Raw genomic sequence first — 123,856 nt, forward strand, 5'->3', positions numbered from 1 at the left:
GGGAGAGGCCGCAGGGGCCGGCCCCATCCTTGCAAGGAGGGCCGGGTGTTTCTCCCCAGTTAGTTCTGCCTCCGGGGAGCTGAAGATCGAGGGAGCTCGGAGCAGACAACCCCACCGCCTGATGCGCGTTTCCCTCATACCAGCGCCAGCAGCCAAATAGCATCGTTGAAGCCCTCGGCCTCCGCGCCGCTCCCGGAACCACGCCTGCCTTCACGCCTGCGACTTTGCCCTCACTCTTCCCGCAGCCCCTCTACCAGGAGGGTAATTCAGGCGCCCACCCGCGTCCACCTCCCCACAGGCCACCCGCGGGCCGCAGATTTCGTTAACCTCGGAGACGGCTGCCAGGCCGCAGGGCCTTCTGGGACTTCCGCCAATACAGGCCGTGGAGACACCGGGTCCGGGTCCGCTTCTGGGAAGCGCGCCGGGAGCCGACCTCTTCCTTCTCCCCTAGGTCCGCTGCCTCCTGGGCAAGAGCTCTCTGCGGTTCTCTCCCAGCCCAGTGGGAGTGATCACGGGGTGGCGGGAAAATTCTCTGGCTGGTGGGCCGCGTTTAAAGTTCACAGTTGAGGGACGCCTGGGTTTCTCAGCGGTTGAGCGTCTGCCTTCCGCTCAGGGCGTGATCCCGGGTGCGGGATTGAGTCCCACAATCGGGTTCCCTGAGAAAAGCCTGCTTCTCCCTCTACGTCTCTGCCTCTTTCTCTTTGTTTTCATGAATAAATAAATAAGATCTATAAAAACAAAAACAGCTCCCAGATGGGCCCCTCGGCGTCCCTGCGAGGAGTAGCCTGGGGACAGTTTGCAGATATTGGAACAATAGTTCTGCTTGTATACCAGCCGTACATAGGGCACATAAAGGGGGGAATACTGTTTTGTAAACATACAAACATTTTAATGGTGAGGGGAAATGAAAAGAACGGAAACCTGTGGCAATAAATTTACATATATTTTCAAGAGCTATAAATGAAAATGTGAATGATTACGAGATACAATCCAAGTGCTTCCTGCATGAGTAGACCCAGTAATGTAGAAATGTGAGTTTTCACTAATCTGCGGACTGAAGAACATCCAAACTAATTATCCAAAATAATAGCTTTTATTTTTATTTAAAGATTTTATTTATTTATTCATGAGAGAGAGAGAGAGAGAGAGAGAGAGGCAGAGACACAGGCAGAGGGAGAAGCAGGCACCATGCCAGGAGCCTGACGTGGGACTCGATCCGGATACTCCAGGATCACGCCCTGGGCCAAAGGCAGGCGCCAAACCGCCAGGCCACCCAGGGATCCTCCAAAATAATAGCTTTTAAAAAGAAATGAGGGATCCCTGGGTGGCGCAGCGGTTTGGCGCCTGCCTTTGGCCCAGGGCGTGATCCTGGAGACCCGGGATCGAATCCCACGTCAGGCTCCCGGTGCATGGAGCCTGCTTCTCCCTCTGCCTATGTCTCTGCCTCTCTCTCTCTCTCCCTGTGTGACTATCATAAATAAATAAAAAAAATTTTAAAAAAATAAAAAGAAATGAGCTATCAAGCCATGAAAAGACGTGGAAGAACCTCAAATACATATTAGTGAGTGAAAGAACCCAATCTGAAAAGACTTCATACTATAGGATTCCAACTATATGACATTTTGGAAAATGCAAAATTATGGAAACAGTAAAAAGACTGGTGATTGCCAGGAAGAGAGTGGAGGGAGAAATGAACAGGTGGAGTTGGAAAGGTTTTTATTTTTTTATTTTTTAAAGATTTATTTATTCATTTATGATAGATATATATATAGAGAGAGAGGCAGAGACACAGGAGGAGGGAGAAGCAGGCTCCATGCTGGGAGCCCGACGTGGGACTCCATCCCCGGACTCCAGGATCGCGCCCTGGGTCAAAGGTAGGCGCTAAACCACTGAGCCACCCAGGGATCTCTAGGAAAGATTTTTAGAGCAGTGCAGCTATTCTGTATGATACTACAGTTTGGATAAATCTAATGATATATTTCAACCCATGAATTATAGAATTATAATCCATAGAATTATAACCCATAGAATTATAGGTTCTCAAACCCATAGAATTATAACAAACCCATAGAATTATAACACCAGGAGTCAACTGCACCCCATGAGGGGCTGCACAGCGGGGTCACCTAGAGAGTGAGCTCAATGAAGCAGGTGGGGAGCAGAAGGTGAATATCCATGGGCAAGTACCTTTATTGGGGGCCAGGATGGAGTACATAAGAATAGGTGGGAGAGGATATCATTGATACATTTGAATATTGATAGGTCGTGTTCAGGGGAGAGCAAAGGGGAACCTGTAGCAGGGACCAGACTTATCACTTAGGTAACCTGGTCACCTGAGTGAGGTGCTCAGAGCCTGTGTGGATGTTGAGGCAACAGGAAAATATGAAGTTTCAAAATTTACGGTATAGTGAAATAAGATGAAGGGGGTAAAAGGTACAAACTTCCAGTTATAAAATAAGTCATAGGGATGTAATATACAGCATAGTGACTAAAGTTAATATTATATTGTGTAATACTATAGTTGCTAAGAAAGTGGATCTTAAAAATTCCCATCACAAGAAAGTGTTGCTCAAGAATCTCTCTCCCTCTTCCTCTGCCCCTCCCTCTCCTATCTAAAGTAAATAAATAAATCTTTAAAAAAGAAAGAAAGGATAGTTGGCCTTTGGTGTACCGTGCAAGTGGAAACAGTTTCTAATCTGAGGGGGTTTTACAAGCATTGGAAGATCTAATCTGTTATTGTGATTGGTAGAAGTGACTTGAAACCTACCTTGGAAGTTTTGAGAACTACTGGATGGACAAAGGACAAATACAAGGGACAGCCTTCTTCTATGCTGTATCTTTTCAATCCTGTGTCTACATTTTGAGATGATTCCATTAATTTTATTTATTTATTTATTTAGTTAGTTAGTTAGTTAGTTATAGATTTTATTTATTTATTCACGAGAGACACAGAGAGGCGGAGAGTAGGCAGAGGGAGAAGCAGGCTCCCTGCGAGGAGCCCAATGCAGGGCTGGATCCCAGGACCTGGGATCACGCCCTGAGCCAAAGGCAGATGCTCAACCACTGAGCCACCCAGGTGCCCCAATTAATCTCTTTTAAAGAAACTTCTGGAGGCGACCCCTGGGGTCTGGGCTTCTGAACAGTACCCTGACAGTGGAGGTGTACTGAATTGCTTTTTTGCAGTTACTCTTCCATTTTACAATAGGAACTAACATTCAGTGCCAACACTATGTTTGAGCTTTGCGTGGATTATATTATTTAAACATTATTATGGGGAACCTGGGTGGCTCAGTGATTGAGCATCTGTCTTTGGCTCAGGTCATGATCCCGGGATCTGGGATCGAGTCCCACATCAGTCCCCTTGCAGGGAGCCTGCTTCTCCCTCTGCCTGTGTCTCTGCCCCCCTCTCTCTCTCTGTGTGTCTCTCATGAATAAATAAAGAAAATCTTTTTTAAAAATAAAGATTATTATAACCCTGTGAGGTAGGTGCTATTTCTTCCTCCTATTTTACACCTAAGGGAACGAAAGCTCAGGGGTTAAGTAACCTGATCAAGCAGAAATGTCTAGGAAGCCAGAAATTAGGACTAGAATTCAGGCATCTGAATACAGAGCCCTACTGTGTTCTCTATTTGCCTTTTATGTGTCTCACTGGATTATAATTAATCTTCATTGCCTCTTTACTAGTCTATACACTCACTGAGGGCTGGGCCCTGGCTTCATTCTTATCTGTATCCACAGATGAGCCTCCTCCCACACCCCATCCCATTAATCTCCCCATTGGCTGATGAGGTTCTGTGAAGGAAATCCAGGTGGCAACTTGAGCTGACCTCACACTGGTAACTCCAAGTCAGAACCCAAACATTCCGTAGGGAACATTTTCTTAGTTCCTCAGATAAATAGAGGGCAGATACTGCACTATAGCTAAATATTTCCTTTCATTCATATGATAAAAGACTAACAGTTTTGGAGTGATGGACAAAGTTAGAAGTTCTTTCACCATTCTAGTTTTGTTTTTAATGGAATATCCAATTCTTTTATGCTTGCCTTATGGAGGTGAGTTCAAACCAGTTGAACTAGCAACAGACTTAATGAGTAGCTTCAACTATCGTTTTTACTAGTTCATGGGAAATAAAAAGGGGTAATGACATTTCACTGCTATGAGTTTTCTTTTCAAGGCTACAAACAGCTACAAACATCCGCAAATGTCACTAAGCAGAAAGGACTTACTTCAAGACCCAGAGGTAAGTCATTATATTACTCATTTGGTGAAATGAGAACCAAAGTCTGGGGTCCTCCTATTTGCTATACCAATGTGTCTTTTTTTTGTGTATTTGTTAGTAGCATGGTCTATACAATAATATAATTACATAAGCATTGCTTGGAAATTAATCCTATATTATTCTCTCTCTGTAAGCTGTGCTTTCTTTTAGGGGTGCCTGGGTGGCTCAGTGGTTGAGCGTCTGCCTTCGGCCCAGGGCGTGATCCTGGAGTCCCAGGATCGAGTCCCACATCGGGCTCCCTGCATGGAGCCTGCTTCTCCCTCTGCCTGTGTCCCTGCTTCTCTCTCTCTCTCTCTCTCTCTCTCATGAATAAATAAATAAATCTTAAAAAAAAGAAATTGCCAGGCTTCTCTTTCATTTCACTTAGCACACACAGAAACTGAGACCACATCAGGATCATTTGAATGTGTCTCTATGACTTTAATTGTAATTTGAGGCATGTTTTGGTGGTGGACCCATATGAATCCAGATACGGATGCCTTGCAAGTGTAAAATGTTCTTTATCATCATCTGCCTTCTGTGATTTGCACTCTGAGTCCTGAAACTCTGTGTATCTAAAACAGAGAAACTGACCTTGACAGTTGGTGAAGTCAGGCCCCAACTCTTTGTGAAGATATGTGGTAGTTATAAACAACCTCTATTCTGTACAAGGGAAATGCTATCTGCACAATATAATAGCATCTAATTTCTGTAGGAAGAAAGGATACTGCCATGGGGCCCTCCCTGGCACTGGCTCTCTGACCTTTTGCCACAGACCCCTTCAAATCTGTGAGGTCCTCAACCAGCTCATGTGACTGCAAAAACAGATCAGAAGCCAAATGCATTATGTTCTTACACTCTGTATTCATAAAAGGATACACTAGATGCAAACAAAAGAAATTGCAAATTAAATCACATATTTCAATGAGGCATTGTAATAAATTTATTAACAGCATTTACCATCTTAGCTATTAGGTCCCCTTGTCTAATACCAAGTTATTTCTTTATTTTCCTAAATCTATCTTAAACTTGTCTCTTCTCTCTGATTCCTTTGAATGGCCTTCTAGCTCCGAGATCTACTATGCCCAACCAATTCCCAAGGCATCATGGTAAGTCAAGGGATCTGGGAGGGTGGTGGGGATTCAGGGACATTCCCAAAGCTGTTGTGGTGTATGGCTCCAGAGGACACCCCCACAGTGCTCATCACTAATTTGTACAGCCCTTTATGCAAATTAGAAAAAGGAGTCCCCCTGGGTGGTTGATTCAGGCATGATGCCACTCAGAGAAGATTAGGAAATAGCACATGTCAAAGAATCAGGAAATACAGAGAATCTTAAAAACACAATTAATACATCCAGCAATCCTGGACACATTATTGATTTTTTTAAAGCTTAGCTATGAATATTTCACTTGCCTGTTCACCCCCATACTGCCAAAGCCAAGAGACCTGGGATTCTAATCTTTACCTTGAAACCAACTTGTGCTGTGAGCTTCCACTAGAGAAACCTCCGAGGTGCCTGAGCTTTGGGTCCCAAGTGCAGGTTCCAATATGGAGATAGAGGACAGAATTGTTTTAGATTATTGAAGACTCAATTTTCTCTGTAATTCTTAGTGCTTGGTTATATGGAAAGAAGCTTAATTCATAATAAAGGAAATATTCATTCCAGTTTTCAGCTATCATGTTGAAAGTAGACAGAATATTTCATTAAAAAACTGGCAAAGGAGTTGGGAAATACAATCTCTCTCTATCTCTCTCTCTCTCTCTCTCTCTCTCTTTCTCTCTCTCTCTCTCTTTAAGTAGGCTCCATGCCCAGTGTGGAGCCCAATGTGGGGCTTGAACTCATGACCCTGAGATCAAGACCTGAGCAAAATCAAAAGTCAGATGCTTAGCCAACTGAGACACCCAGGCGCCCCTAATCTAACATTTTTTTTAATTGAAGTATAATTAACATAGTATCCTGTTAGTTTCAAGTGTATATAATCTCATATCTGGTGTGTAGGCTAGGAACAAGTGCAACTTCTATAAAGGGCCATTGACTATTCTTAAAATAAAAAGAATGTATATACTTTTTGGCCCAGAGTATTGAAATATACCTGAGATTTATTTTTAATCAGGTATGATAAGACATACAGATGTGGAAATTATTGTTCATGAAGGAAGAACATTATACTCACAGATTTCTAGAAGCAGGAAGCAGAGGGATGAGAGGGAAGAGCATGGCCCCGAGTTTTTATTGGTGTTTTCAAGGGAAGGAATGGGTGACGTGGGTAGGTACACTGAGTAGTGGAGAATTGGAATGATTATGGTGGGTTCTGGGCTATAGGAGTGGTTTCTAGTTGTCCAGCACCTGGCCCTGGGATAATTTAGGGCAGGGGGAACATTGGCTTCGTGCATGAGAGGTAGTTAGGAGTGTGGGCTCTGGATTGGATGGTTTATATCAAAGGCATGCTCACAGGGGAGTTGTTTGAGATTTGTAGGAAATAGCCCTGGGAGGGACAGTCTGTCCAGGATCAAACCCTCAAATACCAAAGTTTCAAAAACATAGAAAATAGGAAGCCTGACTGGCTCAGTCAGTGGAGTGTGCAACTTTGGTCTCAAGCAACTCATATGTTGGGTGTAGAGATTACTTAAAAACAAAATAACTTAAAAATACAGAAAATAAGAAAATATAGTCAATATACACAGAAGTTTCATTTCTAGGAGATTTTATTAAAAAGTGTTTCTCAGGGTGCCTGGATGGTGCAGTTAGTTAATTATTTGACTCTTGATTTCAGCTCAGGTCATGATCTCAGGATCATGAGATTGAGTCCTTCTTTGGGCTCTGCGCCCAGTAGGGATTCTGCTAGAGATTCTCTCTCCCTCTGCCCCTTCCCCCATGCCCACTCTCTCAGATAAATGAGTAAATCTTTTTTAAAAATGTTTCTCATTTCTCTAACCCACTTATTCTCCTTTTCTTCTTGATGACTTTCACATCTATTTTTCTTGTTCAGCACAACCCCCAACATGTTTACCTTACTCTCACCCTTGTTTCTTCCATCACTGGCAACATACAAGCTGTCAAAAGAGAGTATCTGCATCTCCCTTCCCCCATCTACCTGCAATTGCACCGTTGTTCTCTGCCTTCCTTCCTTTCCAGGGCAAGGATGGCCCCAGCCAGTGAGCCAGTATCCATTTCTGCCAACTCACAGGTGCTACTGGCAATTCTCTCCCCATTTCCTGTAGTATCACAACTTAGAGTATCACTCCCATTCTCCTATGAATGTACTGTCAATTCTCTCATCTTAGAAAGCAAAACCCATCTCTTGATCCCATAAGCTCTTCTGGAATATGCCCTGACTGCTCCCCCACAACACTAAGTTCCTCAAGAGTTTCTAAAACTACTGTCTTCAATTCCTTTCCTCCTGTCCTCTGTTGAACTGTTAAAGTCACTAGGGCAACTCCACCACATTGTTAGCACTGCCTGAGTCCGTTCTTCCAATGACCTTCCCAGGGTCAAACCCAGAGGCCATATTGATATCTTCTGTAACTCATTTTTTCTCTCTGCCCCAGTATTTCATTGGGAAAACCTGAAAGCACATAGGAGAGTAGAAAAAAATCATAGAGTGAACACCCACATTCTCCACGCCTGTGGTCTACAATTATGCATTTTATACCACTAGCCTTTTCATAGCTCAGGTTCTTTTCATCATGCTCACCTGACCCTCATTGATGGGTGAACTTCAGGGAAGTTTTTAGTTTAGTTGCAGAACTCCTTCTGCGCCAGAGAGAGGGAAGGCCAAGTGCAGGACAAAGATCACCTCAATGTGTCAGATTTTACAAGTGGCTGAATAATGTACTTACTTTGCCAGTTGTTCTTTCATTTAAAATTAAAATTAAATGATATGAATGATAACTCTCTGGTTATTTTTTTTTAATTTCAGGTAATGGGAAGGGTGATACACCTAGCCCTATAAAGAACAACCAGAGTTTTAAGGCACATTCGACACCCCTGAACACCGACACCTGGAATGCAGGTTCCTGGAATGGCATTCTTGATTTCTAACACCCTTTCAGCACAGCACTGCACACCCTGAGACCATCAAAGAAACATGTGAATTGTCAAACTAAAGCCACTCTCCAGGGTGCCTGGATGGCTCAGTGGTTGAGCGGCTGCCTTTGGCTCAGGTTGTGATCCTGGGGACCTGGGATCAAGCCCTGCATCAGGCTCCCCAGGGAGCCTGTTTCTCCTTCTGCCTATGTCTCTGCCTCTCTCTGTGTCTCTCATGAATAAATAAATAAATAAAAGTTTTTTAAAAACCACTCTCCTTTCAGCTACAGAGATGGCAGGTGCTGCTATACAGAGCCAGAGATCCTGTGTCTCTACAGAGTGAAAAAGGGCTTTGACAAAGGACAAGAGGCAGAGGAAGCAAAGGGAGTTAGAGATTACACGGGAATTCTAATTATATCTGTTCACACGGGCTGTGCAATCTAGCCTCCATATTTTTAAAAATCAAGGATGCTATCTTTTATGGTACTTCTGATTTTGTCTCCCATCCCCTTTTAGAATAACAATATGATTAACAAATCTATTGACTGATAGACATAAGTGAAATGAAATTTTATGAGAACTTTTCTTTCCATTTTCAGCACTGATTCCACACAGATCTGCTCTTGTTCAAGTAATTGTAATTGCGTGCGTAGCCTTCAGCATTGCCCTGATATGTGGAATTACTATTTCCTATGTGATATAGTAAGTATATACTAAGTATCATTTACCATCCTCAAGTAAGACATAACAAACTAACTAGATTATTTAGTATCGACAATGGTAATAATGATGATTCTTATAATCACTAAATTTTTATAGTCTTTCTAAATTTCCACACTAGCATTTTTCAGAATATGGACCGTACTCATGTTGGGTCATAATATAAATTTAAAAAAATAAATAGAAAAAAATAATAAATAAATAGGACAGAATACAACTTAGTAGGATAGAAAATATTAGAAAGCATTACATGTATTAATGTAAATGCTGATTTTTAACTTTTCAGACAGACAAATACACAGTTATGAGGCAAAATGTATTTCCTATTGTGGATCATAGTCAAAATGTTTGAAAGCCACTAAGATGCTTCCATCCTTCCAAAAGGTGATGTTCTAAAGTGAGCTTGATACTTTGACAGGAATCTAAGGCAAAGCAGAAAAATTGTGACTGCTCTCTTTTCAGTAGACATTTGTTATTATCTGGGAAAACAGTAGCATTTGGGGAAGATACTTCATCTTGTTTGCACAAATAAAGTTTGTGGTCAAGCTCTTTCAAATGATGTGATCATTTAGAGTTAGTATTAGACAAAATGCAGACTCTGAATTTATGCTATTCTGACCAGAATGATATACTGATTCCTTCTCCAAGATTCAGTGCCAGGATTCTGTTATATCCCATCAGAAACAGCTTGCGGAAGTAATACATTATTTGATCTATTGGAATTGAGCATGAACACAAGGAATATGTTGGCGTGTATGGGGTATTTTTTAAGATACTCATTTTAGGACCACCTTTGAGTATGTCCAATAAAGGCAAATAAGATTAAAGGTAAAATTGAAGACATTTTACAAATGAGAGGGTGTAACTAGCGTGTTTAGTTCTGAGATATATAACATGGTGATCTTTCACTCTATTTATGTAGCTGCATTTTCAGTTTATTTTCATTAGTATAGACAATGATGTTAATATAGAGAGAGTTTTCTAATATTATTCACTAAAAAATCCTCTGGGACTTGCAATGCCCAGTTATGTTGCTGAGCTAATGTCAACTCTCAACAGCTTTTATATTTGTGTTACTCATAGGGCCACATCAAGCTATTTTAGAGCATGAGGCAAAAGGAAAAATATATCCCCCAAAGTACATGATTCAATGTAATTTCTAGTGCTTAATTTTTTCCAGGAATAGATTTTTTAAGAGTTTTTAATTTATTTATTCATGAGAGACCGAGAGAGAGAGAGAGAGACAGAGAGAGAGAGAGACAGAGACACAGGTAGAAGGAGAAGCAGGCTCCATGTAGGGAGCCCGACGTGGGACTCGATCCCAGGTCTCCAGGATCACGCCCTGGGCTGAAGGCGGTGCTAAACCCCTGAGCCACCCAGGCTGCCCCAGGAATAGATTTTGAAAATACTATTGTTGGGCAACCCCGGTAGTGCAGCGGTTTAGTGCTGCCTGCAGCCCAGGGTGTGATCCTGGAGACCTGGGATCCAGTCCCATGTCAGGCTCCCCGCACAGAGCCTGCTTATCCCTCTGCCTGTGTCTCTGTCTCCCTCTCTTTCCGTGTGTCTCTCATGAATAAATAAATAAAATTTTTAAAAAAAGAAATAAAATACTATTGGTAAGTTTGCTTTCATTTAAACCAGGAAAGTAAAATAATAATAAATTCTGTTTCTGGTATAGATAAAATATTTAAACTTAAGGTGAATTTTGATATGCTACTTTTCAAATTGGTAATACATTATCAACTTCTTTAATGTTTTGGAAAAAAATAACTACTTAATACATAAAAAACATGGGGCACCTGGGTGGCACAGTTGGTTGGTTGGGTGTTGGACTCTTGGTTTTGGCTGAGGTCATAATCTCAGGGTTGGGGGATCAAGCCCCACCTGGAGCTCCACACTCAGCCAGAGTCAGCTTGGGACTCTCCTTCCCTTTCCCTCTGCCCCTCCAGACCCCACCCCATCTCTGAAATAAATAAATAAATCTTAAAACAAATTGTATTTTTTAGGTTTTATTTATTTATTCATGAGAGACACACAGAGAGAGGCAGAGACATAGGCAGAGGGAAAAGCAGGCTCCCTGTGGCAAGCCTAATATGGAACTCAATCCCAGGACCCCAGAATCATAACCTGAGCCAAAGGCAGATGATCAACAACTGAGCCACCCAAGCACCCCTTTAAACAAATTTTTAAAAGGATTCTGTTTATTTATTTGAGAGAGAGAGCCATAGAGAGCAGGAGTAGGGAGGAGCAGGGGAGGGGCAGACCCAGAAGGAGAAATAGACTCCCCACTAAGTAGGGAGACTGATCCTGGCTCAACCCTAAGACCCTGGGATCATGACCTGAAATGAAGGCAGATGCTTAAGCAAGTGAACGACCCATACAACCCTAAGTAAATAAATCTAAAAAAATTACATAAGAGACCCCTGGGTGGCTCAGTGATTGAGCATCTGCCTTTGGCTCAGGGCGGGATCCCCATCTGGGGATTGAGTCCCACATCAGGCTTCCTGCAAGGAGCCTGCTTTTCCCTCTGTCTATGTCTCTGCCTCTCTCTCTTTCATGAATAAATAAAATCTTTAAAAATATAAAAATTAAAAATATATAAAAACATATATAAGGGGCTCACGTTTTTCTTTTGACCCAGGTTCCCATATGGTTCATCATAGCACTATTGGATCCTATGTTTATTTGAAATTTTGATATTTGGTTTATCACAGATTTTTTTTCATTCATTTCAATTTAAGGTATTGAGCTACAATATTTACCATCATTACTGAGTTTTTTTTTTTTTTGGCACATCTTGCAATTGTAATAAAGACATTGGGACAAGACCAGGATTTGGGTAATTACTCTTTTTTTTAAGATTTTATTTATTTATTTTATTTATTCATGAGAGAGACAGAGAGAGAGAGAGAGATGCAGAGACACAGGCAGAGGGAAAAGCAGGCTCCATGCAGGAAGCCTGACATGGGACTCGATCCCAGGACTCCAGAATCACGCCCTGGGCCAAAGGCAGGCGCTAAACCACTGATCCAGCCGGGCTGCCCTATTCTTTTTTTCTTTTTTAAGATTTTATTTATTTATTTATTTATTCATTAGAGACACAGAGAGAGAGAGGCAGAGAAAGAAGCAGGCTCTATGCAGGTAGCCCAATGTGGGACTTGATCCTGGGACCCCGGGATCACAGCCTGAGCTGGAAGGCAGATGCTTAACTGCTAAGCCACCCAGGCGTCCCTTGGGTAATTATTCTTTTTTTTTAATTTTTTAAAATTTATTTATGATAGAGAGAGAGAGAGAGAGAGGCAGAGACATAAGCAGAGGGAGAAGCAGGCTCCATGCACCGGGAGCCCAAGGTGGGATTCGATCCCTGGTCTCCAGGATGGCGCCCTGGGCCAAAGGCAGGCGCTAAACCACTGCGCCACCCAGGGATCCCCAGGTAATTATTCTTAATGATGTTTAGGATCAGCCTAGTTCTTCCTAATTACATACATCAAACAGAATTAGGAAGGTATTAAAAAAAAAAAAGGAAGGTATGTATGTTAGGAAAAAGGAAAGCATTCTATTACCCCTTTTCACATAGCTGCTTGAAAATCCACTTCCAGGGCTTAATCTGGGGTGGGGTGAGCAAGGCACCTACCTCAGGTACAAAATTTAAGAGGGTGCCAAAAAACTCAGTCATCAAGATGAATAGTATTTTATTTTATTTTAAAGATTTTATTTATTTATTTGATAGCACAACCAAGGGGAGCAACAGAGGGAGAGGAAGAAGCTGGCTTCCCATGGAGCAGGGAGCCCAATGTGGGGCATGATCCTAGGAACTGGAATCATGACCTAAGCTGAAGGCAGATGCCTAACCAACTGGGCCACCCAGGTGCCCCAAAATGAATAATATTTGAAGGCAATATTTTATAAAATCTAAATTTATTTAACAAAATATCCACAATGAACAAAATACCACCATTTTAAATACAGGATCAGTAACAGTGCCAGGTCAAGCTATTTCAGAGGGTGAGCAAAAGGAAAAATCAGTAATACCTAGATGGACTTTATTTAAAATGTTGATATTTTGTTCATCGTGGATTTCTTGGCATTCATTTTTCTTTTGTAAAATATTGCATTAAGATATTATTTAGCCTAGGGATCCCTGGGTGGCTTGGCGGTTTGGCACCTGCATTTGGCCCAGGGTATGATCCTGGAGTCCCGGGATCGAGTCCCACATCGGGCTCCCGGCATGGAGCCTGCTTCTCCCTCTGCCTGTGTCTCCGCCCCCCGCCCCGCCGTGTGTGTGTGTGTGTGTGTGTGTGTGTGTGTGTGTGTGTGTTTATCATGAATAAATAAATAAATAAATCTTTTTAAAAAAGATATTATTTAGCCTAAAAAGAAGACATTATTATATTCTTATATTATTTTGTGCCCCCCATGAGTTCCTATTCCCCTCATCTAATGCTGGCCCTGAGCCACATTGGGCATCCTTGCCCATCTTCTTCCTATCAGTACACACCAGAGCCCAATCTGCTTCTGCCTCCCTCCCCTGACTACCACCATGTACCAGTGACTTGTTTCCAGTTGAAGATCACAGGATTAAGATGTAATGATTTACCGTGAAAATTGTGCTCTTAAATTCATCCACATTATTCTCCAGTCGGCTGGTCCAGGCTGAGGAAAGACAGCAACTGGTGTGGCTTTATAACAATGTCAGGATACCATTTCTGGAAGATGAGGACGAGGTCTCTGAGGATGAGAGCCAGGATGAGTCCACCTACCTACTTCCAGAGAATGAGAAAGAGCTGGAAAAGTTCATTCACTCAGGTAATTAACCCACCAGTTTATCATGTCAGATGCAGAGTCACATGAAAACTGAGCTGGATTTGATGGTTTGTTTTTCAAAGACAAAGCTAGGAGAGACTTAATGGAGTTTGAGGTAATAAAAGCAAATGTTTACAGTCAGACCTACAGAAATGAACTGTTTTCATCACATTACACAGAGAGCAAACAGCCACGAGTTGCTTGGTCCCTTTTGTGAGGTAATTCCAAGGACCAGAAGCAGAGTTCAGGGGACAAAACTTTCCCCAGACTACACATTTCCCTTTAACACACTTTACAGTGTGGTGTTATTCCTGAGTCTAGAACACAGACAGGTGTCTCTCTGTCACAGTTGGCCTCCCTCTGATGTGGAAACAGGATCCAGGCCCAGAAAACAGACCCTTGTGTGAGAGATGCTCACCACGCCTGCAAGTTTTTGTGAGGAGAAGGCAGGATGTGTGTTCATATACACCTGATTTTATAGAAGTTCTGAGATTCTTGGATTCTCAATTTAAAAAATTCTACAGCAAAAATATGTAGAGTGTGGTGTCTGATTCAACCATGGAGGCATTCCTGGTATGGATCTCCTCTCTGACATCCCCAGACACAGATGGTCAGAGAAAGGCTAGAGGCCAGGAACACAGTGATCAGCAGTGCTTACTGATGCAAGCCCCTAGTTTACCATTAGGAAATATTTTTTCAATGTCTTTTCTTTACATTGAAGTATAACTTTTCTGCATTTAAAAAAAAAACTTTTTATTTTCCAGTGAGTTAACATACAGTGTAATATTAGTTTAAATTGTATAATATAGTGATTCAGCACTTCCATACAACACCTGATGCTCATCACAAGTGCACTCCTTCATCCCCATCAGCTATTTCCTGGTCCTCCCACCCCCTCCCGTCTGATAATCAACAGTTTGTTCTCTATGGTTAAGAGTCTGTTTCTTGGATTGCCTCACTCTCTTTTTCCCACCTTTGCTCATTTATTTTGTTTCTTAAATTACACACAAGTGGGATGCTTGGGTGGCTCAGCAGTTGAGTGTCTGCCTTTGGCCCAGAGCATGATCCTGGTCCAGGGATCGAGTCCTGCATTGGGTTCCCTGTGAGGAGTGTGCTTCTCTCTCTGCGTATGTCTCTGTGTATGTCTCTGCCTCTCTCTGTGTGTCTCTCATGAATAAATAAATAAAATCTTTTTAAAAATTACACACAAGTAAAATCATGATATTTGCCTTTCTCTGACTGACTTACTTCACTTAGCATAATACTCTCTAGCTCCATCCATGACATTGCAAATGGCAAGATTTCATTTCCTTTTATGGCTGAGTAATATTCTATTGTTTATATATACCACATCTTTATCCATTCATCAGCTGACATTTTTTTTTAACTGGTGTGTTTATAAAGCCTGTATATAAGAAGTGAGAAAATAATTTCATTTTTTTGAGGGAAAATAATTTTAAAATTCAATTTCCACCATCCTTTTCAGACAAATAACATTCATTATATCTTGAAAATTCTATTTATACCTTATTTTTTCCAAGTTTTCCCCTCATATCTTTTGTCTCTATTCCTAAGTATCTCAATAACATTATGTCTACATTTTAGTTATTAGATCCAAAAGAAGAAAGCGTATGGAAAACAAGAGATTGAAGAATGAACAAATGTTCATACAGGATACAAAACTGAACAATTCTCTGCACAGTGTATTCTCAGAGAATCTATGAGAGCAAATGAAAGAAATGCAGAACGTGGTAGCCAGTGTGGAGCCAACAGTCACAGGGACAACCCACAACTGGGGACCTGAGAATGACTTACTCCTGGAGAGCTCTGTTCAGAGCACTCTAAAGAAGAAAACTGGAAGTATATAACAGAAAATAAATCCATATGTACAAAAATTCTTGCTTTTTCACTCTCATAGTTCATTTTATAACTATAACTTAATTGGAAAGGAGAGAAATCCAACTTCATCAGTATGAAAGAGAAACTGCCAGGATTTTCTTCTCCTTTTTTTTTTTAAGATTTTATTTATTTATTCATGAGAGACACACAGAGAGAGGCAGAGATCTAGGGAGAGGGAGAAGCAGGTTCCTGTGGGTAGCCCGATGCAGGACTCGATCCCAGAACCCTGGGATCACGACCTTAGCCAAAGGCAGATGCTCAACCACTGAGCCACCTAGGTGTCCCTATTAATGTTTTTAGGATATTCTTTTCTTGCTCCCTAACCAAAAGCACAAATAATTTATTTGGGCCATCTGGCAGACCAAACTAAGAAATCACTCTCATGATACAAAACTTTTCCAGGGATATTATCTATCAATTCCAGTAAATTGTTGCCATTTTACTCACATGGAGACAGAGAATATCAAAATAGTTATGGCAGTGGATTAAGTTGCAATCATCCCTGTTTATTTTTTAAATATTTTATTTATTTATTCATGAGAGACACACAAAGAGAGAGAGAGGCAGAGACACAGGCAGAGGGAGAAGCAGGCTCCATGCAGGGAGGCCGATGTGGGACTCAATGTGGGACTCAATCCCAGGTCTCCAGGATCATGCCCTGGGTCAAAGGCAGGCGCTAAACCGCTGAGCCACCCAGGGATCCCTTCATCCCTGTTTTTAAGGAGCTGGTATCTAGTGAGGAAAAAGGGTCTTCAGGCAAGGAGCTGTAAAGCATGGCCAGTTGTAGTGGATGCTATAAACTGTGGAAATACAGGAGTCAAGACTGAATCCAAATGGGTCAGTGCTTTGGAAAATGGTTTGATGATTCCTCATAATGTTAAACACAGAGTCACTATGTGACCCAGCAATTCCACTCCTTGGGTTGTGTCCAAGAGAACTGAAAAGACACCTACACACACACACACACACACACACACAAAAAAGACACCTACACAGAAAAATCTGTGCACAAATGGTCATAGCAGCACTACTCATAAGAGCAACACGGTGGAAACAATCCAAACGTCCATCAACTGACAAAAAGATAAATAAAATAAGGGGATAGCCATACAACGCAATATTTTTCAGCCATAAGAAAGCAAGAAATACTGATACATCTACAACATAGAAAAACCTTGAAAACATTATGCCAACTGAAATAAGTTAGACTCAAATTTTTAGTCACATATTTTCCAATTGCATTTATACAAAATGCCCTAAACAATCACATCCACAGAGGCAGAAAATAGATAAGTGGTTCCAGGAACTGGGTGAGGGGAAAAAAGGGAAGGACTGCTGATGGTTGTGGGGTTTCTTTTTGGGGTAATGAAAATATTCAAAAATTAAATAATTGTGATGGTTGTACAAGTTGGTGAATATACTAAAATAAAAATACAGGATTATATTCTTTTTAAAAGAGTAAATTTTGTGGGTATGTGAAATAGATCTCAAATGAACTGTTAATTTTTTTTTTTTTTTGTCTGAGGGTGAACTGAAGGCAGACTTGGGCTTCCTGACTCTTCCTTTCAGTTTCCATCTTTCCTAAATTAAGAAAATTATAATAACAACAAAAATCCCAAAGTCCAAAGAATCTTTCAGCCAGCAGTTTGCACCACCTGCCTGGATGGTGCTCCGGGGGTAGAGTTCCACAGGGCATTGGAGACCCAGGGGCAGCAGCCTGAGGAGCTACACCAACTCACAGCCCCTAGGCCTAGATGGGCCTTCAGTGTCCTTCACTGCAACCTCATATCCTTGCACAAGACGCACTCCTCGCTCCTCTGAGATAAAATCCTTTTTTTTTTCAAAGATTTTATTTATTCATGAGAGACACACAGAGAAAGAGGCAGAGACACAGGCAGAGGGAGAAGCAGGCTCCTTGCAGGGAGCCCAATGTGGGACTCGATCCCGGGACCCCAGGATCATGGCCTGAGCCGAAGGCAGATGCTCAACCACTGAGCCACCCAGGTGCCCCTCTTTAGTCAGTACTTGAAACTTACTTTTTCTGATTTAGATAACAATGAAATTGATATTTTGTGATTTTTATTTTTCTTGTTTTTGAAAAATTCTAATGGCTTGAGTTTCATTTTTACTTTAATATTCCCTCCCCCCAAAAAAAATTCCCTCCCAGATTTTCATCTAGCTAGGCTTAATTTTAGGAAAGAAAAATAATTTACTAATATACTAATTTACTAACTTATATAATTTACTAATTATATAATTTACTTTAGTCTTCTTTACGTGGCTATAGTCTAGCATCAACTATATGTTGAGCAATGAGTTATTTTAGTCTTTTTTTAATGTTGTTATTGATATGATAGTCTGACTCTGGTGTATTTATTTGACATGATTAAACCCCGACGAACCCATTACCTTGCCTTCAGAAAATCCTGATAGTTCTAGTTGTTGGGCACTTTCTGTACTTGCCAGAACCATTCCCTTTCCCCTTGCTTCTTTTCTTACCATTTCTCCCATCATACAGATTGTAAGAATAGCATTACTTATGATAAAAGTGCTAAGAATTAAATTGAAATAAGTTTATTTTGCTAAAGTTTTTTGTTTTAATTAGTGCTTAAAAGTATGATGCCTTTAAAAAAAAGCACGATGCCTAGGTGGTTGAGTCAGTTAAGCATCTGCCTTTGGCTCAAGTCATGATCCCAGGGTCCTGGAATCAAGCCCCACATCAGGCTCCCTGCTCAGCGAGGAGCCTGCTTCTCCTTCTCCCGCTCCCCCTTCTTGTGCTGTCAAATAAATAAATAAATAAATAAATAAATAAAATCTTTAAAAAAAAATCAGTGCCTTCTGAGGGGGGCACTTGACAGGATGAGAGCACTGGGTGTTATACTATATGTTGGCAAATCGAAATCCAATAAAAGAATGTACAAAAAAATCAGTGCCTAAATGTAATGCAATACAGTATTTAATAGGCAGCTTTTGTAAATTATTCTCCATAAAATGAAATTCACTTTCAGAACTTATTGTTAGCCATTGGCGCTTTGAAGAGTCCAATGTGTTTATTCTCCTTATCTCTCAAATGCAATAAATCATTTGCTTTTATTATCACTAATTTTAATAACATATTCTTTCCAGGTAAAAAAGTCGATCACTGGGCAGCCCGGGTGATTCAGTGGTTTAGCGCCGCCTGCAGCCCAGGGTGCGGTCCTGGAGACCCAGGATTGAGTTCTGCGTTGGGCTTCCTGCATGGAGCCCGTTTCTCCCTCTGTGTCTCTGCCTCTCTCTCTCTCATGAATAAATAAATAAAATCTTTAAAAAAAAGTTTATCACTTAATAGAAAATGCTTCCTTTTTGTCACGACTGATTTAATAAAAATTCAATTGTGTGAAAATTAGTAATAGTAACAGGAAACCTCACTAAAATGTAGTGATGAAGCTTCAGCAGGTGTGAGGCTCTCACACCCTATCATTTGTTGGGCTGGCGAGACTGGGGACCTCAAAACAGCGACCCCAGGCCAGCAGCCTCCCAATAAGGCTGCCTTGCCGCCCTATCCGCCCTACCCTAACTTAGCACACAAAGACCTGTAACCCTGGCCCTAACTGGAATGAAGCCCTACCTCCATCTTCCTGCCAACACCCTTACCTCCTTACCCTAACTTAGCTTACAAAGACCTGTAACCCTTGCCCTAATTGGAATGCCACCCTGCCCCCATCTTCCCGCCGAAATATCTTTATAGAACCCCCTGCGGTTTGCCTGGGCGCGACTTCCCTATTCAAGCCCCTCCAAGTCTTCATGGAACCTCTCCCGGGAGCACTCCCCATTAAAGCACTCTTGAACCTACTGCCTGGCTCTGCCGTTTTGTTTTGTTTTTTTTAATTTCTCCGCCGTTCATTTGGGAAAAAACTAACATTTGGTGCCGAAACCCGGGGGGAGATCAAGGCCCCACGTTGGTGGGGAGCCTCTCTCCTCTCGCCACCAGGACCTTAACTGAACCCAGCGCCTGGAAACGCCCGGTAAGTTCCCCTGATTCCGTGCTTCCCTCCGAGTGGTCCTGCCTGAAGCCACGGCCGCGCCAGGGCACCTCTGCCGAGCCACCGGGTGGCTCTCCGCAGGTCCCTGGGGATCAGGAGACGTCCTCATCCTCACGGTGACCTCTGTTTCTGTCCGTGACCCTGAGAGCTGCAAACGGGGACGCCTGTTTTCAGTCTCTGGGTTACCAGGCAGGAATCATGGGAAGTGCCCAATCCAAATTCGACCCCAAAACCCCATTGGGCTGCTTAGTAGCTAACTTTAAAGTCTTGGGATATTCCCATGACCTGAGGAGACAACATCTTATCCATTATTGTACTGTAGCCTGTCCTCAATACCACTTAGACAATCAGTCTCAGTGGCCTCCAGAGGGTACTTTCGATTACCAAATTCTTATGGCTCTTCGTAATCTTTGCAGACGCCAAGGCAAGTGGCTCGAGGTTCCTTATATACAAGCTTTTTGGGATCTGCGCTCTCGTCCCTCCCTCTGCTCTCAATGTTCGACTACCCAAGTCCTGCTTGCCTGTACCGCACCTCCTAACATACCTCCTACCAATTCCAAGGACCTCTACTCTTACTCCCCTTCTCCCCTTTCCGAAACCGAAAACCTCACACATCCTCCCACCCGCTCGGGACCAGCGGCTCCTCTACACCCCCCTTACCCTGAACCTAACCCCGTCCCTCCTACTCCCTCCTCTCCGGCTCCCCCATCTCCTCCGACTTCCCTTCCGATCGCTGCCCGGACTCGGTCTCAGCAGACACCTTTGGACCTTGTCTGTCCCTTGCAGGAGGTGGCAGGGGTCGAGGGAGTGGTCCGCGTTCACGATCCTTTCTCTTTACAAGCTCTCTCTCTCTGATTGGAAAACGGCTCTTTTTCTGCCAACCCAGATAACTATATTAAAGAATTTCAATATTTATCTCAGGCCTATGACTTCACATGGCACGACCTCCATGTGGTGCAGACCATGACTCTCACTCCTGAAGAGAGAGAGCGCATTCAGGCAGCGCGCGGGGACACGCGGACCAGGTCCACGGCCGCCGCGAGGCGGGTGGGCGCCCACGCGGTCCCGGCGGCGGATCCCGGGTGGGATTATCAGGACAGCCAAGATGGCCGCCGACGCCACAACCGCTTGGAGCAATGCCTCCCGGCGGGTATGAAGGCGGCCTCAAACAAGGCGGTCAATTATGACAAACTGCAAGAAATTGTTCAGAACCCCGATGAGAACCCTGCCATGTTCTTAAATAGGCTTACGGAAGCCTTAACTCAGTGTACTCGTTTAGACCCGGCTTCCCCAGCGGGAGCGACTGTGCTGGCCACCCATTGTATTTCCCAGTCGGCGCCAGACATTCGGAAAAAACTTAAAAAGGCGGAGGAGGGTCCTCAAACTCCCATCTCAGACCTGGTGAAAATGGCCTTTAAAGTTTTTAACACCCGGGAGGAGGCTGCCGAACAGAAACGGCAAGCCAGACTCCAGCAGAAAGTCCAATTACAAACCCAAACCTTGGTTGCTGCCCTGAGGCCGGCAAACTCTGGAGATCAGAAAAAAAGGAGGAAACAGTCGCGCCCCTCCCGCCCTCCGGGAGCCTGTTTCAAATGCGGCACTGGGCCCGTCACTGTCCTAATCCAAAGGAACCCACCCGGCCATGCCCTCAATGTAAGATGATGGGCCACTGGAAGTCCGACTGTCCTCTGCGCCTCCACGTGGAGGAGACACTGAAACGGTGAGTCCGGCTTTCCAACTACTGGGTATGGAGGACGACTGACGGCACCCAGACTCGCACACCCCACTCACCCACGCCGAGCCCAGGGGTATGCTCCAGGTAGCGGGTAAGTCCATATCCTTCTTGCTGGACACAGGGGCTACCTATTCTGTCCTGCTCTCCTACTCGGGACCTAGTCAGCCCTCCCCAGTGATGGTGATAGGAATTGATGACACCTCCTCCAGTCCTAGGTTAACCCCACTCCTCACTTGTAGCTTGGACGGGTTCCCTTTTGCTCACTCTTTCCTTTTCATTCCCTCTTGCCAGGTACCCCTTCTTGGAAGGGACATTCTCCATAAACTAAGGGCCACTATACGGCTCTCCCCCTCTCCCACTACCTCTAGCCACCTTATTCTTCCCCTTCTAGCATCTGAACCCTCTGCACCCTCTTCTCGCCTTCTGTTTGTCGATCCCCAGGTCTGGGATACCTCCAAGCCAGTTGTGGCATCACACCACCAACCTATAAAAATCAGACTCAAAGACAATCTACCTATCCAGCCCATCCTCAGTTCCCCATTTCCCTGATACACCGACAAGGATTAAAGCCCATCATGGACCGCCTCAAACAACAGGGGTCCTCATACCTATCAGCTCGCCCTGTAATACCCCTATCCTCCCTGTAAGGAAACCCACTGGGGCATATCGCCTCGTTCAGGACCTAAGACTCATCAATGAGGCCGTTATACCCCTTCATCCGGTAGTGCCCAACCCGTACACTCTTCTTTCCAACATCCCACCCAACACCACTCATTTTTCCATCCTAGACCTCAAGGATGCCTTCTTCACTGTCCCCTTACACCCCGATTCCTACTTTCTCTTTGCCTTTATCTGGGAGAACCCAGACACACGCATCTCAGGGCAGCTTACATGGACGGTCCTCCCTCAAGGTTTTCGAGATAGCCCCCACCTCTTTGGGCAGGCCCTGGCCGAGGCCCTCCAACAATGTTTTCTGAAAACTAGTACCCTCCTTCAGTTTGTAGACGACCTCCTTCTCTGCAGCCCTTCCCTCTCTTCTTCAGAGGAAGATACCACCACTCTACTGAACTTTTTGGGGTCCAAGGGATACAGGGTCACACCAGCTAAGGCTCAGCTCTGCACCCCAACTGTCATCTACTTGGGTATCTCCCTAACTCCTACCTCCAAGTCCTTGACAGAGGACCGCATCCAGCTGCTCTGGGACCTCCAACCCCCTCAAAGCGCTGCCGAAATCCTTTCCTTCCTGGGATTAGTGTTTTTTTTCCGACATTGGATACCTAACTTTGCCCTTCTGTCTCGACCCCTATATCAAGCGGCCAAGGAAACCCCCCATGGCCCCCTGACTGACCACACTGCAGTCCAAAACCTGTTTTCCAAACTCAGGTACTGACTAATCTCAGGACTCACTTTAACCCTCCCAGACCCTTCTAGACCGTTTCACCTTTTTACCGACGAACGATCTGCCTGCTACCAGCCTCCTTGCCCAACCGGCTGGGCCAACGTACCAGGTAGTAGCCTTTCTATCCAAACAGCTGGACCTCACAACTAAAGGCTGGCAACCCTGTCTCAGAGCCCTGGCGGCAGCTGCCTCCCTCACTAAGGAGGCTGTAAAACTCACTTGGGGCAGCCCCTCACTGTTTTTTCCCACACCAATTAATAGACCTGGTTGGCCACAGATCCCTGGCCCATTTGACCCCCTCACACCTCCAACTATATCATCTACTGTTTATTGAAAACCCTCAAGTCTCCTTATCTACTTCTCCACGTCTCAACCCTGCTACTCTTCTACCCACACCTTCTCTTGTTTCTGAACCAACCCACTCTTGCCCACAACTCCTGGACGATCTTACCCCTTCATCCAGGTCTCTCTGATCAGCCTCTTCCCCATCCCGATCGAGTACTGTTTGTAGATGAGAGTTCTGTCATGGCTCCACATGGCCAGCGGCATATTGGATATGCAGTGGTCACTCTGGAGACCACTGTTGAGGCAGCTCCCCTTCCTCTGGGAACTACCTCCCAGAAGGCTGAGTTAGTTGCCCTCATCAGGGCACTCCATCTCTCCAAGAACTTACGGGTTAACATCTATACAGATTCTAAATACACCTACCTAATCACACACACACATTCCGTACTTTGGCAGGAACAGGGTTCCTGACCACCAAGGGCACGCCCATAGTTAATGGACCCCTTATCTCCAAATTGTTGGAGGCCCTTGACTTCCCTACCAAAGTGGCCATTATACATTGCCGAGGAAATCAGACATCCCAGGACCTCGTCTCTCGGGGGAACAATAAAGCCGACAATGTGGCCAAACAAATGGCTAAAGAAACTTCCCCAGCCCCTCTCCTGTTCCTGAATACACCCTACACCCCTTCATATACAGATGAGGAACTTAACACCCTCAAACAAATGGGGGGCAAACCTGGAGATAGGGATGGATCTTTCTCCAGGAAAAAATTGCCCTCTCAAACAAACTTCTCCACACCCTACTTAGTGAAATCCATCAGTCTCTACACATAGGACCTAAGGCTTTATATCACTTCCTGTCACCCCTTTTTTTATCACCCTCATCTCCGTAGGGCTATCGAGACTGTCCACCATGCCTGTAAAACATGCTCCTCTGTTAACTCACAAGGAGGGATCCGTTGACCGGGGCCCAACCACCAACTGAGGGGACACCAACTGGGCAAGGACTGGCAACTTGACTTCACTCATATGCCCTGTCATAAAGCCTTCCGATATATCTTAACTTTAGTGGATACCTTTACAGGTTGGATCGAAGCTTTCCCCACCGCCCAAGAGACTGCTGACGTTGTTGCCGAAATACTTATTGAACATATCCATTCCCAGATTCGGCCTCCCTCGAACCTTACAGTCAGATAATGGGCCGGCTTTCACATCCAGCATCACCCAGAAGGTCTCTGAAAGTCTCAACATCGCCTGGAAACTGCATGTACCCTACCATCCCCAGTCCTCGGGTAAGGTAGAGAGGGCCAACAGCCTTCTCAAGGAACAGCTTACCAAATTAACCCTTGAGACACGCTTGTCATGGCCTTCCCTCCTCCCCCTTGCCCTAACCAGGCTTAGGGCAACCCCGAGGGGACCCTCAGGACTTAGACCTTTTGAATTACTGTGCAGGCAACCCTTTCTACTTACTCATAACCTTCCTTCATCACTACCCCCTCTCCTCTCCTATCTACCTTACCTGACTCTCTTGAGAGCCCTTCTCCGGGCCCATGCCAATTCAGTCATTCCTGCCCCAGGGGCACCGACTCCTGACACATTGTGAGATCTGTCCCCCAGAGATAGTGTTTTACTAAAAGAATTACACCCTAAGACCCTAAAACCCAGGTGGATAGGCCCCTATACAGTAATCCTGACTACTCCAACTGTAGCAAACTTTTAGGATACCCCTCCTGGGTTCCCCTGTCTAAACTAAAACAGGCCCTCTCTCAACTGAGTGGACAGCCCAACCTCTGGGGCCTACCAAGATGCGGCTTTCACGCCATCCTCCTCCTCCTGACCCTACCTCCCAGCCACCTCACTTCTGAATCTGGGTTTATTTTATTTATTTTATTTATTTTTTTTAAAGATTTATTTATTTATTCATTCAGAGAGAGGGAAGAGAGAGGCAGAGACACAAGCAGAGGGAGAAGCAGGCTCCATGCAGGAAGCCCGATGTGGGACTCGATCCTGGGTCTCCAGGATCACACCCGAGGCTGCAGGCGGCGCTAAACCGCTGCGCCACCGGGGCTGCCCCTGGGTTTATTTTTTTTTAATTTTTTTAATTTTTATTTATTTATGATAGTCACACAGAGAGAGAGAGAGAGAGAGAGGCAGAGACACAGGCAGAGGGAGAAGCAGGCTCCATGCACCGGGAGCCCGACGTGGGATTCGATCCCAGGTCTCCAGGATCGTGCCCTGGGCCAAAGGTAGGCGCCAAACCGCTGCGCCACCCAGGGATCCCTGAATCTGGGTTTATTTTTATTTTTTTTTTTAATTTTTATTTATTTATGATAGTCAGAGAGAGAGAGAGAGAGAGAGAGAGAGAGGCAGAGACACAGGCAGAGGGAGAAGCAGGCTCCATGCACCGGGAGCCCGACATGGGACTCCATCCCGGGTCTCCAGGATCGCGCCCTGGGCCAAAGGCAGGCGCCAAACCGCTGCGCCACCCAGGGATCCCTGAATCTGGGTTTAGATGGAGGTTTTATATCACAGAATCCTGGAGCCAGGGAAACCGAAACTGGTCCAGCCTCATTTCTACCACTGATTGTCAACCTTTAGGTTGCCAAACTAGCATCAACTTTACCTTTGATAGATTTTACTCTCTCCCTCCACCTGGCCCTAATCCTAGCTCTGATCCCATAATCTGTTTCACCTATGATCAGACTCATCCTAACTGTCAAAATTATTGGGTCCAAACTAATGGAGGCTGTCCTTATTCTTACTGCAATATCCATCACCTTTGCCAAGGCCCTTTCACCAGTCCTTCTACGGCCCATCGTCAACCTTGTCATTTCTACCAACAGTCCGGTAAATATGGCCTAACTGTCTCAGACCCCTGGGACCCCCGCTGGGCAATGGGGGTAACAGCAAAACTTTACCAATGGGGTTATTCCTCCTATCCTACTGCCTCCCTCCAAATCTATAGATCATACATAAGAGTCTTACAGAACCAATCCACCCTAAAAGATCAAGCTGACACCATATGCACACAGGAACAACTTCTCCAAACCCATTTACAGACTAACCCAACTCAGGACCAGGATCCCTTCTCCTGGGTAAAGCTTATCCAACAAGGCACTTCTCTTGCCAACCTTTCTGGCATGGGCAATCTGTCCCATTGTTTCATTTGTGTCCCCCCAAACTCCCTTTGTGGCCATTCCCTTCCCTAATGCATTCAGCCTCATTAGCCCCGCACCCACGTCCCCAGCGCCTCATCTTTCTTTCCCTGATGTTCCCCTATTTACTGACCCTCTCAACCACCAATTCCCTTTCTGTTATTCCACCCCTAACCTATCCCTTTGCAACGTCACCCAGTCAAACGCCACCTCTCATTATGCTCCTATCGGTGGTTTCTTTTGGTGCAATGGCACCCTATCTAAATCTCTCAATACCTCTGCCTCCCTCCTCTGTCTGCCTGTCTCCCTGGTTCCGTGATGAACTATCTATAGTCAGGCAGAAGTAGCTCTCCTCACCAGCCCCCTGGAAAAGCAGAAACAAGTGATCTTTCTCCCACTGGTTGTCAGGGTCTCCCTGGCCTCAACCCTGGTGGCCACAGGGTTGGGTACGGGGGCCTTGATCCATTTTATAGATTCCTCCAGGGACCTATCTGAGAAGCTTCAAATGGCTATCAAGGCTTCAGCAGAGTCTTTGGTTTCCCTACAACGCCAAATAACCTCGGTGGCCCAGGTAGCTCTTCAGAACCAACGTGCCTTGGACCACCTCACAGCCGAGAAAGGAGGAACTTGTATGTTTCTCAATGAAGATTGCTGCTACTACATCAACGAAACAGGTGTAGTTGAAACCAATCTCCACACCCTCGCCAAAGTTCGTGAGTCTCTCCAAAAACAGTATCACCCTGTCGACCCAAATACAACCCAATGGTGGCAGACCACACTAACCACATGGCTCCTCCACCTCCTAAGCCCGCTCCTAATCATTGGCATACTATTAATGGTGGCCCCTTGCCTTCTCTGATTCATCAAGGAACGAATCCGCGAAATATCTCAGGTATCAGTCAGTCAACTTATTTTACACCCCTATGCTTGCCTGCCCACCTCCGACATGCCCCACGATGCCCCTATATCAGCAGGAAGCAGCCAGATCTGAATCGTCGCCCCGTTATAACATAACAAAAGGATCAGAATGTTGGGCTGGCGAGACTGGGGACCTCAAAACAGCGACCCCACGCCAGCAGCCTCCCAATAAGGCCGCCTTATTGCCGCCCTACCCTAACTTAGCACACAAAGACCTGTAACTCTTGCCCTAACTGGAATGCAGCCCTACCCCCATCTTCCTGCCAACACCACCTTACCTCCCTACCCTAACTTAGCTTACAAAGACCTGTAACCCTTGCCCTAATTGGAATGCCACCCTGCCCCCAACTTCGCACTGAAAACTCTTTATAGATCCCCCTGCGGTTTGCCTGGGCGAGACTTCCCTGACTCAAGCCTCTCCCAAGTCGTCATGGAACCTCGCCCGGGAGCACTCCCCATTAAAGCACTCTTGAACCTACTGCCTGGTTCTGCCGTTTTTTAAAAATTTCTCCGCCATTCATTTGGGAAAAACCTAACACTTGTAGTCAGTTGCAGATCCAACAGGAAGAGACAGATTTGACTCTACCCTGACTTGACCTTGCAGGGGATACTATTTTACTCTCCAAGCCTGAGAAAGAAAAGTTTCCTCAAAAAAAAAAAAAAAAAAAAAAAAAAGTTAAGTTTCCTCATTCCCCAACAGCTCAGCCAATGAGAAGCCATTCTACTTAGAGCTTCCAGTTTACTTCTTTGTTGAAGTTTGTCCTAAATGGCAATTCTCTTTTAGTCCCAAACTAACCATCTTTTGCAGGAAAAATAACTGGTAGTTGTTACTTTTAAGATTTACAGTTGGAAGTTACTTTTTGATTTTTTAAGTGAAAATTAGCAGTGTAAAAATAGTCAAATATATTTAAACATAAAACATGTAATGGAATTATCTAAATAGCATTTTATTTATTTATGTATTTATTTGAGAAAGGGCGGGGAGGAGCAGAAGGAGAGGGACTAGCTGACTTTGTGCTGAGCAATGAGCCCCAGGCAGGGCTCTATCCCAGGGTCCTGAGATCATGATCTGAGCCAAAATCAAGTTAGATGCTTAACTGACTGAAGCACCCAGGTGCCCCTGACTTGCATTTTAAAACAATATGTCTAGGTGATGTGGATGCTATGAATAACAATCATTTCTAAAAAAAAATTCTTACCTTTAATAAAGTCAGTGACAATGCTATTTCTACACGAAAAAGCTATTTCTTTTCAGGGAGAGTCTTACGCCCAACTTAACTAGGATTTGCTGGTCTTTTTTTTTTTTTTTTTTTTTTTTTTGCTGGTCTTTTTAAAGTCTTTTAATTAGACATGTTAATATTCTTCAGCGGCTCAAAGTTTTAATAATGAAATTGTCTCCATTGAATAGTACTCTATTGCTTGGGAATGTGGAATCTTTTAATGGCAAAACAAAATGATCAGGTCTAAAAACTTTCTAATTCATGAATCCCCAAATTATCCATGGTGCACATCGATATCACTATTGAAATTTCTCCAAGATCTTCGCTTTTTTCACCATCCAAATATCTAGAGACACTTCTGCCACCATCTTTGCATCACTACATAGTCATAATTAATAATTGTCTTTAATTTTTTACAATTGAGTTATAATTGACATATAAGATTATATTAGTTTCAGGTGTACAGCATAATGATCCCATATTTGTATATATTGTGAATGACTACAATAACTCTACTATCCATCACCCTACAGAGTCACAAAAATTATTAGCTTTCTATAATTTCCATTTTACAACTGTTTTTATTTTTTTACGATTTTATTTATTTATTCATGAGAGACACACAGAGAGAGGCAGAGACACAGAGAGGGAGAAGCAGGCTCCATGCAGGGAGCCTGATGTGGGACTCGATCCTAGGGCTGGATCCCGGGACTCCATCTCTGAACTCCAGGATTACGACCTGGGCCGAAGGCAGGCGCTAAACCGCTGAGCCACCCAGGGATCCCCTACAACTGTTTTTCTGAGATAATATCAATTCCTCATGCAGAATACTCCCCGTAATCACAGGGGAAATGATAACCGCTTTCCAATAATGAGATGAGATCATGGATTTAAGATACTCCTACATTTTGGGTTTCAGAGTACCCTTTGCATGCATGGTCCACTTGTGAACACTGCAGACATTGTCCTGTATCAAAATAGCATTTTTTTTCATTGTTCTTTTTTTGAGATCGATGTCAGATCTTATGGGAAGTGAATGCGAAGACATCGAGTAAGAGATGTGCATAAAAGTGCACAAAGGTTCACCAAATCGGACACCATAGATTTTACAGATCCATATTTGTACTCTTGCTTCAGGGTGGTGCATCCTCCTCCATCTTCCCTGTCATGCCCTATCTGGGGTATTTTTTCTCTTGTCTCTGAACAGTTCATTTCCTAAAATTGGCTCTAATTCTTCAGAGCACATGCAATATGAATTATAGTACGGTAATTTTTATTCGTTTCCTCTACCAGTGGACACATTTTGTGACTAACTGGAAAATTTTGTGCATTTGAATCTGTATCCTTTGGGAGCATCTGAGAGAATGTTTAGCTTCCTAGAGCATGCTGTGCTTCATGGACTTTAACAAGTCTCCAAACAGGTGCTCGGTTGCAACCAGACACCCCAGAAATCTGAGTATGCGTCCCCTTTAAGAAGGAGCTGAGTCCATCCTCAGTTCTGAGCCCCAGAGCCCTCGCGGCGGAGCTGGGGCTTTTGGATTGGAGGTGAGGTACGAGCGCCCTGACGTATAGCTCTGTGGCTCTGTCAGAACTACATTGTCCAGAAAGCTCTGCGACGAGGGGCGGGACTCTCCCCAAATCGGCTTTTCTGTTAGAGGTAAAACGCCAGCGCTGGACTTCCGGTGTGTTTCTAGTAGTCAATCATTTTGGCTTCACTGAAGTGCTGTCAGCCTAGTCGGGGATCCGGAACGCTGGGTGGGGACCAAGGTGACGACACTGAGAAGGTGCGAGGGGAGGCGCTGTCCCCGTCGCACAGACAGGGGTCCACGGCTTGGCGACGCCGCCCGGGCTGCGCCTCACGGGGGCCGGGACAGGGACCCCCCAGCCCGGGTGTCCGCTCTGCCCAACAAGTCCGATAGCGGTGGCCGCTCCCAGGACCCCCGCGCAGGTAAACGCTGGTCCCCCGGGCCCTCCCCGCGCCGCCGTCCACCTTCCCCTCCCCGCCGTCCGCCCTCCCCTCCCCGCCGTCCGCCCTCCCCTCCTCGCCGTCCCCCCTCCCCTCCCCGCCGTCCCCCCTCCCCTCCCCGCCGTCCCCCTCCCAGACCCTCAAGGCCCAAGCGCGGGGCGTCTCTGCAGCCCCTGCGGCTCTTGCCCGGGTGCCCCGGAGAGGGAGGCGCTGGTGGGCGGGAGCGGGCTGCAGGGGAGGGGAGCTTGGTTAGGGGCGGTTCTGTCCCCTGAGGTTGAGCAGCTAGCCTGAAGTCACCTGTCTCCATATCAGGGCCAGGCAGGGGTATAGGGAGACCGGAGTCCGTCAAGCCCTGCCACGGACTAATTCCTCTAAGGCTGTCCTCTTTCCACATCTCCTACCTGCAAAAGCAGCTGTACGCCCACAGGGAAGTGGAGGGTTTCTCAGTCCCTCACCTCGAACCACAAGTTATATGGATTGTGGTGCGGTGGGGCTTAGTGCTATTCATTCAATCCTTGGGTCTAGGGATCCCAAACGTAGGGTTCTAAGTCTATGCCAGGGGTTTCTGGCAGTCACTGTAAACAGGGGTGGAAGGTTATCCCTAGAATTGATACCAGGATGTGGAAATTCTTTGAGGTAATAATGTAATGTTCAGAATGTTCAGGAAACTACAAGTCTGTCTTTCAGGTGGTAACAAGGAGTAGGGGGTTAGGAGTCAGGACTGCAATGGCTGCCTGAAAATTTGAGTGTCTACTCTGGAGGTAATGGGAAATTTGTATCAGAAGAGGGAGGGATCTTACCAAGGTCGTAACAAGCTCTATCTGGGTGCAAAGTAGGCAAAAACTGGGCTTGAGGAGGAAGAAGGAAGATCAGGGTGGAGGCTGCTGCCAAAGTCCAGCTGAATGTTAATAAACCAGAGTCATAGCTTAGATGTGGTTGGATTCTGTACTTGTGTTATTAATGGGGCAACTAGATTTTCTGATGTGAAGGCTGAGGGTGTGAAACAAGATTCAGAGATAGTTTTTGGTTTTAGAAGTAGGAATGAAAACATTGTCTACCATGAGGAACTATAGGAGTAGTATTCACCAGGAGCTGTGTTTTGACCCTGCTAAGAGTCAGAAATATTTTAGATAGCAATAAGTGGACGTATTTCAGTTTGCAGCTAAAACCATAGGTATGAAATGTGGCGTGTGGTTCAGGATGAACACAAAATGTAGTGGCTATTGTGTGGACACAGTGAATGAATGTGGGTCACATTTAGAAGAGATGATCTTCACGTTATGGTGGTAAAGACATTAAGGGGCCATGAAGGGGGGAGGGTGAAGGCAAAGGCCTGGGTCTCTGGCATGGATACCTGGCTGATGGTATCAAGTTTTACAAACACAGGTGAAAAAAAAAAAAAAGGAAAAAAAAAAACACAGGTGAAGGAGACAAGTGGTTATCAGTGGGGGTAAAAGGATGGGAAAGAGGTGGAGGGGCCTTAGAGATAGTGTTGTCTGGCAGGGGGCCAAGGCTTCCAGGAGAAGAGTAGACATGAGCTGGATACAGAGACAGAGAATAATGAGGTAAGATCTCCAGTTAGAATAGGTGCTTATTCACCACTCCATATATACACCAGGGTTTTGGTGGGACTTTGGTGGGACTTGTGGTGTTCCATTCATCTTGAACAGTTAAGTCAGGAGCACATGTGGTCATCTGGAAGAGTCACTAGACCTGGAGTGGGCCCCCAGTGGGCTAGGCTTTGAAAGAGGGTTAGGTGGACAAAGGCTATGACTTTTGAGGGGACAGCAAGTAGAGCACAGAAGTAGAAGAGGGCCATGGTTTGTGAGAGCCGCATGTGGTTCTGTGTGGCATGAGTCTGAGCCAAGGAATGGAACCAGGCAGAGAGATCTTCATAGGTTTTGGTGCTGTGACCACTAGTGGAAGCCATGGGGTGTCAGAGATAATACTGGATCTTTTTGAATATGTCAAACATAATATGGATGCCATCTACCAAGTTGTAGCTAGCATAGGCCTAAAACTAAGGCCCATTATGGGTGCCCTTAATGTGTGGTGAAAATGGGATGGCTGCTTTGACATGAGTGCAAGTTCCCCTCCCCACTCTGCTCCTGCAGGTAACCTCTCCTAACACCACCTTTTTTTCCCCCTCTCAAACACCACCTTTTTATCAAGGAGACCAGAGCGGTTCCAGTTTATCCCTTTGTAGAGGGTTTCAGTTCCCTGCCAATCTGTGGATTATGTAACAAGCCAATCATATCTTCCTATAGGAACCAAGTTAAACATTTCTTGATACTACAAAGCTTACATCAAAGCTTCTTTTCTGGAGTACAACCTCCATGTGGCCGTGTGTAGCATAGCATGTCTTCCTCTCCCATGCTGTGAATAAGTGTGCTTAATGAATTGCTATCGATCTCATCTGGTCAGTGTCAGATATCAGATGTTTGGTCATCTCTATAACTGTAGGATGGAAATTCCACCCTCACCAGTGGGATGAAGAGATGCTGAATAAAACACAAATAATATGTGGAGAGTCCAGGGACATGGCCTGGTCCCATGGAGTGGGGAGTGAGGTAGTGGTGGCCATGGACATGTGGCTGTGGTATCCAGAGATGTACCCTCTAAAGAATGATATGTATTTGGAGAGAGAGTATACCTGATGGCTCTAGGACCTGGTATTGAGACCTTGGCCATAACAGGGTAGTATGAGCATCTGGATCCCTCTGTGCCAGGCCTACTGCTTAGATACATATTTGTCCACCTGCCTCTTGTTACTATTGTCTGGACCCCATGATTAATGAACCCATGAAGACACAATGGTACTGGTGGTGCCAGGACATAGTTTCTCCTCTGAGTTGGGGAGCTTGGAGGGAGGGTGGGCTTGGGGTAGATGTGGGGGGAAGGGATTGGGCTCCTCAGAAGTGGACTGTTTGTGGTTCATCTGTCACCATCCTGACAGGGGACTGTGACTTTGAGGACGTGGCTGTGTACTTTTCCTGGGAGGAATGGAGTCTCCTTGATATGGCTCAGAGATGCTTGCACCACAATGTGATGCTGGAGAACTTGGCACTTATAACCTTCCTGGGTAAGGCCCTCAAACCTACCCCTGTGTCCTGAAATACTTTTTGCCCTTCCTCTTTCCTGAAGGACATCTGTGTTCTTACGTCAGGACCATGGGCATTGCTTCCTTCTTTAGTGTCCTGGGTAGGTGCTGTGGCTGGTTGAGCAGAGATGTGGGCACTGCCCTCGTGTTCTTGAGCAGCCCCAGCACCTGCTTCTCTGCAGATTTTCAGGGAAGGGTACAGGGTCAGGAGTCTCACAGTCATCCTCATAACTCCTACGTTGCTTGCCCTCCCATTGGACAGGTTTATCTGGATCCAAGGCCCCTATGTGCCACAGGCCTACTTCCTTCATCTAGCGGACATTTATTCATGTCTATCTGTGCCAGGTATTGCCATTACTGAAATAGTCGCTACTTATATGGATCAGAATGCTTTCAAGACTCTCCTCTGAAGTTCTCTTTGTAATAGTTTTCTTTCCTGCAGGATATCATATACTTAGTTGTTTTGGAACAGTCATGTGTGCCCTTCTGTCTTGTCTTTAACTGAATACTTGTATCACCCAAATCCCATTCAGTTGCTTATGTTGGGGGTAGGTTAGAGAGCCCCTGATGCTTTTAGAGTGGAAATGAATTATCTTCGTTCATTCTGCTATAACGAACCAACATGGTTGGGTGGTTAAACATATATTTATTTCTCATACTTCTGGAGGCTAGGAAGTCCAGATCAAGGCACCAACATGGTGTAGTTCTGGTGAGGGCCCTGTTCTGGTTCATAGCTGCTATGTTCTCTCTGTTTCCTTACGTAGTGAAAGGGGCTAGGGAGCTCTCTGGGGTCTCATTTATAGGGGCACTAATCTCATTCATGAGGGCTCTACCATCATGACCTAATCTCTTCCCAGAGGCCCCACCACCTAATGCCATCACATTGAGGGTTAGAATTCAACAAGAATTTGTGGGGCGGGGGGCACAGACTTTCCACCTCTAGCTCCTAAAGTTGATATCCTTCTCACATGCAAAATACATTCATCCCATTCTAACAGCCCCCAAACCTTAATTCGTTCTAGCATCAAATCTAAATTCTAAAGTCTTATCTAAATCAGATGTGGGTGAAACTTGAGGTATGATTTACCCTGCAATACATTCTTTTCCAGCTGTGAACACATATAACCAAATAAGTTACGTGTTTCTAAAATGCAGTGGTGGAAAATGTCTACATTTTCATGTCAAAAGGAGAAATTGGAGGGAAGAAGGAGTGACAGGTACCAAGTAAATCCAAACATGCAGGCAAATTTCATTAAATCTTAAGCCTCAAGAATAATCCTCTATGGTTCAGTGGTATGCCATCCAGGCCAACGAGCAGCAGCCCCACCTCCAAGGCTCTCCTAGGCAGCAGTCCTGCCTCTGATGAGGTCCTAGATTGGGTTCTTATGGCTACAGCTTTTCCCAAGCTGGAATCATGAGCTAGTGACTCTACCAGTGTTGAGTCCAGGCCCTACTGCTCTGAATATTGCCCCTCTCACTCTGCTGAGCACACTGTGGCTCTCAGCAGGGTCCCCATATCTGAGGACCCCATAGGGACCTCCTGACCTGCCCGAACCAGAGACAGTGAGAGAGCTCTATGGGGTCACTTCTACAAAGACACTAATCTCTTTCATGATGACTTCGCTTTCATGATCTAATTACCCACTAAGGGCTCCCAGCTCCTAATACCATCACATCAAGGGCTAAGATTTCAACATGAGAATTTTGTAGGGACACAAACATTGAGTCCATGGCATGAATACAGTCACAGCACGATGTGCTCAATGGGAACCTGGCCCTGGGAGAGACACAATGTCAGAGCTGTATTCAAATCCTATCAGAAACCTATTCTGTTTGGTATTGGTGGTGCTAAAGACAATGGTGGCCAAATCTCATTAGTGCCTTTCCCATTCTTGACACTGACAACTTGTCATCTCTGCTGCTTGTCACTTCTACTTTTCCAGCTCGGGGTTATTCCCTGTGTTGGTGAACTCCACATCTCATGCTCTCCTTACATCAGCCTCCACGTGCTGTGTCATGATATATGTGCATATTCTGAGGCAACCATTGAATACCAGCTGCTCTGTTGCAGTCATGTGTTCTTGGGCCTGAACACACTCTTCTACATAACACACCCATGGCAGCAGAAGATAAGATCTACTGAATGTTGTTTGTAGAGGAAAAAGTAGAGGCCATGGTTCTTCTTCCTATATTGCACCCTATGGAGTATCTTTTACCTTGTGGGGCCTCCCACTCCTGTGATGTTTAGAGGCCCAGTTCTGCTAAGTAACCCATCTGCAATCTGTACCCAACTCTTTGGTCCTCAAAACAATCCCACTGATTCATTCCTGGGTTTGTCAGGTAATTTTCCAGAGGTTTCCCTTTCTCACCAGTCAGTGTGTACTTCACTAGTGTTTCTTTTCTTCAGGTTGCTGGTGTGGAGTGGAGGATAAGGCTGCATCTTCTCAGCAGTGCATTTCTGCAAGAGTATTGTCACCAGGCAGGACTTCCCAAGCAGGTATGTCTCCCCAGATGTACCTCTGTGAGATATGTGGACCCATCTTGAGAGACATTTTGCCCTTGGTTGAGCACCAGGAAACACATCCGGAGCAGAAACTGCACATGGGGCATGTGGATGATTTCCTGTCACTACAAACCTTCATCAGCACCATAAGCAGCAGATCAGAGATAAATAGTTCAGGAGCAACATGAGTAGAGCCTCGCTTTTGGAGAACTGCAAATTCCATGTGTTAGCGAAGCCCTTTACTTGTGAAGAAATTAGGAAGGATTTCCTGGTCAGCCTGGGCTTTCTCCAGCAAAAGGTCACTCATACTAGAGAGAAGTCAAACAGTGGAACTGAGTGTGTGGTGGCCTTCCACAGTGTAAAATATCATTATAACAGGGAAGACATCCTGAAAACTTTTAGCCCCCCAAACACCTTTATTCAGCACCAGCAAGTCCTCATGAGGGAAAAATGTTACAGGTGTGGTGAGTGTGGGAAATCCTTTAGCAAAAGCTGTAGTCTCCATAACTATTTGAGAGTTCATACTAGAGGGACGCCTGGGTGGCTCAGCAGTTGAGTGTCTGCCTTTGGCCCAGGGCATGATTCTGGGATTTGGGATCGAGTCCCACATCAGGCTCTGTGGAGGAAGCCTGTTTCTCCCTCTGCCTGTGTCTCTGCCTCTCTCCCTGTGTCTCTCATGAATAAATAAATAAAATCTTTACAAAAAAAAGAGAGAGTTCATACTAGAGAAAAGCCTTATAAGTTTGGGGAATGTGGGAAATCCTTTAGGCAAATTCTGGCCTCATTCAACACCAGAGAGTTCACACTGGACTAAGTCCTCATGAATGTGATAAATGTGGAAAATTATTTAGCAAGAAGTACAACCTCATTATGCATCAGAAAGCTCACACTGGTGAAAAGCCATATGATTGCAGTGAATGTGGGAAATTTTATAGCTACAAATCTTACCTCATTACTCACCAGAGAATTCATACTGGAATAAGACCTTATGAGTGCAGTGAATGTGGGAAATCATTTAGCCACAGCTCTAGTCTCATTTAAACACCAGAGAATTCACACTGGAGAAAGGCCTTATGAGTGTGAGAAGTGTGGAAAAATCCTTTAGCCAGAGCTCTCACCTAATTAAACACTGGGGAGTTCATGCTGAAGAAAGATCTTATGAGTGCAGAGAATGTGGAAAATTCTTTATCTCTAGGTACTGTTTCTTTCAACATCAAAGAGTTCACACTTGTGTAAGACCTCACAAATGTGATGAGTGTGGAAAATTATTTACCAACCTGTCCAACCTCATTAAACACCAGAGAGTTCACATTGGAGATAGACCATTTGAGTGTAATGAATGTGGGAAGTCTTTTAGCTGCAAATCCTACCTCATTACACACTGGAGAATTCACACTGGAGCAAGGCCTTATGATTGTGGAGAATGTGGGAAATCATTAACCATAGCTCCATGCTCCTTCAACACCGGAGAGTTCACACTAGGGAAAGGCCTTATGAGTGTAGTGAATGTGGGAAATCCTTTAGCCATAGATCTAGCCTTATCAGACACAAGAGAAGTCACACTGTAGAAAGGCCTTATGAATGTAGTGAGTGTCAGAAATCCTTTATCAGCAGCTCTAGCCTCATTAAACACCGAATAGTTCATACTGGAGAAAGGCCTTATGAATGCCGTGAATGTGGGAAATCCTTTAGCCAGAGCTCCAACCTCATTAATCATCAGTGAGTTCACACTAGAGAATTTATGGGTGCAGTGAATGTGGGAAATCATTTACCTTCAACTCTAATCTCCTAAAACATCAAAATGTCCACAAAGAATAAAATCCTTTCCATAATACAGCTAAGTCTGTAAAAGACTGCATTGTGCCCCCTCAAAATTCATATGTTCAAGTCCTACTCCCCAATGTAAATATTTTTAGGTGTGGCTTTTACTAAGATAAAAGAGGTAATAAAGATGGGGGCCTAATTCAGTGTGACTGTCGTCCTTATAAGAAGAAAAGGTATTAGAAGGTGTACTCTTGCACACTTTCTCTTTGTCTGTCTCCCCAAGAACAGAAGACAGACTATTTAATAAGACAGTTGTCTGTAAGCAAGGAAGGGTGACCTCACTACAGACCAATTCTGATGGTCTTGGAGTTCTAACCTCTAGAAGTGTAAGAAAGTAAATTTCTGTTGTTTAAGCCAAGTAGTCTGGTATTTTGTTATGGCAGCCTGAGAGGGGACAAAGATACAAAGTACCACATTATATTGTGTGTTCACTGCACTGATAGGTAACCATGAATAACCCCCAGAACATATAAAACAAGATAAAATAATTAAGAAGTCACAAATTTTAGAATTACTTTGCTTTTTTTAAAATTTTTTTATTTTTATTTATTTATGATAGTCACACAGAGAGAGAGAGAGAGAGGCAGAGACATAGGCAGAGGGAGAAGCAGGCTCCATGCACCGGGAGCCCGACGTGGGATTCGATCCCGGGTCTCCAGGATCGTGCCCTGGGCCAAAGGCAGGCACTAAACCACTGCACCACCCAGGGATCCCTTACTTTGCTTTTTTAACAGCTTTATTGAAGTATAATCAATTCCTGTTATTCATGATAGTTATGTTTTAGAAAGTCACTGTGAACACTGAATTAGTGAATACAGAACCACTGTTCCTGGGAAAATCAGGGATTAGGTTCCCAAGAGCCTCTAGTCACACTTTCATCAGTCAATACATAACATTGAAAAAAAATAAAAAAATACATAACATTGTTTTACATGTGTTTCTGTTTAAACGCAACTCACTTGCTGTATATTGTTGATTGAATATTATTGAACTCATGGCCAATAGCACTGTAACTTGTGCCTGGCCCATCCTTAAGCCTGACATGTAGTTTCTTTCAGGCATTTTCCTTGTGCTTAAGAACACTAAACAGGACTTAAGCACTAGGCGTAGGGGCCATGTGCAACACAAGATCATGAACAAAAACCACAAGCATGGCAATAATTAGATCAGGAGAAGAACACTTGTTTTCAGTATGAAATGAGAAGGCAGAGTGTGGCCTTGTAGACCTCATGCACATTGGGTGACTCAGTTTTTGTGGCCCTGTGTGTGTCTATGAGTGAATGCAAAAATGTGGGCTGATTTTATGGTTTCAATTTTTAGAAGATAGGCAAATTTATAAATACAAAATCCATGAAAAATGAGCATTGACTACATAGGTATCTTGTCATAAATTATGTATATTTAAAGCATTCAGTTTATGTTTGTGCTTTGATACATTCTTAAACTCATTATAAAACTTCCTTCTTGGCCTTCTTAATCTGTTCTTAAACTTTTACCATTTCATAGTCATTCTTTTTTTTAAAGATTTTATTTATTCATTCATGAGAGACAGAGAGGCAGAGACATAGGCAGAGGGAGAAGCAGACTCCTAATGGGGAGCCTGATGCAGGACTTGATCCTGGGACCCTGGGATCACAACCTGAGTCAAAGGCAGATGCTCAACCACTGAGCCACCCAGGTGCCCAATTTCATAGTCATTCTTATTTCCTCTGTTGCTATGCACATTGCTATGTTGTGTTGCTTCTAATCTTGACATCTCGTCTCTTATTGCACAATCTGCGGAACACATTTTCAAGTTCAGACAGCTCTTTGATAACCTCAACAACTTGCTCAAACAAAAATATTTGAACCATAATAAAACATTCTCAATGCCCAGTTTTTCTCTTGTCTAAAAATGTATTTGTTCTTTATGGGAAATTCATTGCCATCAGGTTCCAAAGTGTATTTATTACTTTAGTAGTTCTGTCTCATAATTCTCTTTCAACCTACAGCTAATGCTTTCATCTTTTTTATTCTTATTTATTCCTTGGAGTTCCTAAATCATTTGTTCATGAGCATTTCTCACATTCTGGATTTGTCTCTTTTTGCATATCTGATGCAATTTAGTTACCCTTCCCCTATATTTTCTGTATACTAGGTATTAATGAGATAGATCATAGACCTGTGATCCCAGGTAAGTATGTTGGTGAAACACCTGGAAACTCACAGTGTCTGTTTTTGCTAGAATATCTCATCTCAGTCTGGAAACCCAAACATTTCAGATACCATATGCCCCAGGTATATGACAAATGTGGGCTGCTTACACTGTAGCACAGCCTAGAGAAACATACATCCCAGCATTTCTCTGTGATAGGTATGTGGAACTGACAAACCTGTGGATGTCCCTTAGAGTCTGAGGACAGGTATGGCATTCTGACACTCCTCAACACAGCTTGGATCCACTTACACATATATCACCCTGTCCACAGAAAACAAGTGTGACAGATATGAGACACAACCTGCATTTGCAAAACACCAGGGTCCCATGGTGAAAAAGGAGGTACTGACACTACAGCAGATATGGCCATAAGAACACACATGTACTACATACAAACGTGAGATAAGCATGTGATAAAGATTTGCCCAAATTAATATCTGAGATACACATACAGTCATATAGTCACACAGTATCCATCCATGGATTGCACGTGACAAGGCAGAAACAGTGTGGCTTGGAGATAACAACCTTCCCTATCATCCCTGCAGGTTTGATGATATGCTGATGGAAGTGAGAACAAATGCTGGTGAAATCATTATCATGAACCAAATGATGAACCTATCTACCCTTCCAAATGTAACCTCCTTCCCCTGGATAATCCCTCTCACTGTCTTGCATGACTTTCCTTTCCTAGACAACCATTTGTTTATTTCAGTATAGTTTGCCTTTTCTACAATTTTATAACAGTTGAATTTTTATTTTTTGTGATGCAGTTTCTTTCCTGCCACATAATTATCTTGAGATATTCTGTATGCATATGATGTATAAATAGTTTAGGTTTTTTTTTTTGCTTGTTTTTATGTGTTTTTCTTCTACCAAGTAATATTCCTAAATTTTATTTATTTGTTTATTTTGTAGAGAGAGAGTGCAAGTCAGGGCAGGGGAGGAATAGGGGAGAGGGAGAGATCTTTTTTTTAAAAGACTTCATCTAGAGAGTGAGCATGCAGAGCATGCACGAGGTGAGGGTTTGGAGGGGTGAAATGGGGTGGGGGAGTGGGGCTGAGGGAGAGGGACAAGCAGACTCCTTACTGAGTGTGGAGCTCAATGTAGAGCTCAATCTCATGACCCTGAGATCATGACCTGAGTGGAAATCAAGAGTCAGAGGATCAATCCACTGAGCTACCCAGGCTCCCCTCCCCTGAGTGATATATTTTTTTAAATATTTTATTTATTTATTCATGACAGACAGAGAGAGAAAGAGGCAGAGACACAGGCAGAGGGAGAAGCAGGCTCCATGCAGGGAGCCTGATGTGGGACTCGATCCCCGGTCTCCAGGATCACATCTTGGGCTGAAGGTGGCCCTAAACCACTGGGCCACCGGGGCTGCCCCCCTGAGTGATATTTTATTGTATGTATAGAACACAATCTGTTTTTACATTCATCTGTTAATTAACATGTAGTTATTTCTGTATTTTTGGCTGATAATGTTGCCACAGACATTTATATTAAGTCTTTTTATGGCAATTTGTTTCATCTCCTTAAGACCTGAGAGTATAATGACTCAGTGAGTGTATCTATTGTTAAGGAACTACCAAACTGTGTTTTTAAGGTGGCTAAACAATTTTACAGTCCTACAGTCCCAGTGGTGCTTGAGAATTTCAGTTTCTAGATTCTCACCAATAATTGGTTTAATCAGTCCTTTTAATTTTCATCATTTTTGTTTCTTGAATCCCTTTGGTGGGGGGAAAGGAAGCACCGTGCCTTGTAGCCTTCTTTGGCTTTAAGATAAACTTTTCCTCAATTAGAAATAGAACTAATATAACCAGAGGCTTGGAAGATGGCCATGGCCTGCACTGAGAGTAGGAAGTTCTCTCCTCCTACAGTAGGAAAGGACTCTTCAGATGGCCTCGGTTGTGTGCAAGTAGTCCTGCCATTCAGGACACATGATCGAACAGACTCCTTGGAATTGAAGATCGTGCTGGTGAGAAAATGTCCAGTGTTTGGTTCCTAGCAACCCATAGCCAGAGAATCACAATGAATGCCCCTGGCTCTCTGGAGGATGCCCATACCATCTGCAGTCCAGATTTCTACATCATTTGAAACAACTCCTGTTGTGTCACTATGCCCAGAAAAACAGAATGGTCGAGGGCAGCCCGGGTGGCTCAGCGGTTTAGCGCTGCCTTCAGCCCAGGGCGTGATCCTGGAGACCTGGGATCGAGTCCCATGTTGGGTTCCCTGCATGGAGCCTGCTTCTCCCTCTGCCTGTGTCTCTGCCTCTCTCTCTCTCTCTCTGTGTGTCTCTCATGAATAAATAAATAAAATCTTAAAAAAAAAAAAAACAGAATGGTTAAATGTGAGGCATCAAATTTCCCTACATCCAGAACAGCCTTGCTGTATTTGATTATAAGATAGAATTATAATATAAGATACATTATACTGTATACATCCTGGTTATAACCAAGATTTAGCTGGATCAGAATTGGAGAACACAAGTGGGCTGCATAAGCAGGTAGTTGAGACCCCACCACAGTAGTGATAATTCTGTCCAATGACTATTCTTGATGTTTTACACAGCCAGCTGGCGGGGGAGGGTGCAGGGAAAACCTGAGCTTTGTTTCTGCATTCATCATTGTCATAGACTGAATTATGTTCCCCACTCCAAATTCATCTGTTGAAGCCCTATTCTTCAGTGTGATGGTATTTGAAAATGGAACCTTTGGGAAATAGAGTTAAATGAGGTTGAGAGTGTAAAGTCCTCATGATGGGATTAATGTCATTATAAGAGATCCTAGCGAACTTACTCTCTCCTGTCTTTTCTTCTCTCTCTCCCTCCCCCTCTCTCCTTATTTTAACTAGTCCATACATGTACATTGTTCAGCATATTTTCTTTCACCTGCTGTATAATTGAGGCTGAGAACACACTTATTAATTGGTAGATTTCTACAGAAATATTTTGTCTCAGATGTACTGTGAAATTTCCTTATGCTCTTTTTCTATGTATCTTAACTGCTGAATTCATTCTCTTCAAACCCTGTTTAAATGAATCTGATTTATGATCGTGTGATGCAAAATGACCAGTGCTATTAGGATGTTATTCCATACACCTGATTCTCACTTCCATGGTTAAATCTTTGATTAATTAAGAGTCATTCTTCTTCCCCCAAATTTAATGTGTTTTACTTTTTAAAAATTGATTTAATGTAAACAAGAACTGTTTCAAAAAACAAAGAGCGTTCTCATTTCAATTAATCTCATTATGAATAGTAATCATGACTTTTAAAAAATAATATTTATTTATTTATTGATGATAAGCAGAGAGAGAGAGAGAGAGAGAGGCAGATGGGAAGCAGGCTCCATCCAGGGAGCCCAGTGCAGGACTCGATCCTGGGATTCCGGATCACGCCCTGGGCGGAAGGCAGGCGCTGAACCACTGAGCCACCCAGGAATCCCCATAATCATGACTTTTCTAAATGGATTTAGGATTACCTGGTTTTATTTATTTATTGTTTTAAAGATTTTACTTTATTTATTAATGAGAGGCACAGAGAAAGAGAGAGAGAGGCAGAGACACAGGCAGTGGGAGAAGCAGGCCCCATGCAGGGAGCCTGACATGGGACTAGATCCCCGGCCCCCAGGATCACGCTCCAGGCAGAAGGCAGCGCTAAACTGCTAGGCCACCAGGGCTGCCCGGATTACTTGGGTTTAATGATTTGATCTTATATTCACTTTTTTTTCACATGATGAAAACTTTGGTTCTTAATAGCACTGATATTTGAAAATAACAATGCCATTAGTTTACTAGAAATATAATGGAAAACAGTTTGAATATTTTCAGGTATTTTTTTCTTTAAGTTATAATCAACTAGTGATGTAGAGTCAATAGTTTGTATTTTTAAATATAATCTCTCTTCATAGGAAATGTTTTTAAAAATATTGACTCTTTCATAGGAAATCTTTTTTAAAATACTGCTTTTGTTTTAATGTTTTGAATTAAATACTGTTTTATGATTAGGTAAAATGTTTACATTTGTGAAATGTCAAAGCAATTACAATATTAATTCAGATAATTGTAGCTTCACCATGATCAGTGTCTGCCCCTATACGAAAATATGTCAATAACTTATTTCCTAAAAAAATAAATAATAATAACTTATTTCCTACTTTGTTTATAAAAATATATATATATGTTTAAATTCCTCTGCATTTTTAGATACTTTTTTTTGCAGTTTAGATTCACACAAAATTGAGCAGAATATGCTGAGATTTTCCCCTATACCCCTTCATCTACACATGAAGTCTCCCCCATTGTCAATATTCACCATGAGAATTCCACATTGTTTCTTTTTTAAGGTTTATTTATCTATTTATTTATTTTTTGATAGACATAGAGAGAGAGAGAGAGGCAGAGACACAGGAAGAGGGAGAAGCAGGCTCCATGCCGGGAGCCGGATGCGGGACTCGATCCTGGGACTCCAGGATCGCGCCCTGGGCCAAAGGCAGGCGCTAAACCGCTGAGCCACCCAGGGATCCCCGAGAATTCCACATTGTTACAATTAATGAACTGACATTGACATATCATTATCACCCAAACCTCAGCTTCTGTTTATTTTTTTAAGTAAGTCTGGCTGCTCTAAATGTTCTTCTTAGCTTTCCCTACATGCTGGTATTGCATTACATTCTCAAGAATGAAAAAAGTTAAAAAAAAAAAAAAAAGAATGAAAAAAGTTGACATTTTGGAGATGAAACCTTCAGAATGACCATTTTAGTCCTGTGCTCATTTAATTCTGTCTGTTCTCAGACATTTTTGCCAGAACTTCTCTGAGGTCTTACCTTTTATCACTATCCATGTTGTTTCATCCAAGCAGTTTCTGCCACTACTTTTGAATCATCCATAGATATATTAGGTCTTTGTAATTTGCATTTTATGACTTTTTTCTGAGTTAATATCAATTCCCATGGATATCAGTCACTGCAGTCACAAGAGAAATGATAATAATTTCCTAGCAAAGAAATGAAATCATGGATTTAAGATATTCCCAATATCTCAGTGTTTGGAGCAACCTTTACATATGTCTTCCATTTTTGAAAACTGCAGCCATTGCTCTGTACCAAACAGCATGGCATTTTTGACACATACCAGATTCCTAAAGGAATTAAACACATATCAGAATATAAAGTGAGATGGGGTGCCTGGCTGGTTTAGTCAGTAGAGTCTGTGAGTCTTTATCTTGAGGTCATGTGTTTGAGTCTTGTATTGGGGAAGTAGAATTTATTTAATAATGATAATAAGATAGAGATATTCAACATATACAAGTGTTGCTCATATGTATTGATTCACAAGTGAATCATATGTGATTAACTCTAAAGGCAGGAGAGATGTTTCCTGTGGGAACTGCAGAAATCCAGTTTTTTTTAAAAAGATTTATTTATTCATGAGAGACACACAGAGAGAGGGGCATAGGTAGAGAGAGGGAGAAGCAGGCTCCTTGCAAGGAGCCCAATGCGGGACTTTATTCCAGGCCCCGGGATCACGCTCTGAGCCAAAGGCAGAGGCTCAACCGCTGAGCCACACAGGCATCCCAGAAGTCCAGTTTTGTACTTCTGCTTCCGGGTGGCCCAGCATCCCTCCTCTATCCTTGTCCCGATACTAGTAAATTATTGCCTTTACTTGGCAATTCATGAGTTGGGCAACAACCAATCTAGCAGATAGTAAAGAGCTCTGAGAGCTGTAAAAAATTAACAATTTGTATACGCAAAAGGGAACAGGAACAGACAGATCATACCAGGCATTTGGTGATTGATATAGGAAACAATGGCAGAAGAAAAATTAGATTTACTCACCACATACAGCCCAGGAACAAGTTCCTTGAAACAGGCAGATGACCTTCTTTGGGGAGTTCAGCTGCCTTGATAATGACTCTTTGCTAAGAGCAGAAGGCAATCTTAACCTGACTCTCTAGGATCCTGAGAGTCTACTTTAAAAATATAGAAATTCCTTTGGAAACTTCCTTTTTCCTTACCCTCCAAGATTGTATGTTAGCAGCCATACTCCAAACATATGGCCCAGTGACATACATCTGAAGGGTCTCATGATTTGTTTTTACCAAACAATAATAAATGACCTTTCCTACCAATAGCCAGCCCCTCAGGGTCCTAGAAACTTTGTTTCCAAGATATCTTGGAGGTTTGTGCTATCCATAACACCCTCCCAACCTGAAAGTATATAATCGGCTACCCCTCATAACCCTAGTTCAGCTCCTTCTGCCCTTGGGTCCTGTCCCTGTACTTTAATAAAACCACTTTTTTGCACTGAAGATGTTCAAGAATTCTTTCTTGACCAATAGCTGTGCATCCCAACATCTCTGCACTGATAAGGCAAGGTTACATTCCTTAAATGGAGCAAAGAAAAGCCTTGGTGCGGGGCCAAGTAACTTGTGCAGGACAGTCAAGTGCTAATCAGTTGACCTAAGCCTTCCCTGTCTGGAAAGTTAAACAAACTTAGTTATATTTTGGTTTGCAGACATGGGGCTTTGCATAAGTGACATCGCTTTGCTGCAGTTAGATTATTATAACATTAGATTCAGTTTCCAGTGAACACATTTTGTTTCTGAATGACGCTATGGAATAATATATGCATTTGGATTTGTGACCTTTTAGAGCATCTAGAAATATTTTAGCCATTACGAACTTGCTGAGCTTCTGGGAATCAGAAATCATGTCTCCGAGCAGCCAGGGTGGCTCAGCGGTTTAGCGCCTCCTTCAGCCCAGGGCGTGATCCTGGAGACCCGGGATCAGGTCCCACATCCGGCTCCCTGCTTGGAGTCGGCTTCTCCCTCTGCCTTTGTCTCTGCCTCTTTCTCTTTTTCTCTTACGAATAAATAAAATCTTAAAAAAAAAAACAAAAAAACAAAAAACTCATGTCTCCAAACACTTGGTTGGTTAGTTGTAGACAGTACTCCCTAGAAATATGATAGAGCCCCTTTAGTAAGGTACGAAGCCACTCCTCTGCTATTGGACCAGTAGTCAGCCTCTCCAAACTCCTGATAACTTCCTCCCCTGGATCAGAATTCAGTTAAGAAACGACTCACTCCAGGGCCCATGGATCCCGGCAACTAGATTACCCAGAATGCTCAGCGTGAAGCGGCAAGTGCGGGTGACCAATACAGTCTTAGAAAATAAGTGGTTCCGTGGGAGGCACAGCTCGTAGGGGCGGAACTTCCTGTGTTCTCCACTTGGGAGTCGTTTTGACTGCTCTGGGAGTGGGCGTTCATAGTGAGGCCCTACAGAGCGCGGGCTGGGCACTGAGGTGACTAACCGAGAAGACGCGAGGGGACGCGCTGTCCACGCCGCACACACCTGGGTCCGGGTGTCCGCTCTGTCCACAGAGTCCCATGGCGGCGGCGGCGCCCAGGGCCCCGACGCAGGTAAACACTCGTCCCCCGGGCCCTCCCCGCCCTTCCCCCACCCAAACCCTCAAGGCCCGAGCGCGGGGCGTCTGCTCGTGTCCCTGCGGCCCCGGCCCGGTGTCCGGGACGGGGAGGCGCCAGCGCGCTGGCTTGCGGGAGCGGGTTGCAGGGGAGGGGCGGGCTGGGGCAAGGCTGCGGGGGTTCCTGAGGCGGGACGACTTTGACGTTGGGGAACCTCTAACGTGAGGCGGGGTCGCGTCGGACTGGTGGCCCACGGTGCGATAACTTCAGGTGAAGACTAGTAAATGCCAGGGGGAGTTTTGGCCAAAGAAGGAGCAGGATCTCCCTGAGGGTTTCAAAACTCCCCCAGGAATTCAACGAAAGCAGATTGGGAGGGTGATGAGTTCACTGAGGTCACTGCTGGTAAGAGGCCTAGAAGTGAGACAGCTAGCCTTAGGTCACCTGGCTTCGGGTCTAGGAAAGGGAACACAGAGGCATGGACCCATTTCTCAGAGACCTGCCTCTTCGCACAGGTTCCCATGACTACAGAAACTCTTTTGGAACCCACACAGATCAGTGGACGGCGTCCCAGGACCTTGAGGGTCCTAGCCCCCTATTCCCATGTTGTCTGGATTGTGATGTTGTTGGACTCTCAGTGCTATTTCTCCAGACCTTGTGTCTGGGACACTAGAGAAGCCGTAGGCCCAGACTCCTAAGTCCACTGCAGGGTGTATATAGGGGTATTCCCATTACTGGGAATGATGTGAACAGATGTGGAAAGTTAACCTAGGAGCCACTACCAGGATGTGCATATGCTTAGAGGTAAAAGTGATCAGAATGAGTAAGTGATATTGAGATCTTAACAGACTTCATTTGGATGCAGAGTGAACAGTCTGGACTTGAGAGAGTAGAAGGAAGATCGGAATGAAGGCTACTAATGATAGCCCAGGTGAGAATTAATGGACAGACTTGTAACTTAGAAGTTGTGGTTGGAATCTGGATGCCTGTTGTAAAGGGTAAGTCAATTTTGTAATGTGGAGGATGAGTGAATTAAACTAATAAGTGATGACCTTAGGGTGTTTGATTTTAGCAACTATAGGGATGAAAGTTGCATCATTTGAGATGAGATACTTGGTAGCTTTGTTTTGACCATGTTAAGAGTCTAAGGTATCTCAGAGACCAGGAAATGGAGCCCTAAAATGGGCACCTGGACACACAGTTGAGAAATCTGGGAAGGAATTCAGATTGGATATATTTAAAATGTAGTAGATATTGTGAAGAACAAGTTGAGTAAGCTCTGGTCACATTTAAAAGAGGCAAATTAAAAAAATAAATAAATAAAAGAGGCAAAATTCAGGTTATGGTGGCAAGGCAGGGGAGACTAGAGGTCCAAGAACTGGGTCTTTTGCTTGCATACCAGGGTGATGGTGTCGGGTTTCATATCTACAGGGGAGGGGAGATAAGTGACCAGGAAGGTAGAGTGTATCAGACAAGATAGTCTGACAGATGGTCAAAGCTTCCAAGGGAAAAGTGGACAAGAGATGGATCCAGAGGCAAACAGTAATTGAGGCAAATTATACTCAGACTGGGTATCCCTGGGTGGCTCAGCGGTTTAGTGCCTGCCTTTGCCTCTCTCTGTCTGTCATGAATAAATAAATAAATAAATCTAAAAAAAATTATACTCAGACTGGAACAGGTTCTTATTTACCATCCTTATGGATTCACCAAGAGTTATTTTTTATTTTATTTTATTTCATTTCATTTCATTTTATTTATGATAGACATAGAGAGAGAGGCAGAGACACAGGCAGAGGAAGAAGCAGGCTCCATGCTGGGAGCCTGACCCAGGACTCGATCCCGGGACTCCAGGATCATGCCCTGGGCCAAAGAGTTTGTTTTGACTCTGGTGGAGCCTGGGGTGTTTTCATTCAGCCTGGTATGTGATGAGGAGCAAATGTGGTCATCTGTGAGAACCATTAGTCCTGGGGGGGCTGTCATTGGGACTGGCCTGGCATGAGGACTGGATGGATAGATGAAAGTTGTACTTGCTGAGGGCACATTTTGAAAATACTGAGCTTTGATAATGTATTTGCCATACTTTAAGGTGTTTTTATTTTGTATGATAGTTACTTGGGTTATGAAGAGGCCCTCAAATTTTAAAAATCCAGCCTGGGGATCCCAGGGTGGCTCAGTGGTTTGGCGCCTGCCTTTGGCCCAGGGCGCAATCCTGGAGTCCCGGGATCAAGTCCCACGTCGGGCTCCCGGTATGGAGCCTGCTTCTCTCTCCTTCTGTGTCTCTGCCTTTCTCTCTCTCTCTCTCTCTCTCTCTCTCTCTCTCTCTCCATGTCTACCATAAATGAATAAATCTTAAAAATAAATAAATAAATAAATAAATATCCAGCCTGAAGAGACTGAATTAAATGGTATGTCTGAGATTAAAAATGTAAAAGTAGGGGCACCTGTGTGGCTCAGTGGTTGAGCCTCTACCTTTAGCTTAGGTCATGATCCTGGGATCCTGGGATTGAGCCCCACATTGGGCTCCCAGCAGGGAGCCTGCTTCTCCCTCTACCTGTGTCTCTGCCTCTCTCTCTGTGTCTCTCATGAATAAATAAATAAAATATTAAAAAAAAAAAAGTACACCCACTAGGGGCACCTGGCTGGCTCAGTTGGTAGAGCATGCAACTAATAACCTTGAGGTCATGAGTTCAAGCCCACAAAGGGCGTAAAGCTTAACTTAGCAAAAATAAAAAGTATACTCACTAGTCTACATGTGTATAGGTAAAAGAAGAGTGGCCATGAAGTGATAAGTAATGGTGGAAGATTGGAGAAGGGTACATCTGGCTTCATGACAAAGTCTTTTCCATTTGTCTATAGACTGAAAAATAGCCATAACAAAAGATATGTTATTGTATCAGTAATTTTATATGTTGAAAAGAAGTTAAAGGGGATCCCTGGGTGGCTCAGCGGTTTAGCACCTGCCTTTGGCCCAGAGTGTGATCCTGGAGTCCCGGGATAGAGTCCCACGTCAGGCTCCCGGCGTGGAGCCTGCTTCTTCCTCTACCTGTGTCTCTGCCTCTCTCTCTCTCTCTCTCTCTATCATAAATAAATAAATAAAATAAATCTTAAAAAAAAAAAAAAAGAAAAGTTAAAAAGGATAACGGGAAAAAAGAGTGGCATAATAGGAAACTTTTTGTTTCAGGTGTAAGCATGTAGCAAACATGAGAATATATGTTTGCAATATGTCCAGCTTATTTTATTCAGTCGTACTGAAATGAAGCTGCTTAAAAATATATAAAAACTTCTACCTTTCTAGTCTCCACTATATTTTTTTTTTCTATGTTCTTGAGGTTATTTGTGGCTACTGAATTGCTATGGTGGAAATAAAATATATTGGTGTAGTACTGGCAACTCTGAGCTTGATGTTCAGTGATATCACACTGGCAGTTTTAAGTTGGCCGTAGTGGGAATATGTATACTGGGGAAATTGCAAACCCTACAAATCATGGCTTGATTTATTTTATTTTATTTTATTTTATTTTATTTTATTTATTTATTTATTTATTTATTTTATTGTTGGATATCTAGACTTAAGTGATGGAGAATACATTAATGCAGGTTAAACTATATATGCTGTATGTGGCCACTGCACAAGAAGATTTAGGAAATATTCCTTTGCTATTCAAAAATGATTATTTCTTACTACAAAAAAGCCACATCACTAAAGAATGAATAAAGTTCTGAATAAGTCTTTGTCGTTTCATTATCTTATTTGTCAAAGCAAATTCATCTTAAAAACTTGGCAGAAGTTTGAAAAGACATTTTTACCAAAAAAAGACATACAGCTGGCAAATAAATGAAAAAATAGTCAACAGAAATGCAATTTAAGATCACGGTGAGATACTGCTGTACAATTATTGGAAGGGTTTTTTAAAAGGGTTAAAGGTTTAAAAAGATTATACCCACTTACTGCCAAAGATATGGCAGAATTGGAGGTCCCAAATACTGCTGTTAGGAATACAAAAAGAAACAACTATTTTAGATCATAGTTCGTTAAAATTCTATATCCATTAACCTCAGACATTTCACTCCAAAGTAGTAGCAGAGGGAAATGAAATATATCCATATGAAAAATTGATTTAAATCTTTTTACTTGCAACAGTGAAAAACTGAAAATAACCCATATTCATACAGATGAATGAGTAAACAAATAGTTGTACATCTACAAAATATGAATACTCAGCAATATAAAAAGAATGAACTACTAATATAAGCATCATTGATGAATCCCAAAACGTATGCTGCTGTATGCTTTTCTCCCAAGGGGAGAAAGTAAATACTTAATGACTTTAATTATATTAAGTTCCAGACAATGCAAACTAAAGTAATGAAAGATAAATCAGTTTTTAGCTACAGGGCACAGTGCTATCATTAAAGGATGTGAGGTAAACATGGGAGTGATAGATAAGTTCATTATAAACACAATGTTGGAGGTACCTGGGTGGCTCAGTCAATTAAGAGTCTGACCTTGGATTTTGGCTCAGATCATGATCTTAGAATTCTGAGATTGAGCCGTGCGCTGGGCTCCACAATGAGTGTGACGCCTGCTTAAAATTCTTTCCCTTCTGGCACCCCGGGTGGCTCAGCGGTTTAGCGCCGCCTTCAGCCCAGGGCATGATCCTGGAGACCTGGGATCGAGTCCTGCCTCAGGCTTCGTGCATGGAGCCTGTTTCTCCCTCCGCCTGTGTCTCTGCCTCTCTCTTTCTCTCTGTGTCTCTCATGAATAAATAAAATCTTTTATTTTTATTTTTATTTTATTTATTTATGATAGGCACACAGAGAGAGAGAGAGAGAGAGAGAGAGAGAGGCAGAGACATAAGCAGAGGGAGAAGCAGGCTCCATGCACCCGGAGCCCGACGTGGGACTCGATCCCGGGTCTCCGGGATCGCGCCCTGGGCCAAAGGCAGGCGCTAAACCGCTGCGCCACCCAGGGATCCCAAATAAATAAAATCTTAAAAAAAAAATTCTTTCCCTTCCCCTGCCTTTGCTTTCTTTTTCTCAAAAATAAATAACAAGCAAACATGATGATGGCTTCAAGTATTTATATAAATGTCATAACTTATCAAATTGTATGTTAAATATATATATCCTTTACCATTTATACCTTACTAAATTTTAAAAATATAATTCGATGTAAAATTTTTTAATTTCCTATTTTTAGGAAATACCCTACATTGATTTTACCATCTCTCTTCTTATGCTCTGCAAAGGCTCCTTGCCTCAGTGGTCAAAAATTAAGTGAACAGTGAAGACTTTCCACCAGATTCAATAGGAATGCTGGCTGGGTCCTAAAGTTCCCATAACTTGAAGAAGAGATATCCCTTCTCTGTGTCATTTTTTTCTCTTCACAGAAATGACCTTGAGGACAGTTCACAGAGGCTACAGGAATCCACAAAACTTTCAGGTTATTTTATTTCGTTGTACCTAATGCTGTATGATTCATAGTTTAGGTCTAAGAATTTCTGTATCTCTTAACACTTCACAGCCACAATGATTGGAACCTTGTGGATATCTCTTTAGAGGCACATTCTGAGCAATTGGTTAGTCCCTGCCTCCTGCTGTTAATCTAGTGTTTAATTGTTATTGTTTTGTTTCTTTGGTAATCTCCACATTCAATACGGGTCTCAAACTCATGACACTGAGATCAAGAGTCACACGCTTTTGTGACTGAGCCAGCTAGGTGCCCCTAATCTAGTGCTTCTGTAGCAATTATAATTTCCCCTACATTTTTACAACCAGTGATGCTACCCTACAGAATTTTGGACATGAGGGCCCATAGCTCCATTGCAGGACCTAGGAGGTTTTCCTCACCACTGCTGAGTACAAGGCAAGATCCCTTGTGAATAAGAATTTCATGGTGCTCTCAGAAGCACCAAAGGTGTCATGAGAATTGCTTCCTTCTCAGGTTGACCTTGAAACCCAGAAACTATTATGGCATTTAAACTACAAAATAGGACCAGAAAGCCTGTAGTCTTTCACTAGAAGCTCTGGGCAGCAATGCAAACAAGGGCAAAAGTGGAGAACTACTCTCCGCTGTGATACTGTCAACCTCTGAGGCACACAAGGTTTGGTATCCCAACAAAAGTGCCATTCCTTTAGGTTTGTAGAACCCAACTGTTTTTCAGATCATCCCATAGCGTGAACAGTACCCCAAAATTAAAGGGGGCATAACCAATAAAGCCTCTATTATACAAACCAGAGTATAGGGAGGCAAGTTTCTCCTGAGTTGGTGACTTGATGGCTGGGAAATTCCATCACAGGAGTCACATGAAACCAATACCCCTAGAAAAAGTCCATGTTGTCGAGTCAAGAGTATAGCCCACTGGGCCAAACATGGGTCAGGTACAAGGCACAACATATCAAAGAGAAAAAAGAAAGGAGTACTCGGACTTCTCAGTAATCTCTGTTATGAATGGAAAACACCCAAGTTGCCCTGAACTCACTGCACTGGATGAACAATGGAGACTACAGGCACCTGCTAGGTAGTAGAGGTTAAGTGGCTTCTTCTGCAGAAACCTCCCATGGCATAAATCTGGACAGGCCATGAGCAGGTTAGAAAGTGCAATGCAACTCCCATGTATTTGGAATTTGTATATGTTTGGATGTGGTTCAGTTCAGATAGACTGCAACATCATTAGGGATCTCCCTAAGCTCCAACGTATGGAACATTGTACACCCCTACACATGAGAGATGTTGCTACCCATGTGAAATTTATATTCAAAGAGTGAAGGCTTTGGGGTTCTGGTGTTCTCACATTCATTGCTTCATAAGACCTTGATGCAGTATGAACTTTTCTGTGTGTCTTGAGGCTGGAGTTTTTAGTAGGGGATTTCCCATGTACGCTGCACACATAAAGCTTTTCTTTAAAGTAAGCATTTTGGTATTTTAAGAGCCTGAAGCTGTAGTTCTAGAACTGCACACATTCCTAAAATTATAAAGTCATTTTCCAGTGTGAATTTTCTGATGTGTAGTGAGGGTAGAGGTTTGGCTAAAGGATTTCCCACATTCCCCACACTCATAAGGCTTTTCTCCAGTGTGAACTCTAATGTGTAATGAGGTTAGACATATATCAAAATGATTTCTCACATTCACTGTACTGATAAGGCTTTTCTCCAGTGTGAGTTCTCTGATGTTGAAGGAGCACAAAAATTTTGACGAAATGATTTCCCACATTCACTGCATTCATAAGGCCTTTTTACACTGTGTACTCTCTGATGGTAAAGGAATGAAGAGCTTTTCTTAATTATTTCCCACGTTCACTGCATTCATAAGGCCTTTCTCCAGTGTGAACTCCCTGATTTGTAATGAGGTTGGCATGTATCATGGATTTCCCACATTTACTACATTCATAAGCCTTTCTGCAGTGTGAACTCTCTTACATTGAAGTAGTGCAGAGTTTTGGTGAAAAGATTTCCCGTATTTTTTTTTTAATTTTTTATGATAGTCACAGAGAGAGAGAGAGAGGCAGAGACATAGGCAGAGGGAGAAGCAGGCTCCAAGCACCAGGAGCCCGACATGGGATTCGATCCCGGGTCTCCAGGATCACGCCCTGGGCCAAAGGCAGGCGCCAAACCGCTGCGCCACCCACGGATCCCAGATTTCCCGTATTGAGTGCACTCATAAGGCCTTACTTCAGTGTGAGTTATCTGATTTGAGTGACATTAGAGTTTTGGCTAAAAGATTTCCCATATTCACTGCACTTATAAGGCCTTTTTCCAGTGTGAATTCTCTGATGTTTAATGAGGTGGGAGCTTTGGCTAAAGGATTTCCCACATTCACTGCACGTAAAACATCTTTCTCCAGGGAGGATGGTCTGGCACTGAACAAATGTGTATTTGAAAGGTATCCTCACACTTCATTCCACTATTTGACTTCTCCCTGGTGTGTGTGGCCTGTTGATGACGAAATCCTGAGTTGTACAGGAGGACCTCTCAACCTCCCCAAGGGTAAAGGGCTTCCCTGACAGGATTTGCAGTTGTTTACAAATACATCGCTTCTCAGTAGTTTCTCTCCAGTGTTCTGTTTTTAGTATGGATAAAGGTTTGCTCTGAAAATAGTTTCTCAAATGTCCCATACATGCATAATTTCTGCCTGTGATGTGTTCCCTGGTACTCAGCCAAATGAAAAATGTCACTCAAGATCAAGCATTTCATGGGGGTTGGCCTTCTGGGAAGATAGACCTGCCTTGATAATCCTGATCTGTGATCCCTCTTAAACTGAAATATGCTGCTCAGTAAGTGCTTCCTTATCCTCTGCTCCATACCAACAACCTGAAAGCAGAGAAATGCTGGTGAATTACTTATTGACTTTGTGTAGGGAAACAGTGCTATTACAGATGTCTGACAAACCCAAGGCTGAGTCCATGGGATTATCTGTAGGACAGAGTGGTTGGGTTCAGGTTGAGGATGAGGGTGCTTAGCAGTACTGGCCAATTGATGTTGAGAGAATGGGGCAGTCCTCACAAGATGAATGGCAAAATCATGAGATGTGACACAAAGATCACAAGCAGGATCTACACCTCATTCCTCCGCAAACAACTTTCGGCCTTTCAGCAGCAATTGGTGACACATGAGTGCTAGATAGAATGTTATGTCCAGCCCTTGAAAATCTAACTGCAAGAGTTGCTGTTGTTCAGAGATTGAGAATGTGCATACTTCATGACACAAATGTATAGGTCAATGTCATACAACACTGCAGATGGAAAAAGCATCCAACACTGCAGTATGAAAAAGCTTTGAGATGTAGAGTTGAGAGAGGTGAGGATTATCCTTGAGCTAAAGTAAGAGCAGAAGTGACAAGTAGTAGAGTTGACAAGGTGGATAAGCGTGAAGAATGGGTAAAGAAAGGCAAAAATGAGGTGTGGGTGCCACTGTGGAACCAAAAGACAAGCAAATGGATCTCTGGCATAATTTGCACTCAGCCCTAGGGTCATGACCTCCCCCAGCTGCTGCGGCTTATCACAAGGCTACGTTTGAGTTTGTCTTGCTTCAGCTGGATTCCTTTCCATCCTGTGAACCTCTCCCACACACCTTGATAAGCAACTACACAGAACCTGGATGATTCAAATACTAAGGTAAAGACAGGGGATCCCTGGGTGGCGCAGCGGTTTGGCGCCTGCCTTTGGCCCAGGGCGTGATCCTGGAGACCCAGGATCGAATCCCACATCAGGCTCCCGGTGCATGGAGCCTGCTTCTCCCTCTGCCTATGTCTCTGCCTCTCTCTCTCTCTCTCTCTGTGACTATCATAAATAAATAAAAAAATAAATAAATAAATAAGGTAAAGACAGGACAGATACAGCTCTGACTGTTCAAATATAACTCAGCACATGATAGACCATGGGAAGGGAAACTAAATATTACAAGAATAACCCATGGTCCACATAAATACCAAGTCAGTGATGGCAATTTCTGGTACAAGGAAGAATGAAGAAATATTAGTGAGAGGAACGAAGTAGAACCTTGGGTGGCCTGGGCCTGGAAAATTCACCTGGTGATGGAGAAGGCAAGCAAGATGGAATCCACAAGTGCACGTCTTCTGATTCTGGATCTATCCTTTCCAGCTAGGAGTAACAGGTGTCAGGCCTACTCAAGGAAGGAGAGGACAGTGTTCAGACCCCAGCCCTACCAACCACAGCACGTATTCAGGGAACTGGGGAAGGAAGCAGTGCCCAAGGTGCTAATGTGAAAAGGGCTGACATGCCAATGGATAAAGGGGAAGAGCAGAGACTAGCTTGTGGCACAGGGGTACATTTTAGGGCCTCACCCAGTGAGACCACAAGTGGCAAATTCTCCAGCATCATACCATGGTACAGGTGTCTCTGAGCTTCAGCAAGGAGACCCTATTCTTCCTAGAAGAAGTACACAGCCACACCCTCAAAGATCACACAGACCTGCCATGATTGGGAGAAATGAAACCACAAATAGCCACTTTTCTGAAGACCTGTAGTCCATTCTCACATATGTCTATCCTATGCCCATCCTTCTTCCAGTTCCCCAACTCAGAGTGGAAACTACACCTCTGGTGCTATTGGTGCTGTTGTCTCTTATGGGGGCCATTAATTACCAGGCCCAGCCATCAGCAATAAGAAGCAGGTGGACAAATAGATATCTAAACTGTGAACCTGGCATAGAGGCATTCAACACCCCCTGCCAATTTCCCTGGTATGGATACGATCATGTAAGCCCCAATACCAGGACCCTGGGGTCCTCAGACATACTGCCTCTCCATATATATGTCACTCTGGACTGCACATCCCTCACATCTCCTGTACCACACCTCTGCCCATATCCACCATCATCTCCCTGTCCTCCTATTTAAGAATCTCCCTGGCCTCCACACATATTAAAGTATTTTGATCACCTCCTTTTCACTTCGCTGGTGAGGGTGGGATTCCTACTCAGAGTTGTGGGAATTGTATAGATGCACACGAATATTGGACAAAGATTAGCAGCATCTTATTAACCATACATTTTCACAGCCTGGGATAGACCATTACATACCACATAGGGCTACATGGGGTTACACTATGTGAAACAATGAACAACCAGCAGCTGTGGGATCAAGTTTTGTAGGTGTAGGGTAGGTGCCCCTGGTTCCTACAGGAGGATACAATTCCCTTTTCTGAATAACAACAAAGAGCAGACAAGGAAGTGAAACCCACTGCAAAGAGATAAGCAGGAACTATTTCTGGTCCTTTTTATTAAAAGGGTACAGTCAAAAGATCTTATCTGAGGGGCACCTGGGAGAGTGTCCGACTCTTGAGCTCAGCTCAGGTCTTGATCTCATGATCATGAGTTCAAGTGCCACGCTGGGCTCCATGCTGGGCTTGGACTCTACTTTTAAAAAGTTTTTTTTTTTTTTTTTGAAGACCTTATCTGCAGGAGCAGAGTGAAGTGGGGAACTGGTGCTTAGGCCATTTGAGGTTGTCCTGGTTTCAATACATGTTAAGGCAACATATAATACTGAGACTTAATTTCAGACCTTATACCACATTTAGCAAACCTCACCCAGAGTATGCTTGGCAAATTCATACAGGATCCAGTTGTAACCTAGATTTCCCATGGCTCGTTAGTGGCACCAAGTGCCAAAGTCTTCATTGCAGGCCTCCCTGCGTGGCTCCATTTCTTGCCTCAGTGTTGGCAAGAAGAATCATGTATTGCTTTCAGATACCTATGGCCTTCTTCCACTTCTATATGCACTTGCTGCTCCCTTACCAATAGACCTTCCTCTTCCTCTACTTGACCCTCATTCAAGTTGGCCCATTTGAGGCCTACCAACTCTAATAGATGACAACATTTGCCCCCAATCTCATCCTCTAGGTTGAATGAAACATGAAAGAGCACACCAAAGTCGCCAAAAAAATCCTACTAGAGGGGATCCCTGGGTGGCTCAGGAGTTTAGCACCTGCATTTGGCCCAGGGCATGATCCTGTGGTCCTGGGATCAAGTCCCGCATTGGGCTCCCTGCATGAAGCCTCCTTTTCCCTCTGTCTCTGCCTCTCTCTCTCTCTCTCTCTCTGTCTCATGAATAAATAACATCTTTAAAAAAAAAATCCTACTAGAGAGTCCACAGAGCGGCAAATGAGCACCAGCTCCAACCTGATGGTCCTCTTGCCTCAATCCTAGGCCTCCCATGTCCATTTTTCACTTGGAAGCCTTGGTCATCTGCCATACTATCCTCTCCCCAACACATCCTCTCTTTATGGCCAGAATCCAACCCCTTTTCCTAAACCACCACTCTCATCCATTAACCATCCCTTGGACTATGACAATAGCCTCTACTCTGATCTTCCTTTCCTCTCTCAACCCCAGTGTGTTCTCCACTCAACAACCTGTTAAGACCTTCATAAAATGGCCTCTCCCTCTGATCCAAACCTCCCACCACCGGGAGACAGATAAACATCTTTTCCAACCATTTTTATCCTATTGTCCTCTGCTTTTTGATCTTATCTAAAAGAGAGGAGACCTGTGGTTTCTTGACCACCAACTTACTTTTACCTGTAAGCATTTGGAAATCTTGGATCCAGTTCCTGGAAGAACCCTACACACCCATTTATACTGATTGCCAGTAATGAGCATATCTGTACATAAACTGGACACTGACATGCCTTAGGGCTTGGGATTTCAACAGGTTCCAACTTAAAGACTGGAGGAGGAACAGCACTAAGAGTCCTCCAACACCACAATCCAGAGAAAATGGGGGTAGGAGGTTGGGCCCTCCAATGAACTGTGGATTCCATAACAGCTTCTGCAGTCATGGCAACTTGTGCAAATATGTGGGCTTTAGAGAAATAGGTTCAGGGTGGTGTTGGAGGAGCTCATGCTTCCTTGCACTCTTCTCTAGTCCCAGAACCAGGGGTCCAAAGGCTAGCTGTCTCACTCCTGGGCCTACGTGCTCACTGTTACCTCTTGCCAGCAGTGACCTCAGTGAACTCATCACCCTCCTCCCATCTGCTCTTTTCTTTGAACTCCTCGGGGGAGTTTTAAAACCCTCAGGGAGATTCTGTCCCTCCTTTGGCCAAAACTCCCCCTGGTGTTTACTACAGTCCTCACCTGAAGTTACCGCACCGCGGGCCACGGTCCCTACGTGACCCCACCTCACCTCCCTGTTCCCCCACGTCAGAGTCCTCCTGCCTCAGGCCCCCCACAGACTCTGTACCAGCCCGCCCCTCCCCTGCAGCCCGTTCCCGCACCCCGGCGTTTCCCTGTCCCGGACACCGGGCCGGGGCCGCAGGGACGCGAGCAGGCGCCCCGCGCTCCGGCCTTGAGGATCTGGGTGGGCGGAGGGCAGGATGGGCCTGCGGAACGGAACCAGCGTTTACCTGAGCTGGGACCCTGGGCGAGGCAGCCGGCATCGGACTTGGGGGGCGGGGCGAACACCCTCGACCACGTCCCTATCCCGGCCTCAGCAGGGGCATCTATCATGATGCTTTTTATATCTGCTTTGACAAAATCTGCTCTGTATATTTAACAAAGGGAATTTTTTCCCATGACCTTTCTTTTCCTTTTTCTTTTTTATAGAGAAAGAGAAAGTGCAAATGGTGGAGAGGGAGAAGAACAGAGAGAATTTTAAGCAGGCTTCAGGCCCAGTTTGGAGGCTGGTGTGGGGCTGTATCTCATGATCCTAAGATCATGACCTAAGCCAAAATCAAGAGTTCCATGCTTAACTGACTGAGCCACCCGGTGCTCCATTTCCATGGTCTTTTACGAGCTGCAATTCTCGTAAAAGCCTTATCCACCTATAATTAATATTTTTGTGTGTTTTGAAGTGGAAGTCTAAATTGGTATTTGACCAGTTGGGTTTCCCCGTTGCACAGACAATATAATTAACAGCCACTATTAGGACAACTGTAGCCCGAAGAATAAACAGAATTTGAGCCTTTGCAAGTTTTAGACAATTTCAACTAATAGTGAATTTAACTTGGTATCTGTGGTCAGTTGAAAAAGGCTCCTTTATAGGGCAAAAGAAATTTTGCAGATGTGATTTTTTTTCAGACGTGATTAAGATAAGAGTTTTGGGATGGAATGATTATCTGGGATGGATTAACCTAGATGAGCTCTAAGCATAATCACAAAATTGGGGACAGAGGGAGATTTGACTATAGAAGAGGAGAAGGCAATGTGATAAGGCAGATTATTCTACTGCAAGGAATATGGACAGCCACAAGAAGCTGGAAAAGGCAAAGGAAATTTCCTCAGAAACCACTCTGCCCACACCTTGACTTTAGCCTCATAAGAATCATTTCAGACTCCTGGCTTCCAAAACTGCAAGAGAATAAATCTCTGTTTTTTTTAAGGTGTTGTTTTTTGTTGTTTTTGTTTATTTATTCATGAGAGATATACACACAGAGAGGCAGAAACACAGGCAGAGGGAGAAGCAGGCTCCATGCAGGGAGCCTGACATGGGACTCAATCTCTGGTCTCCAGGATCACGCCCTGGACCAAAGGCAGGCGCCAAACCACTGAGCCACCCAGGGATCCCCAAATCTCCGTTGTTTTAAGCCACTAAACTTTTTATGGTAGCAATAGGAAATATCTAAGACAAAAAAGGGTAAACTTCTTATTTGCCTGCAACAGGAAGCTATATCTATAAGACATAGTCTCCACGAACAATGATGGGGCTAGTGCTTTGGGGTTTTTTTTTGTTTTTGTTTTTGTTTTTAAGATTTTATGTATTTGTTTGAAAGAGACAGTGCATGAGCTGGGAGGTGGGGGGCAGAGGGAGAGGGACAAGCCAACTCTGCACTGAGTGGGGAGCCTGACACAGGGCTCAATCCCATGCCGAGATCATGACCTGAGCTGAAGTCAGATGCTCAACTGACTGAGCCACCCAGGTGCCCCATGATGGAGCTAGTCTTATATAGGATATTAGGAAGTTTGGTATTTAGTGCATACTGGACTTTCAGAAATGGGAGTGTTTAGAGTCGGACAGAATTTTTTCTCTGTTATCACAGGCACTGGAGTACCTCTGGTGTCCAGAAGCTTCCTGTCAGAAACATGGCCCCTGGAATGAGGCACTTGGCTGATTGGTTGTTGGTTAGGAGCCTGGGACTGTCCCTGGTTGGCTGTCTTCCTGGACTAGGATTTATAACTGATTGATTTTCAGATGTTTAGTAATGATACTGATTGTCTAGCTTTCAGAAGTGTAGTATTGGAACAAGGTTGATTCCAATGGGCTGATTTTCTGAGCCATATATATTGATGCACAGTTATCTCAAATGAGCTGTGAGTAGTTGTTAAAAGGATAGTCTTGGGATCCCCGGGTGGCGCAGCGGTTTAGCGCCTGCCTTTGGCCCAGGGCGCGATCCTGGAGACCCGGGATCGAATCCCACGTCGGGCTCCCGGTGCATGCAGCCTGCTTCTCCCTCTGCCTATGTCTCTTTTTTTTTTTTTTTTTTAATTTTTTTTTAATTTTTATTTATTTGTGATAGTCACAGAGAGAGAGAGAATGAGGCAGAGACACAGGCAGAGGAGAAGCAGGCTCCATGCACCGGGAGCCCGACGTGGGATTCGATCCCGGGTCTCCAGGATCGCGCCCTGGGCCAAAGGCAGGCGCCAGACCGCTGCGCCACCCAGGGATCCCATCCCTCTGCCTATGTCTCTGCCTCTCTCTCTCTCTCTCTCTGTGTGACTATCATAAAAAAAAAAAAAAAAAAATTAAACAACTTAAAAAAAAGGATAGTCTTGTCCTTTGTTTTTTATTTTTATTTTTTTTAATATTTTATTTATTTATTCATGAGAGGCACACAGAAAGAGAGACAGAGACACAGGCAGAGGGAGAAGCAGGCTCCATGCAGGGAGCCCAACTTGGGACTTGATCCCTGGTCTCCGGGATCACCCTGGACCAAAGGTAGCGCTAAACCGCTGAGCCACCCGGGCTGCCCATTTTCCTTTGTTTTTTAAAGAAAGATTTTTTTATTGGGATGCCTGGGTGGCTCAGTGGTTGAGTGCCTGCCTTCAGCCCAGGGCGTGATCCTGGAGTCCTGGGATCGGGTCCCACATCAGGCTTCCTGCAGGAAGCCTGCTTCTCTCTTTGCCTATGTATCTGCCTCTCTCTTTCTCTGCATCTCTCATGAATAAAATCTTTCAAAAAAAAAAAAAGATTTTATAAGAGAGAGAGCACATGTGAGAGAGCATGAAATGTGGGAGGGGCAGAGAGAGGGAAAAGCAGACTTCCCGCTGAGCGAGGATCCAGACATGGGACTCCATCCCAGTACCCATGAGATCATGACCTGAGCCAGACAGACACTTAACTGACTGAGCCACTCAGGTGCCCCAGTCTTTTTCTTTCTTGAATTTGAAAAATAAGAATTTCCAGGGATTGAACCCCATGTGGAGCTCCATGCTCAGTGAGGAGTCTGCTTCTCCCTCTCCCCCCTCCCCACCTCTTGTGTGCTTGCTCACTCTCTCTCTCAAATAAATAAAACCTTTTTAAAAAAAGAACTTTATTTTTTTCAAAGATTTTATTTATTTATTCATGAAAGACACAGAGAGAGGGAGAAAGAGGCAGAGACCTAGGCAGAGGGAAAAGCAGGCTCTCTGCAGGGAGTCTGATGCGGGACATGCTCCCAACATCCTGGGATCACGACCTGAGCCAAAGGCAGATGCTCAACTGCTGAGCCACCCAGATGCCCTTTTAAAAAAGAATTTTAAATTCTAAATGCTATCTGTTGCTCTTCCCTTAACCTATCTTGCAGGACAAATCATAAGGAATTGTATCTAAGCTCTAAACCCAATGTGGGGCTTGAATTCACGATCTTGACATCAAGATTTACATGCTCTACTGACTGAGCCAGTCAGGTGCTCCAGCAATTGTCTTGATCTTTATTTGTAGAGATATGATTTTCAACTAGTGTCATTTAAATGAGTTTAGTGTCAATTACTGTGGTGAGAAAATAAACCTAATTGCTAAATTTTGGTATTTTATTGAAAAGCAAAATATAAAAACACTTTAGGCATCCTGACATTGTCAATGAAGAATGCAGAACAAAAATCACTGAAGGTAAGACATGTATTAGAGAGAACTCCTGGCAACCCTACTCATGATGTGCCTCATCCAATTAAGGTAGTGCCTAAAACCTAGTAGTTTCTCGAACATATATGTGAGAATGAGTTACCATGACAACATAGTTTTGCTATTGATTTTTACCATTCTGATCTTTCCTAAATACCCTTTTATCTCATTCCAATTGCTCCATGTTTCCAGGAAAAAAAAAAAAAAACTAGACAAAGCTTTGATTGTGGTCAAGATTCCAATACAGCTATGTGCTCAACTTCATTTTTTTCATTTTTCATACTTATGTACTCAGAATTTTTTTCAGTGATAATCTCAACTCCCTGTGCTGAAACCTACTTAAAGTAACATGTGAGGGGCACCTGGGTGGCTCAGTTGGTTAAGTGTGTGTCTTTGGCCTGGGTCATGATTTCTGGGTCCTGGAATGGAGTCTGCTGCTCTTGCTCTCGTGCTCTCTTGCTCTCTCCCTCTCTACATTCTCTCTGTCAAATAAATAAGTCTTTAATAAAAAATAAAAATAAATAAAATAACACGTGAAATGGTACATTCAACAATGACAGACACTGTCCAGGGAGGAGGTGACATTCAAATGGTTGTGCTCTTTCAGACCGATCTCAGATCTTAAAAGCAATTCTATGTATCTTAGGATATGGAGTAAGAAATATTATCTGCAGTCAAATGCTCTACCACTGAGCTATACCCCCTAGAAAAAAAAAGAAATATTATCTGGAATAAACTGTGTCCCTCGCTGGGTTGATACAATCACTGATTATACAAGCAGGAGTAAAGTTTTCTGAGTTAATTTGTCCACTAACTTCATGGATGTTAAACATCCCCCCTTTTTTTTTTTCACTCCATGGCCCTGTCTGGAGTCTCTTCCCTCTTGTCCCTAACCAGAACTGAAGTTTGCAAAACTGATTCTAAAGCTTCATTCTATACGTTTATTTAAAAAGCAGCAAAGTAATAGTTATTAGCTCCAAGATACGAGTGGGCGGAGAGAGACTTTGTGGTGGTGTGTGTCCATTTGTTTTTGCAGCTTTGGTGAATATACGAAGTAATAGGTCTACAAACATTTCTGTGATGGTACAGAGTACACTTCGCAGAATCTGGATGCCGCCGGCGACGAGGAGAGAAGTCACACCACATGCTTGAGGGGTAGGGATACCATTGACCACGCCCTTCGCGGTGGTCCCTTTTCCCAGGAACGTCAGCCCAGAGCCACTTTCCTGGATCTATGGTTCCTAGAGAACTACATTACCCAAAAGCCCAAGCGCCGCAGTCCAATGAAAGCCCGGGATAGGGGCGTTTCCGTGAGTGCGACAGGCTTTTGGGCGGTACTTCCGGCATCCTCCTAGCAATGAACCTGTCGCTTTTTGCTAGGATCTACCCAACCCTAGGCTTTTGAATGCTTGGTTAGGCCGGAGGTGAAGGAGTTGTCCCCGTTTCACAGAGACTACTCGGAGGCTCGGCGCTGGCGACGCCCACCGTGGCCCCGCCGTGGGGCTAGACTTGGGACTGCGGTGTTTGAGTTCCCGACCTAGACCCGGGACGCTCCGGGCCTCGCTCCGCCCCCGAGTCTGATGGCGGCGGCGGCCGCGCCAAGCGTCCCGACGCAGGTAAACTCTCGTCCCCCGGGCTCTCGCCTTCCTTCCCACCCCCACCCCCAAGACCCTCAAGGCCTGAGCACCCGGCGCTTGTTCGCGTCCTGTGGCCCAGGCTCGGGAGTCCGGGACCGGGAGGCGCCGGTGGCCGGGGGCCCCGTGTGTTTGCGCCGGCGCGCCGGCGTGCGGGAGCGGACTGCAGGCGAGGGGCGGGCTGGGGCAGAGGCGGGAGGACTCTTCTGTTCAGAGAGCGTGAGGCAGCGGCTCGGCTCCCCTTTCAGGAGAAGTTATACTGTCATTGTGGGGACTCTGGGAGCCATAGGGGTTTTGAATAGAAGGTCTTGATGTGAATGATTAACAAAGTAGCTGCATTTTTGCCGGAGCAAAACAGATCAAGTTGGGACGTGGAATATGAATGTGGATTCTTAGAGACCGGTAGGTAGGCTAGTGCAGTGGACTCCCAGGAATGTTTTGATGATGGGTGAACCACAGTAGTGCCAGAAGAGAGAGAAGAATCTGCTCTTGGTCAGATTCTGGAGTTCTTTTAAAAGATTTTATTTATTTATTCATGAGATACCCCGAGAGGCAGAGACATAGGCAGAGGGAGAAGCAGGCTCCCTATGGGGAGCCTGATGTGAGACTCAACCCAGGACCCCGGGATCACAACCTGAGCTGAAGGCAGAAGCTCAACCACTGAGCCACCCAGGGGTCCCCTGGATAGATTTTAAAGATAAAACCAAGAGTAGTTACTGCTGCATCATATGTGGCTGTGATTGAGCTTAAGGAGTGAAAACCCAGGTTTTTAATTTTTGCTATTCTCGTGTTTTTCATGAACGGGAAGAAAATCGGGAAGTCAAAGTAGGAAGATTTCAGAGGGCTCAGAAGTCGAGTTTTGGACGTGTTTGATTCTGAGATGTCTCAGGGTAGAGGTGTCAAATGGGTATCTGGGATGGAAGGTCTAGGGTTCTAGGAGAATTGGCTCGATTAGATTCCTACAGGGTGAGAATAGCCATCTGGGCTAGGTCAAGGCCTGATCAGATTTAGATTAGCCGTCATAGGTATGTTATTTTATTTTATTTTATTTTTTAATTTTTATTTATTTATGATAGTCACAGAGAGAGAGAGAGAGAGAGGCAGAGACATAGGCAGAGGGAGAAGCAGGATCCATGCACCGGGAGCCCGACGTGGGATTCGATCCGGGGTCTCCAGGATCACGCCCTGGGCCAAAGGCAGGCGCCAAACCGCTGCGCCACCCAGGGATCCCTATTTTATTGTATTTTAAAGATTTTTTAAGTAATCTCTACACCCAACATAGGGCTCCAACTTAGAACCCTGAAATCAAGAGTCCTGTGCTCCACTGATTGAGCCAGCCAGGTGCCTCTTAAGTATGTTATTTTAAATGGTCCCTGGTGTGAAAGGGGAGGACTGTTGCTTACTGGCAGAGGTAGTAGGGGAAAAAGTGTAGGCATTCTTGACATTTCCCTCCAGAAAGGAGACTTGACATTTGAAAGGGTTCTGCTCAGTGTCTGCATGAAGAAAATGTTGTAGGGCATGAGGATCTTGGCCTGGGATGGTGACCCACCAAGGCTGGAGTGCTGTAAAATCGCTACTGATGGATGACCTCACCTTCACTTTTGAACAGCCTGTCCTAAGAGAAGCACACATTGAAAAACTCTTCCAGTGCTAGGAGTGATTCCACTTCACTCAATCTTGCCAAAGACTTAAAATACCACAAATACCATATGATAGATTATTCCAGCCTTCTTAGGTTTTTGACTAAAATTTTCCACGGACAAACTCACTGGGAGCATCTTGCCTTACAAGAAGTTCCTACCAAAGCATTTCTCTAATATAAGTTGTTCTGACACAGGGGATGTTTCTGCTCACATGCCCTATACGTGACTTTTTTGAGTGTAGTGGAGGCAAAACTCTACCTGTAACCATCTTAGCTTGGACTCTTTTTTTTTTTTTTAATTGAAGTAGAATTGACACACAAAATTATGTTAGTTTCAGTGTACAAGACAAGTTCATACATTATTGGCTTGGACTTTTTAACCAAGAAACAGATTTTTTTTTTAAGATTTTATTTATTTATTCATGAGAGACACACAGAGAGGCAGAGACACAGGCAGAGGGAGAAGCAGGCTCCACGCAGGGAGCCCGATGCAGGACTTGATCCTGGGTCCCCAGGATCACACCCTCAGCTGAAGGCGGCGCTACACTGCTGAGCCACCCGGGCTACCCAAGAAACAGATTAATGAGAGAAAAATAGTTGATGTGTGCAACAAAGATGGGAGAAACCTAAATCAAAAGTAACTGAAAATGGTTCAGAATTCCAGTTTATATGGCATTTTCAATAAAGAGCAATAAGTTTGTAGGGAAATGGCAGGAAGAAAATTAGTATTAGACTTCCAAGGGCACCAGACTAGTAAGGTAAACACATGGGAGGAAACTAGTTTGCAGATTCTTTTCGTGCCAGTCTCTGGGCTGGTAAGGATCTGTCTCCAGTTAATGGAGAATTTATATCCTACTTTTAGGGAGAAAAAGGAGATTTTTATGTTTGCTGTTTTTTAATTGCCTTTAGCTCAAAATAATTTTTTATGTCAAAGATACATATTTTGGGATAATATATTCTGGTTTCCTTCTTGAACTAGAAAAGAGCCAGGGAAAAAAATTTGAATTACCTAAATTCCTAGATTATTCTAACTTTGTAACGTCTATCTAATTGATTTCATGAGAGAATTTAGCATTAATGTCTTGAAGAATCCATTGTAGGTAATGAGTTGATTTTTTCTTCCCTGCATTTAGATTGATCCCTTCCATGGGGTTTTTAAGACAATATTCACTGAAATTATTTTATGTAGGAACCAGTTCTCTTATGGAACCCTATTTGAGAAAGTCTGCTTAAGATTATGACCACACCAACTCCAGCTTAAAGGGGTAGGTTTACTCACACCAAGTCTCAATTCTCTGACACCACCTGGTATCCTACAGTTCAATTCAAATCTGACACTATTCACCAGGAAATAGCATCAGATCTCACAGGTTAAGGGTTTAGTCCTCTAGGGACACCTGGGTGGCTCAGTGGTTTAGGGCCTGCCTTTGGCTCAGGTAGTAATCCCTGAGTCCTGGGATGGAGTCCCACATCGGGTTCCCCACAGGGAGCCTGCTTCTCCATCTGCTTGTGTCTCTGCTTATCTCTATCTCTCATGAATAAATAAATAAATACTTAAAAAGAAATAAAAGGGGTTTAGTCCTCTAAGACTGTCTATCCATACCCCTTCAGACACCAGTCACACAAGCATGTCGTCGCTTGTGTTTCTAACCAACTGGCTATAGATAGGAGATTCCAACGACCCCCTCCTTTGGTTTGATTAATTTATTACAATGGCTCGCAGAACTCAGGGAAACATTTTACTTAATAGATTAATGTATAATCCCAAAACAGCCCTGTGGAAGAAATGCATAGGGCAAGGGCACAGAGGTTCCATGCCCTCTCCTGATGAACTGCTCTTCCTGAATCTCCACTAGTTCACCAAACCTGGAAGTTCTCTGAATCCTGTCCTTTTGGGTTTTGTGGAGTCTTCATTAAATGGGCATGATTGATTGAACTCAGTCTCCAGTCAGTCAGCTCTCTCCAGAGGCCAGGATATAGAAGTAAAAGTGCCAACCCTCTAATCACATGGTTGGTTTTCCTGGCAACCAACCCCCACCCTTAGATGCCTTCAAAAAGTCACCTCATTAACAAAAGAAAAGACATCTTTTCTCTCATCACTTAGGAAATACCAATGGTTTTAGGAGCTCTGTGCAGGGCACAGGAATAAAGATCAAATATATATTTCTTGTGAATCACAGTATCACTTTGACCTAGTAAATAATATACCTATGTTCATAGAAAATTCAGAGAACTTATGATCTGTGTTGCGACTTTATTTATGCCTTAGTGAATTTAAGTGTTTAAATGTTGTGATGTAAAACGAAGATGATTATGTATCTTGTGAATGTTACATTCTTTTATTGATATTAAAAAGCAGACACTCAACCACTGAGTCACTCAAGCTCCCCGATTCTATATTCTTAATATCATCTATATGCTTATTTTTCGATTTATGAGAGGATAGGCAAGAGTAATTTATACATTTGTACCGACAATTCTTTTCAGTTTTTTATATTTAAATTTATATTCAGTTTTAATATTTTATATATTTGAATTATAAGGAGGGATTGCCAGACTATATAAAATGCATGGGCAAACTCCATACAGTCTGTGATAAATGATCCTTCATTACAAAAATAGAGATAAGCTAAAAAGAATGGAATGAAATAAGACACAAATACTAATAAAAGGGTTGGAGTAGTTATATTAATATAAGAAATGGTCATATTACATTTACATTTCTTTTTTTTTTTTTTTTAAGATTTTTTATTTATTTATTCATAGAGACATAGCTAGAGAGAGAGGCAAAGACACAGCAGAGGGAGAAGCAGGCTCCATGCAAGGAGCCCGACGTGGGACTCGATCCCGGGTCTCCAAGATCACGCCCTGGGCTGCAGGCGGTGCTAAACCACTGCGCCACCGGGGCTGCCCTACATTTACATTTCTGAGAAAGTAATGTGACCAAAGATAACATAGGAGCATTTAAAATATTAGATAAGTAATTTAATCAAGAAAATGTAAGAATGCTAAATGTATTTGTTCATAAGAATAAGCCTTCAAAAATTATTTTTAAATATTATTTTTTTATTTTATTTTTTCCTTAAAGACTCATTTATTTATTTGAGAGAAAGGAGAAAGAGAAAGTGCACCCAAGTAGGAGTGGCAAAGGGAGAGGGAGAGAGAATCTCAAGCAGACTCTGTGCTGAACACAGAGCCTGATGTAGGGCTCTATCCCCTGACCCCAAGATCATGACCTGAGTGGAAACCAAGAGTCAGAAACTTAACTGACTGTGCCACCCAGAAACTCCTTAATTTTATTACTTTTTAAAGTAATCTCCACACCCAATATGGGGCTTGAACTCAAAATCCCGAGATCAAACATTGCATGTTCTATCACCTGAGCCAGCTGGGAGCCCCCCCCCAAATTATTTTAGTAATTAATAGACTAGATACAAAAACGGTAAGGGTATAGAAGACACCACGAACATCATCAGCTAACTTGATTCAATAGATATGCATAAAACATTGCTCTGGATTACAGCAGAATGCACATTATTTTCACCTACACATGGAATATTCAAGATAATAAACTAAATGCTGGGACATAAAATTAATTTCACTTATTTAAAAATTGAATTATACAGAAAATAGTCTCTAATTTCTAAATCATAAATTTTAAGCTACCCTACAAAACCACAGACATTTAAATTTTACAGGACACTTAAATTATCAAAAAGTAAGAGAAGACATGAGGAAAACCAATAAAGGATAAACTGGGAGCATAGTTTTGTAAAATAGGTGAGGGTGATTTAAATATAGCACTATAAAATGCAATACATGAAAATGGATAAACATATTCTAATTAAACTTGAAGACTTCTATTTCATATACCTCATGGCAGCCAAAATTTAGAATTAAGAAAGATTGAGAGAGGTTTGTCTTCTGGGGAAGATGGCAAAGTAGGAAGATCCTAAGCTCATCTTGCCCTATGGATACTCCTAGATAATATACACTTCAGTGTAAAAAAACAAAACAAACAAACAAACAGAAAATGACCCAAAGACTGATAGAACAGACTCTCCACGGGTAAATATAGAGAAGAGGCCACGTTGAAAGGGGTAGGAAGGACAGAGACACGGTAAGGAACCAAACCAACCCACAAGACTATGGGAGGGAGGGACACTGTAGGCAGAGAAGGGAGAGGAGCAGACTTCACACCAGGCACCCCAGACACCAGGAACCCACAATGGGAAAACTAATACCCATATTTGGCTTCGAGAACCAGAAGGGCTTAACTTCCTGAGTTCTTGAAATCAGGGATGGTTAACAACTGGAACTTTAAAAATAAATCAGTGACCTTGGAGGGCAATAGAAAACAGAGTCCCTGACCTTAAAGAGACAGCATAAAAACAACCCCATTGAGATACAGCATAGAAGCAGCAGTTTTAAAAATGCCTGATATGTACTGAAAGGAGATTTATTTGCTGGTTTCAGAATATGTGCTGGAGGTGCAGATTTTTTTTTTATTTTTTATGATAGTCACACAGAGAGAGAGAGGCAGAGACCTAGGCAGAGGGAGAAGCAGGCTCCATGCACTGGGAGCCCGACGTGGGATTTGATCCCGGGTCTCCAGGATCGCGCCCTGGGCCAAAGGCAGGCATTAAACCGCTGTGCCACCCAGGGATCCCTGGAGGTGCAGAATTTTCAGGAGACTGCTCCAAGGATTTTAAGAGTTGTCAGGTACCGTTTTCCTCTGCTGCACCCCCAAGCTAGTTACACAAACACCTGCAGGAACCACCACAGTATGAACCCTCTCCACGTAGCTTGCCATTGGCACACCCCACTCTCTCCAGTCCAGCCTCACTGGAGTCCCTCCAAAGTGGCTATAGGTTCCCTGCAATAGCAGACCAGTACAAACCCTGTTAGCACAATGTGTGTCATGCTGTCTGTGGACCTGCTCTACAGGAGTTCTCCAAAGTGACTTCAGTTGCTCTCCCACAAGCAGAACAACACAAACCTTGCTAACATGCCTGCATTCTCCAGCCGACCCACCCCTCCAACACTCCTTCTGCAGGATTCCATCAAAGGTGGTGCCACAAGCGTGGCAGGGTACAGGCAGTCTGGACAGGGGCCAGCACCACTACAAAGTGACTTCTGTCCTGGGGAGAAGGAAAGATAACCACACATACCAGCTTGACTGTGGCCCCAGCACTGGGTTGGGGCAGACATTTGGGCTTATTTTAGGCCACACCCACCACTGACGGCCTCTCTGGACGAAACAGTGTCCCACTATTCATTGTGACTGCAGCTCTGGCAAATGCCTGGTCTGACTCAACTTAAGCCAAGGTGGCCCCAGACTGCTCCATTAACAATAAAGGGACCAAATTCTGCTCACAATAGTCAGAGAACATTTGCAGATTTACTGAACTGAAGGCAAAAATGGCTCAGCCAGCCACAACAGTAGGGTGCACATAGCACACGTAGGGGACACTGCTGAGGCATCATGGTCTGGTGAATAGGTGACATTGCACTGCAGGGCATGACAGGACCTCTTCATAAGGAATACATCACCATTAAACCAGCCCTAGAAGAAATGTTAAAGGGAACTCTTTTAAGTGGAAAGGAAAAACTGTAAACGGGACTAGGAAAAGTAGGAAGATCAAAAGCAGTAAAGTTAAGTATATCTATAAAAATCAGTAAAGGGATTCAGAAAATAAAAGGATATAAAGTATGATTCCATAGACTTAAAATGTGGAGTGGAGGGAAGAGGATTAAAGAATGAGTTCAAACTTGTGACTCTCAGCTTAATATGGACTGTTATATGCATAAGATATTATATATAAACCTAATGGAAACCAAAAATGAAAAACCTGTAATAGATATGCAAAAATGGGGAGGAGGAAGAGGGGAGAAATCTGAGCGTATAACTAAAAAAGCCAGAAAATAATGAGAGCAGAGAGCAAGGGAAGAAAGGAACAGAGAAGAACTACAAAAATAATCACAAAACAAGTAACAAAATGGCAAGAAGTACATACCTATCAGCAATTATGTTGAATGTAAATGGATCAAATGCTTCAATCAGAAGACTTAGGATGATGGATTGGGTACAAAAACAAAAGCAAGGCTCAAACTGTATACTGCCTATAAGAGACTCATTTTTTACTTCAAAATACGTACAGATTGAAAGGGAAGGGCTGGAAAAGCATTCATCACATAAATGGAAGTGCAAAGAAAGCCAGGGTACCAATACTTATGTTGGACAAAATAGGCTTTAAAACAAATTCTGTAACAAGACATAGCAAGGCACTGTATAATTATAAAGAGAATAATCTAACAAGAAGCTATAATAATTTTAGTTATTTATAAACCCAACATGTGAACACCCAAATACATAAAGCAGCTAATAGCAAACATAAAGGGAATAATTGATAGTAATAAAATAATAGTAGAGGATTTTAATATCCTAATTACATTGATGGACAGATCAAACAAAGTCAAGGAAACAGTGACTTTGAATGATACATTGGACTAGATGTATCTAACATATATTCAGAACATTCCATCCTGAAACAACAATGTATTTTCTATTCAAGTGTATGTGGAACATTATCCAGAAGAGATCATGTTAGGCCACAAAACAAGTCTCAACAAATTCTTAAAAAAAAAAAAAAAAAAAAAGATTTTATTTATGTGAGAGAGAGTGAGAGCCAGAAAGATCAAAGAAGGAGAAGCAGACTCACTGCTGAGCCAAGAGCCTGAAGCAAGGCTGGATCCCAGGACCCCGAGATCAGGACATGAGCCAAAGGCAGGTGCTTAACCGACTGAGCCGCCCATGTGCCCCTCAACAAATTCAAAAAGTGTAGTCATACCGTGCATCTTTTCTGACTGCAATGCTCTGAAACTAAAAATAAATCACAAGAAAAAAATCTGTAAAGAATACAAACGAATACACAGAGGTTAAATAACATCCTACTCAACAATGTATTGGTCAACCAAGAAATCAAAGAGGAAATAACAAAATACATAGAGACAAATGAAAACGAAAACACAATGGTCAAATCTTTTGAGATGCAGCAAAAGTTGTCCTAAGAGGGAATTTTATAGCAATACAGGTCTACCTCAAGCAGCAAGAAAAATCTCATATAAACAACCTAATCTTGGGATCCCTGGGTGGCTCAGTGGTTTAGTGCCTGCCTTTGGCCCGGGGTGCGATCCTGGAGTCCCAGGATCGAGTCCCGCGTCGGGCTCCCGGCATGGAGCCTGCTTCTTCCTCTGCCTGTGTCTCTGCCTCTCTCTGTCTCTCTGTCTATCATGAATAAATAAATAAATCTTAAAAAATAAATAAATAAAAATAAACAACCTAATCTTATACCTAAGGGAGCTAGAAAAAGAACAAACAAAACCCCAAACCAGTAAAAGGAAAGAAATGATAAAAATTAGAGCAGAAATACAATAGAAATAAAAAAAATAGAACAGATCAATGAAACCAGGAGCTTGCTTCTTTGAAAAGATGAACAAAACTGATAAACTTTTAGTCACACTTACCAAAAATAAAATTAGGGGCACCTGGGTTCAGTTGGTTAAGCATCTACCTTCAGCTCAAGTCATGATCCCAGGGTCCTGGGATTGAGTCCCACATCAGGCTCCCTGCCCTGCAGGGAATCTGCCTCTCCCTCTGCCACCCCCCAATCATATCATATCCATTCTCTCTCTCTCTTTCCCCCTCTCCCCTCTCTCCCTTCCCCTCTCCCCCCTTACCCTCCCTCTCTCTCTCAAGTAAATAAAGTCTTTAAATTTTTTTTAGAGAACAAAAATTAAAAAGGGAGAGAGGATTCACACAGAATCAGAAACGAAAGAAGAGAAATAATAACCAAAACCTCAGAAATACAAAGGATTTTAGGAATATTATGAAACATTATATGCCAACAAATTGGATAATCTAGAGGAGATAGATAAATTACTAGAATCATATAACCTCCCAAAACTGAACCAGGAAGAAATAGGAAATTTGAACACACTGATTACCAGCTTTGAAATTGAATCAGTAATCAAAAATCTCTGGACAAAGGAAAGTTCAAGACCAGATGGCTGCACAGGTGAATTCTACTAAACATTGAAAACAGAGTTAATGCTTACTCTTCTCAAACTGTTCCATAAAACAGAAGAGGAAGGAAAGCTCCCAAATTCATTGTACAGGCTAGAATTACTCTGGTACCAAACCAGATAAAGACAATACAAGAGAGAGAGACAGAGAGAGAGAACTATAGGCCAATATCTCTGATGAACATAGGTGCAGAAATTCTCAAGAAAATACTAGTAAACTGAACCCAACCAAACATTTTAAAACATCATTCACTATGATAAAGTGGGATTTATTCCTGGGATACAAGGTGGTTCAATATTTGCAAATAAATCATTGTGCTACATCATATCAACAAGAGAAAAGATAAAAACCATGCAATCATTTGAATAGATGTAGAAAAAGTGTTTGACAAAATACAGCATCCACTCATGCTAAAAACCCTCAACAAAGTAAATTTAGAGGAAATATACCTCAACATGATAAAGGTCATATCTAGAAAACTCACAGTTACCATACTCCATGGTGAAAAACTGGGAGCTTTCTCCCCTAGGATCAGGAGCAAGAGAAGCATGTCTACTGCCAACCACTTTTATTCAAAATAGTACTGGAAGTCCCAACCAAAGCAATGAAGACAGCAAAATAAAAGGCATCCAAATTGGTAAGAAAGAAGTAAATCTTTCACTATTTGCAGAGGATGTAATACTTGATATAGAAAACCCAAAAGACTCCACCAAAAAACTACTGGAATTGACAAATGAATTCAGGAAGATCACAGAATACAAATCTATTGCATTTTTATGCACTAATAATGAAGTGGCATAAAGAAAAAATAAGACAATCTCATTTTATGATTGCACCAAAAATAATAAAATGCCTAGGGATGCTCTTAACCAAGGAGGTGAAAGACCTATACTATGAAAACTGTAAAATACTGACGAAATAAAGTGAAGATCCCTGAAACAAATGGAAAGATACCACATGTTCATGGATTGGGAGAATAAATATTGTTTGTTTGTTTGTTTGTTTTTTGAGAATAAATATTGTTAAAATGTTCCTATTACCTAAAGCAATCTACACATTTAATGCAATTCTTATTAAAAAACAACAGCATTTTTTTAAAGATTTTATTTATTTATTCATGAAAAACACACACAGAGAGAGGCAGAGATACAGGCAGAGGGAGAAATTAAATCAGGGGCTCAGTCCCAGATTCTGGGATCAGGACATGAGCCAAAGGCAGACGCTCAACCGCTGAGCCACGCAGGCGTCCCCCCCAACAGCATTTTTCACAGAACTAGAACAAATAATCCTAAAATTTGTATGGCACCACAAAAGACCCCAAGTAGCCAAAGCAATCTTGGAAAAGAAGGATAAAAATGGAGGTATCACAATCACAGATTTCAAGATATACTACACAGCTCTAGTAATCAAAACATTATGGTACTGGCAGAATAATAGACATATAGATCAATGGAACAGAATAGAGAGCTCAGAAATAAACCCACTACTGTACAGTCAATTAATCTTCAACTCAGGAAGCAAAAATATCCAAAGAGAAAGACTTTTTAACAAATGGTGTTGGTGGGATGCCTGGGTGGCTCAGTGGTTGAGTGTCTGCCTGTGGCTCAGGGCATGATCCTGGAGTTCCGGGTTCAGGATCGAGTCCCACATCGGGTTTCCTGATAAAATCTTTGAAGAAAAAAAATGGTGTTGGGACACCTGGGTGGTTCAGTGGTTGAGCATCTGCCTTTGGCTCAGGGCATGATCCCGGAATCCAGGATTGAGTCCTGCATTGGGCTCCTTGCAGGAAGCATGCTTCTCCCTCTGCCTGTGACTCTGCCTCTCTCTGTGTGTCTCTCATGAATAAATAAATAAAATCTAAAAAAAAAAAAAAAAAAAAGGTGTTAGGAAAACTGAACAAGTATATGCAAAACAACGATCACTTTCGTACACCATATGCAAAAATAAACTCAAAATGAATGAAAGACCTAAATGGAAGACCTGAAATAAAAATCCTAGAAGAGAGCAGCACAGTAGTAATTTCTCTGACTTTGGCCATAGCAACATTTTTCTAGATATGTCTCCTAATGCAAGGGAAGCAAAAACCAAAATAAAATACTAGGACTACATCCAAGCAAAATGTTTCTGCGAAGCAAAGTAAACAATAAAGGGTTAGTATCTAAAATATATAAAGAACTTGTATAACTCAACACCAAAACCCAAATAATTTAGTTAAAAAATGGGCAGAAGACACGAACAGACATTTCTCCAAAGAAGACATCCAACTAGCCAATGGGCCCATAAAAGGCTGCTCAACATCATTCATCATCAGGGAAATGAAAATAAATAAACTACAATGAGTGATCACCTTACACCTGTCAGAATGGCTAAATTAAAAAACACAAGAAACAACAAGTGTTGGTGAGGATATGGAGGAACAGGATCCCTTGTGCACTGTTGGTGGGACTGCAAGCTGGCAAGGTGATATATATATATATCTATCTCCAAAGGAATATTATTCAGCCATAAAAAAAGAATGAAATCATGACACATGCAATAATATGAATGGATCTAGAGAGTATATTGCCAAGTGATATTGGTAGAGAAAGACAAATACCATATGATTTCACTTTTATGTGGATCTTAAGAAAGAAAACAATGAAACAGAAAACAAGACTCTTAAATATAGAGAACGAACATGGTTACCAGATGGGAGATGGTGGGAAAGCTGAAGAGGATTAAGAGTACACTTACCATGATGAGCACTGAGAATTGTGTAGAGTTGTTGAATCACTATATTGTCCATGTGAAACAATTATATTGGAATGGGGGGGTTGATATCTCCAATGTCTAAAATTGTGAAAAGATCAACACATAGTCCATACAAAAAAATAGTATTAATCAGAGCAAGAAATAAGACTAGTCTAAATGGGCAAAACATGAGTGGTCAATGGAAGGGGGAACCTAAGTGGCCATTAGACATATGAAAAGATAAGCACACTTAAATTTAGAAATTCATGCCAAGTACAACTGTCTTTACAGAACACATAATAGAGTGTAAAGATGAACTCATCTGAAAACTTTACTAGAACTAACTCACAAATGTAGATACAAATAGCCCTGAGATAATATTAATAATGTTCAGCAGCGTATAAAATGTACTGTATACCGGGATCCCTGGGTGGCGCAGCGGTTTGGCGCCTGCCTTTGGCCCAGGGCGCGATCCTGGAGACCCGGGATCGAATCCCACGTCAGGCTCCCGGTGCATGGAGCCTGCTTCTCCCTCTGCCTGTGTCTCTGCCTCTCTCTCTCTCACTGTGTGCCTATCATAAATAAATAAAAAATTAAAAAAAAATGTACTGTATACCATAATCAAGAGAAAGATACTCCAGTGATGCCAGGTTGCTTTAATATTATGAAAAGAAACAATGTTATCGGGATCCCTGGGTGGCGCAGCGGTTTGGCGCCTGCCTTTGGCCCAGGGCGCGATCCTGGAGACCCGGGATCAAATCCCACGTCGGGCTCCCGGTGCATGGAGCCTGCTTCTCCCTCTGCCTGTGTCTCTGCCTCTCTCTCTCTGTGACTATCATAAATAAATTAAAAAAAAAATTAAAAAAAAAAAAAAGAAACAATGTTATCTAACATGAGCTGCTTAAAGAAGAAAACGTATCAATTTGTGCAGAAAAATCACTAGCATAAATGAATGTAATAGTGCTATGTATAGGTTCTATCCCTTTACATATAAGACATGTATAAGAACTCATGTAAGATGTAGATATAGATGTGTATAAACTGTAGTCTGTATGTCAAAAATATGTAGAACACAAAAATTGAATGATGAAATTTTTACAGATCAATTCTATAGCATCACGTAGTAAAAATCTTAGGAATGAATATGATGAAATCTGTTTAAGTTCTTCCCTTAGGGACACTTGGATGGCTCAGCAGTTAAGTGTCTGCCTTCAGCTCAGGGCATGGTCTTGGAGTCCCGGGATCAAGTCCCACATAGGGCTTCCTGCATAGAGTCTGTTTCTCCCTCTGCTTAAGTCTCTGCCTCTCTCTCTCTGTGTCTCTCATGAATAAATAAATAAAATATTTTAATAATATATTTTTAAAAATAAGTTCTTCCTTTAACACTTATTTCCAAATACCTTATTGAAAACCACAAAGTTGGAGATCCCTGGGTGGCTCAGCGGTTTAGCGCCTGCCTTTGGCCCAGGGCGTGATCCTAGAGTCCCAGGATCGAGTCCCGAGTCAGGCTCCCTGCATGAAGCCTGCTTCTCCCTCCTGTATCTCTGCCTCTCTCTCTATGTCTATCATAAATAAATAAATAAATAAATAAATAAATAAATAAATAAATAAATCTTAAAAAAAAAGAAAAGAAAACCACAAAGTTGTGCTCACTTCGGCAGCACATATACTAAAATTGGAAAACCACAAAGTTGTCTGAATATTACTGAAAACTTCATTGTTGAAACCTACAAACACTTCTGCTGAGAGAAGTTGAAGGTGTCCTAAATAAATAGTATGATATTTTCCATAGAACTCAGTGGCTTAACTGTTTCTCCCTAGAAGTGTATAGTATCTCAGTCTTCAATATTAAGGAATACTGTCCTATTGGACACGGAATCTGGTGACAGTCAGGAATTTAGTCTGAGCTTCCATTGACTACACAGATCTACCTGAGGCTCAGTTTACCTTAGTGTGACAGTTGGAGAGGTTTGGGAGGGGGGTGAGTTTCTAGTTCCCACAGGAGATGACCACTTGGAACCCTCTGAATCGAGAGTGCAGGCTAAAAGGATGTGGGTGATCCACAATTGCTTTCTTTCCTCCATTGTGATGGGTTTGAAGTGGTATTGGGAGAGTGACCAGAGGATAGCATATAGTTCCTCAGACAACAATCCCAACCACCCTGTGTTTTGGATACTACTATTTTCCCTCACATCAGCAATAAGGAAATGGAGGCATAGACAGGTGAGGCTTCCTGTCCAAGGACCAGAATCAATAATGGGGTTACTTGCTGTAAACCCAGGTAGCTTCCCTCTAGAGCTCAGGCCCAGAAGTCAGATGCCATCTGCCAGATTCCATTTTCAGTTTGAACCCAAACACCATATGGTTGGTTATAATTCAAGCTCAATGTTGGTGAATTTGAACATAAAATACAGTAGAAATGTGCTACAAAATTTGAAATGAAGTCCACCCTAAGCTGCTATTTAGTCCTGAGGAAAAAATATTTCTTAAATTGTAAATCTTGAGTCATCTTGCTTAGAAAAACATATCCTTAGTGCAACAGGCTACCCCAAATGTATAACAGCATTTTGTATGTTTGATTTTTTTTTCCTGAGATAATTTTGAGTGTCACAGATTGTACATGCTATGCCATTCTGAAAATTTTTAATCATTCCTGTTAAGGCTACTTGTTGGTCTGGGGTATGTGTGTTTGAATTTTGATAGATAGTGTCTTTAACTCTGCAAATTGACAACCTGGACTCACTTTCCACTACATGGTACATAAGAGCTCAGGTTTGTGGTGATGAGGACCATATCCAGCCCTCGCTATGCACCTTGCACCATTTTTAGTGCTTTATATATAACATCATCAAGATATATGAACTACTTTTTCCTGCTATCTTAATGAGTGCAGTGTTATGTGTGAGGAATATTTAAATATCTTCACAGAGTTCTGCCAGGGAGGTTTTGTGTTCATTTTTCATTTTATATCACGGAGGTAAAACTGTTCCCCTTGTGTCCCAAATTAGGAGGAGTGAAGCACACCTGGGTGGCTCAGGGGGTTAAGTGTGTGACTCTTGGTTTCAGCTCAGGTCCTGTTCTCAGGGTCCTGGGATCCAGCCCTGGGTTGGGCTCCATGCTCAGTGGGAGTCAGCTTGTGGATTCTCTCTCTTTCCCTCTACCCCTCCTCCTGCTCATGCTTTCTCTCATAGATAGATAGATAGATAGATAGATAGATAGATAGATAGATATTTTAAAACAGTTAGGAGGGGTGAGGCTGGTATATACAAATCCTGAACCTCCAAAATAGCCAGATACAGTTCATTCATGCTTAGGATATGGGCCACCTGCTGGAGACTTGAGAAGGAGGCTTGAACTGCAAAATGTAGCTTAGGAGTGACTGGCAGGCTCAGCATACTTTAGGCTTTCAATAAATGATTCCTTTGCCTTCTACATTATTACCACCTGGCTTCCTTTCTGAGCCCTGTGGAATGGTGGTTACTACAATACCCAGAAGGTTGTACATGGTGAGGTGTCAGTTCCTGGCCAGTGATGGCCCAGGAGAGGGGGTCAGGCTGTGAGGGCACAGCATGTGTGTTATCAATAATATAACAGCCTCCCAAAGCTATCGATGTTCTGATCCCTTGAACCTCTGGATATGTTAACTCATGTGGCAAAAGGGACTTTATGTGTGTGATTAAGTATATTAACATGAGAGATCATCCAATGGGCCCAGTGTAGTCACAGGAGGATAGAGTCAAGATTTCAGGAAGTAGGGAAGCCTGGGTGGCTCAGTGGTTGAATGTCTGCCTTCCACTCAGCATGATCCCAGGATCCCGGATCAAATCCCATATCCGGCTCCCTGCATGGAGCCTGCTTCTCCCTCTGCCTGTGTCTCTGCCTCTGCCTGTGTGTCTGTCATGAATAAATAAATAAATCTTTTTTAAAAAAGATTTCAGGAAGTAAACAGGTCAGAGTGATAATAATTGCTGACTCTAAAGACAGAGGAAGGGGGCAAGGAGCTAAGGAATGCAGGAGGTCTTCAGAAATTGGGAAAGGTAGGAAAACAAATTCTTCTGAGGAACTGCCAGACAGAACACAATTCTGAGGACATCTTGATTTTATCCTAGTGAAGCCCATTTTGGATTTATAATCTTTACAAGTATAAGAAGATAAATTTGTGTTAACTTAAGCCACAAAGCTGGTTATGATTTGTTACAGCAGCTATAGGAAACTAGTAGTGTGCAGCAGAGAATTGAAAGAAGGCTGAGGGTACCTGAAATATGCATGTAGTTCTGGGTGCCTGCAATTGAAGAAAAGGTCCAGATGGGGAGACCTTCTGGCAGGAATGGAGGCTTTCCTTTGGCAATTAGGGCTTAGAGGTTTGGGACAAGATGGGATCCTGGGTGTATTGACAAGCGTTCTCTCCACGTTGTATGCAGAGTGACATGTGAGGAGACTGGTGTGATGTCTGTGGTGTGAGTGAGAAGAGTCACGGTAGGTAGCTGAAACTATGAGGGAGGTGTGGTCTGAGAAGTGATCTGCACGAGAGGAGTGTAAACTGATGGTCCTGCATCCCCATTCTTGGAGGCTTCCATGAGAATAGTGAGCCCAGGTTTATGTCTAGGGGGTATGATTTAGGGTACCCCAGGGGGATTGGCTGGCAAGTAGGGAGTGGGTAAGCATGACATTGTTATGGGTGGATAGAGTGGGGATACTCAGTCAAGAAACTTCCCTGGACCTTGCTGGCCATGTCATTGCAGGGCTGTGTGATCTCTGAGGACGTGTTTGTGTACTTCTCCTGGGAAGAATGGATGCTCCTTGATGATTCTCAGAGACTTTTATATCAGGATGTGATGCTGGAGAACTTTGCACTTTTAGCCTCACTGGGTAAGGTCTGCATGCCAATACCATCTGCTTTCTCTTTTTTCTCCAGAGACTGCTCTGTCCTTCCCATGGTCAGATCATAGGCACTGCTTCCTTACCTGATCTACCAGGGTAGATGCTATGGGTGTCAGGAGTGTTCTCACCTCTTAGCTAGCCAGTCCTAAAGCCATGCAGCAAAGGAATTGGGAGTTACAAGGTGTGGTTTGCCCAGTCAACCCCACAGTCTTGGTCATTTTCAAGCCTGTTGAATCTGTCCAGAATTAGGGTACCTCTGTGCCTAAGGTTCTGCTCCCTTTCTCCAGGTGACATTTTCTGGGACTTAATTTTTTTTTTTAAGATTTTATTTATTTATTCATGAGAGACACAGAGAGGCAGAGACATAGGAAGAGGGAGGAGAAGCAGGCTCCATGCAGAGAGCCCAGTGTGAGACTTGATCCTGGGACTCCAGGATCATGCCCTGAGCCAAAGGCAGATGCTCAACCACTAAGCCACTCAAGCATCCCATCTGGAACTTAATTGTACCAGGAGTTATAGGCACTCACATAGTCACTACTTAAGGGGACCTTTGTGCTGTTTCTCCAAAACCTTCCTTCAAGGTTTAAAAAAAAAAAAAATTTAAAAGACTTTATTCATTTTAGAGAGAGAAACAGAGAGAGCATGAGCAGGGAGAAGGGGTAGAGGGAGAGAGAGAATACCAAGCAGATTCCACACTGAATGCAGGGCCCTATGATCCCATGACCCTGAATCATGATCTGAGTCAAAACCAAGAGGCAGAAACTCAACCAACTAGCCACCCAGTTGGCACACACCCCCCCCGCCAAGGGTTTTTTTTTTTTTTTTTGTAATTTTTTTTTTAAACTTAGGGAGTGTTCAGTGTTATAGGATGCTCACCTGTCCTATGTCTCCCTTAGGAATTGCATCCTCACGATCTCACTTAGTCACACAACTGAACCCAAGGGAAGATCCCCAGATGCCTGAACAGGTGAATATGAACCCAGCCACAGAGAGAGAGGCTCAGAAGGGACCTGGACCTGGTGAGTAGATATGAGGAAAGGGGATATCAAGATTGGATTCAAAACTATATTAACTTTTCACACCAGTGTTCAGCTTCAAGGCTGGTGGCTACACAAAATTTCTACCCATCCTTCTCCATTCTTGACATTGTAGCTTATCTCCTGTCTGACTTCTAGCCGCTTGCCATCTTCCATCAGCCCTATACCCAGGCCACACTCCTGCTCAGTCTACATTGTTCTTCAGCATTGGCCTACACTTAATGTGTCATGAGATGCACACATATCCCTAAATAATCCTTGAGCACCAGCTATACACCTGTAAGTGGACCTTCCTGGGCCTGCACCTGCCCTTCTGCATAGCACTTGCTGGTCTTCACAGCCAGATACCTACTGGAAGCCACTTGCTGTACTCTATCCCCATATCCCTGTCTTCAAGAGGCCCCTTTCATTCAGTGACCTTCAGAGACCCAGTTCTGCATTGCATCTCCTTCCTCAACCCATCCCTAGCTCTCTTGTCCTATAAACAGTCCCTCTGATGTGTTCCTGGGTGTGTCATACACACATTGACAACAGGGTTGCCCCTCCACAGAAGTCTAACATGCACATCAGCAGTACTTGTCTGCTTTCAGGTTGTCGGTGTGCAGTGGAGGACGAGCAGAGTGTTTCTTTAGAGGGAATGTCACAGGTCAGGACTCCTGTGGCCAGTCTGAAGACCCACCCATGTGACGGATCTGGCTCCAGACTGAGAGGAATCTTACACCTGCCTGAACATGAGGTGGGAGAAGCCCGGCTGAAACCACAGCCATGTGGGGCAAGTTGGAAACACTTCTGGCTCAGTGCGAATCTTCATCAGCGCCACACTGGAGAGAAATCCTTCAGAGGAGGTGAGGGCAGGGACTCCATGAAAAGCCACCAATTCTGTGTACCAGAGAAGACCTTTGTGTATGGTGAGGGTAGAGTGGGCTTTCCAGCCACCTCCAGCCTTCACCTGCACCAGGTTCCCCATGTGAGCCCTAAGCCCCACAAGAGCACCAGGCTTGGGGGAGCCCTTCACTCTAGACAGCAGCAGCAGCACAGATGCATCGAATGTGGGAAATTATTCACCCGCAAGGACACACTTACTCGGCACCAGAGAATCCACACTGGAGAAAGGCCTTATGCATGCAGCAAATGTGGGAAGTTCTTTAGTCAGAGCTGTGACCTCTTTAAACACAAGACCATCCACACTGGAGAAAGGCCTTATGAATGCAGTGAATGTGGGAAGTTCTTTCGACAAATCTCTGGCCTTATCGAACACAGGCGAGTTCACACTGGAGAAAGACTCTATCAGTGCAGTAATTGTGGAAAATTCTTTAGTAGTAAGTCTAACCTCATTAGACACCAAGAAGTTCACACAGGAGCAAGGCCTTATGTATGTAGCACATGTGGGAAAGAGTTCAGCCGCAAACATACACTTGTTCTGCACCAGAGAACTCACACTGGAGAAAGGCCTTATGAGTGCAGTGAATGTGGGAAGGCCTTCAGCCAGAGTTCCCACCTCAATGTACATTGGAGAATTCACAGCAGTGATTATGAGTGCAGCAGATGTGGGAAAGCCTTTAGCTGCATCTCTAAACTTGTTCAGCACCAGAAGGTTCACTCTGGAGAAAATCCTTATGAGTGCAGCAGATGTGGGAAAGCCTTTACCCAAAGGCCAAATCTTATTCGGCACTGGAAAGTTCATACTGATGAACGGCCTTATGTGTGCAGCAAATGTGGAAAAGAGTTCAACCGTAAACACACACTTGTTCTCCACCAGAAGATTCATACTGGAGAAAAGCCTTAATACTACATCAGATATGGGAAATCCTTTAGCCAGTGCCCCCAACTTACTGTTCACTTGAGAATTCCTAGCGGTGATTATGGGTGCTAAGAACATGAGACAGCCTTTACCCAAAGACCAGATCTTATTCAGCCCTGAAAAGTCCACACTGGAGAAAGGCTGTAGCGGTACAGGGAAGGTGCCATCTCCTTATTCAGCCCAATAGCTCTCCCCAGAGTGAAGTTCTGAGAGTATGCCATCATTTAAAAGTAGTACCTCATAGACACAAACATCTGTGCTAGGGAGATTCCTTGTGAGAGCCTGCTATGTCTGGTACTTTCAGGAGCTGTGTTGTACATTGTACACTGCTGAGTCCCTTTGCCAGTGGCAAGAGCTGACCTGCTGTTACCATCTGGGGGAGTCTCCGAGTGCATGTCAGTCACCCTGGCATGCTCAGGCAGGCAGACTTCTTTGCTATCTCCACAGGCTTTATAAGGAGTCGTGATTGGCCTCCATGTCCCATGCCCCCTTCTGTCCGAGTTAGGCATGGAAAGAATCAGCACACAGGATAGGTTTTCCAGGTAGCTTGCAAAAGTTGCTTTTCATGGACTTTTTCATTTGCCCCCTTCTGTCTGAGTTAGGCATGGAAAGAATCAGCACACAAGATGCGTTTTCCAGGTAGCTTGCAAAGGTTGATTTTCATGGACTTTTTCATCTTGTGTGAGACTCCTGTGGATGTATACAGTCTCATGTCCTCTAGCCTTGGAACCACAAACCTCACATCACTCATGTTTCTACAATAATGAAGTACTTCTTCTTTGAGCTGTTTTTAATCTGGAAGGTCCTGCTCATTGTGTGTAGTGTTGAGAACACAGTTGTATTCTAACTACATGAAAGGATAAAGTTGTAAGAGTCCTCAGTTTTCCATGTCTCAAAGAGGAGACTATGATGGCAGAAAAAAGCTCTCACTCCAGGTTTGGCCTAATTTGTGTTGCTACCCAAGGTCTTTTAGGAAAGACCTAAAAGGAAGCTTTGTGAGGCCTTTCATGACAGCCTGGGTGCTAGTTTAATTTGTGGGTCCATAAGTAACTATGTGGAGATGTGGTTGTGACAATCTCCAGTGCATCTAGAAGCAGAATGAGTTTGGTCCCTTTTCCCCTGGACTGTTCATATCACCAAGAACTGTTAAAAGGAGACTGGCCTCTGGTACCTGACAGGGAGCCTGAGTTCAGAATTCAGTAGACCGGTGTCACTGGTGGGAAAACCTACAGGAGCCAGGTGGGAACTGTAATGGATACAGAAACCAAAGTGTGACTAATAAAGAGTTAGAGACATTGCAGCACAGTAGAAGGTACCGTGAAAGGTACCAGGTGCTCACAGTATTCCCATACTGTAGTGAACAGGATGAGAAGAGCACAGAAATTTTCAGGACTTCCAGAGCTATGTCTCCTGTGGTCAAGATCACTTGCAGACAAATAATCTAAATATTTTGTGGATTCCCTTCAACTCGAGATGCCTCAGGTCAGAACTATTTCTATGCTAGCAGGAAACTGGGTGACAGAAAGGAGATCTGGGATTCTAGGGATGTAGTTTTTGTGACTTATTCAATGTTCTTAGTAACTCATATAGAAACCACTTTCATTAGTTGCCAATTTATGCTGCCACTGAGGCAGGACTACTCCCAAGATGCTAGGACAGAGATGATGGAGTAAACAGGGTTGCCTATAGGATTTAATTTGTCTTTTTCCTGTTTTCCTAAGGAGGACTCTTATTTATTTGAGAACTCTCTTCTAACATAGTCATTTTGTAAGTTTCCCTGTAATTCCCTGTAATGTGCAGCATTCCCCACATTTTGATATATTGTGCCTTTGTTTCTAGAATTGGTTTAAAATTGCACTAAAAAGGGTAGCCCTGGTGGCCCAGTGGTTTAGCGCCACCTTTGGCCCGGGGTGTGATCCTGGAGACCCAGGATCAAGTCCCACATCTGGCTCCCTGCGTGGAGCCTGCTTCTCCCTCTGCCTGTGTCTGCCTCTCTCTCTCTGTCTGTGTCTGTCATGAATAAATAAATACAATCTTAAAAATAAAATAAAATAAAATTGCACTAAAAAATATCTAGCTTTATTTCTAGTGACTTCTGAGTATCTGGCTTTGACACTCTGTTAAGATAAGGCCCGTGGGATTTATTTTTTTTTTTAAAGATTTTTTTTTAATTTATTTATTCAGAGAGCGAGATTGAGAGGCAGAGACACAGGCAGAGGGAGAAGCGGGCTCAATGCAGGGAGCCCGACGCCGGCCTCGATCCCGGGTCTCCAGGATCACACCCCGGGCTGCAGGCGGCACTAAACCGCTGCACCACCGGGGGTGCCCGGCCCATGGGATTTATTATGTATTGTTTAATATCCAAAAATTGGGCAGCCCAGGTGGATCAGCGGTTTAGTGCCACCTTCAGCCTGGGGCGTGATTCTGGAGACCCAGGATTGGGTCCCACATTGGGCTCCTTGCGTGGAGCCTGCTTCTCCCTCTGCCTGTGTCTCTGCCTTTCTCTCTCTCTCTCTCTCTCTCTCTCTCTCTCTGTGTGTCTGTGTGTGTGTCTCAAGAATAAATAAATAAAATCTTTTAAAAATAATAATAATAATAATATCCAAAAATTTCCTGACCATACCAAGTCCCAGTTTGTTTTGCTGATGGTTTCCAACTGGCATAATGGTTAGATAGTCCAGCTTGACTGTATTACCAGAAATACATAAAAACCTCCTACTGGGATCTTCTGACTCTCTGGAAGCCAGGGTTCATCACTCACATATTTGTGGCTTAATCTGGGAGAGTGTGTGAATAAGAATCTGGGAAACTGCCTGGATATTTGACTCCAATATGGTCCTGCATTTTCTTTTTCTTGCTATGTTACATCCTTTGCTTTTAAGAAAACCTCATATGAATATGTTCTGTGGAGTCTTGCAAGTATTTTAATTACAGTACTTGTGAGACATTTGCAGTTGGTGATGAGGATGGGATATTTGACACAACCCTTGATTCTAGTTCAAATAATAATGCCTAAGAGGAGACTGCCTGGCTGGCTCACTGGTAGAGCATGTGACTCTTGATCTCAGGGATCGTGAGTTCAAGCCCCCATCCCCCCCATTGAGTGTGGAGCCTACTTTTTAAAAAATGATGTATTGCACAGGAAGAAAGATGACAGAGGCTGATAAGGAAGGATTTTTGTCAACAGGTTGGTTTCCAGACCATCCTTGGGTTCCATATGCAGAAATGCTGCACCCAGAAAGAGGAGGAAAAACGTTAAGTGACAACTGGAGTTTGTAGGTCCATGCTAAATAGATTATAAATCAAATACAAACAGAGGATGTCAGCCAAGAGTGTGGTTCCTTGGCTGTACCCACCCCCCACTTATTCTAGTAAAAATAAAAGCATCAGAGAGGCAGCTAGAGGCTCTCAAAGCTGTAGATTACAACCTATGGTTCAGTATGATACCATACCTTCTATCGCCATCCCTCTGAGCCAGCTGATGATTGCCACAATAAAAGGGGAGACATATGTGAGGCATGATGCTATGCATCTCTTTGTTCAACTCTCTTGGGGTTTAATGTTGGGAGAAAGAAGGATTCTTCAGAAAAAAGGTAATTATAAATAAAAGACATGGAAGCAATCTCAGAATAACTGAATTAGATAAAGATGTTCAGGAGGTTAATTAAAAGTGACATCTTTTAAAAGGAGAAGATAGGGATCCCTGGGTGGCTCAGCGGTTTGGTGCCTGCCTTTGGCCCAGGACATGATCCTGGAGTCCTGGGATCGAGTCCCACGTTGGGCTCCCAGCATGGAGCCTGCTTCTCCCTCTCCTGTGTCTCTACTTCTCTCTCTCTCTCTATGTCTATCATAAATAAATAAATCTTTTAAATAAATAATAAAAAGAGAAGGTAGATGGAATAGTTACTAAAATTTTCATGGATCACTGTAAGAAACTGGTAATCTGTTCAAAGTACTGGGACAAATTCTCCCAATTCATCTTAGTCATAATGAACTTTTAAAATGTTAAGACTGGGGATCCCTGGGTGGCGCAGCGGTTTGGTGCCTGCCTTTGGCCCAGGGCGCGATCCTGGAGACCCGGGATCGAGTCCCACGTCGGGCTCCCGGTGCATGGAGCCTGCTTCTCCCTCTGCCTGTGTCTCTGCCTCTCTCTCTCTCTGTAACTATCATAAATAAAAATAAATAAATAAATAAATAAATAAATAAATAAATAAATAAATAAATAAATAAAATGTTAAGACTAGGGGATCCCTGGGTGGCTCAGTGGTTTAGCACCTGCCTTCGGCCCAGGATGTGATCCTGGAGTACCAGGATCAAGTCCTACATTGGGCTCCCTGCATGGAGCCTGCTTCTCCCACTGCCTGTGTCTCAGCCTCTCTCTCTCTCTCTCTCTGTCTCTCATGAATAAATAAAATCTTTAATAAAATAAAATAAAATATTAAGACTATAAAAAAGAGGCTTCTATAATCCTCTTAGAACCTATTCTGATTATAACCAGGCAAGGAAATGCAGAAGATTATGACTAAGTGATGGGAAGGTCAGGGTCTCATGACCTTGCAGAAGGGACCCCAAGTCTACTTTGAATCATACTGGTAACATGGCTTGAGGGCAGTAAAAAAAAAATATACAATTACTAGACTTGATGATCTATGTATTGTTACAACTTAAAAGTCAAATGAAAATTGAGAGGGAAATATCAGGAATGTTATTCTATAGGAGGCTTACAGGTGAGAGTAAAGTCCACAAAGGAATTTCTGGACAGAAACCATGTATGAGGGATTCCTGGGTGGCTCAGCGGTTGAGCATCTGTCTGCCTTCGGCTAGGGTTGTTATCCTGGAGTCCCTGGATGGAGTCCTGCATCAGGCTCCCTGCATGGAGCCTGCTTCTCCCTCTGCCTATGTCTCTGCCTCTCTCTCTCTCTATCTCTCATGAATGAATAAATAAAATCTTAAAAAAAAAAAAAAAGAAACCATGTATGATTATTGCCTCCCCCAACCATAGTGTGTTATTGGAATGGATATGATGTCATATAAATCTACCTAGTCCTTTTTCTTTTAAGTAAGCTCTATGCCCAATATGGGGCTTGAACTCAGGACCCCAAATTCAAGAGTCACATTCTCTACAGACTGAGCCAGCCAGGTTTCCCAAGTTAAGGACCTTCTATTTTTTTTTAATTAAAATTTTTATGGGGGATGCCTGGATGGCTCAGCAGTTGAGCCTTTGGCTCAGGGTGTGATCCCAGAGACCCAGGATCGAGTCTCACTTCCAGCTTCCTACATGGAGCCTGCTTCTCTCCCTCTGCCTGTTTCTCTGCCTCTCTCTGTGTCTCCCATGAATAAATAAATAAAATCTTTTAAAAAAAATTTTTTTTTAGGGATACCTGGGTGGCTAAGCGGTTGAGTGCCTGCCTTAGGTCCTGGGCATGATCCTTGGGTCCCAGGATCAAGTCCCATATCGGGCTCCCTGCATGGAGCTTCTCCATGCCTGTGTTGTCTCTGCCTCTCTCTCTGTCTCTCTCTCTGTCTCTCATGAGTGAATAAATAAAATCTTAATTTTTTTTCTCCTCCCCATTCCCTTGGTGGAATTTACTAATCAGTGACTATAGGATGTCAATTAAAATTGATAGTGGGACATAATTCCTCTATCCCACAATCGGGTTATTATCAGTCTAGAAGTTTGTTTCCCAAGAGTGAGGCATCTCTTCAATATTTTAACGCTAATTACTCTTCATTTCATTTCATTTACTCATTTGCAAAATGAAAGCAGGTATTATTGACTTAATCCAGAATTAAATCATCATTTTGGAAATTTGGGAGAAAAAAGTTCTTTTTCTCCCTACTGTGTAAAATGTGGCTTGTAAAACAATATTAGAAAAGATATATAAAATTTTACATGTTTGGCATCTGGATAGTTTTCCCACACGTCTTTACCTTTGCAGGCCACACTAACAAACTCCAAATTATAAGTCATGCTTGAATATTATTTTTATGAAAGATGATGTCAATATTGGGTAAGGGGAAATGGACTTAAAATAATGTTTCAACCAAAGACTAAGTGTATATTTGAGAAATTCAGTGACATTTCCAAAGTTAGGCATTTTTCTAATGTTTGTGAGAAAAACATTTCATAATTTATTATCTCTTTCCTCTAAGAATTTCTTGTTCAGAAACACTGCTAAAAACATGCTAAGATTATTACCATCCATATTTTACATTCTATATAATATAGCTTCATTTCATTTTCTATTAAATTTTTTTAGATTTATTTACTCATGAGAGACATAGAGAGGCAGAGACATAGGCAGAGGGAGAAGCAGATTCCCTGCCAGGAGCCTGATGCGGGACTGGATCCCAGGACTCCAGGATCATGCCCTGAGCCAAAGGCAGACACTCAACCACTGAGCCACCCAGGCGTCCATTTTTTCCATTAATTTTTAATTTCAGTGAATGCAAATATTCAAAAACTGTTTTGTTCCATCTGGTTTGGTTCATGCTTAGTAATACTTTACTTATAAAACTTCGAAAACATGGGGACCTGGGTGGCTCAGTTGGTTGGGCATCAGCTTTGGGCTCAGGTTATGATCCGAGAGCCCTGGGATAGAGCCCCTGATCAGGCTCCCTGATCAGCAGTGAGCCTGCTTCTCCCTCTCCTTCCCACTTGTGCTCTCTTTCACTACCTCAAATAAATTTAAAAATAAATAAAATATTTGGGATCCCTGGGTGGCGCAGCGGTTTAGCACCTGCCTTTGGCCCAGGGTGCGATCCTGGAGACCCGGGATCGAATCCCACGTCGGGCTCCCAGTGCATGGAGCCTGCTTCTCCCTCTGCCTGTGTCTCTGCCTCTCTCTCTCTCTCTCTGTGACTATCATAAATAAATAAAAAATTTTAAAAAATAAATAAATAAATAAAATATTTAAAACTTTGAAAACACACTGCAATATTTTTATCTTAAAGAGATTTATTAAAGAGCAAGTGGGAGGGGAGGGACAGAGTGAGAGGGAAAAAGGGAATCCCAAGGAGACTCTGCTGAGCCCAGAGCCCAATATAGAACTCGATCCCATGACCTCCAGATCATGACCTGAGCCTAAATCCAGAGTTGAACTCTCAAATGACTGAGCTATCCAGATACCCAAGTTGTTTCCTGCTGTTCATCCAGTGCCCTGGAAGGCTGGTATTCATCATTCATTTAGACAATATGAGGAATAATATTTTTTGAATATTGAAAAACAATTAAAAATACAGAAAATAAGACTTTACATAATACCATTAAATGAAAGGCTAAGTAAATACTTAAACTTCTTTTCTTAGAAAAAGTATTGTGGTAAAGAGAACTCTCAAAATTAGTGATGGAAGGATACATTTTTGAAAGGTTCTAGAAGAGATATAAAAATATATTAATATTAAAGTGGGAAGAATAACAAGGACTGTGAATACATCACACAGACAGCATTTACTTATGTGGAAATTTTACAGCAAATCTCAAATATACAATTTTATTCAATTAGGGTTTTGTTTTTGTTTTTGTTTTTTTTTTTTTTTTAATTTTTATTTACTTATGATAGGCACACAGTGAGAGAGAGAGAGGCAGAGACACAGGCAGAGGGAGAAGCAGGCTCCATGCACCAGGAGCCCGACGTGGGATTCGATCCCGGGTCTCCAGGATCGTGCCCTGGGCCAAAGGCAGGCGCCAAACCACTGCGCCACCCAGGGATCCCTGTTTTTGTTTTTTGAGAGAGAGACAGGGCATGGGGTCACACAAGTGGAGGGATTGGGGCAAAGGGAGAGGAAGAATCTTAAACAGACTCCGTGCTCCATGCAGAGACTGCTGTGGGGATAAATCTCACAACACTGGGATCACGACTTCAGCTGAAATCAAAAGTCAGATGCTTAACTGACTGAGCTACCCAGGCGCCCCAGGTATGTATTTTTTTTAAAGGTAAAAAGTTTATTTCATAAAGCAAGTATTTTTATTGTACCAATAATAATATAAAATCATTATCAAGTGTCTACATTATTTTTTGCCTCCACACAGGTATGCTCAGTGTTTTTAAGAATGAAGAAAATTTGAGGATCCCTGGGTGGCTCAGCGGTTTATCACCTGCCTTCGGCCCAGGATGTGATCCTGGAGTCCCGGATCCAGTCTCGCATCGGGCTTCCTGCATGGAACCTGCTTCTCCCTCTGCCTGTGTCTCTGCCTCTCTGTCTGTGCCTCTCATGAATAAATAAATAAAATCTTTAAAAAAAAAAAAAAAAGAATGAAGAAATTTTTGGGTCCCTGGATGGCTAAATCGGTTAAGCAACTGCCTTTGGCTCAGGTCATAATCCCGGAGTCCTGGGATTGAGCCCAGTGTTGGGCTCCTTATTCAGTGGGGAGTTTGCCTCTCCATTTCCCTCTGCCCCTCACCTCACCCAGGCTTGGTCTCTCGCTCTCTCTCTCTCTCTCAAATAAATAAAAATCTTTTTTAAAAAAAAGAATGAGGAAAATTTCACTTTGGAAGCAAAATGATTAGTGACTCTAGTAAGTCAACTGCTCAGATTAATTCTACATCCTTTCAGACTTCACTGCTAAAATTTCTCTAAAGTATTAATTTTTTCATCATCAATTGATGTTTCCCCAGAGCTTTATCTGCCACCACCTTTGAATCACTACATAGTCACTGGTTTTTGCCTAATTTTAAAAAAAGATTTTATTTATTTATTCATGAGAGACACACAGAGAGAGGCAAAGACATAGAGAGGGAGATCATGCTCCCTGAAGGGAGCTCCATGCGGGACTCAATCCCAGGACCCCAGGATCACGCCCTGAGTCCAAGGCAGACGCTCTACCACTGAGCTACCCAGACGTCCCCTTTTTTCCTAGTTTTTATTTAAATTCCAATTTGTTGGGACGCCTGGGTGGCTCAGTGGTTGAGCGTCTGCCTTCGCGGCTCAGGGCATTATCCTGGTTTGGGATGAGTCCCGCATGGGGCTCCGGCTTCTCTCTCTACCTGTGTCTCTTCCTTTTTCTCTGTCTCTCACAAACAAACAAACAAACAAACAAAAATTTTTAAATATTTATTTATTCATGGGAGACACACAGAGAGAGGCAGAGACATAGGCAGAGGCAGAGAGAGAAGCAGGCTCCATGCAGGAAGCCCAATGCGGGACCCATTCCCGGGTCTCCAGGATCACACCCTGGGCTGAAGGCGGACATCCAACCGCTGAGCCACCCAGGCGCCCCAACAAATGTTTTTTTAAAAAAGAATCTGTATTCTGGTTTGCCTCTTTTCCCCCTACTATGTTCATGTGTTTCCTCTTTCTTTCTTTCTTTCTTTCTTTCTTTCTTTCTTTCTTTCTTTCTTTCTTTCTTTCTTTCTTTCTTTCTTTTCTTTCTTTCTTCCTTTCTTTCCTTTCTTTCCTTTCTTTCTTCTCTTTCTTCTCTTTCTTTTTTTTATTCATGAGACACACACAGAGAGAGGTAGAGACACAGGCAGAGGGAGAAACAGGCTCCCCACAGGGAGCCCTATGTGGGACTCAATCCCAGGACCCCTGGATCCTGCCCCAAGCTGAAGGCAGACGCTCAACCACTAAGCCACCCAGGCATCCCTTGTGTTTGGTTTCTTAAGTTCCACGTGAGTGAAATCATATGGTACATGTCTTTCTCTGAGTATTTCACTTAGAATAATACTTTCTAGTTCCACCCACATCTTTGCAAATGGGAACATGTCATTCTTTTTTATGGATGATTAATATTCTATTGTATATGTAAATACACATCTTTTTTTTAAGATTTATTTATTTATTCATGAGAGACACGGAGAGAGAGAGGCAGAGAGAGAAGCAGGCTCCTCACAGGGACTTGATCCCGGATCCCAGGATCATACCCTGAGCCGAAGGCAGATGCTCAACCACTGAGCCACCCAGGCATCCCTACCCCACATGGACTTCTGAGCTCTTTCTATAATTAGGGTGTTGTTGATAATGCTGCTATAAATATTGAGGTGCATGTATCTCTTCAAATCAGCATCTTTGTGTCCTTTGGGTAAATACCTAGAAGTGCAATTGCTGGATCATAGGATAGTTCTATTTTTAACTTTTTGAGGAATCTCCATACAGTATTCCAGAGTGGCTGCACCAGTTTGCATTCCTATCAACAGTGTAAGAGGGTTCCCCACTCTCTGCATCCTGACAAACACCTGTTGTTGCCTGTGCTATTAATTTTCGCCATTCTGACTAGTGTGAGGTGAAATGTCATAGTAGTTTTGATTTGTATTTCTCTGATGATGAAAGATGTTGAGCATCTTTTCATGTGTCTGTTAGGCATCTGCATGTCTTTTTTGGAAAAATGCCTATTTATGTGTTCCACCCATTTCTTTTCGGGTGTTAAGTTTTATAAATTCTGTATATATTTTGTTTTTGTTTTTTTTTAAGACTTTATTTATTTATCCATGAGAGACACGGGGAGAGGGAGAAGCAGGCTCCATGCAGGGAGTCCAATATGGGATTCGATCCTAGGACTCCAGAATCACACCCTGGGCAGATGGCAGGTGCTAAACCGCTGAGCCACCCAGGGATTCCCCCCTAAATTCTGTATATATTTCGGATACAAACCCTTTATCAAGTATGTCGTTTGCAGGAGCTTCTGAGTGGCTCAATTAGTTGAGCATCTGACTCTTGATGTCAGTTCAGGTCACCATCTCAGGGTCGTGACATCAAGCTCTGTGTCAGACCCTGGGCTCTGCTTGGAGTCTGCTTGAGATTCTCTCCCTCTCCCTCTGCCCCTCTCACTCTCTCTGTCTCTCAAGTAAAAAAAAAAAAAAAAAAAAGGTATGTCATTTGCAAATATCTTCTCCCAAGAAGAATTTGTTGACTAGTTCTTTCACTACATAGAAGTTTTTTATCTTGACGAAATTCTGATACTTCATTTTTGCTTTTGTTTCCCTTGCTTCAGGAGACATATCTAGTGAGAAGTTGCTTCACCTCACGTCAAACAGGTTACTGCCTCTGTTCTCCTCTAGGATTTTGATGGTTTCTTATCTCACATTTAGGTATTTCATCCATTTTTTAATTTATTTTTTGTGTATGATGTAAGAAAGTGATCTAGTTTCATTCTTTCACATGTTGCTGTCCAGTTTTCCCAATACCATTTTTCTTAAAAAATAATTTATTTATTCATGAAAGAAACAGACAGGCAGAGACACAGGCAGAGGGAGGAGCAGGCTGCTGGTGGGGAACCTGAGGCCGGACTTGATCCCAGGACCCTGGAATCATGACCTGAGCCAAAGGCAGATGCTCAACCACTGAGCCACCCAGGTGTCCCCAATACCATTTCTTGAAGGGATTGTCTTTTTTTTTTCCATTAAATATTCTTTCCTAAAAAAAAAAATTATTTCCTACTTTGTGGAAGATTAGTTGACCATATAGATGTGGGCTCATTTCTGGGTTTTCTATTCTGTTCCATTGATCTATGTGTCTGTTTTTGTGCCATTACCATATTGTTTGTTAATCACTACAGCTTTGTAAAAGAACTTGAATTCCAGAATTGTGATGCCTCCATCTTTGCTTTTCTTTTTCAAGATTACTTTGGCTCTTTGGGGAATTTTGTGGTTCCCTATAAAATTTAGGATGGTTTGTTCTAGCTTGTGAATAATGCTGGTGTTGTTTTGATAGGGCTTGCATTAAATGTATAGAATGTTTTGGGTAATATAGATATTTTAACAATGTTTGTTCTTCTAATCCATGAACATGGAATGTTTTTCCATTTCTTTGTGTTATCTTCAATTTTTTTAATCAATGTTTTATGGTTTTCAGAGTACAGATCTTTTACCTTTTTGGTTAGGTTTATTCCTAGGTATCTTATGGTCATTTGTGCAATTGTAAATGGCATCAATTTTTTTTCTCTTTCTGCTTCTTCATGATTGGTGGATAAAAATGCAACAGATTTCTGTATGTTGATTTTTTATCCTGTGACTTTACTGAATTCATGTATTAGTTCTAGGAATTTTTTGGTGGAGTCTTTCGGGTTTTCTATACAGAATATCATGTCATCTGCAAATAGTGAATGTGTGACTTCTTCCTTGCCAGTTGTGGATGGCTTTCATTTTCATTTGTTGTCTGATTGCTGAGGCTAGGACTTCCAGGACTGTGTTAAATAACAGTGGTATGAGTGAACTTCCCTGTCTTGTTCCTGACTATTGAGGAAGAGCTCTCAGTTTTTCCCCAGTGAGGATGATATTAGCTGTGGGTCTTTCATATATGGCCTTTATGATGTTGAGGTACGTTCCCTCTATCTCTACTTTGTTGAGTTTTTTTTTTTAAAGATTTTATTTATTCATGAGAGAGAGAGAGGCAGACACAGGCAGAGGGAGAAGCAGACTCCGTGCAGGGGGCCTGATGTGGGACTCGATCCCAGAACCCTGGGATCATGCCCTGAGCCAAAGGCAGACGCTCAACAACTGAGCCACCCAGGTGTCCCGAGTGTTTTTTTTTTTTTTTAATCATGAATAGATGTTGTACTTTGTCAGATGCTTTTTCTGCATCTATTGAGAGGATCATATGGTTCTCATCCTTTCTTTTACAAATGTGGTGTATCACATTGGTTGATTTGCAAATTTTGAATCACCCTTTAAGTCTAGGATAAATCCCAATTGATCATGGTAAGTAATTCATTTAATGTACTGTTTGCTTAGCTAGTATTTTATTGAAATTTTTTATATTCATGTGCACCAGGGATATTGGCCTGTAGTTGTCTTTTTTAGAGAAGTCTTTGTCTGGTTTTGGAATCAGGGTAATTCTGGCCTCATAGAATGATTTTGGAAGTTTTCCTTCCATTTCTATTTTTTGGAATAATATGAGAAGAATGGTATCACCCCTTTTTTTAATTTTTATTTATTTATTTATTTATGATAGTCACAGAGAGAGAGAGAGAGGCAGAGGGAGAAGCAGGCTCCATGCACCGGGAGCCTGACGTGGGATTCGATCCCGGGTCTCCAGGATCGCGCCCTGGGCCAAAGGCAGGCGCTAAACCGCTGCGCCACCCAGGGATCCCTCACCCCTTTGTTCAATGTTTGGTAGAACTCCTCTGTGAAGCCATCTGTCCCTAGACTTTTGCTTGTTGGGAGATTTTTGATTACTGATTCAATTTCCTGGCTGGTTATTGGTCAGTTCAAGTTTTTTATTTCTTCCTGTTTCAGTTTTGGTAGTTTATATATCTGTAGGAATTTATCCATTTTTTCCCACATTGTCCAATGTGTTGTCATATAGATTTTCATAATATTCTGTTATACTTGTTTGTATTTCCGTGGTGCTGGTTGTTATTTCTCCTCTTTCACTGTGATTTTACTTACCTGGGTCCTTTCCTTTTTCTTTTTGAACAGTCTGGCTAGCAGTTTATCAATTTTATTAATTTTTTCAAAGAACCAGATCCTCATTTCAAGGACCTATTCTAATGTTCTTTTAGTTTCTATATCATTTATTTCTGTTCTAATCTTTATTATTTCCCTCCTTCTCCTGGCTCAGGGCTTCATTCGTTGTTCTTTTCCTAGCTCCCTTAGGTGTATGATTAGATTGTGTACTGAGATTTTTTTTTAAGATTTTATTTATTATTCATGAGAGACACAGAGAGAGGCAGAGACATAGGCAGAAGGAGGAGAAGCAAGCTCCATGCAAGAAGCCCGATGTGGGACTTGATCCTGGAACTCCGGATCACACCCTGAGCGGAAGGCAGACGCTCAACCACTGAGCCACCCAGGCGTCCCTGTGTACTGAGATTTTTCTTGCTTAACTGACTGCGCCACCCAGGTGACCCCCAGAGCAAAGGTTTCTAATGGACATTTCCTGAGTGTCTCTGCAGTGAGTGGAGGAGGCTAAAGAATTAAAGGGCTGAGATTCCAGGATCTCCACTGCTGAGAATGCCACACACTGAAGCCACCTAGCCACCTACTTCTTTGGCTTGAAACCATAACTCAAGAAGGAGGCCATTAGATGCAGGAAGTTCCAATGCCCTAGACACCTACATAAGCAAACTGAAACTTCAAGCAAATTATTGTAAATGCCTTAAGGGTAAGAAATCAAAACCTAAGAACACCCAATCACAAACAAGCAACTAGGCTTTCCTAAATGAGGCAATTCCTTAAGCTATAGCCAATCTTATAACTTCTTTGCTTTGTTTCCCCTTTTTGTCTACAATGGACTTCTCTCTAGTTTGGTTTGATGCTGCCCAATTGCATTTGCTGTATACTCAAACATGCTGTTTGAAATATGATTTTACCTCACTTTATCTTTTAACAGAGCTAATTTTTGTTTTTAAAGATTTTATTTATTTATTTGATAGAGCACAAGCAGGAGAAGTAGGAGAGGGAGAAACTGGCTCTCTGCTGAGCAGGGAACCTGGTGCAGGACTTGATCCCAGGACCCTGGGATCACTACCTGAGCCAAAGGCAGATGCTTAACTGACTGAGCCACCCAGGGACCCCTAACAGAGTTACCTTAAAAAAACAAAAACAAAAAAACAAAAAAACACACACACAAGGCTCACCCTTGCTCAGTAGTGCTTTTATTTATTTTTTTAAAAAGATTTTGTTTATTTACTTGTTTATTTTTTAAAGACTTTATTTATTTGAGAGAGATGGCCATAGATAGAGCACTAGCAGAGGGGGAAGGGCAAAGGGAGAGGAAAAAGCAGACTCTTTGCCCAGCAGGGAGCCTGATGTGAGGCTCCATTCTGGACCCTGGGATCATGACCTGAGCCAATTGGCAGAAACTTAACCAACTGGGCTACCTTGGCGCCCTAAAAGATTTTATTTTTAAGTAATCTCTATACCCAACGTGGGTTCTGAACTTACAACCCTGAGATCAAGTTGGTCTATCAACTGAGCCAGGCAGCGCCCCTCAGTGCTGCTCTTATTAAGGAAAGCTTTCTCACTGCCCAGTGTAGTATTCCATCCAGTCCCCTTGTATGACAAAATCATGACCTCTCCTTGTTTCCATTGCACCTGCCACATTCTAACATGCAACATAATTTAGTAGTTCTGCTTTCAGGTTTCCTCTGTTTTCCTTGAACCTAAGAAATGCCACATGAATGCAGGACTGCTTGTCTTATGCCTGCATTTTTCCCATACACCTACCAAAAGTTCCTGAAAACCCAGTATGTGTTCAATTCACATTTGGTAGAACAGTGAATAAATACGACATTTCAACTTCCCCCTTATTTTAACTACCCCAGGTACTGTAAATTTCCTCTTTAAGTCTCTATCCAAAGTGGTGTGAAAATTAGTAAAGGAAACCACAGATAATGTGGAGTCAAGAGACCCTAAAAGAGGATGCTGGTGTGACATATATAATCACGAGGAAAAAGGAATACAATTTTAATCTTGACAAGGGAGGATACTTTGTGGTACGAATTTAATATCCTGCTTTTAACAAAAAGGATGCTCTGTCCTTAAATCAGCAATGATGTACTAACCATGACATGCAGTAAATGAAACACTGCCGCACTCTCAAAATTTTGTTCTTCAATGACTTTTATTGAAAGACACCCTCTCAAATCTCCTAAGACCTAATAAAAGCTGGCTTTACCTTTGTCTCTTCAGATTTGCTTGTGATTTACCATAGTGTGGTTATCTAGGTTGAAATTCCTCTGTTATTCTTGAATAAGCTTAATTTACTAGCAAATTAACTGCTATTATTTTTAAGATTGACAGTAGTATTTCTCAGTGTTTTCAGGAATAAAAAAAAATCACGTTTTTAAGATAAAAGCCTCAGAATAACCAAACACATTAGTCCAGCACATTTTTTTTTTATTAGTTTGATTCTCTCTCTTCTCAGACTCTTAGAGCCTTCTTCTAAAAGTTCTCTGAGGCTGTCATTCTTTTTTAACCTTTACTGATGTGTAGGGAGATGGAACATGGGTTTTCTAAGAGCTATTCTTCCACTAAATAGCTGAAATGGGTATTTCACCACTGTTTTTCCAATATAATTTCAAATACTGAAGCAACAGTACTGCTAGGGCCTGAAGAAAGAAGGATCATTCCCAGCAAGGAGATGAGATCACTGGGTTCAGATAACCCTTTATTTCAGGGCTCAGATTGTCTCTGCACACATGCTCCAAATGAAAATGACAATATCTGTTCTGTACCCAAAACAGCATCACTTAAGCTCCTTTGTGTTTGAGATGATGTCAGATTTGTAAAAGATATTGAGGATACCTGAGAATATAGAGTAAGAAATATATGGGTAGGGGCTAGTGGGTGGCTTGGCTGATTGGGTATCGGCCTTTGGCTCAGGTCATGATCTCAGGGTCCTGGGACCCAGTCCCTCATCAGGCTCTCTGCTTAGCAAAAAGCCTTCTCCCTCTCCCTCTGCTGGTGTTATTTCTCTCTTTCTCTCAAATACATAAATAAAATTTAAAAAAAAAAGAAATATATGGATAAAAGTGTTCCTCAATAGATGGGACACAATCACTATACAGGCAAGAGAGGATTAGTGTGGAGCCAGAAGCCGAACCTGTCACTGACCACTTCATTCAGGGTGGCCTAACATTCCTGCTCTTCTTCAATATCAGAAAACTATATGGGGTGTGAAAAAGGAAACCACAGGCCCCAAATGGAGTCACTTCTGCTAGGCCATGTCACCAAACCAGGGAGTAATTCCAAAGCTCAATGCATTTTCAAACTCCCTCAGAAATTTAGTTCCAAGCTCAGTAAGGGATTTTCTGGTCAGTACCAAAAAGGTACTCTGCCACATAGATGGGCCATCTCAATTCCCCAAAGAAATATGAGGGACTCTCCTAATAAGACTCTTTTGTCCCCACAATAAGGTGATCTTACCTGACATCATCCTTTGTTCTGTTTATGACATTTAGGTCCTATCTTTAAAAACCTTTCCCTTTCTGTAGCGCTTTGGAGCTGCCCTCTACTTGCTAGATGAGATGCTGCCCAAGTCACAAATCACTGACTAAAGCCTAAAGACCTTAACAATGTCTTAGACTTAATTTTAAACAGGGGCTTTTGTGGAACGCCTGGGTGGCTAGGCAGTTGAGCATCAGCCTTTGGCTCAGGGCATGATCCCGGAGCCCAGGATCCAGTCCTATATCCGGTTTATGTGTGGGGCCTGCTTCTCCCTCTCCTAGGTCTCTGCCTCTCTCTCTGTCTCGCATGAATAAATAAAATATTTTAAAAAAACAAAAACAGGGCAGCCCGGGTGGCTTGGCGGCTTAGTGCCGCCTTCAGCCCAGGGCCTGATCCTGGAGACCCGGGATCGAGTCCCACGTCGGGCTCCCTGCATGAAGCCAGCTTCTCCCTCTGCCTGGTGTGTCTGCCTCTCTCTCTCTCCTCTCTGTGTTTCTCATGAATAAATAAATAAAATCTTAAAAAAAAAAAAAAAAAACAGGTAATTTTGTATTCGTCCTAACCAATTCCAAAACTGACTAACATTTCGGGATACAAGCATTGATGAGCAACATCTTTCAACTATGTACATTCATTATATATCTGGAGTGCTGTACGAAATGACATGTAATTTACCAAAGTAAAAGGATTTGAGAGCACCTAAAATAATAGTGTGTTGGAAGCTGACTGAACTTCCTGGAGTCTAAAATTATGACCTTTCTCCGCCTTTATTTATCTTTAAAGTTTTTATTTACTTATTAATGAGAAACACGCGGGCGGGGGGGGGGGGGGGGGCGGGCGCAGAGACACAGGCAGAGGAAGAAGTAGGCTCCCTGCAGGGAGGCTGACCTGGGACTCCGGTTCTCCAGGATCAGGCCCTGGACTAGAAAGAGGGACTAAACCGCTGAGCCACCCAGGCCGCCCCTTTCTCCGCCCTTAACAGGAAGTGATGACAGTGCCTCTGGGTAGGAGCAGCACTTTCCAAAGGCCCCAGGATGCCACGTGACCTCTGCTCCAGTACTCCTGGGTGTAGGACCCCCTACGGGAGGCTGCCTGAGCTCTGGAAACCACACTACCGGGAAGAGCCTGGGCACGGTGCAGCGAGGAGCCAATGAGGGAACACAATGCCGGGTTTCTAGGCGGGCGCCATCCTAGGGGGCGGGGCTTCCGGCCTCATCTCCCTGTAAATATTTTTCCTCTGGTTGGGTATGTTTATCCCCCAGGGGTCGGGCTCAGAGTCGGGGTGACTAATCGTGAAGACGCAAAGGGACCCACTGTCCTCGCCAGGCACACGGAGGGCCGGGCCCACTCCGCCTCCGAGTCCAATGGCTGCGGCCGCGCCCAGGACCCCGGCGCAGGTAAACGCTCATCCCCCGGACCCTCCCCGCGCTCCCCGCACCCAGACCCCTAAGGCCCGAGCGCGGGGCGCCTGCTCCTGGCCTTGCGGTCCCGGCCCCGCCCCGGCGTTCCGGACAAGGAGGCGCCGGTGTGCGGGGTCCCCGCGGGTGAGCGCCTGCGGGCTGTATTGCTGGAGCGGGCAGCAGGGGAGGGGCGGGCAGGGGCTGACTGCGGGGTGGGGGTTCGTCAGCAGCGGGGAGCTGCACGGGTCCATTCTTTCTGTCAAAGCAGGTGCCGCGCGGCCAGTGAGCCTGCGCCCTCGCTGCCTGACGGGGCCGTCTGTCTTGGCGGTGCTGAGAGGGGGGCGACCCGCGTGTACATAGGCTTTATCTGGCCGCAGAGAAGGGCACGCCCCGCGGGGGTAAGCGAGGAGGAGGGACTCGCAGCAGTCGGTGGATTGTTGATGGACTCCGTGGCCAGTGGACGTGGGTGAACCGGTTGACTGGTCTATGTCTTGAGAAGGGCCGAGGCCGATTGTGGGTGTTGCAGGTGAGAAAAGGAAGGGAGGAGTCAGGGCAAACCCCAGGGCCTTCGTTACGCGAACCTTAAAAAGTGCCAGTTCCCCGCAAAAATGGATTGATGTGGGAGCGAAAGAGAACTGCGGTTTCCAATAAAGCAGCTGAGTCAAAATAGCGGGCCAGTGTGGAGAACAAGAGAGAGGTAGTCTATTTTAAGGGGAAAGGGGGGAAGTTGGGGAGGCTGTTGTAAACTACAAGTCCACAGGAGTAAGTTGGGAGTTGCGGCTTCTCATTGGCTGAGATCTTGGGTGCGGTGATCAGGAAAGCCTGTCTTTTTGGGGTCTGAGGTAGTGAAGTCGGGTCCCATATAAGGTCAATCCCATCGCTTTCTGTTGGGCCTGCAGTTGATCACATTGGTAGTGCCTGAGAGCTCCCCGAAGTGCAACCTCCCGACTCCAGTTTAGTGAGGTTTTCCGTTATGAATAGCAGCGGAAGGGATTGAAGCTCCCGTGAACCTGATGGAAGTTGGCAGTATGTTGATTATCCCTTGGGGTGTCCTAACTTGTCTTGACATGGTTAAACATCTTAGATGTCTTAGGGAAGTGTGAGTGATGGTGTGGAGTGGGCAGCTGGACAGGACATTTTGGGAAACTGGGGGGAAAGTTGCAGATTGGAGGCTTCCCAAAGTGATGGCTGTTGTGCGGAGCAGGGGGAGAATTGGGTCCCATTTAGGAAGGGCATGCAGGGACGCCTGGGTGGCTCAGGGGTTTAGCGCCTGTCTTCGGCCCAGGGTGTGATCCTGGAGTCCCGGGATGGAGTCCCACATCAGGCTCCCTGCGTGGAGTCTGCTTCTCCCTCTGCCTATGCCTCTGCCTCTGTCTCTGTCTCTGTGTCTCTCATGAATAAGTAAAGAAAATCTTTTTTTAAAAAAAGGAAGGGAATGCAGAGAATATTGGCAGTGCTATTAGTAGGTCACCGGGTCCTACTAAACTGTGCTGAAGAGTGGTTCTGTTGTTCAGCGTGAGTTTGTATAGTTGCTGGGCATTGCGAACACAGGTGAAGGTAGAGAGAATGATCTGGCAGTCAGATGGGCAAGCCTTCCACGGGATGATGGATGGAACAAGAGATAGCAGAGGACAACTGGGAGTTTTGTTTTTTTTGTTTTTGTGTTTGTCTGTCTGATTTAAGGCGGCCCCATGCCCTTGTGGAGCCCAAAATGAGACTTGACCTCTGGACTCTGAGATCAAGAGTCAAATGCTGAACCTACGAGTGTTTGGGAAACAGGGGCTACTATCTTACCAGTTTTGTAGGGCTTCACCAGAATTTTGGGATCAGCTTTTACCATATTTGGGGTCTTTCAAAGTCTTGCTGCTGGATAAGGTCTGGGCAGATGTGATCATTGCTGCTTCACTGTGCCTGGCAGGGAGACCTTTAGTGCTGGGGTCTTCACAACGGTTCAGTGGACAGTGCTGGGTTCTGATGGTTGAGGGACAGCATGGGCAGCACAGAAGTAGAAGAGGGTCTGTGAGTATCCTAAGTTGACATGTGCTTGTGAGTGCCTGTCATTGAAGGGAGGATTACAGGCAGGTTGAGGAGGGCTTCTCAGCAGCATCTGAGGCTTTCCCTCAGTTGGGATCCATGAGAGTCCTGGGGTGGTAGTGGAGCCATCAAACATCCTTTGGATGACCTGTGACGAGTACAAGAGTGAGTGGTGGGAGAATCGTGTGGTGTGGGGGCAGGAAGGCGTGGGCGTTCATCTGTGGGGTCTGAAGACAGGAGAGAGGTACAGTCTACAGAATCATGTGCACATGGATAGGAAGTGTGAGCCAAGGACCTCAGGGTCCTGATATTGAGGACTCTCTGGTAAAGCAGGGCCCATACCTGGCTGTCTCAGGGCATAATCTTGGAGAGCCTGCATTGGGAATATCGTGACAGGAGGATGGGACCTTGCAGGCCACGCCCAGAGCTTAGATTGCACCTACGTGTCCCGTGTCTGTTACTACTGAGGACTGAACAGTGATTGACGGGAAGGCGAGAGGAGTGCAGCATTAGCGGCACCAGGACCTGGCATTTATCTTACAGTGGGGAGCTGAGGTGGCAGGGGAGACTGGGGTGCTGTGGGGGGGTGGGGGTTGGGTTGTGGGTTTTCAGAGAGAGAGAGAATTTTCATGGTTCCATCTGTCGCTCTCCTGACAGGGTGGCGTGACCTTTGAGGACATTGCCGTGTACTTCTCCTGGAAGGAGTGGAGACTTCTGGATGAGGCTCAGAGACGGCTGTACCACCATGTGATGCTGGAGAACTTTACACTTATATCCTCACTGGGTAAGGCCTTCACCGTCCTCATTCACCTGGAGTAGTAGACTCTGTATTCCACATCCCCCTCCTCTCTTTTCCAGGGGATGGTTTGTCCTTCTCATGTGTGGCCTGTGGGCACTGCTTGCTTCCCCAGCTTTCTGGGTAGTTGCTTTTGTGGCTAGCTCTGAGTTGTTGGTGTGCCCTTTCCTCTGCCCTGCAGTCCCCGTACCCTGTGTACTGAACCCTGAGGGTGACATTGGAGGTCAGTAGTCCTGCAGTGAGGCTGATGGATTGCACCTGGCTTGTCCTCTGCCCAGCTGGGTACATGTGTTCAGATCCGTGCCATTTCTGTGGCCCGGCTTTTGATGCCTTGTTTTAGGTGACATTTCCTTGTGCCTGCCTGTGCCTGAAACTGCGGGCATTGGCATGTTTACTTCTTAAGTGGACCATGGGCTACTTCTCAAGAGCGTCCTCTATGGTTCTTTCTGTAGTGTTTACATCTCTTCTTCCATCTGGTCGCCTTCCTTCAACTTTTGAGAAATGATTGACAAATAAAATTATATTATTGAAAGTATATTATATGATGATTTGGGATGCCTGGGTGGCTCAGCAGTTGGGCGTCTGCCGGGTGTGATCTCCGTTCAGGGATCATGTCCCGCACTGGGCTCCCTGTGGGGAGCCTGCTTCTCCCTCTGCCTGTGTCTCTGCCTCTCTCTGTGTCTCTTATGAATAAATAAATAAAATCTTTAAAAATAAATGAGGTGTATTATATGATGATTTATTATAGAATATGAAACTATTACCTAAATTAAGGCAATCAACACACTGATCACTTGATATAACTTTTTTTGGCAGCCCGGGTGGTTCAGTGGTTTAGTGCTGCCTTCAGCCAAAGGCGTGATTCTGGAGACCTGGGATCAAGTCCCACATCAGGCTCTCTGCATGGAGCCTGCTTCTCCCATGCCTGTGTCTCTGTCTCTGTGTGTGTGTGTGTGTCTCTCATGAATAAATAAATAAATCTTAAAAAAAATTTACCTTTTTTAGTATTGTTGAGAAAGCTTAATATCTACTCACTTACCAAATTTCAGGTGTACAATACAGTATTAACAACTGTATTCAAGGCAGCCCTGGTGGCTCAGCAGTTTAGCGCCGCCTTCAGCCTAGGGCGTGATCCTGGATACCTGGGATGAGTCCCACAGTTGGGCTCTCCGCAGGGGGCCTGCTTCTTCCTCTGCCTGTGTCTCTGTGCCTCTTTCTCTCTCTCTCTCTCTCTCATGAATAAATAAATAAAATCTTAAACAGACAAAGAAAAGAACTGTATTCAAACTGCTGTACATTCGGTCCTTAGAACTTACTCATGTTTTAATTGAAAGCGTGTATCCCTGACCACCATCTCCCCATTTCCACCAGTCCTAGCTTCTGGCATCCTGTTTTCTTTTTTTGTGAGTTTGGGTATGTTTGTTTTTTCAAGAGTATCCTTATATGTAATACTGTGCAATACTTGTCTTTTACTGTGTGGTTTATTTGACTTAGCATAGTATTTTTCAGGTTCATCCATGTTGTGGCAAGTGGAAATTTTGCTTTCTTTTTTATGACTGAATATTCCTGTGTATGTGTGTATACTAAATGTTCTTTGTCACTTTAAACACACAGGCACAGTTAATGATATTTCCACATATTGGTTATTGTGAATAATACTGCAGTGGGTATGTGTGTGGAGATACTGATTTTCTTTGGCATACATATCTAGAAATGACAATGGTGGACCATGTGGTAGTTTTTTGCTTTTTTTTTTTTTTTTTTTTTTAATTTAAACTTAGTTAACATGTAGTATAGTAATAGTTTTTGGAGTAGAATTCCATGATTTGTCACTTACATGCAATTCCCAGTGCTCATCACAAGTGCCCTCTTTAATATTCATCACTTATCTGGCCCATCCCCACCCTCTTCCCTCCATCAACTCTTAGTTTGTTCTGTATCCTTTTTCTTTTTCTTTTCTTTTTTTTTTTTTTTAAGATTTATTTATTCATGAGAGACACAGAGGGGGGGTGGGCAGAGACACAGGTAGAGGGGAGTAGCAGGCTCCCCAAAGGGAGCCCAATGCAGGACTCAATCCTGGATCCCAGGATCACGCTGTGAGCCAAAGGCAGACGCTCAACCACTCAACCACCCAGGCGTCCCTTTTTTTTTTTTCTTTCTCCTTTTTCTACTCCCCCTTCTCATTTGTTCATTTGTTTTCTTAAATTGCAGATATGAGTGAGATCATATGATATTGTCTTTCTTTGATTGACTTATTTCACTTAGCCTAATAACCTCTAGTTTCATCCATGTCATTACAAATGGCAAGATTTCATTCTTTTTGAAGGCTGAGTAATACTCCATTGTATAAATATACCACATCTTCTTTATCCATTCATTAGTCAGTGGACATATGGTTCTCTTCTTGTCGATAATGCTGCTGTACACATCGGGGTGTATATACGCCTTCTTATCTGTGTTTTTGTATCCTTTGGATAAATATAATTGTTGGTTTGTAGGGTAGTTCTGTTAACTTTTTGAGCAACCTCCATAATGTTCTCCAGAGTGGCTGTACCAGTTTGCATTTCTCATTAACAGTCCAAAAGTGTTCCCCTTTTTCCACATCCTCACCAACGCTTGTTTCCTGTGTTGTTAATTTTAACCATTCTCACAGGTGTGAGATGATATCTCATCATGGTTTTGATTTGTAGTTCCCTGATAGGAATAGTGTTAAGCATCTTTTCATACATCTGTTAGCCATCTATCTGGATGTCTTCTTTGGAAAAATGTCTATTCGTGTCTTCTGCCCATTTCTTAACTGGATTATTTGTTTTGTGATGTTGAGTTTGTTAAGTTCTTTATAGATTTTGGATAGTAAGCCTTTATCGTATATGTTGTTTGCAAATATCTTCATCCATTCTGTAGCCTGCCTTTTAGTTTTGTTGATTGTTTCCTTTGCTATGCAGAACCTTTTATCTGGATGAAGTCTCAATAGTTCATTTTTGCTTTTGCTTCCCTCATTTCTGGCAACGTGTCTGATAAGTTGCTATGGCTGCGGTCAAAGAGGTTTCTGTCTATGTTCTCTAGGATTTTGATGGTTTCTTGTTTCACATTTAGATCTTTCATCTGTTTTTTAATTTTTTTTTCATGTATGGTATAAAATAATGGTCCAGTTTCATTCTTTTCCATGTTGCTATCCAGTTTTCCCAGCACCATTTGTTGAAGAAACTGTCTTTTTTTCCCTTTGAATAATATTTCCTTTTTTGTGGAAGATTAGTTGACTATAGAGTTGAGGGTCCCTTTCTGGGCTCTCTTTTCTGTTCCATTGATCTATCTATCTGTTTTTGTGCCAGTACCATACTATGTTAATCACTACAGCTTTGTAATAAAACTTGAAATCCGGAATTGTGATGCTTCCAGTTTTTTCTTTTTTCTTTTTTTTTTTTTTAAAGATTTTATTTATTTATTTATGAGAGACACAGAGAAAAAGCAGAGACACAGGCAGAGGGAGAAGCCAACTTCCTGCAGGCACCCCAATGTGGGGCTCAATCCCAGACCTGGGATCCAGGATCATGCCCTGAGCTGAAGGCAAACGCTCACTCATCCTCTGAGCCACCCACGCACCCCTCCAGTTTTGTTTTTTCTTTTCGGAATTGCTTTGGCTATTCAGGGAATTTTGTGGTTCCATACAAATTTTTAGGATTGTTTGTTCTCGCTGTGTGACACATGCTGGTGGTATTTTGATAAGGATTGCATTAATTTTAATTTTTTAAAAGATTTTATTTTTTTTATTTATTGGAGAGAGACAGAGAGGCAGAGACACAGGCAGAGGGAGAAGCAGGCTTCATGCCAGGAGGCCGATATGGGACTCGATCCCAGGACTCCAGGATCAGGCCTTGGGCCAAAGGCAGGCGCCAAACCACTGAGCCACCCAGGGATCCCTCCTACAGTATTTTTCTTTTCTGTTTTCTTTTTTCTTTTCAGTAGGCTCCACACTCAGCATGGAGCCAAACACAGGGCTTAAACTCACGACCCTGAGATCAAGACCTGAGCTGCAATCAAAGATCAGATGCCCAACTGACTGAGTCACCCAGGGGCCCCGTCCTACAGTATTTCTATCTTCCTGGTACCATGTAGTTCCTCAGCTAGGGCTTCCAGGGAGGAGTCCTTCATGTATCAGAGTATGCTGCAGACATGACCAGGTGGGCTCATAGAGGGCCTGTTTCTGGCGAATCACAGCTGGGAAAGCCGGTGATATTAGGCCTCTGTTCATATCATACTGGGTACCTTTGTTTGTTCAACCAGAGTTTGCTGTAGTTGGCAATGGCCACACCCCATTTCTGGCTTTCTTTCTTCTCTGTTGGCAGTTTGTGGACTTCTGGGTTCTGTTTCTTTGGTGATGCCTTGACTTCCAGCGCAGGGGTAATCGGTGCTCCTCAGGCCTCCATCTCACCCCTTTCTCTCACTGCTCTTTCTGTGTAGTCCAACATTCACACTTGCCCAGTTTGCCATGAGATGTTAACAAATCCCTGAACTGACCTTGAACAGTAGCAAATTTCTTGTGATTGGATTTTCCAAAGCCTTCTACTCAGCCAAATATCTGCAGCAAAAATGGGCCTACACGAAGCTGTGGGCAGAGAACAAGTTGTAGACCCTGGCTCTCTTCCTGGTGTCATACCTTAGTTTTGTATTCTTCTAGTGAGCTCTCCATGATACTTTGATCTTAAGGGCCCAGTAACACACAGCAGTCACTCCTTCAACTGAATTCCATCTCCAGTGTCTAGAAAACCATGCCATACGTTTATGCTCAGGTAAGACTGGCATGTATGTGATTGGCTTACCCATCACTATAGTCAACACATATTTCACCAGCATTTCTTTGTGTTCAGGTTGCTGCTGTGGAGCAGAGGCTGTGGAGGCACCCATTGAACAGAGTGCTTCTGGAGGTGTGTCACAGACCAGGACGCCCAGGATAGCTCTGACTTCCCGGATGACCCACCCCTGTGAGATGTGTAGTCTTGTCTTGAGAGACATTTTCCACTTGGCTGAGGAGCAAGGAAAAGAAAACAGCCAAAAACTGTTAAGGTGTGGGGCATGTGGGAAACGATTTTATTTTAGTATACGGTTTAAACAGCAGCAGGAGCAGCACGTGGCTGAAAAACCATTCAGAAACCGTGTAGACAGGGTCTCTGTTGTGAAGAGCTGGGGACTCCACAATTCTGGAAAGTCCTTTACCTGTGGGGAAGTTCAGAAAGATTTTCTGTCTGGCTCGGGGCATCTGCAGCAAGAGGCCACTGAGAGTAGGGAGAAGCCAAACACAATCATCCAGTGCAGAGCAACTTTACAAAGCAGAAAAAGTCATTATCCTTGGGGAGAATGCAAGAATGCCTTTGGTCCCCAACATTCACATATTCAGGACCAGGGTGTTCACCTTGGAAGACAGTGCTTTATGTGCAGTGACTGTGGGAAGTCTTTTAGCACTCATACTGCTCTCCATTATCACCAGAGAGTTCACACTGGAGAGAGGCCTTATGAGTGCAGTGAGTGTGGCAAGTCCTTTACCCGAAGACATAGCCTCAATGTGCACCTAAAGGTTCACTCAGGTGAAAGGCCTTATAAGTGTAATGAATGTGGGAAATCTTTTATTTGTAGGTATGAACTCCAGTATCATCATAGAAGTCATTCTGGAGAAAAACCTTATGAGTGTAGTGAATGTGGAAAATCTTTTACCTCTAGCTCTGCCCTCAGTTATCATCAGAGATCTCACAGAGGAGAAAGACCTTATGAGTGCAATGAATGTGGGAAGTCTTTTACTTCTGGGTCTTCCCTCAGGTACCATCAGAGAGGTCACACGGGAGAAAGGCCTTATGAGTGCAGTGAATGTGGGAAATCCTTTAGACAAAAATATTCCCTCTCAATACACCAGAAAATTCATAGTAGAGGAAGCCCTTATAAATGCAACAAATGTGGGAAATCTTTTTCTTGTAGTTCCAGTTTCCATTATCATCAGAGAATTCACACAGGAGAAAGGCCTTATGAGTGCAGTGAGTGTGGAAAATCTTTTATCAGTAGCACTGCCCTCCATTATCATCAGAGAATTCACACTGGAGAAAGGCCTCATGAGTGCAGTGACTGTGGGAAATCTTTCAGCACTCATAGTGCTCTTCGATATCATCGCAGAGTTCACACTGGAGAGAGGCCTCATGAGTGCAGTGAATGTGGCAAGTCCTTTACCCGAAGAAATAGCCTCAATATGCACCTCAAAGTTCATTCAAGTGAAAGATTTTATGAGTGTAATGAATGTGGGAAATCTTTTATTTGTAGGTATGAACTCCAGTATCATAACAGAGTTCATTCTGGAGAAAAACCTTTTGAGTGCAATGAATGTGGAAAATCTTTTACCTCTAGCTCTGCCCTCACTTATCATCAGAGATCTCACAGAGGAGAAAGGCCTTATGAGTGTAGTGAATGTGGGAAATCTTTTACTTCTGGGTCTTCCCTCAGGTATCATCAGAGAGGTCACACAGGAGAAAGGCCTTATCAGTGCAGTGAATGTGGGAAATCCTTTAGGCAAAAACATTCCCTCTCAATACATCAGAGAATTCATAATGGTGGAAGCCCTTACCAATGCGACAAATGTGGGAAATCTTTTACTTTTAGTTCCAGCTTCTATTATCATCAGAGAATTCACACAGGAGAAAGGCCTTATGAGTGCAATGAGTGTGGAAAATCTTTTATCAGTAGCACTGCCCTCCATTATCATCACAGAGTTCATACTGGAGAAAGGCCTCATGAATGCAGTGAATGTGGGAAGTCCTTTATCCAAACATCTTCCCTCTCAGTACACCAGAGACTTCATAAGAGAGAAAGGCCTTACGAATGCAGTGAATGTGGTAAATCCTTTACCTATAGTTCCAGTTTCCATTATCATCAAAAAGTTCACACTGGAGAAAGGCCACATGAGTGCAGTGAATGTGGGAAGTCCTTTATCACTCGTACTGCTCTCTGTTACCATCACAGGGTTCACACTGGAGAACGGCCTTATGAGTGCAGTGAATGTGGGAAATCGTTTAGAGGAAAATCTAACCTCTCTCAACATTGGAAAGTTCACACTAGAGAAAGGCATAATTGTATAATGAATATGCAATTTCCTTATTCAGTGTAATGACACTGGTGAAACTCTGAGGAGGCATTTGCCTGATTTGAATCTTTTACAGTTGGATATTCCTTACAATTTCAGTTATGTTGGAAGTATATGTGGCTAAGTTGCATTTTCTAACTTGTCCAGAGATCCCTCTAAATTTATGTAACTGACAGTTCAGTGACTATTTCACCTCTGCCAGCTGGTAGGTCCACACAGTGCGCATCTGTCCTCACCCCAGTGTACTCCTTGTACTCAGGCTGACCTCTGTTCTTATGAATTACAGCAGATTAGCAGTAACCTAAGGTCTTAGGGGTCAGCTTTCCTTCTTCCTTGAATACCTTCAAGGCATGGACCTAAATCAGTGATGATCCAGAGAATATCATGAGTTTGGCTGGCAGTTTACAGAGAATGACTACGTTTTTCAGGGATATCTTGGTCTTATGTGATACTTGTGATGAGTTTTTCCAGGTCAGAGACCGGAGAACTATCTGCTGCACGTTGATTTGGCCGACATGGTAATCAAGGCCTTACTGTTTAAGTCCTTTTTGATTTTGAATGTTCTACTTACTGTACAGGCTAATTTATAAAGAGACGTGGGCTCATCAGTCATCAAAGGCTCAACTTTTTAGGAATCTCCAATTATCTGTGCCTGTCGAGGGAGAGGAGGAAGGCAGAAAACAGCTTGCCAGGTTTTTTTGTTTGTTTGTTTGTTTTGCTTTGTTTTTTGTTTTTTTAAGTAAACTTTGTGTCCAACTTGGGACTCAAACTCAAAACTTCATGAATCACAGGCTCAGGCAGCCTGGGTGGTTCAGCGGTTTAGTGCTTGCCTTTGGCCCAGGGCATGATCCTGAAGTCCTGGGATCGAGTCCCACGTTGGGCTCCCTGCATGGAGCCTGCTTCTCCCTCTGCCTTGTGTCTCTGCCTCTTTCTCTCTGGATCTCTCATGAATAAATAAATAAAATATTAAAAAAAAAAAAAAAAAGAATCACAGGCTCTACTGACTGAGCCAGCCAGGTGTTTCAGTAAGCAGCCTGCCAGTTTTGACTAAATTTGCATTGCTGCCCCACAGCCTCCTATGCAGGGCTTTCTGGTTTTCATTTGAGGCCTGGATACCATGTGATTTTAGGATCCTCAGTGATGACCCCAAGGAGGGGGCAGGTGTGAGACCCTCAGATGCTTCTGCAAGCAGCATGAATTTTTCCCCGTACTCAAAAGAGATCTCACAGGGGATGTCAGCACCATTGAGGTGGTATCTTCCCATGTCTACAAACAGCTCTGTGCTCTGATGTCCACAGTTCACTAGGCTAGGGTCACTGGTTCTAAGACCACAGGGGGCAGGGGGAAACTGTAACTGGTACAGAAACACTGGCTTAATAGGAAATGGAGGAGACTGCAGCCAACTGGATGCAGTGTGCCTCTTCTAAAAGTGCATCCGGACAAGTTTCTGTGACAGTGACTCTGCAGGATTAGTGTGTGCACAAATCTTAGGAGGTACAGGTGTGCCTTTCTTATGTAGCTGAAGTCATTGTCAGATAAAATAATTGAAAGCTATTGATTCCTTTACCCCCCTCATTGTTTACCACTTCAAAGCCATTACTGCACAGAGAGGAAAACAAGATATTAAAGGGGGTGGAGGGGGCGCCTGGGTGACTCAGTGGTTCAGGGTATGATCCTGGAGACCCAGGATCGAGTCCCCACATCGGGCTCCCTGCATGGAGCCTGTTTCCCCCTTTGCCTCTCAGTCTCTGTGTGTCTCATGAATAAATAAAATCTTTAAAAATAAATAAATAAAAATAAAAGGGGTGGAGGAATCTGTAGTTTTTTGATGTGGCTCTTAAGACCCAGGCACTGTTCCTGTTGGCTCTGGTGGAAATGTCCTTCACTGCTCCCGGTATTTGCAGACACCGAGGTAAGACTGACGCCTAGAGGACATGGGAACAGGTGGGACTGTCAGTATAGGGTTGCCAAACATATTTTTGAGCCAATTTTTAAAACTATAAAGGTTTAATTTACAGATGCTAATAAACTGCGTGTTTAAAAATGTACAATTTGATAAGTTTTGACAAGCATATGAATCTCTGAAAACCATCATAACCTTGATAATGACTATATATGTCATGTTATATTTACCTCCTGCCCTATTACAATCTCTCCTTACGCTACCCACCTCTTGGTAACCATTGTACTTTGTTTTGCAATGGAAGCCATCACATTTTTTATTTATGTGTTTGGAATCAAACTGTTTACTCTTTTTTTTTTCCTGATTTCCTTTGTGTTTTATAATTACTTTGACTTTCATCAATGATATTATGAGTAGCTCACTTTTCTAACATTCTTATGTTTGGGTATGCTGCTGTTACTTTATTCATCCTTTTTATGGGCTTTTAGGTTATTTCTAGATTTGCCTATTGAAAATAAAGCACTCAACAAACATTTGTGTCAGTACTTTCATACAGACATGCTGTTTTTATTTTTGTCAGTAATGTTCAATATCTGAGTCACGTGGTAGATGAATACTAACTTTTGAAGAAACTGCTATACTGTGATCAAAATGATTGTTTGCCAAAACAAAAAACAAACAAACAAACAAAAAAAAACGATTGTTTGCTTTTGCATTCACATCAACAGTGGATGGAAGTCCGTATCTTCTACATACCTGCCAACACTTGATATGACCATTCTTTAATTTCAGCTCATGTAATAAGTGTGAAGTATAATCTCAGTGTAGTTTTATTTTTTTAAAGATTTTTATTTATTTATTCATGAGAGAGAGAGGCAGAGACATAGGCAGAGGGAGAAGCAGGCTCCCTGCAGGGAGCCCCATGTAGGACTTGATCCTGGACCCCAGGATCATTCCCTGAGCTGAAGGCAGACTTTCAACTGCTTAACCACCCAGGTGTCCCCTTAGTGTAGTTTTTATTGCATTTCCTGAAGGATTCATGATTTTGAGCATCTTTTGTTTTACTTGCCAATTATAAATCTTATGTATTTCTTTTCCATTAACATCAGTTGCCTGGGATCCCTGGGTGGCGCAGCGGTTTGGCGCCTGCCTTTGGCCCAGGGCGCGATCCTGGAGACCCAGGATCGAATCCCATGTCAGGCTCCCGGTGCATGGAGCCTGCTTCTCCCTCTGCCTATGTCTCTGCCTCTCTCTCTCTCTCTGTATGACTATCATAAATAAAATAAAATAAATAAATAAAAAAAACAAAAAAACATCAGTTGCCTATTTTCTTGTATGTGAGTTACAGCAATTTTCCTTTTCATTTACAAATAAGACACTGAAGCAACAAAGGCATGTTTAAAAGAAAACCCCAAGCCCTGAATACAGTTGCTTTGCTACCACTACATCACCAAACCTGGGCTTAATAGCTAACCTATTGTAGATTAGTAGTTTTAGTTTTAAGTTGTATGTTGTAGTTTTAACTTTTCCTCAATCAGCCCAAAGTTTCCTGGTTACAGTAGTGATGTAATCCACCTAATAAGTCCCCATTGTCCCCCCAAATGGGGATGACTTTGCCCAAATAATCCTTTTTTTAAAATATTTTATTTATTCATTCACGAGAAGCACACAGAGAGGGGCAGAGACATAGGCAGAGAGAGAAAGAGAGAAGCAGGCTCCATGCAGGGAGCCTGATGTGGGACTTGATCCCTGGACTCCAGGATCACACCCTGGGCTGAAGGCAGGCGCTCAACCGCTGAGCCACCCAGGCGTCCCTCCTTTTTTGTTTTTATGACGTCCTTGTCCTGCCTTTAAAACCTTTCTGCCCCATTGGAGCTCCCTTAATATTTGCAAGATGGGATGCTGTTCAATTTATAAATTGTTCAATAGAGATAATTTGATCTTCAAATTTACTCAGTTGAATATTGTTTTTTTTTTAGCAGAAACACTATATATGTTTAAATTTAGCGTGCATTCTTACCATCATGTTAGCACTTTCATAAATGCAGGCATGCAGAAATATAAAAATCCATCCCTGATGTAGTGTTTGCCTCTTTACAAAGTTAAATTCTCCCATTATGATTGCGGGATACTCTGAGAAAGCACTGAAAAGCTGTACTTGGGTGTTTGGTGGAAAACTAAACTTTGGCATCTGCAGGAGATTTTACAAGCCCAGGCAGACAGCAGATTTGGGGGCTGAGAACTGGCTGGAGGTGTGCAGGAGTCTCACAGGCAGGAGACATTTATCCTGACCGGCCGGAGGGGAGAGACTCCCTGAACACCCTGAGGGGTGAGTGTAAGTCAGGCTGGTCTCACATTGGTAAAGACAAGGTTGGCACGCACACCCGGCAGAGTTGCTTCCTCCCATCCTACGCGGTATATGGGAAGAACGTCTCACCGTGGAGTGCCAGCCTCCAAGTGATTTAATTCCTTCTCTTTCTGTAACAATTAACTGCTGATCACCCAAAGGATCGTCATTCCGTGTCTCCGATCTGGGCTTTGTTTCCAGACAGCTAGCTCAGGGGAAGTTGGATGGGACCAGGAGGGGACGGGCGCTGGAGTCATATCCGGCCTCCCCTTGACCTGGAAGTACTTGGAGCCTGGGGCAGCGGGGACTCTATCAGAAAAGACAGGGATTCCCCTGAGTGGTATTTCACCCGAAACATCCGGTCAGTGCCAGCCTCCCTCTCCACCGGAAGGATGGGAGTCCAGGTGGTGTAGGGCCTCTACCAGAACGAAGAGGGTCCCTAGTTCAGGCATGTGGGAAGCTGTGGAGTCCTTTTTTTCCCTCCTGGACATGCAGGATCATGGTGCCATCTCGCAAAATCAGCCAGGAAGGGGCCTGCAGAAGGGCCTGGTGCCTGGTAGGACGGCAGGGGTGGCACAGGAAGAGAGGAGACACCTGGCAGTTGTTGGAAGGACCCTCTGGGTTGAGTACCCGTACTTTGCTGGAGCCGATATTCCCATCAGTCCTTAAGGTGGTGCCTGCCCACAGCTTTGGCCATTCTTGCTCCCCAGGGACACAGCACAGTCCACAGATGTGTCCTCCATTCCTCCCACAGGCATCATCATGACTGCTCTGGCTCCTCTTGGCGGTGATGGAGTGTAGACATCTGGACTAAACTCAGTGGATTATGTTGTCCATGATTATTTTAATGGAAAAAAGCCTCAGGCCCAAGATGATCAAGAAATTATGACCTTGTTGTACTGTCCCAGCACAGGGGTGTGAGAGCACCTAACCTGGGGTTCCTAAACAGTCTAGATTTGGCCACTCCCCAATTACAAAATCCAAAGGCAGAGAAATGTGTGGTGGTTAAAGAAGAAAGGACCTCAGCGAGGACAACGCAGGGAAGACAGTGGAATAACCTCTCAAAAATTGTCTCCAAAGTGCTCAAAACGCTTCCGGGTTTGTAGAAGGAAAATGTGGGGCAAAGGTGAGTAGGGACTTGCTGGTAGGCAGTAAAAGTCAAATAGGTCATTGTCCTGGAGTCAATCATGGGTGGGGTCTTGCATGTTCAGGGTAATCCTTAGTGCTTAAGGTGTAGTTTGGGTTCCCATCAGAGGATGCTTTGCCATCAGGGTCTTCCATCTGAGTCGAGACAAGCTGGAAAGAAGAACCTAGCTAGAAAGTTTGAGGTCAAATGGGGGCAGCCAAGGTCCTCTTTTGGTACTAAGAGAAACAGTATGTGTGAAGCCACTTTGGGCCCTCAACCAACCTAGTAATCCTAAGGTTTAACAAGAACACTTAGCCCACATGATTGATTAACATTTCTCTGATCATCTATAGATCATGCATTCTCTCCTAGAAAGAGTGAGCACTTCTGCATGCCACAAAGCGAAACAGACCCTCTTGCACAACCCCTAGGCACTAAGGAACCAGACCCCCTTGTACCACCTACCAGCACTGTGATAACATCTATAGCTAGCAGCACCAAGTGTGCATATAGTCAAGAAATGTCACAGACCAATGTAGTCCCTTTACTGGTTCACTGTCCTAACATTAACAATCTGTAGGCAAGACAGAAACCTCAGAATTGGCATTTTTACTAGAATCCACCTTCTCCCTAGGTGGCCAGTCTCCTGATAAAGATCATGTTCTGTTCCAATCAACACCTGCCTCGTTAGTATTGACTTCTGGGAGTTCTAGGTAGCCAGAACTGGGTTTTGGAAACAGAGGAGGGTATTTGAACACAGAGGCACACACACAGAGCAACCCATCCATGTGAAGAAGCAATTCTAGGGATACCTGAGTGGCTCAGTGGTTGAGTGTTGGCCTTTGACTCAGGGTGTGGTCCTGGGATTCCGGGATCAGTCCCATATTGGGCTCCCCTTGAGGAACCTGCTTCTCCCTCTGCCTATGTCTCTGCCTCTCTGTCTCTCATGAATAAATAAAATATTTTTTACAAAAAGAAAAAGCATACCAACTGCAAACATTGTTTTTCTGCATCAGGTAGAGTGGTTAGAAGCTTTTCACTCTTTTTGTTTTAAATATTTTAAATATTAAATATTTAAATATATTAAATATCAAATATTTTAAATATTTTAAATATTAAATATTTAAATATATTAAATATCAAATATTTTAAATATTTAAATATTTTAAATATTAAATATTTAAATATTTTAAATATTTAAATATTTTAAATATTTTAAATATTAAATAATTTAAATTTAAATAGCAGTTTCTCAGAAACCAATATGTACTCAATGCATATTTGTTAGAACAATGAATAAACAACATTTCAATTTTACTTGCATTTTTATTCCAAGCATCTTACATTGCTTCCTTAACTCTCCCTCCAAAGTGGTGTGAAAATTAGTAAAGAAAACCATATTTAAAATGGAGCTCTAGGGGATCCCTGGGTGGCGCAGCGGTTTGGCGCCTGCCTTTGGCCCAGGGCGTGATCCTGGAGACCCGGGATCGAATCCCACATCGGGCTCCCTGCATGGAGCCTGCTTCTCCCTCTGCCTGTGTCTCTGCCTCTCTCTCTCTCTCTGTGAGACTATCATAAATAAATAAAAATTAAAATAAAATAAAATAAATAAAATGGAGCTCTAGGGATGCCTGGGTGGCTCAGCAGTAAGCATCTGCCTTTGGCTCAGGGCATGATCCTGGGGTCCCAGGATCGAGTCCCGCATCAGCCTTCCTGCATGGAGCCTGCTTCTCCTTCTGCCTATGTGTCTGCCTCTCTCTCTCTCTCTGTGTCTCTGATGAATAAATAAAATCTTTAAAAATAAATATATAAATAAAATGGAGTTCTAATAGAGTGCCTGGGTGGCTCAGTCCTTGAAGCATTCAGCTTTTGATTTTGGCTCAAGTCATGATCTCAGGATTATGAAAGTTAGCCCCACATTGGGCTCTACCCTCAGCAGGGAGTTTGCTTGAGAGCCTCTCTGTCCCTCCCCCACTCATTCTCTCTCTCTTTCTCTCTCTCTCTCTTTCAAATAAATAGAATCTATTAAATGAAATGGAGGATTCACACAGGGAGGAATAGATAATCAGCAGGGAAAATGATTATTATTTTTATTTTGAAGAGGGAGGATGCTTTCTCTATAAATTTAATCTCCTGTTTTGAAAAAAAGGATGATCTCTACTTGCCCCAGGAACCACACACTAACCAGGACATGCAGCCAATGAAAAACTGTCACAACTGGAAACTTTTTCTTCGATGAACTTTTACTGATAGCAAACCTCCCACTTTCTTATTAAACCCTAATAAAATCTGACTTTAGCTTCTAACTCTTCAGTCTTGATTGTGGTTTGTCGTGGTTGCTAATCCCCATTTGAAATTCCTCTATTAGTCCTGAATAAACTCAGTTTTCTAGTAAAATAACTGGTTATTTACTCATAGAGATGACAGTAGCATTGCTCAATGTTTTCAACAATGAGAAAGTCACATTTTAGAGATAAAAGCCTTACCATAGTGACCAAGCACATTGGTCCACCACAGTCACATGCTCCATTTGATTCTAACTTTTCTCAGACATCATAGGCTTCTTCTAAAAGCTCTCTAAGGGGGCACCCCTGGTGGCTCAATGGTTTAGCACTGCCTTCAGCCCAGAGCCTGATCCTAGAGACCTGGGATTGAGTCCTATGTCAGGCTCCCTGCATGGAGCCTGCTTCTCCCTCTGCCTGCGTCTCTGCCTCTGTGTGTGTGTGTGTGTGTGTGTGTGTGTGTGTGGCTCATGAACAGCTTCTGTCTTCAGGTCGGGGTGTGATCCTGGAGGCCTGGGATCGAGTCCCACATCAGGCTCCCTGAATGGAGCTTGCTTCTCTCTCTGCCTGTCTCTGCATCTCTCTTTCCCCGAGTCTCTCATGAATAAATAAATGAAATATTTAAAAAATATAAAATTCTCTGAGGTCATAACTGTTTTTTTTTTCAGCTCTTATTGATGTGTAGGGAGATAGAATGTGGATTTCCTCATAGCTATTTCTGCCACTATCTTTAAATAGCTCCATAACCCTTATGAACTACTTTCTGAAATGTGCATTTCATGGCTGTTTTTCTGTGATAACTTTAATTCCTAAAGCAGGGATCCCTGGGTGGCGCAGCGGTTTGGCGCCTGCCTTTGGCCCAGGGCGCGATCCTGGAGACGCGGGATCGAGTCCCACATCGGGCTCCCGGTGCATGGAGCCTGCTTCTCCCTCTGCCTGTGTCTCTGCCTCTCTCTCTCTCTGTAACTATCATAAATAAATAAAAATTTAAAAAAATTAAAAAAAAAATCCTAAAGCAACACAATTGCCAGTGCCTGAGGAAAGAAGAATCACTTCCCAGTAAGGATATGAGATCACTGAATTCAGATAACCCTTTGTTTCAGGGTTCAGATACTACCTTTGCACACTCACTGCAACTGAAAATGGCAATATGTGTTTGATTTGAAAAATAGCATCAGTTAAGTTCCACTATGTATGGGGTGATATTAGATTCCTAAAAGAAATTAAGGACATTTGAAATTATGGAGTAAGAAATATATGGATACAAGTGTTCCTTAATAGAAGGGACACAACCACTATACAGGCAAGAGAGTATTAGTGTGGAGCCAGAGGCTGACTCTGTCACTGACCACTTCATTCAGGGTGGCCTAACATTCCTGCTCTTCTTCAATATCAGAGAACTGTAAGGGGTGTAAAAGAGTAAACCACAGGCCTCAAATGGAGTCACTTCTGTTAGGCCATGTCACAAACCAGGGAGTAATTCTAAAGCTCAATGCACTTTCAAACTTCCCCAGAAATTTAGTTCCAAGCTCAGTCAGGAATTTCTGGTCATCACCAAAAAGGCAATCTGCCACATGGATGGGCCATCTCAATTCCCAAAGAAATATGATATATTCTCCTAATAAGACTCTTTTGTCCCCACAATAAGGTGACCTCACCTGACATAATCCTTTGTTCTGTTTATGACATTTAGGTCTTATCTCTAAAAACCTATACCTTTCTGTACTGTTTGAAGCTGCCTTTTGCCTGCTGGAAGAGATGCTGCCCAAGTCACAAATCACTGACTGAAGCCAATAGACCTTACAGTGTCTTAGACTTAATTTTTGTTGTTTAACACGGACTTCTGTATTCTTCCTAACCAATTCCAAACTGACTATAACGTTTCGGGATACAAGCATTGATGAGCAACATCTTTCCAGCTATGTACTTTCATTTAATATATCTGGAGTGCTGTACGAAATGACATGTAATTTACCTAAATAAAAGGATTTGAGAGCATCTAAAATAATAGTGTCTTGGAAGCTGACCGAACTTCCAGGAGTCTGAAATTATGACCCTTCGCCTTTAACAAGAAGTGATGCTAGTCCCTCTGGGTAGCAGAAGCACTTTCCTGCAGCCCTCAGGATGCCACGTGACCTCCGCACCAGTACTACCCGGAAGAGGACCCCCCCGCCCCCACCGGAGGGTGCCTGAGCTCTCG

At 43.3% G+C, this 123,856-nt stretch overlaps 4 protein-coding genes across 5 annotated transcripts; all 4 read left to right on the forward strand.

The window, feature by feature from the left end:
* Positions 1-3,418: 3,418 nt before the first annotated feature.
* Positions 3,419-15,702, forward strand: C1H19orf18 (chromosome 1 C19orf18 homolog). Of its 2 annotated transcripts, XM_038527559.1 has the most exons (7): positions 3,419-4,053; positions 4,176-4,241; positions 5,327-5,368; positions 8,181-8,273; positions 8,887-8,989; positions 13,647-13,813; positions 15,416-15,702. In XM_038527559.1, exons 1-7 carry the CDS (start codon positions 3,972-3,974, stop codon positions 15,532-15,534), a joined length of 672 nt encoding a protein of 223 aa, XP_038383487.1. In that variant the 5' UTR covers positions 3,419-3,971; the 3' UTR covers positions 15,535-15,702. The 2 variants fall into 2 exon arrangements, with proteins under 2 accessions (XP_038383487.1, XP_038383488.1); XM_038527560.1 differs by lacking the exon at positions 8,181-8,273.
* Positions 15,703-25,846: 10,144 nt separating this feature from the next.
* On the forward strand, positions 25,847-88,028 carry LOC102152916 (zinc finger protein 671). Its single transcript, XM_038525518.1, has 7 exons — positions 25,847-25,999; positions 26,879-27,020; positions 30,230-30,393; positions 35,919-36,008; positions 82,846-82,972; positions 83,881-84,003; positions 84,612-88,028. Exons 1-7 carry the CDS (start codon positions 25,847-25,849, stop codon positions 85,805-85,807), a joined length of 1,995 nt encoding a protein of 664 aa, XP_038381446.1. The 3' UTR covers positions 85,808-88,028.
* LOC111098655 (zinc finger protein 256-like) lies at positions 36,199-38,430 on the forward strand. The gene is given in 5 exon segments (XM_038525685.1): positions 36,199-36,372; positions 36,783-37,049; positions 37,051-37,107; positions 37,109-37,448; positions 37,451-38,430. Coding segments are annotated over 5 exon segments (1,125 nt in total). The 3' UTR covers positions 37,738-38,430.
* Positions 88,029-103,652: 15,624 nt separating the features above from the next.
* Positions 103,653-116,434, forward strand: LOC119870872 (zinc finger protein 256-like). Its single transcript, XM_038527463.1, is given in 4 exon segments — positions 103,653-104,045; positions 106,740-106,866; positions 111,747-113,896; positions 113,898-116,434. Coding segments are annotated over 4 exon segments (2,406 nt in total). The 5' UTR covers positions 103,653-104,012; the 3' UTR covers positions 113,994-116,434.
* Positions 116,435-123,856: the final 7,422 nt, after the last annotated feature.

This window comes from Canis lupus, chromosome 1 (genome assembly GCF_011100685.1).
Source record: "Canis lupus familiaris isolate Mischka breed German Shepherd chromosome 1, alternate assembly UU_Cfam_GSD_1.0, whole genome shotgun sequence".
Taxonomy (NCBI): Eukaryota; Metazoa; Chordata; class Mammalia; order Carnivora; family Canidae; genus Canis; species Canis lupus.

Excerpts from the sequence above, each read along its gene's own strand:
- C1H19orf18 (XM_038527559.1), top strand. The coding sequence starts at position 3,972 with ATGGACAAAGTTAGAAGTTCTTTCACCATTCTAGTTTTGTTTTTAATG. Across the intron at positions 4,242-5,326 it reads ACTTACTTCAAGACCCAGAG|CTCCGAGATCTACTATGCCC; the intron begins GTAAGTCATTAT and ends ATGGCCTTCTAG. Across the intron at positions 13,814-15,415 it reads GGAAAAGTTCATTCACTCAG|TTATTAGATCCAAAAGAAGA; the intron begins GTAATTAACCCA and ends TCTACATTTTAG.
- LOC102152916 (XM_038525518.1), top strand. The coding sequence starts at position 25,847 with ATGATCAGACTCATCCTAACTGTCAAAATTATTGGGTCCAAACTAATG. Across the intron at positions 26,000-26,878 it reads TCATTTCTACCAACAGTCCG|GTAGCTCTTCAGAACCAACG; the intron begins GTAAATATGGCC and ends TCGGTGGCCCAG. Across the intron at positions 36,009-82,845 it reads AGGCAGGACTTCCCAAGCAG|GGCTGTGTGATCTCTGAGGA; the intron begins GTATGTCTCCCC and ends ATGTCATTGCAG.